General features: G+C 44.4%; 3 protein-coding genes, 1 non-coding gene and 4 pseudogenes across 6 annotated transcripts; 6 read left to right on the top strand and 2 right to left on the bottom strand.

Annotated features, from left to right (window-relative positions):
• Positions 1-610, top strand: part of LOC101100647 — a 1449-nt pseudogene extending 839 nt beyond the window's left edge.
• Positions 611-4381: 3771 nt separating this feature from the next.
• Positions 4382-14635, top strand: DPPA3 (developmental pluripotency associated 3). Of its 2 annotated transcripts, XM_045061335.1 has the most exons (4): positions 4382-4508; positions 9635-9795; positions 12433-12695; positions 13827-14635. In XM_045061335.1, the coding sequence occupies exons 2-4, from the start codon at positions 9711-9713 to the stop codon at positions 13932-13934; spliced, it is 456 nt and encodes a 151-aa protein (XP_044917270.1). In that variant the 5' UTR covers positions 4382-4508; positions 9635-9710; the 3' UTR covers positions 13935-14635. The 2 variants fall into 2 exon arrangements, with proteins under 2 accessions (XP_044917270.1, XP_023112518.1); XM_023256750.2 differs by lacking the exon at positions 4382-4508 and having other exon boundaries at positions 9392-9795.
• A 6517-nt stretch (positions 14636-21152) lies between these two features.
• LOC109501902 lies at positions 21153-22558 on the top strand (annotated as a pseudogene).
• A 22547-nt stretch (positions 22559-45105) lies between these two features.
• On the bottom strand, positions 45106-45208 carry LOC111561525. Its single transcript, XR_002744175.1, has one exon. It is a non-coding gene; the product is annotated as a U6 spliceosomal RNA (small nuclear RNA).
• Positions 45209-86757: 41549 nt separating this feature from the next.
• On the top strand, positions 86758-92971 carry NANOGNB (NANOG neighbor homeobox). The gene is made up of 4 exons (XM_019835817.1): positions 86758-86818; positions 91411-91727; positions 91838-91917; positions 92965-92971. Exons 1-4 carry the CDS (start codon positions 86758-86760, stop codon positions 92969-92971), a joined length of 465 nt encoding a protein of 154 aa, XP_019691376.1.
• A 502-nt stretch (positions 92972-93473) lies between these two features.
• LOC101096993 lies at positions 93474-94084 on the top strand (annotated as a pseudogene).
• Positions 94085-110723: 16639 nt separating this feature from the next.
• Positions 110724-122747, bottom strand: LOC101099640 (annotated as a pseudogene).
• A 3857-nt stretch (positions 122748-126604) lies between these two features.
• On the top strand, positions 126605-132407 carry NANOG (Nanog homeobox). Of its 2 annotated transcripts, none has more exons than XM_045060752.1 (4): positions 126605-126973; positions 129138-129403; positions 130843-130929; positions 131424-132407. In XM_045060752.1, exons 1-4 carry the CDS (start codon positions 126823-126825, stop codon positions 131796-131798), a joined length of 879 nt encoding a protein of 292 aa, XP_044916687.1. In that variant the 5' UTR covers positions 126605-126822; the 3' UTR covers positions 131799-132407. The 2 variants fall into 2 exon arrangements, with proteins under 2 accessions (XP_044916687.1, NP_001166913.1); NM_001173442.1 differs by having other exon boundaries at positions 126823-126973; positions 131419-131850.
• Positions 132408-142554: the final 10147 nt, after the last annotated feature.

The raw sequence follows: 142554 nt of genomic DNA, 5'->3' as shown, positions 1-142554 counted from the left end.
CAGTTAGACATCGATATGCTGGTTTCACTTTTGAGGCTAGAAAATGCAAGAGACGTTTGTGTGATTAAGGTTCCTCCAGAAGTGAAACATACAGATTCCTCTGTGACTGATAGTGGAACTTGCTTGCACGAGACGCTCACATGCCATCGCCGACTACGTGGTGAAAATGTAAAACACCCGAGACGTAAAAGTGGACCTCCTGTTAAGATAGAAAGGAAGGACGATGATGACTGGCTCTGTGTGGACTTTGGCAGCATGGTGATTCACTGGAGGCCTCCAGAAAGCAGAAACCTGTGAATTAGAGAAATCAGGGACCCTACCTTCTTATGATGACCGCTTAGCTCAGATAGCCCTTGAGACGTTACCTGAAGACTTCATTCTTGGGATGAAAGATGACACTTCATCCCTGACTCCAGTGGAGTTCAAATGTGAATAAAATTATATGGACTGCTTTAGGAAAAACAAAAACAAAAACACGTCGTGAACTTAGGCGTATTAAAACGTGTCAAGAGTTTATTTGAGCAAAATCAATTCGAATAGGCCAGCATCCAATCTAGCAGATAGAAGCTCCAAGGGGCTGTGCAACGTGAAAGATTTTTAAGGCAGAAAGGAGCGGGAACTAAGCCTTATACGTGGGCAAAAAGCAGGCTGGTTATGGCAAGGTTACGTCACTTTAGGGGATGGCAGGGGTCGATCAGATTATCTAACTAGTGCTGATCAGGTGATCCCTGAATGACTGGCTTAAGATTCCATTTCTATGGGGCGCCTGGGTGGCGCAGTCGGTTAAGCGTCCGACTTCAGCCAGGTCACGATCTCGCGGTCCGTGAGTTCGAGCCCCGCGTCGGGCTCTGGGCTGATGGCTCAGAGCCTGGAGCCTGTTTCCGATTCTGTGTCTCCCTCTCTCTCTGCCCCTCCCCCATTCATGCTCTGTCTCTCTCTGTCCCAAAAAATAAATAAACGTTGAAAAAAAAAAAAAAAGATTCCATTTCTAGGAGAGCCAAACTGTAATTAATTCTTGGTTTGGTGATGTGGGGCTTAGCAAAGGGATTCCACTTGGGGACTGTCACCTTGTTTTTAAGAATGCAATGTCGACAGAGTTTAACAATGCAGCTCCCCTTTATAGACTTTCCCTTCGCTTTCCTGTCTTGCCCCGGAGGGTCCCACCCTCCTGCCTCTTCTGGTTTGAGGAACTTTGCTTAATTACATTTCTCCTTCGAAGCTCAGTTGGGTGGCTCAGTTGGTTAAGCCTCCCACTTCTGCTGATAGCACCAAGCCTGCTTCGGATCCTCTGTCCCCCTCACTCTCTGCCTCTCCCCAGCTTGCACGTTCTCTCTCTCAAAAATAAATCAACAGGGGCGCCTGGGTGGCACAGTCGGTTAAGCGTCCGACTTCAGCCAGGTCATGATCTCGCAGTCCGTGAGTTCGAGCCCCGCGTCAGGCTCTGGGCTGATGGCTCGGAGCCTGGAGCCTGTTTCCGATTCTGTGTCTCCCTCTCTGCCCCTCCCCCGTTCATGCTCTGTCTCAAAAATAAATAAAAACGTTGAAAAAAAATTAAAAAAAATAAATAAACAATAAAAAAATCATATTGCCTCTTCAAAGGCTGGAAATTAATACAAAGAATCTGAAATTTCCTCTTATCAAGAAAAGGGAAAACAAAAGGGGGTTACTTGGCCTATCTTCCTGTTAATTTTCTCCCCCGGTCTTGGGTGAATACTCTAGTTCAGGGTAAACTTCTGTGGTCAGTCCGTGGAGCTCTAGCCACAGCTTGAAGTTTCCTCCTAGATCTCTGAGTCTGGCAAGAAAGGTGACATTTAAGGCTTCCAAATGGCTTTAAGAGGATCTGAAAAGAAATTCAGATCAATGAGAGCCAGACTTCCAATAAAATGGTAGGTGGAACTGACTTGGAAAGTCAATGCTTACCTCCTTTGAGCCTATCAAATAAGCCTATCTGGCAGCCATTTAAAAATAGATGAACCATTGACGGAGAGAATCAGGTGGGTGGTACCGAAATTGAATTAGAACAGATATGCTTCCAATTTCAATTCTCTCACAAAAACTACAGCTTCTACAATTTTACTGGAAAATCTAAAGAAAAGAGCCTGTCTTTTCTAGTGGTATCTCTTCCGGCTTGCCTAAAAACCTCCCTGCTGTGCAAGCTAGACCTGAGTGTTGGAGGACAGAAGGAAAAATAATGGCAGTCTTCCCCAACACATAGAAAAAGTTTGAGCTCCGGGGCGCCTGCGTGGCGCAGTCGGTTAAGCGTCCGACTTCAGCCAGGTGATGATCTCGCGGTCCGTGAGTTCGAGCCCCGCGTTGGACTCTGGGCTGATGGCTCAGAGCCTGGAGCCTGTTTCCGATTCTGTGTCTCCCTCTCTCTCTGCCCCTCCCCTGTTCATGCTCTGTCTCTCTCTGTCCCAAAAATAAATAAACGTTGAAAAAAAAATTTTTTTTTTTAAAAAAAGAAAAAGTTTGAGCTCCTTGGACTGTTTCCTTAAAGGTTTTCCTGTCAACCACTCTGTCCACCTCCTGGGTCCGTCCTCCTTTGTCTTCTACTGAAAGTAGCAGAGAACAACATGAAGAAACAAGTACAAAGCACTAAGGTACTAGAAGAAGAAATCATGTGCAGCTTGGATGTAAGTTCTCGAGTTCTGAGGCACAAAATAGTGATTATAGTATTATAATCTTCAAAATACAAAGTATATAATCTTTGTATTATAAACTTCAAAAGTTGCTAAGAGACTAGATCTTTTTTTAAATGTTTATTTATTTTTTGAGAGAGAGAGGGGGCGGGGAGGAGCCGAGAGAGAGAGAGAGAGAGAGAGAGAGAGAGAGAGAGAAAGAGAGAGAGAGAGAGAGAGAAGGAAACACACTCCAGGCTCCCAGCTGCCAGCACAGAGCCCAACACGGGGCTCGAACTCACGAACTGCGAGATCATGACCTGAGCCAGTTAGATGCTTAAGCGACTGAGTCACCCAGGCACCCCGTTTGTCTCCTCATTTCAAAATAGCAAGCTTACAATGATACGTCTTTATTTTTATTTTTGTTTTTTGGTGTTAGGCATTAGTATCGAATTCCGACACACAGATTTAGTCCTTTCTTCTCCCGTACCTCACACTCACGTATTTCCAATCTCCTCATTCTTCTGATTCGGTTATTTTCTGTTTTAGTTAGATCAACATTCCTGTTAAAAGGTACAACATGCATTTGAAGTGTTATTTGAGAATATTCGATTCTGCAATAGAGGGAGAGAAGAAATAGGATGGAGATACTCTTAAATGTTAAGCCCGGCTGTAAGTTAGTACTTAGGAGATAACTCATAGTTAAGTGTGGATACTCACTAAATAAGTAGCACATGAGGATTCGTAGAGTTCATTGGGTGTTTAAATATACAGTAAGTTATTATTTTTGTAATATATTTTTGACTTTTAATGTTTATTTATTTAAAAAAATTTTTTTTAACGTTTATTTATTTTGGGGACAGAGAGAGACAGAGCATGAACTGGGGAGGGGCAGAGAGAGAGGGAGACACAGAATCGGAAGCAGGCTCCAGGCTCCGAGCCATCAGCCCAGAGCCCGACGCGGGGCTCGAACTCACGGACCATGAGATCGTGACCTGAGCTGAAGTCGGACGCTCAACCGACTGAGCCACCCAGGCGCCCTGTTTATTTATTTTTGAGAGACAGGGGATTTATTTACTCTGCGAGCAGGGGAGGGGCAGAGAGAGGGTGACACAGAATCCAAAGCAGGCTCCAGGCTCTAAGCTGTCGGCACAGAGCCCAACGCGGGCTCGAAGTCACCAACAGCGAGATCATGACCCAAGCGGAAGTCGGTCGCCCAACCCACGGAGCCACCCAGGCGCCCCCAAATATACAGTAAGTTAAAATATAAATATATACAGTAAGTCAAATAGCAACCAATAAGATTTAAAAAAAAAATAACAGTTCTTACTTGCAGAAAGAAAAGTAGCGAAAGAACAAGCCATGATCCTATCACCTGCGGACTGGCAACTGCCTGATCCCTAAATCAGCCACCGGTTAGCGGCACCCACTTTTATCCCGTTGCGGTCTGCCTTTAAAATGCAAATAAAATTCATGATTGCTCACCAGGCTACTCGGCAAGCTCTAGCTATGGCCAGGCCTATTTCACTGGTGGAATCAGTGTACGTTATTGGTACCTAGCACCTGCTCCTTCGGCACTTTGCCCAAACCTCAACTCTGGCTCTCATGACCACCCACCCCGTCAAAGCGGAAGGAGGAGCGGTAGAGAGACAAACATATAAACACGGTGTGGGGAACGAAGCAGCTTTCCTTGACCCCGTGAAGGTCCCTGGCTGGGTCTCAAAATTCAACTGACCGAGGCAGATTAGCGGGAGAAAAGCACACCCATTTATTCATCGCAAGTTTTCCTTACAGGAGCCTCCAGGAGGAAATGAAGACCTGAACGAAGAGTTAAACCTGAGCGTTTTTATACTACGTTTGAGGAAGAGGAGACGGTCGTGGAAGGATATCGTAGGTTAAGGAGTGAGGGGGGCGGGAATTTAGCAGGCGATGAAGACGTTCCCTTCCAGGAATGGGAAGAGCACCTCTCAGCTTGAAAGAGTCAATACGCCAAGACGTCATATTTTATGTGTTCATTTTTTTAAGTTTATTTATTTTATTTTTTTAAGGTTTATTCATTTTTGGGGGGCGCCTGGGTGGCTCAGTCGGTTGAGCGTCCGACTTCGGCTCAGGTCACCATCTCACGGTCTCGCGGTCCGTGGGTTCGAGCCCCGCGTCAGGCTCTTGGCTAATGGCTCAGAGCCTGGAGCCTGCTTCCGATTCTGTGTCTCCCTCTCTCTCTGCCCCTCCCCCGTTCATGCTCTGTCTCTCTGTCTCAAAAAATAAATAAACGTTAAAAAAAAAAATTTTTAAGTTTATTCATTTTTGAGAGACAGAGCATGAGCGGGGAAGGGGCAGAGAGAGAGAGGGAGACACAGAATCGGAAGCAGGCTCCAGGATCCGAGCTGTAAGCAGGCGGGGGGGGGGGGTTGGGGGGGTTGGGGCTTCAAACTCAGGAACCACGAGATCATGACGTGAGCCGAAGTCAGATGGTTACACCGATTGAGCCACTCAGGCACCCCTAAAGTTTATTTATTTATTTTGAGAGAGAGAGAGAGAGAGAGAGAGAGAGACAGCGCATGAGCGGGGGGGGAGGGGGGGGGTGGGGGGGGTGGGAGGCAGAAAGAGTTGGGGAGAGACAATTCCAAGCAGGCTCTGCACTGCCAGCGCGGAGCCCAACCTAACTCCCAAACTCACATAGTTTGGGCTCTAACTCCCAAACTCACATAGGTGGCTTAACCAGCTGAGCCACCCAGGAGCCCCAAGATGTCATATTTTAGGGGAGCGTGTATGAACCCTATCAACTGCATATCCCATAACTGCAGAATTAAGATCCATTCATCTAGATTGTATCCTATTTCTAAAAAACAAAATTCAGGGGAGTAAATTTTAAAGATCTTATTGGCTTTGTTCAACGATTCATGCATTGGGCAGCATCCAGTATAGCAAATAGAAAGAAATTCTAAAGAGCTACACAAGACAAGAGAGTTTATAGGCAGAAAGGAGCAGGATTCAGGAAGTTGTTCTAGGCAAGAAAGCAGATTGGTTATTGCAAGGGTACTTTCCTTTAGAGCATGGCAGGGGTCTGTTAGTTGCACAGATTACCTAACTAGTATTGACGTGGAGATTCTGACTAACTGGTTTCAAATTGCAAATTGTTGGGAGAGCCAACATTGTAATTCAATTCAATTTCAATTTGGTGACATGGGGCTTAGCATGAGCGACTCCATTTTGGGCCTATCGTCTTGTTTTTAACGTTCTGTCTGCCCCCTTCCTTTTGCTTTGCTTTGTGCTGTGCTCGTTAAATTGACTTAAAAAAACTGGCAAGATAGGAGTGTTTTGATTTTTAATTAAAAAAAAAAATTAATGAGCTTTTTAGTATGGTCTGTGAGCCTGTTTTCATGACCTTAGGAATACTTACGTGGTGGTGTTCTCATATCAAGTTAATTTGCCACAAGACTAAGGAAACTATGCCAGTGGTGACATTTGTTGAGAACCTGAATGTTTGAGGATGCTCCACACTGGCTCAGTCGTTTGACTGATGCAGAATTCTAGGTTGGAAAGCGTTTTCCTTCAGAATTTGGAAGGGATTTCTCCACTATCCTCTAGCCTTCGGTGTTGTTGTTGAAGAATCTGAAGCCATTATACTTCCTGATCTTAAATTTTCATTTTCTTATATCTCCTCTCCTATTTTACGTCTGTTTGTGGTTCTGCTTTAATTATTGAGGGAATATCTTCGATTTCTTCTTCAAACCATGTTTTTCTTTAGTTTCTAACATCAAATTTCTCATTTCCAGGTATTCTATTTTTCGCTGTTTTCCTTCTTTAAAAAGGGCATCCTGTTTATATGTTATATAGCATCATGTTATATGATTTTTTTTTTAATTATTTTTAAGTAATCTCTACAGCCAGTGTGGGGCTTGACCTCACGACCCTGTGATCAAGAGCTACATACTCTTCTAAGCCAGCCAGGTGCTCCTGTTATATGATTTCTTATCTCTGGAGAAATTAGGGATAGTTTCCTTGATGTATGCTCTTACAGTCTTTTTTTCTTCTCCAAGTTGCTTTAGTCTGTTGGGCTTTTTACCTCATCTTTCATACTATAAAGAAAAAAAAACATGTTAAATAGAAATGTGTCATAATTTTGAGAGAGTTTTTTTTTAATGTTTATTTATTTTTGGAGAGAGGCAGAGAGTGAGCAAGGGAAGGGCAGAGAGAGGGAGACACAGAATCCAAAGCAGGCTCCAGGCTCTGAGCTGTCAGCACAGAGCCTGACATGGGACTCGAACTCATGAGCCATGAGATCATGACCTGAGCTGAAGTCAGTCGTTTAACCAACTGAGCCACCCAGGTGCCCCCTGAAAGATTTTTTAAATCTCGGGGCACCTGGGTGGCTCAGTTGGTTAAGCATCTGACTCTTGGTTTTGGCTCAGGTCATGATCTCAGGGTTTGTGAGTTCAAGCCCCATAATGGGCTCTGCACTAACAGTGAGAGTCTGCTTGGGATTCTCTCTCTTCCTCTCTCTCTGTCTCTCCCCTTCTCAGGCTCGTGCCTTCTCCCTCTCTCTCTCTCTCTCTCTCTCTCATAAATAAATAAGACTTTAAAAAAAAAATCTGATTGGGGCGCCTGGGTGGCACAGTCGGTTAAGTGTCCGACTTCAGCCAGGTCACGATCTCGCGGTCCGTGAGTTCGAGCCCCGCGTCGGGCTCTGGGGCTGATGGCTCAGAGCCTGGAGCCTGTTTCCGATTCTGTGTCTCCCTCTCTCTCTGCCCCTCCCCCGTTCATGCTCTGTCTCTCTCTGTCCCAAAAATAAATAAACGTTGAAAAAAAAAATTAAAAAAAAAAATCTGATTGTTTAAAGTATATTTTGGGAGGGTGTTTCCCCAACTATTTCGTCTCTCCGTATTTTTACTTTCCTTTGCTTTTATCTCAGCTTCTGTCATGTTGAAGCAAACTGAACCTCCACCATTCACATCCTGCACCTTCTTGCAGCCAAGGCTCTCTCCCCTTTGTCCTAAACCTGGATTTCTTGGGAGTCTATACCGGCCTTTTTCACTGTCTTCTGAATCTTGTACCTCCTGTCATCTGATTTTTGCCCTCACCTCTCCCAACGGAATTTTGAGAGACTGCCATGGGACCAGTATCCAGGGCAAGGGAGGAAACAGCCGAGAACAACAGGCGTGGAGAGTCAAGAATGCCATTAAGCAGGGCTTCTTAAACGTTAGCACACCTCAGAATCACTACATCGATGATGGCTGGGCCGTGGTCTTTGATTCAGTAGATGTGGGTTGGAGCTCGGTGCTTTCTAATCATATCTAACAAGTTACCAGGCGCTGTTGATGCTGGCTATCTGGAGGCTGCACTTTTCCAGAAATGCTTGAATAAAGTATTGTGACCTAACATGTACTTAGGGCTGTTCCTCATCTCCTATACAAATACTTCTTGATCAGAACCTCGACTTGCTTTTTTACTAAAAACAAGCAAGATTGCTTTTGGGTATTTTCTCATGATTTCCAGCTAAAAGGGGAGTGGGGGAAGCTGCACATTGAGGGGGGTGGGGAGAGGGTGGGACAGCTGGGGACTCGTTCTCCCACCTCCAGCAGAAAATCAGCAGTTAATATTGGTGCTCTTGGCCAGAGTTCAGCACAAATGGGGGGAGGCAGGAAGGGGATGTATAAATTTAGTTAATTTCAGCTGCTCACAAATGTTAAATGCGATTCAACTAATAGTCTATAAAACAAAGTAAAATTACAGGGACCCCTGGGTGGCTCAGTGGGTTGAGTGTCTGACTTTGGCTCAGGTCACGATCTGACTGTTCATGAGTTCGAGCCCCAATTCAGGGTTGCCTTTGTCAGTGCATTGTTCTCTTGGATCCGCTACCTGCCGCCCCCCCCCCCCCCCCCCCCGTCCCTCCCCTGCTGGCATGCTCAGGCTCTCTCTCTACCTCTCTCAAAAATAAACAAACAGGGGCGCCTGGGTGGCTCGGTCGGTTAGGCGTCCGACTTCAGCTCAGGTCACGATCTCACACTCCGTGAGTTCGAGCCCCGTGTCGGGCTCTGGGCTGATGGCTCAGAACCTAGAGCCTGCTTCCAGTTCTGTGTCTCCCTCTCTCTGCCCCCCGCCCCCCCCCCCCCCCCGGCCTTCATGCTCTGTCTCTCTCTGTCCCAAAAATAAATAAACATTAAAAAAAAATAAACAAAAAAAGCGATCCAAGATACACATCCATAAAATATCAAGCTAGTAAAGTGTTTATAACAGACACTTTATTTCTCCTCTACTTTCCCTTACCAGCAACCCCAGGTTTAAGATGCGAGGCAAGAAAAACTTTAAGGAAACTTCCTCAGTCAGTTTAATTGGGAATTAATCAGCGGTTGGGAGGAGAACCACCCTTCACCTCTCTGCACGAGAATACCTGAAAGCCCAGTTCACAAACCAGGAGCCATCTCCCGAAGTAGTTTGAAAAAAACAAAAAAAGATTTTTAAGGCAACCTTAGGGAGACACAACCCGAGGTTCTTGTAAAAACTTCCAGCCTACGAGACAGAGTATGATTGGTTTTTTTTAAACTTTTTTTTTTAATTTTTTTTTTCAACGTTTTTTATTTATTTTTGGGACAGAGAGACACAGAGCATGAACGGGGGAGGGCAGAGAGAGAGGGAGACACAGAATCGGAAACAGGCTCCAGGCTCCGAGCCATCAGCCCAGAGCCTGACGCGGGGCTCGAACTCACGGACCGCGAGATCGTGACTTGGCTGAAGTCGGACGCTTAACCGACTGCGCCACCCAGGCGTCCCAGAGTATGATCGTTTTAATGCAGAGCAGATGAAGAATTATCCTCTCATTCCACTAATAGGATGACGCCCACTCACCTTACCCTTTAACCATTAGCATTTACATTAAAATAGGCTCGCTGATTGGCTTATCTGTAGTTTTAAGAGGAAACCAGATCGAAACTTTGAGGTTTGCTCTTTTTCTCTCGCCACGGTTTGTGGGAGCCTCCGTTTTTCTCGCCCTTTCGGGGCCGTCTTGTTCTTTCCAGCCCACTTGGCAGCTAGTTGAGCCCATTGCTTTCCACTGGAATCCAAAGGTCTAGAAGGACTGAGACTTGCCTTTCGATGGATTCGCCGACGAAGCTTCACCCATCCGGTGGCCCAGAACCTTCTCAGATGGCCAGTGAAGAAAATTCCCAGGGAGGCTCGGGTAAGCCAGATAGTGCCTTTTCGGAACACACAGGAGTGCAGAGAAGTAAACCACCTCCCTGCGGGAGGGCCACGTTGTGTAGGTAGGTCCCTCTGGTGAAGAAAGGGGAAGAGCTAGAAGCTGGGGAAGGGGGAGAACTGCATTGCTTGCTTACTGGGCTCGGGACTACTTCAATCCTTTCTGCCCAGTTTCTGGGGAAAAGCAATCCAGAATCCTCCTAGGCTGTGCCTGAAAATATCTGCCTATCCGCAATACGTGTCAGGAATGGTAAAAAGGGAAGAAAGGCCCAAGGTAACCTATGGGCTTTTTGAATCTCCCCAACCTTTTCTGAATTGGTTTTCCAGCTAAATTTCCCCTTTAGGAATGTTAATAAACAGGGAAATGGCTTTGCGGAGGAAATTGAAGGAGGGGGCCCGTCGTTAAAAGCCAGTGAGTGTAATGTAAATTAGTAGGCTGCATTCTGGAGGGCTTTCTTGGGAACGCTGCTCCAGGGATAGTGCTAATTAGGCCCTCTCCTTCCTGGGTTCTTCTCCTACCTGAGAAGCTCTTGGAGCTCCACCCAATCCCAGGCTTGGCCTGGGAGAACCAGACCCTTGGGATTTGAAACCTTAATACCCTAATGGTGGGGCTGGGTGGCGTAGGCTGATGGTGGTAGGTGGGCCCCAGCTGGAAGGGAAGCCTGACATTTTATATTCTGCTACCATCAACATCCCCTGCCAGGCACCTCTCTCCTCCCCGCCCCCTCACCAGTCCACACCGCCACCCCACCCTGCGTCTTTGAGGGAAGAGCCTGAGTGGACATATACAAGGGGTGAAATGAATGAAGACATTTGTAAGGTCTATTCGATCGGATCTTTGGTTTTCCTCAAATCTGCCATAGACCCTGACGGTTCTGCAGCTAGGGATCTTTATTTACATGTGCACAAGTCCCTAGAAGTCAGATGGAAACTGACTTCTATATTTAATGCTTTCACACAGGAAAGATTAAGGTTAACTGCCTTCTATGAGATGGGAGTGGTGTGGGGTATGCATCATGGTTCGGAAAGAGGCAAGTGAGTGGCTGATTTCCCAAAACAAATGAGTTTGAGTGGAGAGAACACCACGAAAAGGCTGGGTAGGAGTGAAGGGGGGAACAGCCTGTTGACTTCTAGTTCTGCTTAAGGAGAGAGACTGTTACATTTCAGGTTACTTTGTCTATTTCACTGGGTGAGTGTTTTCTCCTACCCACCCTCCCCTAGGAAAATTTAAGAGGTTTTTTAGAGTTTGAGTGGAGAGAACACCACGAAAAGGCTGGGTAGGAGTGAAGGGGGGAACAGCCTGTTGACTTCTAGTTCTGCTTAAGGAGAGAGACTGTTACATTTCAGGTTACTTTGTCTATTTCACTGGGTGAGTGTTTTCTCCTACCCACCCTCCCCTAGGAAAATTTAAGAGGTTTTTTATAATTATCAAGGTGAACTGCTGAAACTTGTTTACTAATTTTGACTTGCATTAATGCTTTGCTTCCCCTCCCCACCCCGCTATTAAAAATTCACACACATGAAAATAGGAGAACTGCCAATACCTGATTTCTGTCCCATATTTTTTTCCCAGTTGGGATCCTATACATAAGGTATCTTTTGACACTGGGGGAAAAAAATCTAACCTCAGAACTGCCAATAAGAGGAAGAGGGGGAAATTCTGAGAATGAACCCTTTTCCATTATAGTGGGTTCTTATTTATTTATTTAATTTTTAGCTTTTTAAAAAAAAGAAATTTTTTTAACGTTTATTTATTTTTGAGACCGACAGAGCATGAACGGGGGAGGGGCAGAGAGAGAGGGAGACACAGATTCGGAAGCAGGCGTCAGGCTCTGAGCCATCAGCCCAGAGCCCGACGCGGGGCTCGAACTCACGGACTGCAAGATCGTGACCTGAGCCGAAGTCGGCCGCCCAACCGACTGAGCCACCCGGGCGCCCCAATTTTTAGCTTTTTTAAGTTGATTTATTTCAAGAGGCAGAGGGAGCAGGGGAGGGGCAGAGAAGGAGAGCAAGAATCCCAAGCAGGCTCCCCACTGTTAGCACAGAACCCAACGTAGGGCTCAAATTCCACGGAACTTGAGATCACGACCTGAGCCGAAACCAACTCTTGGAATCAGATGCTTAATTTACTGAGCTACCCAGGTGCCCGCTATCACAGTGGATTCTTTTTCATTTTTGTTTGTTTAACATTTATTCATTTTTGAAAGGCAGAGAGAGACAGAGCACGAATGGGGAGGGGCAGAGAGTGAGGGAGACACAGAAACAGAAGCAGGCTCCAGGCTCTGAGCTATCAGCACAGAGCCCGATGCGGGGCTCAAACTCACGGACTGAGAGATCATGACCTGAGCCGAAGTCGGCCACTTAACCGACTGAGCCGCCCAGGCACCCCTATCACAGTGGATTGGATTCTTAAGCACATTTTCAGATGTATGCTCTCACCATTTGAAGTGTGTTACACTAACACAGTAGGTAATGTCTATGTGTGATCTTAACCCTGAAGAACCTCCCAATGTTTATTGTTAACCTGTTTTAACAGGCACACCTACTTTGAGCAAGAGACAAGTGACTTCTGGAAATTGCAATTCACCCTAATGGATCTTAACTTTCTTTTGTCTTTCAGCTGCCTCTCAAACCATCTCCGAAGTATTAATAAAGAACCTTAGTCAATTGACTCTCGACCCTAGTATCAAACTTCCTTCCCCTCTACCAGAATATCCACCCCAACAGCAGGCCACAGAGACGAAACCACAGGGACTTGTGGACCGAATACTCAGCAACAGGAGGAGGGGTGGAGTAAGGACTTTGTTAACTGCTCGGAAAGAAAGGATGGAAAGGCTGATGTGGTTTATTAAAAATCATCGCTACTTCAACCAGCGTTCCACGGTAGGTTCATGTGATCTGGGCCGACAGCACTGCCTAACTCTGGGCACCCAATGTCAATTAGGATGTTAAGAATGATGAGCAGCGGTCACTCATGAGTGCAGGATGTGAATAACACCTGTGTTTTTAAGATTCTTTAACTTTTAGATCACCTGGGTGGCTCAGTGGGTTAAGCATCTTGACTCTTGATTTCGGCTCGGGTCCTGAGTTCGAGCCCCACATTGGGCTCTACGCTGACCAGCCTAGAGCCTGCTTGGGATTCTGCCTCTCTCCCTGCCCCTCAGCCACTCACTCTCAAAAATATTTTTATTTTATTTTTATTTTTTATTTATTTTTTTAATGTTTATTTATTTTTGAGACAGAGAGACAGAGCATGAACGGGGGAGGGTCAGAGAGAGGGAGACACAGAGTCGGAAACAGGCTCCAGGCTCCAGGCTCCGAGCTGTCAGCACAGAGCCCGACGCGGGGCTCGAACTCCCGGACCCGAGCCAAAGTCGGCCGCTCAACCGAGCCACCCAGGTGCCCCTCAAAAATATTTTTAAAAACTAAGATTCTCCAACTTTTATCTTATGGCAGATGTACAATGTACTCTGTAGTAAGAGGGCAATAATATGAGTACAGAATCTAGGAGGACTTAACATTTAAGGCATTCAGAGAATGACCTTAGACTATATTTTTGACGCTCAGATGTTACCATTACAAAATGATCTGCAATCTGGCATTCTTTAGTACCCATACATTTCCATCTTGCCTCCTCTTTGCCCCACAAGTGTATTTCAAAGGCTATTCTTTTTTTTTTTTTTTTTTTTTTCAACATTTATTTATTTTTGGGACAGAGAGAGACAGAGCATGAACGGGGGAGGGGCAGAGAGAGAGGGAGACACAGAATCGGAAACAGGCTCCAGGCTCTGAGCCATCAGCCCAGAGCCCGACGTGGGGCTCGAACTCATGGACCGCGAGATCGTGACCTGGCTGAAGTCGGACACTTAACCGACTGCGCCACCCAGGCGCCCCTCAAAGGCTATTCTAATAACCAGTCCTAGATTTGAGGGTTGTTACAGTTCAATTAGTGGTGCAATTAATCCATTTTATTTAAATTAATGCAATTCATCTCTCTCTCTCTTTTTTTTCCAGGATGAATCCAGAGTAGAAAGATTTAGATGTAGATGTCATTATTGCCTGTATCATAGACCTCCCGAGGATACCAGCATGGAGAATAATTATGACATGGAGTCTGTGTAAACATAAACGTTATTATATGGTATTTTCCTTGCTAGTAATTTTAGAATCATTATGCAGCACCTTGGGAAGGCTGCTCTATTATAGACAAAGTATAATATTTTGATAATCTATATTAGCTCTGTCTTTTCTACCTTGATAACAATAATTTGTGAGGAATCCGGTGTTTTGCATTTGAGTGACCTCAATATACTTTAGTTCCACTTTTTGATATGACCCAAGGAAGCACTAGTGGGTTTTGAGTGTAGCCTGGGTGTTTGAGAAACCTGAACTCATGAAGATCGGTTAACCTAACATGGGGCTCCTGGGTGGCTCAGTTGGGTTTTAAGCATCCGACTAGAGCTCTGTAGAGTAGGGTTCTGTGCTGGCAGCTGGGAGGCTGGAGCCTGCTTCAGATTCTGTGTGTGTGTGTGTGTGTGTGTGTGTGTCTCTCTGCCCTTCCCCCACTCATGCTCCCGAATAAAAACATTTAAAAAAAACCCTAACATCAAATTGGAAGCCACGTAACTTGTGCAGGGAGGAATACATAGAGAATATTGGGTGGTTTGGCTGGAGAGCATAATTATAATTATGGCAGGGTGCATAGGCTAGGTTTTCTGGTTTTCAAAAATTAGAGTTGTAATAAAAAAGTTTTTTGTGGTAGTTCAATTTTCAGTAGCAAATGTGTATGCAGAGGATCTTATTAAAATTGAGGCTTATTTGAATACGTTTCAAAGAGTCTTGTTTTTTTTAATGTGTCTTTGCCAGCTGTGTGTTCAGTGAACGATGACATTCCTAGAATGTCCACACTTGGCATTCTAATAATGTGTGATACTGTCTTGGGAAGGAACTTCACACATTTGGGTGAGGTTAGGAAGCAAGGACACATACTTGTACATCCAACTTCTGGAAGAGATCTCAAAGAAATGGGAGGGCGCTGGAAGGGAAGTGTGGAGCATGTGTTCCAAATGCTTTGTTCACTGAAATGAATTAGGTACCTAAGCGAAGCTACTAGAGACCTGGGGTGAAGAAATCTATGCCATGCTGATAAGTACACAGGTAAGGAACAATAATCTGGTCTTCAGTATGGAGTGGAGGCAGAAACAAAGCATAACTTGGGAGGATTGGTTGTAACATGGCAAGTTCAACAGTGGTAAGAGAGGGATATTAAATATTAACATCTCACTGCCAAATTAGGTCTTCAGAAATTACTCTAAGAACTAGTCAAACTATCATAGCCTACCAACATGGATAAGTGCGGGGCTGTCTTGAAGTTTTATCAAACTTGTAATAAAATCAAGCATGTTTTAGTGCCTTTTTTTTTTTTTAACGTTTTATTATTGAGAGAGCATGAGCATGGGAGGGGCAGAGAGAGGTGGAGACAGGGAATCTGAAGATGGTTCCGGGGTCTGAGCTGTCAGCACAGAACCTGACGCGGGGCTTGAACCCACAGACCGTTAGATCGTGACCTGAGCCAAAGTCGGATGCTCAACCGACTGAGCCACCCAGGTGCCCCCAGGTTTGAATAGCTTTACAATCTCAACTACATAGGGGTCGATTCTATCTCCTCTCATGGTATCCCTTCTTCCTCTCAACTTTTTCATTGTCATTTCTACGTGATTCGATTAACACTGCTTTTTTAAAGTATTTTTTCCCCTACAGTTCCATATATGTAATGCTCATCACTATCTCTCTTCTGTAGTGAATAAAGTTACTTCTCACCTGACTTGTTCTGTTCTCTAGTGCTTTCTTCAGAAAGAACTCTATGCCCCGAGTTCTTTCATGTCCAAAATTGTTCTCATTTCTCGAAAGACTGCTTGTCTTAACTCCTTTTGCTCAAGGATATTAAAAGTATTGTTCTGGCTCAGTCAGTTAAGCGGCTGACTTTGGTCATGATCTCATGGTTTTGGTCGTGATCTCACGGTTCGTGAGTTTGAGCCCCTCATCGGGCTCACTGCTGTGAGCACAGCCTGCCTCCCATTCTCTGTTCCCTCTCTCTTCTGTTCCTCCCCTGCTTGTGCTTTTCTCAAAAATAAACATTAGGGGCGCCTGGGTGGCGCAGTCGGTTAAGCGTCCGACTTCAGCCAGGTCACGATCTCGCGGTCCGAGAGTTGGAGCCCCGCGACAGGCTCTGGGCTGATGGCTCAGAGCCTGGAGCCTGTGTCCGATTCTGTGTCTCCCTCTCTCTCTGCCCTTCCCCCGTTCATGCTCTGTCTCTCTCTGTCCCAAAAATAAATAAAAACGTTGAAAAAAAATTAAAAAATAAAATAAAAATAAATAAATAAACATTAAAGTATCCTACTGTTGCAAATGCTGAATGTTAATGAGAAACTGAGGCCAGCTTGATTCCCCCCCCCTCCCCGCCCCACCCAGCACCCCCCTCCCTAACCCCTTAAGTGTCCTTCTGCCTGACTTTAAAAGGGCCTTTTAGGGGCACCTGGGTGGCGTAGTCGGTTAAGCGTCCGACTTCAGCCAGGTCACGATCTCGCGGTCCGGGAGTTCGAGCCCCGTGTCGGGCTCTGGGCTGATGGCTCAGAGCCTGGAGCCTGCTTCTGATTCTGTGTCTCCCTCTCTCTCTGCCCCTCCCCCGTTCATGCTCTGTCTCTCTCTGTCTCTCTCTGTCCCAAAAATAAATAAACGTTGAAAAAAAAAAAATTAAAAAAACATTAAAGTATCCTACTGTTGCAAATGCTGAATGTTAATGAGAACTGAGGCCAGCTTGATCCCCCCCCCCCCCGCCCCACCCAGCACCCCCCTCCCTAACCCCTTAAGTGTCCTTCTGCCTGACTTTAAAAGGGCCTTTTATCTTTGAAGATAGCTCTTCAAGTAGCTCTCTGTTTTGACCATTCTGGATCACCATTTCCTCTTGAACATGGTGTGTGCTCTCAGTTTCATTTAGTATTCTTGTGAAATGTTCTGTTCCGTTATTTTTGTTTTCTCTGGGGAGACCAGTTCTGTGTATTTTGAATGGCCTTCGCTTATCTTCTCTGTATCTTTTTCTAGACTCCTTTTTAAATAATTATTTCCGATTTGTATAATTATTTCCAGTCCTATAAATTCTAATTTATATAATTAACTTTCTTTGTTATTCCACTTTCTATCTTCCACTTACAGGCATACCTCAGAGATCTTGTGGGTTTGGTTCCAGACCACCGCAATGAAGTAAAGATCACAACAGAGGGAATCAACTGAATTTTTTGGTTTCCCAGTACCCACAAAAGTTAGGTTTATACTATACTGTAGTTTATTACACTTGATCTTAGCCAAAAGGCCAAGCAGCGATTCTATACTGTAGTTTATTAAGTGTGCAAAACCATTATGTCTAAAAAATGTAGATGCCTTAATACTTGATTGCTAGAAAATACTAAGCATCATCTTTTTATGGGTGGAGGGTCTGGCTTCCCTGTTGATGGCTGCCGACTTGATGAGGGTAGTGGCTGCTGAAGGCTGGTGTGGCTGGGGCAGTTTCTTTAAGACAACAATGACAGTTTGTGCTGCACTGACTGCTTCTTCCTTGCAAGGACAATTTCTGTGCAACATGCATCAGTGCTGTTTGGTATTTTACCTGCAGTAGAATTTCTTTCTAAACCGGAGTCCATCCTCTCAAACGCTGCTGCTGCTGCTTTATCAACTAAGATCATGGAATATTCTGAGTGTTTTTCATGTTTATTTTTGAGAGAGAGAGAGAGCATGAGCTGGGAAGGGGCAGAGAGACGGGGACAGAGGATCTGAAGCAGGTTCTGTACTGACAGCAGATAGCCCAATACGGGGCCCGAACCCATGAATCGTGAGATCATGACCTAAGCTGAAGTTGGACGCTTAACTGACTGAGCCACCCAGGTGCCCCAAGATTATGTAAAATTTCACCTCCTTTGTTGTCATTTCAACAGTCTTCATGGCATGGTCGCCAGCACTAGATTGCCGTTTCAATAAACCACTTTCTTTGCTCATCTGTAAGAAGAAACTCGTCATCCATTCAAATGTTATCATGAGATTGTAGCCATTCAGTCACATCTTCAGGCTCCGCATCTAATTCTCATTCTCTTGCTATTGCAGCCACATCTATACAGTGACTCTCTCTACTGAGGTCTTGAACCCCTAAACGTCCTCCATGAGGGTTGGAGTCCACTTCTTCCAAACTTCTGTTAATGTTGCTACGTTGACCTCTTACCTTGACGAATAGATAGTGGCATCTAGAATAGCAAATCCTTTCCAGAGGTTTTCAATGTACTTTGCCCAGATCTATCAGAAATCACAAACAATGGGAGCTATACAGCCTTACAAAAGGTCTTTCTTAAGACTTAAAAACCCTAAAGTAAGACTTAAAGTTGAAATTACTCCTTGCTCCATGAGCTACAGAATGGCTGTTGTGTTAGGCACGAAAACAGCATGAATCTTGTTGGACATCTCCATCAGAGCTCTTGGGTGACCAGGTGCATGGTCAATGAACAGTCATAGTTTGGAACAAACCTTTTCTTCTGAGCAGTAGGTCTCAACGGTGGGTTTAAAATATTCAGTTAACCATATAAACAGTTAATTCTGTCAGCCAGGCTTTGTTGTTCCATTTATAGAGCACAGGCGGAGTAGATTGAAAAGTTCTTGAGGGCCCTAGGGTTTTCAGAATGGTCAATGAGGATTGGCTTCAAATTGGTTACCAGCTGCGTTAGCCTGTCCTTTGAAGCATGACTTCCCTCCAGCTATGAAAGTCCTAGATGGCATCTTCCAGTAGAGGCCTATTTCACCTGCATTGAAAATATGTGGTGTGAAAGTATTTTTCCCCATTCTAGTTTTTTTTTTATTCTCCTAACAAGGTTTTTCATGGAGTAATAGTTCTTGACTTTAACGAGATCCAATTTATGGATTTTTTCCTTTTATGGATCATGCTTTTAGTGTCAACTCTTAAGAACTCTTTGCCTAGCTCTAGAGCCTGAAGATTTTTCTTCTGTTGCTTAGTTTTCTGTTTTTTTAAAAAATTTTTTTTCAACGTTTATTTTTATTTTTGGGACAGAGAGAGACAGAGCATGAACGGGGGAGGGGCAGAGAGAGAGGGAGACACAGAATCGGAAACAGGCTCCAGGCTCTGAGCATTCAGCCCAGAGCCTGACGCGGGGCTCGAACTGCCGGACCACAAGATCGTGACCTGGCTGAAGTCGGATGCTTAACCAGCTGCGCCACCCAGGCGCCCCTAGTTTTCTGTTTTAAATGTAAGTCCATGATTCATTTTCAGTTAATTTTTCTATTAGGTCTGAAACTTGTGTAGAGGTTCATTTTTTAGCCTGTAGAAAGCCAACTTCTCTAGCAGCATTTATTCAAAAGGCGATCCTTCCTCCACCGAATTCCATACCTTAGTCAAATCCACCCCACTCCTTGTTTTATTACTGTGGTCAAAATACCATAAAGTTTACCATTTTAATCATTTTTAGTTACACAGCTCACTGTCATAAAGTAGTTTCATAGTGCTGTGCAGAAATCTCCATATTCTACCTACTTCCTTTTTTTTTTTTTAATTTTTTTAACGTTTATTGATTTTTGAGACAGACAGAGCATGAACGGGGGAGGGGCAGAGAGAGAGGGAGACACAGAATCGGAAACAGGCTCCAGGCTCTGAGCTGTCAGCACAGAGCCCGACACGGGGCTCGAACTCACAGACTGTGAGATCATGACCTGAACCAAAGTCGGCCGCCCAACCGACTGAGCCACCCAGGCGCCCCTCTACCTACTTCCTATAAGTGTAATCATATATTTGTCTCTTTGCGTCTGGAGTATCTCATTCAGGATGTTTTCCAGCTCCTCCATGTCGTAGGAGTATGGACCACAATTTGTTTATCCATTAATCCATCCATCAATCCATTCCTTTTAAAGACCCTTTTGGGAAGCCTCCTACAACAACACACCTGCTTGTCCCTCTTTAGCTGGTGCTAAAGAGGGCCGTACCTGATCATACGAGTGGTTTGGAAATGTACGTAGTTAGCTGAGCAGTAATAGACCCAGCTAAAAATCAGTCAATTACTAAGGAAGACAAAACTGATTTGAGACGCAACTATTAGTCTCCATATTTGGGTGATATCAAAAGGAGTTACCTGGTCTTCAGAATAGAATTCAGTGCTCAGGATAGTGAATTCTGGAATTGTTTTCCTTTTCTTCGGTATTTACTCCACTTTTTTTTAAGTGTTATATTTTTAGGTAGTCTCTACACCCAACGTGGGGCTCAAATTCATGATCCCAAGATCAAGAATCCCATGTTCTGGGGTGTCTGGGTGGCTCAGTGGGCTAAGCATCTGACTCTTGATTGCAGCTCAGGCCCGGGTCCCAGTGTTGTGGGATTGAGCCTCCTATCTGGCTCTGTGCTGAGCGTGGAGCCTGATTGGGATCCTATCCTATCCCCTCCCCTCCCCTTCTCCTCCCCCTCCCCTCCCCTCCCCTTCTCCTCCCCCTCCCCTCCCCTCCCCTTCTCCTCCCCCTCCCCTTCTCCTCCCCCTCCCCTCCCCTTCTCCTCCCCCTCCCCTCCCCTTCTCCTCCCCCTCCCCTCCCCTCCCCTTCTCCTCCCCCTCCCCTTCTCCTCCCCCTCCCCTCCCCTTCTCCTCCCCCTCCCTCCCCCTTCTCCTCCCCCTCCCCTTCTCCTCCCCCTCCCCTCCCCTCCCCCTTCTCCTCGCCCTCCCCTCCCCTTCTCCTCCACCTCCCCTCCCCTTCTCCTCCCCCTGCCCTCCCCTTCTCCTCCACCTCCCCTCCCCTTCTCCCCCCCTCCCCTCCTCCCCCTCCCCTCCCCTCCCCTTTTCCTCCCCCTCCCCTCCCCCTCCCGTCCCCATCCCCTCCCATCCCCATCCCCTCCCTTTTTCTTTCCTTCCTTCCTCTCTCACTCTCTCCCTCTCTTTCCCTCCCTCCCTCTCCCACTACCCTTCTCCCCTGCTCGCACTCTTTCTCCAAAAAATAAGAAGATAATAGTGTAAGGCTCTTTCCACTTTTAGAAGCCATGGAGGCCTGCCGGTGACAGGACGTCTAAACCGAATGTCTGGAAGGCTCCGGGCTAAGGCCAATTTTGCTGGTTATAAGTAGTGTCTCTGAAACCAAAGGGCCCACACAGCTCTTCTTAGAATTGAAGGTAAAAAAAATAAAAAGAAGGTATATTTGTTCAAGATGAAACAATTCTGTCAAAGCGAGACACAGGCTTATGTGTGCAAAGCAGAGAACACCAGAGTAATTTGAGAAAGGTAACTGGTGCCCAAAGAAACAGCGGCAGGGTTCATGCCTAATTCCTGCGAAGGCCATCGGACACGGAATCCAGGTGATGCTGTAAGTCTCAAGGCTTAAACATTTAAAAAGTAAGTAATTTCACAGTATGGATTTGTCAAAGAAAACTGAGATAACAATATGATAAAAATTACATTTCTTAATAACCTCCTGCTTCAATTTGCTACCAGAAAAAATTTTAATTTTCTTGAGGAACTATTACGTTCTCTTATGAAACTACCTAATGAATTCGTCACTGTTTCCCTTTTTGCCCTGCAGACAGGGAAGACGGGTGCTAAATTTAATGTTTAAGCCTAGTTACTAGAGATAGAGCCACTAGTTAGTGTGTTCGCTCTTTTCTCTTTTTCAAGGTAAGATACTCTCTTTCTACCTAAACTGGTTTATTGTAAATACATATCTTATTTTAAGCCACCCGAAATCCAATTTGGAAACTGATTTCAATGATTAATATTTTTCTTACATTTTGAAGATTGGGCCGGGCGTCTTCCGCAGGGCAAGAAATCTCCCGCAGGGACCTAGAGACGGCCTTTCCCGAGGCTTGTCAGGGTCCAAAGAAGTGAGCCCACAGCCCAATCCAACAAGTGCGTGTTGGCTTTTCTTGCTGCGGCCAAGGGGACATCCCGATAAAGCCTTTGCCCTGATAGGCACTGCTGGTGTTTCTCAGCCCGGATCTGGAACCTCCCACCGGCTGCAGAGTAAGTGAGCCCTGGACGAGGCGGGAGGCCAGTCCAGAAGGTCCCCATGTCCTGACGGCTCAGACCGAGCTCTCTAAGCCTAGGGGCGCAGGGAGGCGTGGCCTCCCCCAGGGCAGGTTGCTCGGCGGCTTGCACCTTAAACCCCTGCCAATCGGAGGCTCCTGTGCCGGCGCAGAAGCTATCAGTGAGCGCCTCCAATTCGCCGGGCTGGCTGTTGCAAGAGTTTGTGGTGGCAGAAGCATGTGCTCCATGCTCTAATTTCCAGGCTAACCACGACCCCCGCCCCGAGTGTGGTTCCACAGGGTATGTGGAGAAAAGTACATGCAGCTCATCAAAGAGGAATGAATTGAAAAGCTGCCGCTCTGCTCTGGTGGAACATCACTTCTGGAAATCTGAAGGGTCTGTCGTGGGCGTGGCTTTGGTCTTCGCTTGACTTGCCATCTTTTGGGACAGCGGGGCAGAAAAACTCTGGAAGGGGCCCAGAGACAAATCGAGTCCATGTAGCTATCTTCTACCCTTGCATGAGAGCCTTAGGGGTTGTACCTCAGACAGACAGTAGGATGAATGGACTTATGCTCCCTCGCTCTTGGGGACTTGTGGCTGCCCCTCCATCTCCTGTATAGATCCCCAGCGAGCAAAATAAAGAGTAGAATAGTTCCCTCCCCTTTTGTAATTTGGTTTGGGACAGGAATTTGGTTTGGAATGTGGCGGCAGACATGGGAATGGGGTAGCGACTCTAGGCCTCAGTTTACCTATCATGCCTTTCTGCTGCTTAAAACTTTGAGGATATACTTTCAGCAAAAAAAGTTTATTTCTCAACCCAAACATCTGTTTCCCCCTCAATACTAACCCCCAAGAAGAAATAACATTGCAGATGTACAACTAGAATACATAAAGATCTCCCACTTTAGGTACTTAGAAAGAAATCCAAACTTGTCTGTATTCAGACGAGACGCATCCATATTTCAGATACTTGAAGCTGCCGGAAAAACCATTCTTTTCATTTTTTTTTCCCCCTGAAAATCATCCTTCGCCCGAACAAGTTTTATCCATGCGAAAAGCATGGGAAGCATAATCATTGTTTGCTATCAGTGTTCCATCACATCCTAGATCAGTGGTTCTCAACTGAGGTTGCCATTAGACTCACCCGTGGCACTTTTAAACAATACCTAATCTGGGCCCATCTCTAGACCTATTAAATCTCAGTTTTCCAGGGCAGGGTTGAGGCAGAGGCAGAGGCAGATAAATATGTACATATACATACACATATATATGTGTATGTATATGTATATTTCTCCCCCCCCCCCCCAGCTGATTCTAACATGCGGTCAAGTTTGGGAACTACTGCTCTTGAGTCTCTGCCAGTATCTGTAAAGACATCCCTACCTGAAGTTTCCCATCTGAATTTCCTTCTCAGGAAAGGAACCGCGATTGTAGGGGAAACCGCCTACGTAGGTCGCATGTCTCAATCCCTTGGACCTTATAGTCTTTTTTTTTTTTTTAATTTTTTTTTCAACGTTTATTTATTTTTGGGACAGAGAGAGACAGAGCATGAACGGGGGAGGGACAGAGAGAGAGGGAGACACAGAATCGGAAACAGGCTCCAGGCTCTGAGCCATCAGCCCAGAGCCCGACGCGGGGCTCGAACTCACAGACCGCGAGATCGTGACCTGGCTGAAGTCGGACGCTTAACCGACTGCGCCACCCAGGCGCCCCGGACCTTATAGTCTTTAAACTTTTTTCACTCCCCAAACCTCTCCAACTGAGAAGGTAGAATCAGTATGGCGTTGAGAACTGCACGCAGTAAAGCTCAAGACGGATGATAAACACCGCAAATAGTTCTCAACTGGGGGCATTCCCTTCTCCCCCCGCCACCCCCACCCCCACCCCCACCCCATCTGGCACGGGCTGGAGTGTTTGGAGGCATTTTATTGGCTGACTCCAACTAAGGGAGTGCTGCTGACACCTAGTGGGTAAAGGTCGGAGATGCTGCAAAACCGCTGCAATGCAGAGCTCCCTAAAACAAAGAATTATCTAACACGAAATGTCAACAATGATTGTATTCATCGGTGTCCTTAAGTCCAGAATGTTTTACAACTTCATGTTCCCTGGGGAAATAAAGCCTGGCACTTCCCATACTCTGTTTTTACACATTTAATAGTGTGATTAGAAAGTGAATCATCACTAAAAAAAATGGAAAAGGGAATAATCACTAAGGATTAAATTTAGGAACGATGGGGGGGGGGAAGCTTATTTATCCATCGCTGATGGATACTGATACACTGTTGTACTCTTATATATATAATCCAGAGTTGTTTTTACATATTTACTGAGTTTACAGTAGCAGAGAAATAGAAATCTCCTAAATAAAAAAGCAGAGGAATAGGACTCACCATGTTCATGTCCTGATTTATTCACTCATTTAGGGAAAACAGTATGATTTCAAAAACTTAAAGGGGGCGCCTGGGTGACTCAGCTGGTTAAACATCTGCCTTCGGCCCAGGTTCTGATCTCACGGTTGGTGAGTTCCGGGAGTTCGAGCCATAGGGGGGCTCTCTGCTCTCAGTGAAGAGCCCACTTTGGATCCTCTGTCTCCTCTCTCTCCCCCCCCCCCCCCCCCGCGCGCTTGCTCTCTCCGAGAAAATAAACGTTAACAAAGAAAAAGACTTCTGAGTCCGACTTCTCTAAAACCTGAGCCCGATGTGACAATTTGGGAAAATCGAGATTTTTTCAAGGAACGGGTTTTCCTGTTCAACCTTAACCCAGAGGGGGCGACCCTGGCGCCATAGCAGAGCTCCAATCTAACTGATTTATGAGTTCCTCTGGGCTCCAAGTTGAAAGCCTCCACAGCAAGCTTTGGGTAAGCCAAATGCCTGCCTTAAATGCCTGACAGTAGTGTTTCTCAGATTTTAATGTGCACACAAATCCCCTGAGGATCTTGCTAAGGTACAGGTTATGATTCAACAGGTCTGACTTTGGGTCTGCTCCCACGTTATATCGATGCTGCTGATTGATGGTAGAGCACATTTTGACTGGCCTAGAGAAAAAAAAAAAAAAAGGGTAGGGCCAGAAGGGGTCCTGCTGAGTCGCTGTCCTGGCAATAATCCAAAATGACAGAAGAGCTCGTTAAAAGGTGTCCTTCCAAGACTATTCTGCACTAGAGGATGGGGTCCTCCAGCGGGACTACACGATGGGGCAAAGGGATAGAAATCCAGGGGTGAGAACTGGGCCATATGTCCCCTACTGGAAAGAATACTCCATTACTCCTTGAACGTAATTGGGAAGAATGATCTTTCTCTCCTTAGGTTCGTGTTCAGGCCAATACACTGTCACAGTCTCATCAACCTTTCCTTATCAGCAATAAGGCTAGGATGATGGAAATGTTCATTATTCAAGGTCTACAGAAGTCTAACTAACCCAGAAGTCTCAGGGAGAATCCCAAGCAGGCTCTGCACTGTCAGCACAAAGCTCAATGTGGGGCTCAGTCTCACAAACTGTGAGATCATGACCTGAGCCGAAATCAAGAGTCAGATGCTTAACCCACTGAGCCACCCAGTCGCCCCTATCAAAAACATTCTTTTTTCAAGTTTATTTACTTGTTTTTAAGAGAGTGAGTGTAAATGGGGCAGGGGCAGAGAGGGGGGGGGGACAGACGATCTGAGACGGGCCCTGAGATGTCAGCAGAGAACCTGATGTGGGGCTGGAACTCACGAACGTGAGATCATGACCTGAGCTGAAGGCAGTTGCTTAACCGACTGAGACAACCAGGTACCCCACTAATCAGCTGTTTTAAAATCATCCTGGATTATCTGGGTGGCCCAATAGAATCAGAAGGGTTTGGTTTTTTTTTAATTTTTTTTTTAATGTTTATTTATTTTTGAGACAGAGAGAGACAGAGCATGAACGGGGGAGGGGCAGAGAGAGAGGGAGGCACAGAATCGGAAGCAGGCTCCAGGCTCTGAGCCATCAGCCCAGAGCCCGACGCGGGGCTCGAACTCATGGACCATGAGATCGTGACCTGAGCTGAAGTCGGACGCTCAACCGACTGAGCCACCCAGGCGCCCCCAGAAGGGTTTTTAAACATGGAAGAGGGAAGCGGAAAAGAGTTTGCTAGAAGGAGATGTGAGAAGGACCCAACCCACTGTGGTTGCTTGCTTTGAAGACAAAGGAAGGGGGCCAGGAGCCAAGGAATGCCAGTAGCTGCTACCGGTTGGAGAAGACAAGGAAAGGGATTCTTCCCTAGAGCTTTTAGAAGGGAAACCCAGCCCTGCCAGCCCTTTGATTGTAGCCAGCAAGAGCTGGCTATAGAATGGCTATTTTGACCTATAGAATGAACTGCAAGATAATAAATTCATGGTGTTTTCAAGCCACTAAGTTTGTGGTGATTTGTTGCATCGACAATAGAGCAATAACACAGGGGGAGGAGACAATAGGAATAACTCTTGGTTTTCAACCTGGGACAATTTTGTCCCCCAACATAGTAATGTCTGGAGACATTTTTGCTTGTCATGACTGAAAGCAGGGGGTACAACCAGCATCTATTGGGTAGAGGTCAAGAATGCTGGTAAATGTTCTGCAATGCACAGGGCAGCCCCTCAACAAAGAATTATCCGGCTCAAGATGTTACTAATGCTGCTATTAAGAAACCTGAGAGAGGGGCGCCTGGGTGGCTCGGTCAGTTAAGCGTCCGACTTCGGCTCAGGTCATGATCTCACGGTCCGTGAGTTCGAGCCCCGCATCAGGCTCTGTGCTGATAGCTCGGAGCCTGGAGCCTGCTTCAGATTCGGTGTCTCCCTCTCTCTCTGCCCCTCCCCTGCTCATGCTCTGTCTCTCTCTGTCTCAAAAATAAATAAATGTTAAAAAAAAAAAAAAAGAAAAAGAAACCTGAGAGAGGGGCGCCTGGGTGGCTCAGTTGGTTGGGCGTCTCACTTCGGCTCAGGTCATGATCTCGCGGTCCATGAGTTCGAGCCCTGCGTCGGGCTCTGTGCTGACAGCTCAGAGCCCAGAGCCTGCTTCGGATTCTGTGTCCCCCTCTCTCCCTGCCCCTCCCCTGCTCATGCTCTGTCTCTCTCTGTCAAAAATAAGCAAACATTAAAAAAATTTTTTTTAAGAAATCTGGGAGAAATGTAGGTTACTGTCAAGGTCCCGGCATTTGTTTTGAACGCTGGTTTCATGAGTGCCCCTTGAATTATTAAAACTAATGACAGAGCTGATTATAAATAAATAAAGGCAGGCCATTTGTAGACTAACAAGGGCATGGCTCGAATTGTCACAAACCAAGGTTTATGATTAATCCATAAGTGTGTACCCCAGATTCCGGAGAAAATAATGATGAAACAGATAAATAAAAGAAGCCATGGGAAAGTTTTCCGGTTAGCTCACCATGTTCTCACTACCAGGTTATAAGGAAAGTCTGCTTCAGACCAAATACCGAGGTATACTCAGACATTCGGCACTTATTCATTAATAAGGATACACAAAACATTTCGTACAAACTGTTCTATAGACCCAGTGGTGTTTCAGCTTTCGGTCTTTTTAGGTCCCTGAACTAATACCTCTCGTGAAAGGTTCATGCCAGGCAGATGTGACAACATTCCAGAGGCAACTACAAATTCTGTCAAACAGGGAAAGTTAGTATTCAAGCCACAAAGGCCTCAGGCCTTACAGAATTCTTCCTTTGTTTTTTTTTTTTTTTTAAGTTTATTTCTTCATTTTCCAGAGAGAGAAAGAGAGAGAGAGAGCATGAGTGCTTGTGGTGGAGGGGCAGAGAGAGAGAGAGGGAGACCCAGAATCCCAAGCAGGCTCCACCCTCTGAGCTGTCAGCACAGAGCCCCATGCGGGGCTCGAACCCATGGACCGCGAGATCATGACCTGAGCCGAAGTCAGACACTTAACCAACTGAGCCACCCAGACGCCCTTTTTGCAGAATTCTTATTCCCTCTTCATGCAAGAAAGGAGAAGTCTCTAAAATATTTTTACCAACGCATGTATCTTAAATACCTTTACTTTCAACTGGGTCCATTTATAACAAGTCTTTAATGTCACCAATAAAAACACAACTTGTCATAGTCACTCTGCAAATTCACCAAGTCTTGGGTTCTAATCAAGATAAGGATATCAGAAGCATTTTTTCATAGGTGTCTCTAGAATGTGGCTTTTCTTGCACAAACTGGATTGTCACTAAAGTATGGATACTGAATTAAGGCAGCTAACTACCCCTGAAGTTTAAACAAACTAGGACATACAACATACAACATCTGGCCAAAGCCAGATGCTCAACCAACTGAGCCACCCAGGTGCCCCGAACCACCAGAGCTTTTAAATGTCATTCTGGCCACTCTAGGCCAGAGACAAGCCTAGAGAGGTGTGTCCAGTCTTATATCTAGAGACTTCTAAGGCTCGGTTCAAATTACCAGCAATGGTAATGATTCCATGAAGGAATTCTCTATGGGCCTTGCCATATCCTGGGAAGTCTCTTTAAAAACAGGCATGGTTTCTGAGGTGCCTGGGTGGCACAGTCGGTTAAGCATCCGACTTTAGCTCAGGTCATGATCTCACAGTCCATGGGTTTGAGCCCCGCATCGGGCTCTGTGCTGACAGCTCAGAGCCTGGAGCCTGCTTCGGATTCTGGGTCTCCCTCTCTCTCTCTGCCCCCCCACCCCCTGCTCGTGCTCTGTCTCTCTCTGTCTCTCAAGAATAAATAAACATTAAAACAAATTTTTTAAAAAAGTTAAAAAACAGGCATGGTTCCTCTCTAGTCTCAGATCTCCAAAAAAGAACATTCCTTTATCCTGCCACAGTTGGAACCGACCTCAGACAGGGGACAGGCTATAAAGTACCTCAAACGCATGTAGAAATCTCTATCTTCCTACCCCAAGTCCTTCCTCCACATCTCAGTGTCACCTGTTTGTGGGAAAGGAACCAGGATTAAGCTTGTTCTGCTTCTGTATTTCTTTCAAATCTCTTCCCTCTTATACCAGGGCTGTGCAGTAACCCAAGAAGACAGGAATCCAAACATTTGAATTCTCTGATTTTGCCCTGACCACACTATCGGGGGTTCGAAAGGGAAATTATGCCTCCATTAATACCTCACCTATACCCCACCACAATGGGTTGAGGATGTGGACTCCTCGGCATTGAACTCCGATGATTCCTGGTCAGTAGCCTCCCATCACAGTCGACACACTGAGCCTTTAAGGGCTAAAAAAGTACCTGTGGGACTTCATGATGTGAAGATAACCATCGGTGATGTGAAGTTGAGCAGTTTCTATGGAGTTATAGGAAAACTGAGGCAACAAAATTAACACTCCTTTGAGTATTATGGATGATAGGAGGATGCAAGGTATTTGCCAAGTTTTGGACTTCGGTTGCCGGTGGTGTTCTAAGAGAAGGAACTGGAGCACGTTACTAGAAAAAAGGAACTCGCGCTGCCTGGGTGGACTCCGTCGGTGAAGCGTCCGACTTCAGCTCAGCTCACGATCTCACGGTTCGCGAGTTCGATTTCCGCATCAGGCGCGCTGTTATCAGCCTGTCAGTGCAGAGCCTAGAGCCTGCTTCAGATTCTGTGTCTCCCTCTCTTTTTAGCCCTCCCTGATTTGTGCTCTGTCTCTCTCTGTCTCTCAAAAATGAATCAACATTATGGGGCGCCTGGGTGGCTCAGTCGGTTGAGCGTCCGACGTCGGCTCAGGTCATGATCTCGCGGTTTGTGAGTTCGAGCCTGGCATTGGGCTCTGAGCTGACGGCCTGAGCCTGCTTCAGATTCGGTGTCTCCTCCTCTCTCTGCCTTTCACCTGCTCATGCTCTGTCTCTCTCTGTCTCTCAATAATAAATAAATGTTAAAAAAAATGAATCAACATTAAACAAAATTAAAGAAAAAGGAAAGGAAGAAGGAATTCACAAGTCTTTGTTATTTTTTTTTTAATTTTTTTTTCAACGTTTATTTATTTTTGGGACAGAGAGAGACAGAGCATGAACGGGAGAGGGGCAGAGAGAGAGGGAGACACAGAATCGGAAACAGGCTCCAGGCTCTGAGCCATCAGCCCAGAGCCCGACGCGGGGCTCGAACTCACGGACCGCGAGATCGTGACCTGGCTGAAGTCGGACGCTTAACCGACTGCGCCACCCAGGCGCCTCTTTAAATAATTGTTTTAAATGTTGATTAATTTGGGGGAGATAGAGAGACAGAGTGAGGGAGGGGCATAGAGAGAGATTCACAGAATCTGAAGCAGGCTCCAGGCTCTGAGCTGTCAGCGCAGAGCCCGATGCAGGACTCAAACCCACGAAGCGCAGGATCGTGACCTGGGCCAAAGTCAGACACTCAACCGACTGAGCCACCCAAAGGTGCCCCTAAGTGAGCATCTTTCAAGTACCCAGTAGTGATATGTGGCTAATGGCTATCCTAGTGGACAGTGTGGGACTAGAAGGTCTGAGAATCTAGATGAAGTTGAAAGCCATGAACTGATAGTAAAATACATCTTCAGTGTGATGTGACTTTCTCTGTGAGTTCTAAACTGAACGGTGTGAGGCAGGTGGGACGGAGAGACTGAGATGCGGAATAAGTAATGCTTCAAGTAAAAGGTTCAGATGTGCACCTCTGGGATCCAGACCAGTTGAGGAAGGAAGAGAGACTGGGAGGGTCCCATGGTCTGGAAGACATGAGGTGATAAGGAACTGAGGGTGGAAGGAGTTTCAGGAGGATCGTGGACCATCCTGAATTTGGGGGTGGCACCCTTCGAAGGTTCAGCTCCAGGATGCCGAGATTCACGAGGCATAGCATTTCTGGGTCCGCCTATGCCGATATTCAAGGATAACATCCATCTACATATGAAATAGAAAACTAGAAGGTTTAGCGAGAGTCTTAGAAGCAGTAAATAAACACGGGCGCCTGAGTAGTTCAGTCCGTTGAGCATCTGACTCTCGATTTCCGCTCAGGTCATGATCCCAGCGTCACAGGATCCCAGCTCTGTTCAGCGCAAAGCCTGCTTGAGATTCTCCCTCTCCCCCACTCTGCCCCTCTCCCCTGCTGGTGCACACACACACACTCTCTCTCTCTTAAAAAAAAAAAAATTAAAGAAAAAGAAGCAACAAACACATCACTTTTCGACACTGATTAGCAACATGGAGAAAAGGTGTCTCCGAACGTTTCCTAATCGAAGCAAAATCTTGCCAAATGCTGATACCCCGTTTGCTGAATTTCCCCAGAGACACATTGATCCGGAGAATTAATCTGCTCCCTACCAATCTCGTAAGTGTGTCAGATCGGTGGGGAGACATAGAGGTTTTTGAGTCTGTGCCAGAGTCCGGCCCCAGCAGGTCCAGGGGTTCCCGAAGGATGAACGGCGTCGGCGAAAGAGTGAAAATAAAAGAAAACAAAAATATAAATGGACGCGGACAACAGCAGTGTGTTGGACTGGCCGCTTTATTGTGGCAAACGTGGCATTATATTTGCTAGCAATTTCCTTATGCTAGCAAATTCCTCTATGTTTTCTGGCATTCCCTAATTCTAAAAATGTTCCTATGTGTGATCACCCTTTAAGGAATAACATGGTTATTTTCTCATAACGTTCCCTCCTGCCCCTTGCTGATTGATTAATTTCTTACATTATTTTCATTATGTATCTACGTTTATCTATAAAGCATTTGCTTTGCTGTTTTCAGGAAAGGTCATCTATCTCTCAACACCTCAGGTGGAACAGTTACAGGGACATGACCTCTTAGTTGTTTCCCTGAACCACTTGTGGTTTAAGGACCAAAAGTGTTCGCCTCGGTCCGAGGTGCCAGGAGGGGGCCCAGAGGGCCTTAGGAACCCGCGCCTTTTGCCTTCTCAGAGGCACCTAGGAACCAAGGAACCATTCTGTTGACCTTAACTGACTAGGTTCGATCATCATCTGGAATGCCTCCTGGGGGCCAAGCGGCCTAGGGGTCAGAGTAACTTGTGCCCATAGACACACTCCTTTGTTGCCGGAGTGGGGCTTTCAAATCCATCTGTTCCTTCCCTGGCTGGGAAATGTATGGGGCTATCCTTCCTTTCGGTAGAGGAGTCTTTATAGGGGGTGGCAAGGGCTAAATGCAGGGCCGCACAATTTCCTTGCGGAACCTTATTTCTTTCCCCAATAGTTCTTTTTCCCCAGGGGGCCTGTCGAGGGCGATTACCCAACAGACAATCCCCCTTTTATTAAGGCCAAATTACATAAAAGCGGGAGTACGAGAAGCTTCACAGTCCGTGGGCCGCCTTGCAGTCCCGATCCGTCCACCCCCTGGGCCCTGCCCTCAGGCTGGTTGGATAGCTCGGCTTCCGGCAAGTATGTTTCCCTTCCTTTGTCTTTCTTTTAGTAGCAAAGACAGTATAATAAGAGAATAGACTTAACCGCATGCGGTCTGGTAATACCTATCTTTCCCAGCCTGTTTCTCCACACTCCGTCCCACGTCCCAATAGGAGTTATGTAAATGGATAGGCTGTTTAGGGTAAGTGAGTCATGCTTGGTTGAGAAGGCTCTACTTATGGGGCATCTGGGTAGCTCAGCCGGTTGGGCATCCGACTTCGGCTCAGGTCATGATCTTGCGGTTCGTGATTTCGAGCCCTGCGTCGGGCTCTGTGCGGACAGCTCAGAGCCTGGAGCCTGCTTTGGATTCTGTGTCTGCCTCCCTCTCTGCCCTTCTCCTGCTCATGCTCTGACTCTCGCTCTCTCAAAAGTAAACAAACATTAAAAAAAAAAAAATTCCTTCAGAAGGCTCTACTTAGGAGAGCGACGTGATGCCCCTAGCAAGAAGCCACAGAGAGCATATCTGCACCTAGAACGCAATAGAACTGTAACTTCAGGAGCAACACCAATCGAATGGAATGCACGGATAGCGGGGACTATGCTAATGTGAATTGTCAGTGTTTGTAAAGTTTAGGTTTTAATTATTTATTTCATAGAGATTTACAGAGCACTTGTCATGTACCAGGCATTGTTCTAGGAACTTATGACACAAGCAAAATACAAGTGCCCCAAATCCCCACATTCCGGTGAACACGGGGCTTTTCCTGTGTTTGAATGTTCTGAAAAAAACCATAGCACGTTGCTAGAATTAGACAAATCTAGGGGCACCTGGCTGCCTCAGACGGTGGAGCATGTGACTCTTGATCTCAGGGTTGAGAGTTCAAGCCCCACACTGGGTGTGGAGATTACTTAAAAATAAAACCTCAGCCTTCCATGCCGACAGTGTTCTCGCAGCCATGGTGGACGTTCCTAAAACCCAGCCGACTTTCGGCAAGAAGTGTGGCAACCACCAACCCCACAAAGTGACAAAGTACAAGGAAGGCAAAGATTCTCTTTGTGCCCAGGGAAAGCGGCGTTATGCGAGGAAGCAGAGGGGCTATGGTGGGCAGACTAAGCCGATTTTCTGGAAAAAGGCTAAAACTGCAGAGAAGATTGTGCTGTTTGAATGGGTTGAGCCCAACTGCAGATCTAAGAGAATGCTGGCTATTAAGAGGTGCAAGCATTTTGAACTGGGAGGAGAGATAAGAAGAGAAAAAGCCAAGGATCCAGTTCAAAGCTTCATATTTTGTTACATTATGAAGACAATAAAATCTTTTTTTTAAACTTTTTTTTTTTTAACATTTATTTATTATTGAGAGACAGGGAGACACAGAGAGTGAGCAGGGGAGGGGTAGAGAGAGGGGGAGACACAGAATCCGAAGCAGGCTCCAGGGGCACCTGGGTGGCTCAGTTGGTTGGGCATCCGACTTCAGCTCAGGTCATGATCTCGTGGTCCGTGAGTTCGAGCCCCACATCAGGCTCTGGGCTGATGGCTCAGAGCCTGGAGCCCGTTTCAGATTCTGTGTCTCCCTCTCTCTCTGACCCTCCCCTGTTCATGCTCTGTCTCTCTCTGTCTCAAAAATAAATAAACGTTAAAAAAAATTTTTTTTTTTTTTTTTAAAGAAGCAGAAACACTGTTTCCCTTAAAAGCAGAAACACTGATGACATGTTTTCACATCGGCTGGTGAAAAGTGCCCGGTGTTATAGATGCTGGGAGCTTCTGTTTGAGGAATTACTACAACCTGAATCCCCTGAGATCATTTTTTTTTTTTTTAAGTAATCTCTATGCCCAACATGGGCTCGAACCTATAACCTCGCAGGCTCTACTGACTAAAGCAGCCAGGTGCGCTCGCTGAGACTATTCTAAAGAGAGACTAACTCCGGTGGTTTGATGACCCCGGGCTATTCCCAGTGGAGAAGGAAAATTTTGTAATAGCTTCAATGCAAGGTCTGCATGCGGAAAGGAGAAAAAGTCTTTCGGGAACTCATTCACTGTTGAAATTGCCTCACGTAGTTTCCTAAGAAAACTCCCCGCGTTAGTAACGGGAGAGGCACTGGGTTACTGGACCGAATGCAAAATGCATGGCTCTACCAATACCTGAGGACAAGGCATAATTCTCCTTGACTCTGGAACATATCCTTTAAAAAAAAAAAACAAAAACAAAAAACAAAGGTATTTATTTATTTATTTATTGGCGGGGGGGGGGGTGGATGGGGGGGTGGGGGCGGGGAGGAAGGAGGGCAGAGAGAGAAGAAGACAGAATTCCAAGCAGGTTCCAGGCTGTCAGGGCAAAGCCTGATGAGGGACTTGAGCTCATGAACCATGAGATCGTGACGCGAGTCGAAATCAGGAGTCGGGAGCTTAACTGACCCTGGAGCCACCCAGGCATCTCTGGAGCGCATCCTTTTTGGTTAGAACTGGATGGTGCCGGGGCGCCTGGGTGGCTCAGTCGGTTGAGTGTCCGACTTCGGCTCAGGTCATGATCTCACGGTTCGTGAGTTCGAGCCCCGCGTGGGGCTCTGTGCTGACAGCCTAGAGCCTGGAGCCTGCTTCGGATTCTGTGTGTGTCTCTCTCTCTGCCCTCTCCCCACTCGTACTCTGTATCTCTCTCAAAAATAAATAAACATTAAAAAATTAAAAAAAAAAAAAAAAGACTGGATGGTGCGGCTCAGTGGTTCTGAAGGTGAAGTTTCTGCTTGACCAGCAGCATCAGTTCCTTGGGAACCGGTCAGGCGTGCAAATTCTCAGGCCTCACCCCAGGCTTAACACTGGGGGTGGGGGTGGGGGGTGGGAGTGGAACCCAGCGATCTGTAGGTTAGCAAGCCCTCCAGGTGCTGCTACCTAGATGTGTCAAATGCACCTGACGGAGTATCAGCTATTTCTCTACGGCACCCATGATGATCCCAAAATGCATGAGGCCATGCAAGCATCATTCACATATATTAAGAGGAAATGTTTGTTCTTTTTAATTTTTTTAATGTTTATTTATCATTGAGAGACAGAGAGAGACAGAGCATGAGCGGGGGAGGGACAGAGAGAGGGAGACGCAGAATCCGAAGCAGGCTCCAGGCTCTGAGCTGTCAGCACAGAGCCCGACGCGGGGCTCGAACTCACAAACCGCGAGATCATGGCCTGAGCCGAAGTCGGATGCTTAACCGACGGAGCCGTCCAGGTGCTTCCTGTTCTTTTCTAATAAGAAACTTTTTTTTTTCCTTGTGCCAGTCCAAGAATTTCCCCCTTAGCAGCGCGTTACCAATGGCCTCCACCATCCTTCTTAATCATGGTCTCAGTTCTGAAAGCCAACACAAGAGAACTACAGTTCTACACCACTATTTCTAGCTGTGGTATCCAGGTGGCTCTGGTCTGCTTTGAATACTCTATTTTTTTGCAGTAAATGCTTTGAGCCCCAGGGACAGTCGACTAAGAGCACCGAGGGGGCACCAAGAGGCAGGGGCTGGGCGGGCAGTGGCTCCCCTCTGCCTCACCGCAACAGCCTATCTGCTGCCGAGATCCGGGTATGAGCTTTAACCACAGCAACTTTAATAGCCTCTGTTCGAGCTAGAATTACCGTGGCTGCTGGCACCAGACCTGTCCTCCAAGAGGGCCTCGTTAAAGGACGTACAGTGGATTCATTCCAGTTACAAGACCTTCAAAGACTCTCGGATGGTTGGTTTCAGTCCCTCCCACCCCCAGTCTGGACTGGGTCATCTGCACACCTGCTTGCGTCCTTTGGCCTTGGCAGTTCTTTGTCAGACTCCCTCTCTTGGAAGCAGCTCTGCTTCCCCATCACCTGTGGTCACATGGTAGGAGAGAGACTTTTATTTTTTTTAACTTTTTAACTGTTTGTTTATTTATTTATTTTTGAGAGACAGAGACAGAGACAGAGAACAAGTGGGGGAGGGGCAGAGATGAGCGACAGAATCCCAAGCAGGCCCCACCCCATCAGCACAGAGCCCAATGCCCGGGCTCGAACCCACAAACCGTGAGATCGTGACCTGAGCCGAGATCAAGAGTCAGGCGCTCAATTGACTGCACCACCCAGGAGCCCTAAGAGAGAGGATTTTTAAAGGGCTGGAGGAAAAAACATCCACAGTAACTCATTTCCTGCGGTGGGATTTTTATTTTATTTATTTATTGTTATTTTCTTCTTCATTCCTTTTATATGTTTTTAAATTTTTCTGCGGTTACATGAAATGCACTTACTTCAAGGGGAAGGCAAAGTTTATGTCGAAGGCATTTGTTACATGTTGATTTGCTACCGCTGGTAGGACAGGGGTTTTTGCTCCCCAGTGAGAGTGTATTTATTTTTTTTTTTTAATTTTTTTTTTCAACGTTTATTTATTTTTGGGACAGAGAGAGACAGAGCATGAACGGGGAAGGGGCAGAGAGAGAGGGAGGCACAGAATCGGAAACAGGCTCCAGGCTCTGAGCCATCAGCCCAGAGCCTGACGCGGGGCTCGAACTCACGGACCGCGAGATCGTGACCTGGCTGAAGTTGGACGCTTAACCGACTGTGCCACCCAGGCGCCCCGAGGGTGTATTTATTAAAAACAAGGCAGGGGCGCCTGGCTGGCTCAGTCCATGGAGCGTGCACCTCTTGATCTCGGGGTTCGAGACCCGTGCTGGGTGTAGAAATTACTTGGAAAAAAAAAAAAAAAAACAGAAAATCTTTATAAAAACAAAAACAAGGCGCAGGGCTGTTACCATAACACAAATAAATGCCCTGCAAGTTTCCTGTGATTGGGATGGGAGGAAGGTAACAGGAGGAAGGAAAAACACATAAATGTGATTTTTCAGCATCCGTGGACTCACTGATTCGCATCAGTGGACCTTGGGGGCATTATGCTAAGTGAGATCAGTCAGAGAAAGACACATACTATATGATCGCATGTGTGGCAACCAAGTAGAATGGTGTTTGCCAGGGGCTGGGGGTGGGGAGAGAAATGGGGAGATGTCGGTCAAAGGGTAGAAACTTTCAGTCGTAAGTTCCAGGGATCTAATGCACAACATTACGTATGGTTAACGATACTGTATTGTATCCTTGAAATACAGTATTGCTGTATTGAAATCCTTGCTCTAAGAGTAGAATTTTAATGTTCCCACCATAGCGACAACAACAATGAAATGATAATGTGAGGTGAGAGATGTCATCATCATAACCTCATTGTCATAAACATTTTGCAATATATACAATGTAGCCAATCATCCCCATGTACACCTTAAACTTACATGATGTTATATGACAGTTAAAGCTCAATAAAGCTGAAAAAAATAAGAGATTATGTAAATCCTTATCCTGATAAACTTGAAACGTATATAAAAATGAAAGTATTCCTACAAAATCACAACATACCAATAATACCTGAAGAAGGAAAAAAATATGGAGAGTTCTATATGTATTTTTAGACAGCTCGAAGTAAAACCTTGTCACAAAGGAAAAAAACAGGTTGGAGAACTATTTTTTTTTTAACGTTTATTTCTGAGAGAGAGACAGAGCACAAGCAGGGGAGGGGCAGAGAGAGAGAGACAGAATCCAAAGCAGGCTTCGGGTTCTGAACTGTTAGCACAGAGCCCCACGCAGGGCTTGAACCCACAAACCGTGAGATCATGACTGGAGCCGAAGTCGGCCACTTAACCGACTGAGCCACCCAGGGGCCCCTGGAGTACTATTAATATAACAGCAGTTGCAGACTTAAAATATAAACAAACACTGAGCCATAAACGTTACTCACTCAGTCCTCAATCCGGGAAGATTCTGGTAAAACAGACCCAGAAGGAGGCACAAGGCTCCCAATCGCCACTTTTAGGGATGAAGTAATGTTCCTCTTTCTGACAGCAGATGGAGCCAGTGAGACACGTACAACTTAGTGGCAAACCGCTAAACGCACTTTATTCTCTTAGGATTTAAGAGATGAAGGCAAGGGGCTTTTCATGATTGAAAGCGGCAGAGTTCCTGACTCTAATGTGTCAAACCTGGTAGGAATTTTCAATCCTGGTAAGTCCAGCTCCCAGGCACACAAAAGCTGGGGTACATTGCACATACTGTGGAGAAGCAAGGGGTTTATTTAGGTTTCTAAATAAGAGAGAACTTGGGGCGCCCGGGGGATTCAGTCGGTTGAGCGTCTCACTTCAGCTCAAGTCATGATCTCACGCTTCGTGAGTTCGAGCCCCACATCGGGCTCTGTGCTGACAGCTCAGAGCCTGGAGCTTGCTTCAGATTCTATGTTTCCCTCTCTCTCTGTTCCTCCCCCACTTGCTCTCTCTCTCTCTCTCTCTCTCTCAAAAATAAAGATTTTTTAAAAATTAAATAAGAGAGACTTGAAAGTGACGAAAACCACCTCTGATCAAAAGAGCTGGGTCTGAGTTGGTCAGATTTCAAGATATATGTTCGAGACGATACATTGAGATTTTATTTTGTTTTGTTCTCATTTTCCTTTTTAAAATCCATCCTGTCTCTTCATTCATTATTAACAGAATAGTGGTATGTGATCTGAATTTAGGAACACCCTTACTCAACACACACACACTATTGGTAAACGTTAAGCATTACTTTATGATGATGCCATTGTTCTCTGGTACTGACTGGAACCACAATATTCATAGCTTACTTTTTATTTTTTATTTTTGGAAGAGTCCTTTGATGTTGAACACATTCTAGTGGTGAGTTCAGAAAAGTTTTTAAAATTAGATCACTTCTGGGGCGCCTGGGTGGCTCAGTCGGTTAAGTGTCCAGCTTCGGCTCAGGTCAATGATCTCACGGCTCATTAGTTCGAGCCCCGCGTCGGGCTCTGTGCTGACGGCTCAGAGCCTGGAGCCTGCTTCAGATTCTGTGTCTCCCTCTCTCTCTTTGCCCCTCCCCTGCTCACACTCTCTGTCTCTCTCAAAAATAAACATTAGGGGCGCCTGGGTGGCTCAGTCGGTTAAGCGTCCGACTTCCGCTCAGGTCATGATCTTGCAGTCCGTGGGTTCGAGCCCCGCATCGGGTTCTGTGCTGATGGCTCAGAGCCTGGAGCCCGTTTCAGATTCGGTGTCTCCCTCTTTCTCTGACCCTCCCCTGTTCATGCTTTCTCTCTCTGTCTCAACAATAAATAAATGTTAAAAAAAAATTAAAAAAAAATAAAGAAACATTAATTTTTTTAAAAAAAGCTGAAAAGATCTGACCCTTCTCTAAAAAGCAAATTAAAAAAAAATTAGATCACTTCTCCTATGCAATACTTTGTGCAGTAAATATCACCATGCCCATTATACAGATGTGCACCTGAAGATTAAGTCTTAGAAAACCTGAAGGTTTGGGGGTGCTTGGGTGGCTCAGTCTGTTAAGCGTCTGTCTCTTGTTTTCCGCTCAGGTCACGATCTCACGGTTCAGTTTGTGAGGTCAAGCCAGGCGTCGGGCTCCACAATGACAGCACAGAGCCTGTTGGGGATTCTCTCTCTTCTCTCTCTGCCCCTCCCTAGCTTGTTCTCTCTCTCTCTCTTTCTCTCTCTCTCAAAATAAGTAAATAAATAAACTTAAAAAAAAAAAGTAAAAGAAAAAAGAAAACCGGAACGTTTGCCTTAAGTCACATAGCTAGGAAGTAGAGAAACTAAAACCAGATCTGATTGTTAAAAAAGATTATGCTACACAAATTCATTCTCTGAGACAACCTCTAAAATATGTGTTTGGAGGGGCGCCTGGGTGGCGCGGTCGGTTAAGCGTCCGACTTCAGCCAGGTCATGATCTCGCGGTCCGTGAGTTCGAGCCCCGCGTCAGGCTCTGGGCTGATGGCTCAGAGCCTGGAGCCTGTTTCCATATCTGTGTCTCCCTCTCTCTCTGCCCCTCCCCCGTTCATGCTGTGTCTCTCTCTGTCCCAAAAATAAATAAATGTTGAAAAAAAAAATTAAAAAATAAAAAAAAATAAAATAAAATAAAATATGTGTTTGGAAGTCAGGAGATGGGTTGTGCAGACACTATCTTGTCCAGATTGGGTACGTGATACCACACAATCTCATCGCAACTGTTCCTGTGATTAGGAGGCTCTGCTACGAATTCTTCTTCTTGGAAATTAAAAGGGTTTGTCCATTCTTCAGATGCCGTCTTCCAGCAGCTGAGAAACGTATCCACCTTTTCTAATCCTGGGACCAAATAGAGAGGCAGTGATAAGAACCTGGATGATCTGAACGAAAGGGAGGCTTAGAGGGGACTGTTGAGGGAAACAGAATTCCAGAGACAGACTCGGGTACAGTGTGAGCCAGGAAAGTGATATCTAATACCATTAGAGAGTGCTTCTCAACTACGGGCAGGTTCCCCCCCCCGCCCCCCCCCCCCGCCACCACCCGCCTCCTCCCCCCCCCCCCCCCCGCCCCCGGTCATTTGGCAATGTCTGGAGACATTTGAGGTACATATGGGAATGGGTGTTACTGGTACCTAGTAGGAGAGGAAGGACAGGGACTAGTAAAAGGCAAGACACGTGGAGAAGGCACTTAAAACCTCAGCATTCCAGACAAATGTTTTAAAGGGTTATTTTTAGGTGTGCCTGGCTGGCTCAGTCTGTAGAGTATGCGACTCTTTATATATATATATATATATATATATATATATACACACACACATCATATATATATGATAAATAATATATATATATTATTTATTTGAGAGAGCTAGAGAGAGGGCAAGCAGGGGAAGGGCAGAGAGAGGGGGATACAGAGGGACAGAGGGTCTGAAGCAGGCTCCCTGCTGACAGCAGAGAGCCCGCTGTGGGGTCCAAACCCCCAAACTGGGATCAGGACCCCAGCTGAAGTCAGATGCTTGACCGATGAGCCACCCAGGCACCCCTAGAGCATGCGACTCTTGATCTAAGGGTTGTGAGTTTGAGTCCCATGTTGGGTGTAGAGATTACTTTAAAAAAATAGAATCTTAAAAAAAAAATAAACATAAAGGGTTATTTTTAAAGATCGAAATTAATGCAAAAATACACGATGATAACAAAATATAAAAATTGTAGATAAAGACAGGATCGGTAACAACGCCGAGCAGAGCCATATTGGAGCCTGCGGCGGAAGGGAAAGTCAGAAATACTGATCCTTTTTTGGGGGGAGAATAAGTACAGTTATGCACCATACAATGGCTGAAGGGACTAACATAAGCTCTAGTTCCTAGCTTAGAGACTCCTCCTCCGAGTTCTTCTTCCTGCCTGGCTTGCTGTGTGGCCCAAATTACTACTAATGCAGAACGCAGAAGTAACAGACTATAAATTGTCCCCCTCGCTTGTGCTCGGGACTCAGACCTCTGGAGAATGACCTCCTCTGAGCCCACCGGTATAAAATAAACCTCCTGCCTTCCAAGATCTCCAAGTGCCCCTTGGTTCTTCTGCCAGCATTCCAGCCTGGTTCCGTAACACTTTCTTTATTTAAGGAATTTTCATTAATTAAGCTTGTAAATAGAGTTAAAGGTTGAGGTGGATCTTTAAAGCATATCATTTGAAAGCTAATTAAGCCAAATAAATAAGTGCTAATTAAACATTAGTCAAGGAACAAGGGAAAGTGAATGTTTTAAATTTTATCATAAAAAGTATTAAGTTTATAAATATACGATGACAAGGGACGCCTGAGTGGCTCAGTCAGTTAAGCGTCTGCTTTCAGCTCAGGTCATGATCTCATGGTTAGTGAGTTCATCCCCGCATCGGGCTCTGTGCTGACAGCTCAGAGCCTTGAGCCTGTTCGGATTCTGTGTCTCCCTCTCTCTCTCTGCCCCTCCCCCACTTGCTCATGCTTTCTCTCTCTCCCTCTCTCTCTCTCTCTCAAAAATAAATACATGTTGGGGTGGCTTGGTCGGTTAAGCGTCCAACTTCGGCTCAGGTCATGATCTTATGGTCCGTGAGTTCGAGCCCCGCGTCGGGCTCTGTGCTGACAGCTCAGAGCCTGGAGCCTGTTTCAGACTCTGTGTCTCCCTCTCTCTCTCTCTGCCCCTCCCCTGTTCATGCTCTGTCTCTCTCTGTCTCAAAAATAAATAAAAATGTTAAAAAAAAATTTAAAAAAGAAAAAAAAAATACAAGAAAAAATAAATAAACGTTAAAAAGATTAAAAATAAATACATAAATATAAGATGACTTGTACATTGAGATTCAAGCTGGGTTTTTTTAAGTTTATTTATTTATTTTGGCGGGGGAGGGGCAGAGAGAGAGAATCCCAAGCTAAAAATCAAGAATCAGATGCTTACCTGACTGAGCTACCCAGGCTTGAACCCTTGAGATTCAAGTTGTAAGAAAACTAAGTTTTAAATTTTTTTTAACGTTTTTTTATTTATTTTTGGGACAGAGAGAAACAGAGCATGAACGGGGGAGGGGCAGAGAGAGAGGGAGACATAGAACCGGAAACTGGCTCCAGGCTCTGAGCCATCAGCCCAGAGCCCTACGCGGGGCTCGAACCCACGGACCGCGAGATCGTGAGATCGTGACCTGGCCGAAGTCGGACGCCCAACCGACTGCGCCACCCAGGCGCCCCAAGAAAACTAAGTTTTAAAAACGTACAACCACAATAAATTGAATATTAATTTAAATAGAAAAAAAATGTAAAAGTTTATTTATTTATTTATTTATTTATTTATTTATTTATTTATTTTTAATTTTTGAGAAGCGGGCTCCATGCTGACAGCAGAGAGCCCGATGTGGGGCCCAAACCCACAACCTGGGATCGCGACCCCAGCTGAAGTCAGATGCTTAACCAATGAGCCACCCAGGTGCCCCAAGTGCAAAACTTTTTTCTTTTTTTTACTGTTTATTTATTTTTTGAGAGAGAGGGAGAGAGACGGAGTACGAACAGGAGAGGGAGCCACAGAATCCGAAGCAAGCCTCTGGTTCTGAGCTGTCAGCACAGAGCCCGACGCGGGGCTCGAACTCACGAACCGTGAGATCATGACCTGAGCCGAAGTCAGACGCTCAACCGACTGAGCCACCCAGGCACCCCCCCCCCCCAAATGTAAACCATTTTAAAGCAAAAAGCCCCACTCTGCCACTAAAAATCAAGTACAGGTTTGAGATGTTCTCTGGCTGGGGAGTCCCAGTACATGTAGGTATAAACTTCAAAGGCCACCTCACAGATGGTGGCCAACAACAGCATAAGCTGCAGACCGTTTTCTGGGCACGACCCGTGCGTCTTCCCTTGTGCGCTTCTGCGAGATGAATGACCGGCTCATAACCAGGTAATTGTAATTGCAGGCGAAGGTGATGGGTTACTGGCTGGTCCTCGTGATGCTGTGACAGTGTGGCACAACCTATATAGAACTCTCTTTCCTGGACGCTGCCAATTCAGGAATTATATTCCTGTTGAAGGTAGGTCTGGTCCAATAAGAGAGAGGAAAAAAAAAAAAGGCAAAATTAAAGCAAACTAGAAAAGAGCCCGCAGTTCAAAGAATGAGATACCAACACAATTAAACGTGTGAGTTTGGGGATAATTTCTTTGCCAAGGATAGTTTCCCTGGATGGAATCATTCGACTTAGCTAAAATCATTGATCTCTGAAAGGCACTGAAAGCATAAGCCTTCATAACTGGATAGATGATTAATAACCTAAAATAACTCAGGATAGCTTCAGTTGGTGTTTAAAAATACAAAATGTAAGAATCTTGAAACGAAAGGGGCGCATGGGGGTGGCTCAGTCAGTTAAACATCTGACTCTTGATTTCGGCTCAGGTCATGATCTCGAGGTTTGGGAGTTCAAACCCCACATGAGGCTCTGCGCTAACGGTGTGGAGCCTGCTTGGGATCCTTTCTCTCCTCTCTCTGCCCCTCCCCAGCTCTGCTCTCTCTCTCTCTCTCTCAGAATAAACAAGTAAACTTTAAAAAAAAAAAAAAAGAATCTTGGAGCCCCTGGGTGGCTCAGTCAGTTAAGCGTCTGACTTCGGCTCAGGCCATGATGTCGCAGTCCGTGGGTTCGAGCCTCTCATCGGGCTCTGTGCTGACAGCTTGGAGCCTGGAGCCTGCTTTGGAGTCTATGTCTCCCTCTCTCTCTGCCCCTCCCCTGCTCATGCTCTGTCTCTCCCCATCTCTCAAAAATGAATAAACGTTAAAAAGAATTTAAAAAAAAAAAAGAATCTTAATACGAAAATAGGAATGAAGGATTAATGATGTTCTGACTGCAGAAGAGAGTGGGAAATAGATCTGAGAAACGATCTAGACTTTATTGGCCCTAACTCTCACTCTGGGGGAAAAAAAAATAACACAATAAAAAAGTAATATTAAAATAACTAACTTGGTATAACATTACCGATCGACTTTATACTCATGTGATTGTGAATTGACTTCTAACAATACGCAAAGCCATTAAGTTAGTCCAATGTATCAGCTTCTAGAAAGCTGATTGATTTGGGAGGAAATTTAATTTATGAGACCATAGCTTCAGCATTTATTGGTGCTATAAAGAGTTTATAAATATTTAGAGGGTGGGAGGGAGGGGAGGGTGGGTGGTGGGTATTGAGGAGGGCACCTTTTGGGATGAGCACTGGGTGTTGTATGGAAACCAATTTGACAATAAATTTCATATATTAAAAAAAAAAAGGAAACAAAAATTAGAAGGAAAAGAACATGTGACTCTTGATCGCAGGGTCACGAGTCCGAGCCCCATGTTGTGGTTACATTTACTAAAAATAACTATATAAATAAATAAGTAAAAAAAAAAATATTTAGAGAAATACACTCCAACTGTCCCACATGTGGCCAGTGAGAGCCAGCTCAACCTTCATACCCTCTCCTTTCGACATGTGGTCATCGTTCTTTGAGTATTTCCTTTTTCCTTACTTTCTGGTACCACTAGATATCCCAGGCTCATCTTTTGACCTATAATTTACGGAATTACAGAAAGTAAATCCATCCATGGTAATTCTTGTTTCGGTAATTTGTTTTCCTGCTGCAGTTAGAAAGCTAGATCACAACGGGATATGCCAAAGGGAATGTATCAGCTACTGGCACTTTTTTTTTTTTTAATATGGAACACTCTACAAATTTGCATATCATCCTTGAGCAGGGGCCACGCTAACCTTCTCTGTATCTTTCCAATTTTAGTGTATGTGCTGCTGAAGCAGGCATAGCACTTGTTACCTTTCCGGAAGATCATTTTAGTCAACGTCACTCGGCTTTTTCCTATTTTGCTTCTTAACTTAATTCCCTAATTAGTTCTTTTTAATTTTTTTTTCACATTTATTTATTTTTGAGTGACAGAGAGAGCACGAGCAGGGGAGAGGCAGGGAAAGAGGGGGACACAGAATCTGAAGCAGGCTCCAGGCTCCGAGCTGTCAGCCCAGAGCCTGACGCGGGGCTCAAATCTGTGAACCTGTGAGATCATGACCTGAACTGAAGTCGGACCTGCGCTGGAGCCGGACGCTTCACTGACTGAGCCACCTAGGTGTCCCATTCCCTAATTAGTTCTTAATCATTTCTAGCATCTAGGTCATTTTTTAAATCTCCCTGATATTTGAAATGCTTTTTACTGGGGCGCCTGGGTGGCTCAGTCGATTAAGCATCTGACTTCTGTTCGGGTCACGATCTTGCGGTTTGTGGGTTGGAGCCCCACATCGGCCTCCCTGCTGTCAGCACGGAGCCTGCTTCGGATCCTCTGTCCCCCGCCCCTTTCCCACTCACACACTCTCTCTCTCTCTTGCAAAAATAAATAAAAAAATAAGAAGAAATAAAATGCTTTTTACTAAAGTCTTGGCTAGCACAAAGAAGAAGCACCCGGACTCATGGAAAACAGGAGCGTCTCAGTATTTTGGAATCAGTGAGGAAACGAAAGGCAATCTCAAAAATGAGAAGTAGAAACTTCCTGTTTGGATTGTGGCTGAAGAGCTCGTGTCAGGCCGACTGCCTGCCGAGAACCTGGAAAGCTAGATAAACATAAAAACAACTACCTGAAGTGTCAGAGAGCTTTCTGTTTTACTTTTTGTAAGATTTAAAAAAATATGTTTGGGCGCCTGGGTGGCTCAGTTGGTTAGGCGACTGACTTCAGCTCAGGTCACGATCTCACAGTTCGTGAGTTCGAGACCCACGTCGGGCTCCGGGCTGACAGCTCGGAGCCTGGAGCCTGCTTCGGATTCTGCGTCTCCCCTCTCTCTACCCCTCCCCTGCTCACGCTCTGTCTCTCAATAATAAATAAATGTTAAAAAATTTTTTTAAAAATATGTTTTGTTATTTTAGAGAGAGAGAGAGAAAGTGCGCGCACTCAAGAGAGGAGTAGAGAGAGAGGAAGAGAGAGAATCTTAAGGAGGCAGCGCAGAGCCCGACTCAGGGCTCAATCTCATGACCCTGAGGTCATGACCTGAGCTGAAATCAAGAGTCAGTCCCTTAACGGACTGAGTCACGCAGGCCCCCGCATCAGAGAGCTTTCAATGCAGTGGGGAATTTAAGAGGCCAACACCTCACAGAGAAGGGAAGCTTGGACACATTTGCTGACTCTTAGCAGCGCCTGTAAGACTGGGTCTCGTCTCAGAAAGTGGCAATCGGTGGCTGGTAAGCTCCATAGTTTTAGGAGACTCACAGGGCAAGAGGGGGAAACTGGAGTGTAGGACGGACCCACCCAGAACTGCCCTACAAACGTTGGAGGGCTGAAACGAGACTCTGACCTCACAGGTACAAAAGTAAAGTTTTCTCTGGAAACAGGGGAGATGAGCCAACACGTTTCTACAATTTTTTTTTAAATAAACTTAATTTTTATTTTTTTAATTTTTTTTTTTAACATTTATTCATTTTTGAGGGTGAGAGAGACAGAGCATGAGTGAGGGAGGGACAGAGAGAGAGGGAGACACAGAATCCGAAGCAGGCTCCAGGCTCTGAGCTGTCAGCACAGGGCCTGACACGGGGCTGGAACTCATGGGCCTTGAGATCACGACCTGAGCCGACATCAAGAGTCGGACGCTTAACCGACTGAGCCACCCAGGCTCCCCTAAATAAACTTAATTTTTAGAATAGTTTTAGATTTATATTGAGAAAATAGTACTGAGAGTTCCCTGTCTGTACCACAAACCAGTTTCCCCTCCTATTAACATCTTACGTTAGTATGGTACGTTCGTCACAACGAATGACCCAGTAGTGATGCATTATCGTTATTATTATTTTAAGTAGGCTTCATGCCCAGTGTGGAGCCCAATGAGGGCTCGAATCCACGAGGCTGATATCAAAACCCGAGCTGAGATCAGGAGTCAGACGCTTAACCCATCGAGCCGCCCTAGTGCCCCAGTGACACATTATTATTCACTAAAACCTATACCTCATTCAAGTTCTCTTATTTTATAACCTAACGTTCTTTTTTTTGTTCCAGATTTTTGTCCACCTGACACTGTTGTCAGGTCTCCTTAAACTTCTTCAGGCGATCACCACCCAGGAATATTGGTCATGTATTTTGGAGAATGTTCCTGTATTGAAATCTGGCGTATTTCTCCCGATAAATTGGGTTGCGGGTTTTTTTCTGGAGCAAAGCCAGGTGCAAAGTGCCATTTTCATCATATCATATCAAGGGTGCATACCATCAACAAGCCATTACTGTCACGGCAGACCTTGCTCACGGCGCTGAGGTTGTGTTTGTCCGTTCTCTCCACTATAAAGTTACTCTTCTTTCCGCCTTTGTATTGGAAAGAAGTTACCATTCACAGCCACAGTTAAGGAAGGGGGAGTTAAGTTTTTATACATAATACCTAGTAGTCAATGGACAATAATTGCACATACGAAAAAAAAAAAAGAGTTGACCGAAAACAGAAAATCAAATTAATTAATTAATTAACTCATTAACAAAAAATCAATAAACAATTTTATTAAATTATAAATAATTATTAAATAGTTATAAATATAAGTTAATAAATTTATATTTATAAATATAAATTATATTTATAATATATTTATAAATTATATTTATAAATAAAATTAAATAATTATAAATATAAATAATTATTAAATAAATAATTAATTAAATTAATAGAAAATTAATAAAAAAAGAAAATAAAGAAAATAAAATAAAGCCCAGGTTAATAAAGCTCAGTTAGAGTTTTTAGAATCAGACTTAAAATACCTCTGATTAATATGCTTAAGAATGTAAGTAATAAGGGGCTCATGGGTGGCTCAGTAATTAAGCGTCCGACTTCAGCTCAGGTCATGATCTCCTGTTTGTGAGTTCAAGCCCTGCTTTGGGCTCTGTGCTGATAGCTCAGAGCCTGGAACCTGCTTCAGATTCTGTGTCTCCTTCTCTGCCCCTCCCCTGCTCATGCTCTGTTTCTGTCTCTCTCTCTCTCTCTCAAAAATAAAGATTAAAAAAAAAATTTTTTTTTAAGTTTCAGCGGAGCACTAGAAACTAAAAAAGTTAAATATTTAGAATTGAAAAAAAAAAGAACTTTTTCTTTTCTTTTTAACTGTGTGCCCAGTGTTGGGGCTTGAACTCATAACCTCAGATCAGGAGTCGAATGCTCTACCGACTGAGCCAGCCAAGCACCCCAACAAATTAAGAACTTAGTAGATGAATTTCACAACAGATTAAACACAGCTGAAGAAGAAATTAATTGGGGGCCTGGCTGGCTCAGTCGGTAGAGCATGCGACTCCATCTCCCTGTTGTAAGTTCGAGCCCCACATTGGGCATAGAGCTTCCCTAAAAAAAAAAAAAAAAAGATAAAGGAAATTAGTTCACTGAAAGAGAGGTGAGAAGAAAATATCTATAAAAAAGAACAGCAAGACAGACAGAAGGATAGGAGACATTCTAGAGGATCTAGTCTCTTCAGCATGTCAGTGTCATGAAAAAAAGACTGTTCTAGATTAAAAGAGTCTTAAGGGATGTGACAAACAAATGCAATGCATGGTTTTAGATTGGATACTGGGCAGGGTAGTGGAGCTACTGGACCAAGGATTCTAAGCAAGGCCAGGCTCTAAGAAACAACCAATCTTCTTCAAGATCAAAGAGTAGTCCGATTTCTCATTCTTTCCTGACTCACTAAAACTAATATTTCAGATGAGTCAGAAGCAGTAACTAGAGGGGCGCCTGGGTGGCTCAGTCGGTTGGGAGTCCGCTTCATGATCTCACGGTTCATGGGTCCAAGCCCTGAACTGAGCTCTGTGCTGGCAGCTCAGAGCCTGGAGCCTGCTTCGGATTCTGTGTCTCCCTCTCTCTCTCTGCTCCTCCCCCGCGCTCTCTCTCTTTCTCTCTCTGTCTCTCAAAAGTGAAGAAACATTTTCTCAAATTAAAAAAAAATTAAAAAAAAAAAAAGAGCAGTAAGTAGAATAGTTATTAAAAAAATCATTATATCCTGCAGCTTCCATGAAACACTCCATTTCTTGGGCAAGTGAAATAGACATAGGAGAAACAGTCATCTATTAACCTTTGCAAACCACCCTAGGAGATGGGTAGTTATTCCCCTCTGCAACCCCAGTGGCCACCATCTACTCTGAGATCTTCCTCCTCACCCCACCTCACCCCCTCCCCACCTCATCTGGTCATCTGTTTCCCTGTATTGATCTTTCTCATTGCATACTTAGGCTTTATGACAGTATATTGCAGTTCATTTTGTTTAGTTTTTCAGCTTCTCAGTTTTGAGACTGAATCTTGTTGACCCTCCTCTGGGCCAATCTTAAGAAATATCATTTAACATATCAACGAAGGTCTCTATCTTTTCCTGGAATCATCACGACTTGGATCCTCTTTCTCTAAAAGACATTGCACAGAGAGTCAACCACACAGGAAACAGAAAATGTAGATTCTGCTTCAGTGGCTATTCGACGGGAGCCAATTTTTTTTTTTTTAACACTTGTTTATTTTTGAGACAAGGAGAGACAGAGCATGAACAGGGGAGGGTCAGAGAGAGGGAGACACAGAATCTGAAACAGGCTCCAGGCTCTGAGCTGTCAGCACAGAGCCCGACGCCGGGCTCGAACTCATGGACCGCGAGATCATGACCCGAGCAGAAGTCGGCTGCTTAACCGACTCAGCCACCCAGGTGCCCCAACGGGAGCCAATTTTGAGACCGAGTTTCTTATGAGCACAGTTCCATTAAAATTTCAATTCTCAGGGTGCCTGGGTGGCTCAGTCGGTTAAGCATCTGACTCTTGGTTTCAACTCAGGTCCTGATCTCACGGTTTGTGGGTTCGAGTCCCACATCGGGCTCTGCGCTGGCAATGCAAAGCCTGCTTGGGATTCTGTCTCCCTTTCTCCCTGCCCCTTGCTCGCGCATATACACGCTCTCTTTCTTTCTCTCTCTCTCTCTCTCTCAAAAATAAATAAACAGCAACAACAACAACAAAAAGAATTTCAATGTTCTTGCTTTCTAGAGCCAACGAGGAAGTTCTTTACAAATAGATTAAGGAGTTTTAATGATCTATCAGAGATCCCCAGACGGGTCTGGAATTCTGCATTTGTAGTATGTTTGCATGCTTGACGGGAAAGATCAAGTACTGAGAGAAAGAATAATGATGCAATAGAGGGTAAGAATTCCCGGAGTAACAGCTGTGAGCAGTCCAAGAGATGAAATCAAGCACAAACTCGGAGGTACTGGCCTTAGAAAGGAGCAGGGATATTTCAAGCGAGGACAGTTTTATGATGTCAAACGGTAGCAGCTTTTCTTGTAGTTTCAGGGGAGGAAGAATACGTTCTTCTATTTCGATTTTCTTTCTTTCTTCTATTTTCCTTCCTAACTTCTTGTTCGGAAGACCTGCGGTCTCCAAGCTGAACGCAGGAAAAGAAGCAGTTCTGAGACACTCAAAACGGACCAGAGGAAAAAAAAAAAAAAATTAAAATCGAGGAGAGTGTTTGAACAACCGGAACGGAGAAAGAAAATGTTCGTCCTTCGCTGAGAAATGAGAAAATGGTGGTTCTGCGTTTTACACTGAATGCCGAGACGATTTATCGATAATTGTTTGAGAAAAAAAGGAAGATTCTGCATCTCCGCGAGCAGAATTCTCCTTGGCACTGTGTTCGTGCTCTCTGGGCTGAAACAAGCATCTGGGCAGGGGATCAAACCTCGCTGCTTGGAACTGACGAAGCCCCGCAGATCAATTTGCTTGAGGCTTGCTTCTCAGATACATTACTTGTTATTTCTGCTAATGGTATTTCTGGGAAGATAGCTCCAACTTGTGTCCTAAATTCAATTCGTGTCAAGCAATAAAAAACATGACGTCTTTATGACTATAAAAGAATAAAACAGCAGCAGTCAATAATAATCCGTACATCGTGGGAAGCTTCCTTGAGGTGTGCAAACCTTCTTTCCCGTCACCGCGACAGTGGGTACTGTTATCTCCTTGAGAGATTCCTCACAAAGGAGTAAATTAACTTTGACAGGTGCGCAAATGCAATATCTAGGCTTCTGGTCCTGTCTTCTGTGAATTCAAAGCTGGGAAAGACAAGGGAGATAGCTCCCCAATCCCCCCCTCCTTTATTTTTAAGTAAAAGTGAAGAGAGTGTAATCAAAGGGAAGAAATCTATCAAGATCAAGTAGGCACAACACCTACTTTTTAAAAATTAAAAAAAAAAAGTGGGGACAGGGGCATCTGGGTGGCTCAGTCTGTAGAGCATCTGACTTTTGATTTCAGCTCAAGTCAGGATCCCAGGGTCGTGGGATGGAGCCCCATAGTGGGCTCTTCACTGATCATGGATCTTGCTGAAGATTCTCTCTCTCTCTGCCTGCCCCTCTCCCTTACTCATGCTCTCTCTCTCTCTCTGTCTCTAAAAAATTTTTTTTAAAAAACTTTTTTTAATTAAAAAAAATAAAAATAAAAAATAAAACTAGGGACAGGATACCTGGCTGGCTCAGTCAGTAGAGCATGTGACTGTTGATCCTAGGGTCGTGAGTTCAAACCTCACATTGGGTGTAAAGCTTACTTTAAAAAAAAAACAAACCAAAAAACTTTGAATTTAATTTACTTATTTTGAGAGAGAGCACATGTGCATGGGGAGGGGCAGAGAGAGAGGGACAGAGAAGAGAATCCCAAGCAGGCCCTACACTGTCAGCTCAGAGCCCAATGCAGGGCTCGATCTCACAAACCGTAAGATCATGACCTGAGCTGAAATCAAGAGTCAGACACTTAACTGACTCTTTTTTAAAAAAAAAAATTTTTTTTTAACGTTTATTTTTATTTTTGAGACAGAGAGAGACAGAGCATGAACAGGGGAGGGGCAGAGAGAGAGGGAGACACAGAACCTGAAGCAGGCTCCAGGCTCTGAGCAGTCAGCACAGAGCTCGACACGGGGCTCAAACTCACGGACTGCGAGATCATGACCTGAGCCGAAGTCGGACGCTTCACTGACTGAGCCACCCAGGCGCCCCTTAACTGACTTTTTTTTTTTTTCAACGTTTATTTATTTTTGCAACAGAGAGAGACAGAGCATGAACGGGGGAGGGGCAGAGAGAGAGGGAGACACAGAATCGGAAACAGGCTCCAGGCTCTGAGCCATCAGCCCAGAGCCTGACGCGGGGCTCGAACTCCCGGACTGCGAGATCGTGACCTGGCTGAAGTCGGAAGCTTAACCGACTGCGCCACCCAGGCGCCCCCCCTTAACTGACTCTTAAGTAGCAGACACATAACTGCCACCCAGGGACCCTTGCACTGTTGCTTTCATAGTCAGTGTAAAGACACATTTGAGAAGAACAAAAGGACTTTAAAGAACATACTACCTCAAATCTCTCTCTTTTTTTTTTAATGTTTTTATTTATTTTTGAGACAGAGAGAGACAGAGCATGAGCAGGGGAGGGGCAGAGAGAGAGGGAGACACAGAATCTGAAGCAGGCTCCAGGCTCTGAGCTGTCAGCACAGAGCCTGACGCGGGGCTCAAACTCATGGACTGTGAGATCATGACCTGGGCTGAAGGCAGACGCTCAACCGAATGAGCCACCCAGGCACCCCTCAAATCTCTTAATAAACACAAATGTTACTAAGGCCCTAAGGTTTAACTATTGTACTAATGATTTTGAGAGCCACACCAAATATGAAAACAAGATTAAGATTTTTTTTTAAATTATAGATATGAAATTGCTTGCTCCTGCCCCATGACTTTCATCAAGTTATAGAATGAGTAACCAGTGATATTATCTGATATTATCAAGCTCTTATCTGCCATTTTTTCAAAATTTTTTTAATGTTTATTCTATTTTGAGAGAGAGAGAGACAGAGCGTGAGCAGAGCAGGGGCAGAGAGAGAGGGAGACACAGAATCTGAAGCAGGTTTCAGGCTCTCAGCTGCCAGCACAGAGCCCAACATGGGGCTTGAACTCATGAACCATGCGATCATGACCTGAGCTGCAGTCAGACTTTTAACCAACTGAGCCCCCCCCAGGAGTCCCTCTGCCATTTTTAACTTATTTCACAGAACACGTCCTCCTTCCTGTGAAGCCCTGCACAACTGTGTCCCCAGTCCTAATCTATCAGGACTAGTCAAGGCCTTCTTCTAAATGAACTGCAGAACCTCACTGCGTGGGCAAACATTCGTTATGACTTATCCTGCCCGAACTACCAGGAATGAGAATCGAGACGACAAAGACACTGCAAAAAGGTTCTAGTACCAAGGATAACCCAGTGGACCGCACCTTCTTGAAGCATAAGGCAGCCATAATCATACAGCCAACACAGGCAGCACTCACAAGGGCCTGTGCACGCTGGTTACCGTGCAATTTCCTGGCATCTGGTTGACACCCGGGCTTTTCTGCGGTTTTCACTTCAGTCCGGGAAACAAGGGTATGCAATGACATGAGCTGTGTATGGAGTGTTCCCGCTACTGTGTCAGTTTGGACCATGTCTAAGAGAATGTGATGGTTAAGCCCAGGAACGCTGTCAAATCATAGAAAACACCTCTCATTTGAATTACAGATTCAGATAGTGGTGCCAGGCTGGCTTAATTAGTGGAGTGTGCAACTCTTGATCTTGGGATGGTAGGTTCGAGCACAGGTTGGGTGTAGAGATTACTTAAAAAATATATATATATTTATTTAAAAAATGAATTATAGGGGCATCTGGGTGGCTCAGTCGGTTGGGCGTCCGACTTCAGCTCAAGTCATGATCTCATGGTCCATGGGTTTGAGCCCTGCATCGGTCTCTGTGCTGACAGCTTAGAGCCTGGAGCCTGCTTCGGACTCTGTGTCTCCTTCTCTCCCTGCCCCTCCCCCACTCGTGCTCTGTCTCTATCAAAAAATGAATAAACGAGGGGCGCCTGGGTGGCGCAGTCGGTTAAGCGTCCGACTTCAGCCAGGTCACGATCTCGCGGTCCGTGAGTTCGAGCCCCGCATCGGGCTCTGGGCTGATGGCTAGGAGCCTGGAGCCTGTTTCCGATTCTGTGTCTCCCTCTCTCTCTGCCCCTCCCCCATTCATGCTCTGTCTCTCTCTGTCCCAAAAATAAATAAACGTTGAAAAAAATTTTTTTTTTTAAAAATGAATAAATGTTAAATTTTTTAAAAATTTTTAATGAATTATAAATTCGTATAATATAGACAGCAATGCATGTGATAGGTAATTATATTGTTTATTAAAAGTTGTAGATAACACACATGTCATTATAAGGAACTAATGGACGATGCTAGAGATCTACAGAATAAATTATTATGCTCCTATTAAAACTCATATATTTTGAAAAATGTTTAATAGGAAATATACTTAATGTAAGAGGTGAAAAAAAGAAAAAATTGCTAGAGGGTTTAAGAAAGTAAAGAAGTAAGCCCTCACTAGTATTCCCAAAAAAAGAATTGAAAATATTCTCAAAAAGCAGTATATAAAAAAGCATATACATGGTTTTCATAACTTTGCTTATATTGTGCATACCAACAAGTGGATATATATTAAAAATAATATAAAACCCACAAACATATGGCTAGCTAATTTTTGACAAAGCAGGAAAGAATATCCAATGGAGGGGCGACTGGGTGGCTCAGTCGGTTAAGTGGCTGACTTCGGCTCAGGTCATGATCTCACAGTCCATGAGTTCAAGCCCCGTGCCGGGCCCTGTGCTGACTGCTCAGAGCCTGGAGCCTATTTCAGATTCTGTGTCTCCCTCTCTCTCTGCCCCTCCCCCGTTCATGCTCTGTCTCTCTCTGTCTCAAAAATAAATAAACATTAAAAAAAAAAAAAAGAATATCCAATGGAATAAAAACAGTCTCTTCAGCAAGTGGTGCTGGGAAAACTGGACAGCGACATGCAGAAGAATGAACTTGGACCACTTTCTTACACCACACACAAAAATAAACTCAAAATGGATGAAAGACCTAAATGTAAAACAGGAAGCCATCAAAATCGTCGAGGAGAAAGCGGCAAAAACCTCTTTGGTCTTGGCCGCAGCAACTTCTTCCTCAACACGTCTCCGGAGGCAAGGGAAACAAAAACAAGAATGAACTACTGGGACCTCATCAAAATAAAAAGCTTCCGCACAGCGAAGGAAACAATCAGCAAAAACTAAAAGGCAACCGACAGAATGGGAGAAGATATTTGCAAATGACATATCAGATAAAGGGTTAGTATCCAAAATCTATAAAGAACTTATCAAACTCAACCAACACCCCAAAAACAAATAATCCAGTGAAGAAATGGGCAAAAGTCATGAATAGATACCTCTCCAAAGAAGACATCCACATGGCCAACCGACACATGAAAAAATGCTTCACATCACTCATTATCAGGGAAATACAAATGAAAACCTCAGTGAGATATCACCTCACACCTGTCAGAATGGCTCACAGTAACAACTCGGGCAACAACAGATGTTGGCGAGGATGTGGAGAAAGAGGATCTTTTTTGCATTGTTGGTGGCAATGCAAGCTGGTGCAGCCCCTCTGGAAAACAGGATGGAGGTTCCTGAAAAACTAAAAGTAGAACTGCCCTCCGACCCAGCAATTGCACTACTAGGCATTTATCCACAGGATACAGATGTGCTGTTTCGAAGGGGCACATGCACCCCAATGTTTAAAGGTATGGAAAGAGCCCAAATGTCCATGGGTGGATGAATGGATAAAGAAGATGTGGTCAGGGCGCTTGGGTGGCTCAGTCGGTTAGGCAGCTGACTTCGGCTCAGGTCATGATCTCGCAGTCTGTGAGTTCGAGCCCCGCGTTGGGCTCTGTGCTGACTGCTCAGAGCCTGGAGGCTGTTTCACATTCTGTGTCTCCCTCTCTCTCTGACCCTCCCCCGTTCATGCTCTGTCTCTCTCTCTCAAAAATCAATAAATGTTGGGGCGCCTGGGTGGCGCAGTCGGTTAAGCGTCCGACTTCAGCCAGGTCACGATCTCGCGGTCCGGGAGTTCGAGCCCTGCGTCGGGCTCTGGGCTGATGGCTCGGAGCCTGGAGCCTGTTTCCGATTCTGTGTCTCCCTCTCTCTCTGCCCCTCCCCCGTTCATGCTCTGTCTCTCTCTGTCCCAAAAATAAATAAACATTGAGAAAAAAAATTTAAAAAAAAATCAATAAATGTTTAAAAAAAAAAAGATGTGGTAAATATATACAATGGAGTATTACTTGGCAATCAAAAAGAATGAACTCTTGCCATTTGCAAATACGTGGATGGAACTAGAGAGTATTATGCTAAGTGAAATTAGTCAGAGAAAGACAAATATCATATGACTTCACTCATATGAGGACTTGAAGAGACAAAACAGATGAACATAAGGGAAGGGAAACAAAAATAATATAAAAAACAAGGAGGGGGACAAAACATAGGAGACTCATAAACATGGAGAACAATCAGAGGGTTGTGAGAAGGGGGATGGGCTCAACGGGTAAGGGGCACTAAGGAATCTACTCCTGAAATCATTGTTGTACTATACGCTAATTTGGGTGTAAATTTTTAAAAATAAAAAATAAAATGAAAAATAAATAAATAAATAGATAATAAAAACAATGTAAAGAAAGGAACTTCTGAATTAATATTTTTGTATCTGAGTGGGGTAAAGGTGATTACAGAATTTTCTTTTCCTTTTGTTCTCCCCATTTCCAAATCGCATTTCCTGTAATACCCACTTATTATTTTATTAGCCAGAAATATGTCACTACTTGTTTTTAGAGCTCTTGTCTGACCTAGACCTGGTCTTTACCTCCAATAATTCCATAACTGAACACACTTTGCAGCCACAACCTGGGCATATCAGTTCTCAGGCAGTTCTTTCTTTCAGTAATTTTTCTAACGAATCAACGTATGCGAAAACAAATAAAGAGCACAAATTATTTTCAGATGTGCAGTGCAGGGCACCTGGCTAGCTGACTGGGTGGAACATGCCACTCTTAAACTCGGGGTGGTGAGTTCAAGTCCCACTTCGGGCATGGAGCCTAAATCATTCATTCATTCATTCATTGAAAAGAAGATGTGCAGTGCTTTACCTCTGCCTGTCCTCCATTCTTGACGACCTTGTCAATCCCTGCTACCTCCTGGTCTCAGTAAAGCCTCAGTATTACCCTCTAACTGATCTTCTTCAGATCAGGGGTTTCTTCCCCTTGAAGCCAAATCCCTCACTCACCTTTCTAAACTGAATCGAATCTCCCGAGTCTAATAACTGAAAAAGGGGGGCTGAGCGGAAATCACTCCGAGGGGCTGGGCATTGCAAGGAGAAAGTGCTACAGTGCTTTGAGGGAGATGTGTCTTTAAGAGAGAATTGCACTTTCAACAGATGAGACTTTTGAGCATGTTTAAATACTTGTGGCAATAGCCCAATATTGTTGCAAGTTGCCTAAACTCAATGTACAGTGAAATAAATTGTGGTATGTTGCATTCTTATTAGTTCCGTAGACTATCACGATCCCAACCCAACCCTAATAGCTACGTTAGAACAAATGTGGGGCACCCGGCTGGCTCAGTCAGTAGAGAGTGTGACTCTTGATATCTGGCATGAGTTCGAGACGTTGGGCGTAGAGATTATTTTTTTAAAAAGTGGGGCGCTTGGGTGGCTCAGTCGGTGAAGCGCCTGACTTCAGCTGAGGTCATGATCTCATGGTTGGTAAGTTTGAGCCCCACATCCGGTTTTGTGCTGACAGCTCAGAGCCTGGAGCCCGCTTCGGATTCTGTGCCTCCCTCTCTCTCTGCCCCTCCCCCGTTCACACTCTGTCTCTCAAAACTAAATAAACATTAAAAAAAATTTTTTTTTTTTTTAAAGAACGAAAGAAAGAAAGGAGGGAAGGAGAGCAGAAGGAAAATTTTCACAAGGACTTGAGCACTAGAGCCGCTAAAGTCAAAACACCAGTTTCTTGAAAAATAGCATTTCCTAAACAAAATTGTTCTCAAGGCTTAAGCCTTAAAACAAATACATGTCTCTGTTATTCACACATGATCACAGTGAAAATGTGTGATAGCTAGAAGCAAGAAATAGGCAGGAAAAATGGAAAAGAGCGATAAATGTTTTCATGATTTCACATTTAAAATGGTGACAGTTTTTTTTTTCTTTTAAAGTTTAGTCACTTATTTTGAGAGAAAGAGAGAGAGAGAGAGAGAGAGTGAAAAAGCGCCAGTGGGGGAGGGGCAGAGAGGGAGGGAGAGGGAGAATCCCAAGCAGGTTAGCACCCTTAGCGCAGAGCCCCGTGTGGGGCTCAAATTCACGAACCTCGAGATCATGACCTGAGCTGAAGTCAGATGCTTCACTGACTAAGCTATCCAGGCACCCCCAGTGCCAGTTTTCTAGAAAAAAAAAAAAATCCCACCTATTAATTTAAAAATTACTTAGAAAATTCTCAGGGTGCCTGGGTGGCTCAGTGAGTTAAGCATCAGACTCTTTTTTTTTTTTTTTTTTTTTCAACGTTTATTTATTTTTGGGACAGAGAGAGACAGAGCATGAACGGGGGAGGGGCAGAGAGAGAGGGAGACACAGAATCGGAAACAGGCTCCAGGCTCCGAGCCATCAGCCCAGAGCCTGACGCGGGGCTCGAACTCCCAGACCGCGAGATCGTGACCTGGCTGAAGTCGGACGCTTAACCGACTGCGCCACCCAGGCGCCCCAAGCATCAGACTCTTAATATTTGGGTCGGGTCGTGACCTCTCAGTCGCGAGATGGAGCCCACATTGGGTTCTGTGCTGAGTATGGAGCCTGCTTGCGATTCTCTCCCTCTCTCTCTGCCCCTCCCCTGCTTGTGCTCTTTCTCATATATATATATATATATATATATATTTTTTTTTTTTTTTTTTTTTTTTAAGTACTTAGAAACTTCTCACCAATTTCTAAGGGTTAACTATGTTCCTATGCTTGTCATTTCCTGGAGAAAATCTCATAGTCTTGCAAACATCTCCCTTTTCTCAATACAGCGTAAGCTCCCCCAGTTCTGTTCCTGGTCTGCTTTGTTCATTAATGTGTCACAAAGCCCTAGACGACCACGAAGCACATAACAGGCCTTCGGGAAGGACTCGATGAATGAATCTCTCAACAATGACTTCCAATGCAACTCTCCCCTTCTTGCAACATTTAGAAATCTGCAAACGTGGCACGATCAACCACTAGGTTTTTCCTGGGACTTTCCTTCACTTTTTAGTGTCAACATCACGTACACAAAAGCTCTCTTCTTCCCTTTACTTCTCCTTTTCAGGCTTGGGGAGGAGTCTGGACTAGCTTGTCAGTTGGACTCGTCCAACTGAGCTTAGACTAGCAGGTATGCTATATTGAAAAATAGGTGTAGGTGAGGGGCGCCTGGGTGGCTCAGTCGGTTAAGCGTCCGACTTCGGCTCAGGTCATGATCTCGTAGTTCGTGGGTTCGAGCCCCGTGTCGGGCTCTGTGCTGACAGCTCAGAGCCTGGAGCCTGCTTCGGATTCTGTGTCTCCTTCTCTCTCTGACCCTCTGTCTCTCAAAAATAAATAAACGTTAAAAAATATTTAAAGAAGAAAAGAAAAATAGGCGAGCTTCCCAGCACAGCAAAGTCCTACACGTGTGTTGCCCAGAAGCCCAACGTCCCCTCCACATACATATTCATTCTTCTGCTCAGTTTTTGCTGTGCCCATCTTCTACTCGGTGATTTCTTAGGACGGTGAACCAACCCTACCATCCAGAAAGGGTCCCCACTCCCCCACCCCCACCCCCATTACCAAATATACTCTAATAGAAAGTCTTGCCCCCAGCATTTCAGAACGGTAGCTGGAATTGCTGGTGCTTTCCCAGCCTGCATCTGCAAGAGGGATGGTGAGGACAGATGTAGGGTCCTTCAACTGGGGGCCCTTTCTCAGCTTTTGAAATCCCCAGAATTTCACTACGCTAATGGCAGCCGATTACTTCCTGACACCCTACACTTATGTCCTCTCTGATAGTCTGTTTCCCTCAGGAGTTCCCCTACCCCTTTGGTGGGTTTCAGTTGAGTTTTCACACTGCAACTTGCTTCCTGCCCATCCCTTCTAGTTAGGTTAGAGGAAAAGAATTTTGTCACCTTGCATAGACTCCGTGACACTAAAATGGTGAGTTAGCAGCAGTGGTAACACACAGGAGCTTGTTAGAAATGCAGATTCTTGGGGTGCCTGGGTGGCGCAGTCGGTTAAGCGTCTGACTTCAGCCAGGTCACGATCTCGCGGTCCGGGAGTTCGAGCCCCGCATCAGGCTCTGGGCTGATGGCTCAGAGCCTGGAGCCTGTTTCCGATTCTGTGTCTCCCTCTCTCTGTGCCCCTTCCCCGTTCATGCTCTGTCTCTCTCTCTGTCCCAAAAATAAATAAACGATGAAAAAAAAAATTTTTTTTAAAAAGAAAGAAATGCAGATTCTTGGGTCCCACTCAACATTTGCATTTTTTTTTAATGTTTATTCATTTTTGAGAAAGAGAGAGAGAGAGAGAGAGCATGAGCAGGGGAGGGGCAGAGAGAAAGGGAGACACAGAATCCGAAGCAGGCTCCAGGCTCCAAACTGTCAGCACAGAGCCCAACGCGGGGCTTGAACTCACGAACCGCGAGATCATGACCTGAGCTGAAGTCCGACACTTAACAAACTGAGCCACCGTGCCCTGAATCAGAATCTACATCTTAACAAAACCCCTATGTGCCACATAAAAGTTTGAAAAGCACCAAACTGGGTCAGTGGCTCTCAACACTGGTATCACTTTGAGGAACCACTTCGAGAAACCCTGATTTGGGACATACCCCAAACCAATTACATCAGAATGTCTGGGGATGGAGTCCAGGGGTCAGTATTTTTAAAGCTTCTTCCAGCGACCCCAGTATGTAGCCACGTTTGAGCCACCGGAGTAAAACTTTTTCTTTTCTCATGTGGTTGACTATTCGTGTAATCTCTTTGGACAAAAGGATGATTAAAAGCAAGAAAACTCCAGGAAAACACAGAGACTTTTTCTGGAATACTGATATCTTATCAGGCACATGCTTTGGCCAGAAAAGACACAATCCTGACTTCCAAAGAATATTTCTGAAGATTGGTCCAGGACGTGGTAATATTGTGTAATGTTTAGATCGGGGTTCAATTTCTCCCCTAGCTATGTGACTTTATCAACACAATTTCCACCTCTGTAAAACAGCGATCATAATATGACCCATCACAAGCTTTTTATCTTGAATGATCACCTGATTAGTTTTTCTCCAGATTAGGACTCAACATCACAAGCTCATCTAATTTTCTTAAATAAAAAGATTATGAAAACGACAAAGACCAGAGCAGAAATAAATGAAACTGAGAGCAGAAAAATAAAAATGATTAACAAAACTAAGAAATGTTTTTTTTAAAAAAGATTAATAAAATGGATAGACCTTTATTTAGCTAGACTAAGAAAATATGAGAGGGGTGCCTGGTTGACTCAGTTGGTAGAGCATGTGACTTTTTTTTTAATGTTTATTTATTTATTTTGAGAGAGAGAGAGAGAAAACAAGCAGGGGAGAGGCAGAGAGAGAGAGGGAGAGAGAGAATCCCAAGCAGGCTCTACACTGTCAGCACAGAGCCCAGGGCAGGGCTCAATCTCATGAACCATGAGCTCACGACCTGAGCTGAAATCAAGAGTCGGGTGCTTAACGGACTAAGCCACCCAGGCTCCCCTAGAGCATGTGACTCTTGATTTCAGGGTTATGAGTTGGAGCCCCACGTTGGGCGTAGAGATTACTTAAAAATAAAATCTTAAAAAAAAAAGGAGACAAATATATAAAGTCATAAATAAAAGAGGAGATATTAAAATTGGAATAAATGATTTTTAATTGCTCCCCTCCCCCCCAAAAAAGGCTGTGGATATTATATTTTCTTTTTTTTTAATTTTTTAACATTCATTTTTGAGAGACAGAGACAGAGTGTGAGTGGGAGAGGGGCAGAGAGAGAGGGAGACACAGAATCCGAAACAGGCTCCAGGCTCTGAGCTATTAGCACAGAGCCCAACACGGGGCTCGAACTCACAGACCGTGGGATCATGACCTGAGCTGAAGTCGGACGCTTTACCGACTGAGCCACCCAGGCGCCCCTGGATAGTATATTTTCAGGATAGGCAGTGAGGGGTGGGGGGCACCTGGATGGGTCAGTTAAGCATATGATTCTTGATTTCGGTACAGGTCAAAATCTCATGAACTGTGAGATTCTCTCTCTCCCTCTCACTCTGCCTCTCTCCCATTCTTCCGCGCGCTCTTTCTCTCTCTCCAAGTACACAAATAAACTTAAAAAAAGGTAGGCGGTACTGGGGAGATGTGTGGCTAACGCCGCATCTCATTCACATGCATGTCATACACCTGCATGTCTGTCGGGTGAGGACATTTCTCTAGCCATAAAGAATTGAAAATATGCTTACTTAATAAAGAGTTTATTGACACTATAAACTGATGCATCCTTGTTTTTAACGAAATACCTTATATGTTTTTCTCTAAACTAAACAAGGATGCTCTGATCAGTTGAACTGGCTACAGTGAGTCTATACGGGAGTGATTTTCCTCTAGGGATAGCATTTATTTCATTTTCCTTCCATATCACCCACCTAAGAATGTGCATGTGTGAAAGCAGTTGTGAAAACATCTCTTCTTTACATTGTGTATGTGTGTGTGTTCAGACTCCTTTGCTGACTCCTTTCCCATTTGCAGGGAGCTAAAAACTCCTGGTGAAATTTTCTGGGGCGCCTAGCTGGCTCGGTTGGCAGAGCGAGCGTGTGACTCTTGATATCAGGGTCATAGGTTCAGGCCCCATACTGGGCGTAGAGACTACTTAAAAAATAAAGTCTTTAAAAAAAATTCTACTGTTTTTGGTGAATGGATAAAAAAGCGCCCATAAGTCACAGGGTTTAGGAAACAGATGACTTCCTTGCTTCCTTCCTCTCTGGGCCCCACGGACTTTTCTTTTTTTTTTTTCTTTTTAAGATTTTTATTTGTAAGTAATGTCCACAATCAATGTGGGGCTTCAACTTACAACCCCAAGGTCGAGTCGCCTGCTTTACTGGCTAAGCCAGCCAGGCTCCCTTGGACCCCATTTTCTAATAGACTTCTAGCTCTTGTGTGCTATTCACAAAATGTCCCAGTTCACGTGTGCCTGTGAGATAGACGTACACAGAAGGGAGAAGTCCCATCAGGTCAGATTTCTTTTTCAATGTCTATTTATTTTGAGAGAGAGAAAGAGCTAGAGCAGGGGCGCTGCAGAGAGAGAAAGAGAGAATCCCCAGCAGGCTCCACACATCAGCACAGAGCCCGACTCAGGGCTCAATCCCACGGACTGTGAGATCATGACCTGAGCCGAGATCAAGAGTCAGATGCTTCCGCGACTGAGCCATCCAGGTGCCCTGAGTCAGATTTCTTGGTAATTTTAAGTTACCAAGTTACCAAATTACCAAGTTACCAAATTTAAGTTACCAAATTTAAGTTTGCTGCAGAAAGAAACAGCATTTATTCAAAACTACCTGCCCCATTCGGCTGCCGTTTACCCAGAAGCCTCTTGAATTGTACAAACGTTATTCGTGGGCAATAGTTTGCTGTTTATGTGCTGGTTTGATGCTGTTTTAATATTTCCCAGGCCAGGGGCACCTGGGGGGCTCAGTCTGACTCCTGATCTCAGCTCAGGTCATGATCTCACAGTTCATGAGTTCAAGCAGTGCTTGGGAGTCTCTCTCTCCCTCTCTCTCTCTCCTCCCCCACCTCAAAATAAAGAAATAAGCTGAAAAAATATGTTTCTCAGGCAATTTTTCGTACTGAAATCTGGATGGTTATGGGTTCAGAACAATCATGGCAGTAAGGTTCTCTGAGACCTCAGATGCAGTGTGTGTAACGTTCCTGGGGTGGGGGGGAGTGGGAGGGGGTGATTGAATAAACAAGTGAAAGTGATATGGGCTTTTTTGGTTGCGCTGAGACGTGCCAATGTTTATATTTTGTCCAAAGGGTCCTTCCAAATTGCAAAATTTATCAGAAGCAGTGGCACTCCTATCAAACAATAAGTCATAGCCTCAAAAAACAACAAGAACAGTATTTTCTCTTAACTTTAAAAGTACTACATTTTCATCATGGAGAATTTATCTTAAACGTTTATTTATTTTTGAGACAGAGAGAGACAGAGCATCAATGGGGGAGGGTCAGAGAGAGAGGGAGACACAGAATCGGAAGCAGGCTCCAGGCTCTGAGCCATCAGCCCAGAGCCTGACTCGGGGCTCCAACTCACGGACCGTGAGATCGTGACCTGAGCCGAAGTCGGCCGCTTAACCGGCTGAACCACCCAGGCGCCCCCGTCATGGAGAATTTAAATATCACCAAGAGTGAAAAAAAAATAATCTGTAATTGAATTGCTCAGAAAGGACCAGTCTGAACTTTTTATTGCATTTCTTCCCAGTCTTATTATCTATAAATATACAATGTAATGTTTATCTCATCATATACTTCTTAGAGCTTTCAAGGGAGGGATGCACTTAGAAATGAGACTGTCCCAGGGGCGCGGAGGTGGCTCAGTCGTTTGAGTCGGGCTTTGGCTCAGGTCATGATCTTGCGGTTCACGGGTTCGAGCCCCGCGTCGGGCTCTGTGCTGACAGCTCAGAGCCTGGAACCTGCTTCGGATTCTGTGTCTCCCTTTCTCTCTCTCTCTCTCTCTCTCTCTCTCTCTCTGCCCCTCCCCCGCTCATGCTCTGCTTCTCTCTGTATCTCTCAAAAATAAATAAACATTTAAAAAAAAGAAAAGAAATGAGACTGTCCCAGGCACATCTGTAGAGCTACGGTCCTGATCCGAATAAGCTATTTGTGCTTGAGACAGAAACAGAAAGTTAGAAGCTTCTCCCGCAGGGCCAGTCCCAAGGTGGAAAAGAACATTATATCTGTCCCTGGGGTTTTAAAAAGAACACTGCATTTGGCATGCAGATGACAGTCCAGTGTCTTTCATCTAAAAGGATTTTTCTCAAGGAACAAGATGGTGACATTCCAGGCTCCCTGTCCTTTTTGTTTGTTGGGGGGCGGGGGGGTTGTTGTTAATCTCAGACGTTAGAGTATCCTCTATGGCATAGTTTACATCTCCATTAAAAAACAATATTGTAGGGGCACCTGGGTGGCTCAGTCGGTTGAGCTTCTGACTTCAGCTCAGGTCATGATCTCGCGGTCCGTGAGTTCGAGCCCCGTGTCGGGCTCTGTGCTGACAGCTCAGAGCCTGGAGCCTGTTTCAGATTCTGTGTGTCTCTCTCTCTCTGACCCTCCCTTGTTCATGCTCTGTCTCAAAAATAAATAAACGTTAAGATGTAAATAAATAAATAAATAAAGCTCTGAGGTGTCCAGAAATTTATTTTGTAGAAAATACCTAAACAGCAGCTCTTTATGATTCTTAAGGACATCAGTGTTTTAAAAAAAAAAAATTTTTTTTTTAACATTTATTCATTTTTAAGAGACAGAGAGAGACAGAGCACAAGTGGGGAGGGCAGAGAGAGAGAGGGAGACACAGAATCCGAAGCAGGCTCCAGGCTCTGAGCCATCAGCACGCAGCCCTACACAGGACCTGAGTCGAAGTCCTACGCTTAACCAACTGAGCCACCCAGGCGCCCCAGGACATTAGTGTTATGATGCAAGAGAATACTGTCGTAAAAACCTGACGCTTTCAGTTAGTTAAAATTTAAATGAGCTCAGTTCTCAGCTATGCATGTAATCCCATTACGTTTCAGCTGCTAGGATTCCAGAACTTATCATTTTTTGCCCTCTGTTCTCGGAGGCAAACTGTAGGCAGTCCCTTGTGGCCAGCAGAGTCAACTGTCACTCAGGCATTAGCTTGCGGACTGGGACTTCCAGTCTGACCCAAGAATCTACCCTTTGCAATATTTCAGCTAAGCATGTGATGTGAAACAAGGCAGAGTAGTGATTCTCCAAGTGTGCTCCCGGAGGAGCCGCTTGGCCTCACCAGTGAGTTTGTCAAACGGGCAAATTTTTGAGCCTCTCCCCTGAGCTACTGAATCAGAAGCTCTGGGGATGGCCCCCAGGGGCCTCGGTTTTAACAAGGACTCCTGGGGATTATTATGCATGCAAAAGTTTGAGAACCACCGGTGGGGTAGAGGTGGAGGGGTAGGCTGGGTGGGGAGGTGATGGAAGTAGGGGGTGGTAGGGAATTTTGCCAAAGGGGTTTTGCTAATCTCATTTCGTTTGTCTGTTCCTCTCCAATAGAGGAGCGTTTGCAAGAAGGAAAAAGTACTAGAACTTCTGCACAAAACCTCTGCCTCCCCCCTTTAACCAGGTTGTTGCTAAGCGGACTTGTCCTTTCGATAAATGGGTCCTACAGAGATTTTCGAAGGTTTGCTTATCTGCATTTTGTCTGGAACTGTCCCGGCACATCTCCTGGTGTCATTTACCGGTTCTGTTCTTTTTCACTCTGGAAATGCAAGCCTTCTGTTAATGTATTTTTTTTAATTTTTTTTTCAACGTTTATTTATTTTTGGGACAGAGAGATACAGAGCATGAACGGGGGAGGGGCAGAGAGAGAGGGAGACACAGAATCGGAAACAGGCTCCAGGCTCTGAGCCATCAGCCCAGAGCCTGACGCAGGGCTCGAACTCACGGACCGCGAGATCGTGACCTGGCTGAAGTCAGACGCTTAACCGACTGCACCACCCAGGCGCCCCCTGTTAATGTTAAGTACAGATGGTTATTATTCTCAAGCAGAGTAGAAACACCACACATCATGGTGCTCAGATCCCCCTCCCCCCTCCCCCCCCTCCCCCCCCCCCCCCCCCCCCCCCCCGGGGATGATCCCTTTAGCTTTCCTGGATGACATTATTACTTCTGCAATTTGGAGTCAGATAGCCCTTCTTCCTCTCCAGGCTTTGCCACTTCCTGAACCGTGACCTAAGACAAGCGACTGATGTGCTCTAAGCTGAAGCTTCCTCATTCACAAAATGAGGATTTTCATAGTTTCTATCTCACAGGGTTATTTGAAGTGTTAAATAAAACTATGTAATATTCTTATTTTAATAGAATATTATTGAAAATTTTGTTTTGATGTTTCCTTATTCTTTTTTTTAATATGAAATTGATCGTCAAGTTGGTTTCCATACAACACCCAGCGTTCATCCCAACAGGTGCCCTCCTCAACATCCATCACCCACCCTCCCCTCCCTCCCACCCCTCCATTGTCTCCTTATTCTTGAGAGAGAGAAAGAGAGAGAGAGAGAGCATGAGAGGGAGAGGGGCAGAGCCAGAGAGGGATACAGGATCCTAAGCAGGCTCCAGGCTCTGAGCTGTCAGCACAGAGCCCGACGTGGGGCTCCAACTCATGAGCCGTGAGATCATGACCTGAACTGAAGTCAGCCGCTTAACCGACGGAGCCACCCAGGCGCCCCTAATAGCATATTATTAAATAGCCAACATTCAAGGGTTTCTGGGTGGTTCAGTTGGTTAAGCCTCCAACTTTGGCTCAGGTCATGATCTCGCAGTTCGAGTTCGAGTCCCGCGTCAGGCTCTGTGCCGACAGCTCAGAGCCTGGAACCTGCTTCAGATTCTGTGTCTCCCTCTCTCTCTGCACCTCCCTGCTCACGCTCTCTCTCTCTCTGTCTCCAAAATAAACATTAAAAAATTAACAAATAGCAAACATTCAATAAACAGTTAATATTGTTATTCATTAATCCTCATGTCACCCATGGAACCCTGCCCCACTTTCTGTAAGCAGATATCCTCTCTCCTTGCTCATTGACAAAAAATAAGGCCACTAAGTATGACTTTCCTCAACCACCCCCCCCCCACCCCAACAAAGTTACCTGGTAATCTGTCACTTCTGGGGTCTAATATAAAGGCTGAAGGACTCCTCCTTTTCTTCCTTCTGTTCAAGGCCAACCGCTCACCTGAGCCCTTACCTTTTATTTTTCCTTGTCCAGAGATGATTGCTGCCTTTTTCTATTTCCTTTAAACTTGCTCTATCTTGCTCTAACAACAGCTTCATCTGTCTGTCTCCTTTTTCCGTCCAAACTTCTGACAAGGGTTACCCATATTTCCTCGTCCATTTTCCCCCAATGCCACAGAAGATGTTTACGTTAAGATTGTCAGGTGGAGGGGCGCCTGGGTGGCGCAGTCGGTTAAGCGTCCGACTTCAGCTCAGGTCACGGTCTCGCGGTCCGTGAGTTCGAGCCCCGCGTCGGGCTCTGGGCTGATGGCTCGGAGCCTGGAGCCTGTTGCCGATTCTGTGTCTCCCTCTCTCTCTGCCCCTCCCCCGTTCATGCTCTGTCTCTCTCTGTCCCAAAAATAAATAAACGTTGAAAAAAAAATTAAAAAAAAAAAAAAAAAAAAAAAAGATTGTCAAGTGGATACCGGCTGGCCCGGTTGGAAGAACGTGAGACTCTTTGTCTCAGGGCTGTGAGTTCAAGCCCCATGTTGGGTGCAGATATTACTTAAAATTTTTTTTTTCAACTTTTATTTATTTTTGGGACAGAGAGAGACAGAGCATGAACGGGGGAGGGTCAGAGAGAGAGGGAGACACAGAATCGGAAACAGGCTCCAGGCTCCGAGCCATCAGCCCAGAGCCCGACGCGGGGCTCGAACTCAGGGACCGCGAGATCGTGACCTGGCTGAAGTCGGACGCTTAACCGACTGCGCCACCCAGGCGCCCCTACTTAAATTTAAAAAAAGAAAAATGAAAGAAAAGACAGCGATTATCATCCTCATACAGCTGATTGATTTCTTCCCCTTCAATTCTATTGTTCCCCCAAATATCCATCTTCTCAAAAATCAGGTTTTCATGGGGGGTTGGGGGGACAAGTTTTGACCTTGAAAATATAACTGGAAAAAAAAAACCCAAATTCATAGATGGGGGGGGGGGGGGGAAGAAGGGAGACATTCGCTAGTTGAGATGTAGATGGTGAGGGATTGTTACTTTTTTCACCCTGAAGGAACTCCAGAAAATCCATTTGCTGTTTTAAGCAGTTCCTGGATGTGTCTCATCCAAACAAGTCATCTCAGTGCCGTGGGGATTCAGGCTCCCTTGATCTCTAGCTCCAACCTTTCCTAAGGCCTTTAATAAGGTCGAATCTTCAAGTGGCAGTGATAGGTCCTCATTTGTATCTGCAGACTAACTAATTCACACACCTACCTATTTCTCTCCAAAATTTTGTTTCCGCTGGCGGAACCATCCTTCATCAAACTAGAAACCAAAGAACTCCAGTGTTAGCTCCGCCGCGGTAGGATGATAGGCAAAGAATCAACAGACGTGTCCCTTCTGTGTGTCCCCTCAGTGCCAATTCATTTACTTAGACTGGCGTGGCAAAATCAGACTACAAAAATGGCCAAGCTCTTGGCTTCTAAGTCCACGATGTGCAGCCTGGTTTCAGCTACCAAGGATTATAGACAAAACGCAATTCAACGGAAGTAGCTTTCTTCCCCTCTCCGTTACTGCATGTGGATCAAAGTTGCTTTCAAGTACAGGAAGGAGTTTCCAGTCTGATTTAGAGAATGTCGGGGAGGAAAGAGTTTTCCTTAACTCCCTGGGGTCCCTGGCTGGGTCTGAAGATCCACCTAACAGAGACGGATTAATAGGGAACAAACGCATCCGCATTTAAGTTTTACATGGCACCGGCGAGTCCATAGGAAAATGAAGACCCTAAAGAAATAGTTAAACCTGAGTATTTTTATGCCTGGTGTGATGAAAAGTAGACGGTTGAGAAGAAATATGACCTGTCAAAGATTATGAGGTAATTGTAGTAAACTGGGAGAAACTCAGCCAGGCCTGTTTGTTAGGATTCTTTTTGGTGCCTCTTTGTCTCCAGAGATAAGGATTTTTTTTTTTCTTCCCCCTTTGGGTATAGGGAGGGCACCTTTCCCATGAGGGTCGGTTTTTTTTTTTTTTTTTTGGCCTATTTCAGGAGAGAAGGAAAGTGGGGGAGGTCAGAGTGACCTTACTGCTTCTGTAGTTTTCTCAAACCAGTTCAGCTTAGAATATTCAATATACCAACATGCCATATTTTGGAGTATAATGTGAGTGAAGGAAACCTTGCATCTATACTCTGCCTTCAGCAAAATCTAAGACTTGGGACTACGAGAGAATACCCCTTTTTAAGAGATATGGAGAAGAGAGACAACCCCATGTCCCACTGTCTAAGTAAGTTCTCCCAAATAACAAACCATTAAGTAGAACTTGGGTTTATTCAGTGTCTCTACCCGAGAGGGTTAAGATAGTCCCCCCAGTTTCCCTAGAAGACGACAATAGATATTTTAACTTAAACGCATAAAAAAGAACACCCATGATACTGCTCCAGACTGCCTGATGCTCCCCCTCGACACAGGTCAGGAAAAAATAAGCATTAGTTCATTGCAAACCTCAGTTCTGTAATTGAACTATGCCTCTAGGACGCCTAGGAGTTCCAAGGGTCTCTAGCCAACTTTCATACTTCAATCACAACAGTTTAGTTTTTACCAGGTTTTCGTGGGGGGTTGGAGGGACAAGTGTTTTGGTTTTTTGTTTCTGTTTTGTTTTGTTTTTAAGTTGGCTTCGTGCCCAGTGTGGGGCTTGAACTCACCACCCTGAGATTGAAAGTCACATGTTTCACCTACGGAGCCAGACACGTGCCCTGGAAGGACAAGTTTGGGCTTGAAAATACAATTTGAGGGGCACCTGGGTGGCTTAGTGGGTTGAGCATCTCTCTCTCTTTGTTTTTGTTTTTGTTTTTTATGTTTATTTATTTATTTTTTTAACGTTTATTTATTTTTGAGACAGAGAGAGACAGAGCGTGAATGGGGGAGGGTCAGAGAGAGAGGGAGACACAGAATCGGAAACAGGCTCCAAGCTCTGAGCAGTCAGCACAGAGCCCGATGCGGGGCTTGAACTCACGGACGGCGAGATCATGACCTGAGCCGAAGTCGGCCACTTAACCGACTGAGCCACCCAGGCGCCCCTATGTTTATTTATTTTTGAGAGAGAGAGAGAGAGACAGAGTGTGAGCAGGGGAGGGATGGAGAGAGAGGGAGGTACAGAATCTAAAGTAGGTTCCAGGCTCTGAGCTGGACCATGGCTCAGAGCCCGACATGGGGCTTGAACCATCAAACTGTGAGATCATGACATGAGCTTAACCGACTGAGCTACCCAGGCACCCCGAGTGTCTGACTCTTGATTTCAGCTCAGGCCATATCTCACTGTTCGTGGCTTCAATCCCTGTGTCAGACTTCGAACTGATAGCAAGGAGCCTGCTTGGGAGTCTCTCTCTCCCTTTCTCTCTGCCCCTCCCCTACTGTCTCTTTCTCTCTCTCAAAACAGATAAATAAACTTAAAAAAAAAAAAAGAAAGAAAATATAATTTGAAAAAAGCAACTGCCTAGATAGGAAAAAAAAAAAAAAAAAAGGAAGCCATTGGCTAGTTGAGGTAGAGATGATGATGATTCATTACTTTTTTCACCCAGAAGTAACTCCTGAAAGTCCAGAATTTCTATTGGCTTTTACAAGTTTGTCACTATACAAGTTTCAGCGTAACTAACAAAGCATCAAATTTGTGAAGTTAGTTGATTCCTTAATCTTACCATGCAGCATAGATGACTGTTGGAAGATCACAAGCATAGGCACAGGACCAGAAAAGGAAACTATGTCCAAATATGTTATCTAGTTGTATCCTCAAAGATTTTGGACCTCAAAGTTTGTACTTTCATGTAATTTTTTTTTTAGTTTATTTATTTATTTATTTTTAGAGAGACTGAGACAGTGTGAGCAGGGGAGAGGCAGAGAGAGAGAATCCCAAGCGAGCTCTGCACTGTCGGCACAGAGCCCAACGCGGAACTAGAACCCACGAAACTATGAGACCGTGACCTGAGCTGAAACTAAGAGTCGGACACTTAACTGACTGAGACACCTAGGTGGTCCCAGGAACTGCCATTTAAATTCGTGACTTAAGGGGCGCCTGGGTGGCTCGGTCGGTTTGAGCGTCCGACTTCGGCTCAGGTCACGATCTCGCGGTTCGTGAGTTCGAGCCCCACGTCGGGTTCTGTGCTGACGGCTCAGAGCCTGGAGCCTGTTTCGGATTCTGTGTCTCCCTCTCTCTCTGACCCTCCCGCATTCATGCTCTGTCTCTCTCTGTCTCAAAAATAAATAAATGTTAAAAAAATTTTTTTTTAATTAGTGACTTAAGATTGTCAGAAGAGTTATTTGTCTAGGATTTAACATGTTCTTCAAATAACAGATCGCTCAGCCATGGAGTGAAGCTCCTTCTCTAATCAAAAACAACTTCAAATATATCACTGAAATGGTTAAAAACCTCATGAGAGTGCTTGCACATCCCCAGCCTGACAGGGTCTGACTCAGCGAGATGACAGGCAGTTTAAAGAAAAAGGACAAAGTCCTCCATTACTGGTATGATTTCAACAATGCCAAATGTGCCTTCCAAGCAAGGCAGAGATCATACTTCTGGATTGTTTTCCCAAGACATTTTCTGTTGTTGTTGTTTTTTTTTAATGTTTATTTGTTTTTGAGAGCGAGAGAGTACAAGCAATGGAGCAGCAGAGAGAGAGGGGGAAGCAGGCTCTGCACTGGCAGCAGAAAGCCCGATGCAGGGCTCGAATTCATGAACCATGAGATCATGAGCTGAGCCACCCAAGCGCCCCTCTGTTGGTTTTTACAATCTCTCTCCCTGAGTGCCTTTTCCATGATTTTTCTTAAGGAGGGCTACACTTCTTACACCTGTCCCGTGGGACTCCTTCCTCCGCGCCAGTCTTCTGGTAGTCGGCGTCCCTTTCAAGACTGCTAGGGTAGGTGACCTGAGAAGCCATAAGAAGTGACCCTGCATGATAGACCTAATCCAGACTCTGTCAGATGTTATTTTTATGGCTTACATACTCCTGATCTGTTTGTTAGTGAAGGCTCTACCCGTAAAACCTTCTGACCACCATGGACAGCTCCCGATTGTGCTTCTCACATTTAGACATTCCCAAGCTGGAGTCAGGTGCCAGTCCCTGTGTATTGACAAAAGTCAAGCTCTGTGAATGACTCTGAGAAATTCTCTTCACTTGACTGAGACTGACAAAGTGGCAACCATTTCTTCCACCAGCATGTGAGGCTGGAGTGTGGGACAGAGAAGGCTAGCACGGCCAATCACCAACTCTCTTTAGAGAAATTTGATTATCTCTCTTGGATCATTTTCCTTGCCTCAGAAACACTTCAGGTGGGTGATAAGCCACTAATAGCAAAATCTGTTTCATAATCTCTTAGCATGTTTTATACAGAGCATCCTGTTCATAACTTTGGGGACCTCTAATAAAACTCAAAAAGAGAGAGAGAGGGAGAGAGGAAAATCAAATTTCTATCTGATTACAATGTATTTAGTGTTATACCTTTAAACTTGACATCTGAAGGGCACCGGCGTGGCTCAGTCAGTTGAACGTCTGAGTCTTGATTTTGGCTCAGGTCATGATCCCGGAGTCGTGGGATCGAGCTCCGTGTTGGGCCCCATGCTGAGCATGGAGCCTATTTAAGATTCTCCCTCTCTCGGGGCACGTGGGTGGCTCAGTTGGTTAAGCATCTGACTTCGGCTCAGGTCATGGTCTCACTGTTAGTGGGTTCCAGTCCCACATTGTCTCTCTGTTATTGACGCAGAGCCAGCTTCAGACTCTCTCTCTCTCTCTCTCTCTCTCTCTCTCTCTCTCTCTGCCCCTCTCCATGTGCACTCTCTCTCTCGAAAATAAACAGGATAAAAAAATGTGTATAACAAAATTATCTCTCTCTCTCTGCTTCTCTCCCCCACTCATGCTTTCTCTCCCTCTCTCTCTTTAAAATAAAAAAATAAATTAAAGGGGTGCCTGGGTGGCTTGGTCGGTTAAGCGTCCGACTTCATCTCAGGTCATGATCTCACGGTCCGTGAGTTCAAGCCCCGCGTCGGGCTCTGTGCTGACCACTCAGAGCCTGGAGCCTGTTTCAGATTCTGTGTCTCCCTCTCTCTCTGCCCCATCCCCACTCATGCTCTGCCTCTCTCTGTCTCAAAAATAAATAAACGTTAAAAAAATTTTTTTTAGGGGCGCCTGGGTGGCGCAGTCGGTTAAGCGTCCGACTTCAGCCAGGTCACGATCTCGTGGTCCGGGAGTTCGAGCCCCGCGTGGGCTCTGGGCTGATGGCTCAGAGCCTGGAGCCTGTTTCTGATTCTGTGTCTCCCTCTCTCTCTGCCCCTCCCCCGTTCATGCTCTGTCTCTCTCTGTCCCAAAAATAAATAAACGTTGAAAAAAAAATTAAAAAAAAATTTTTTTTTAAATAAATTAATTAAAAATTAAAAAAAAAAAAAACTTTAAACTTGCCACCTGAGAATGTTCTCACAAAATCTATCATGCAGTCCACAAGTTTAAATTCCCTCTGGTTTCATGTGTGCAAATGAGTACACAGAATTAACATTAAACACTAAAAATGCATACATAGTACAATTCTGACACCAGTTCTGATGGGTGAGGTTTCTTCCCCCACACCAAGCAAGTCTCTGAACATCAGCTAGTTATCTTACAATTCAACTCAGTTCTTTTTTTTTTAATTTTTTTAATGTTTATTTATTTTTGAGAGAGAGAGAAACACAGTGGGAGTGGAAGAAGGGCAGAGAGAGAGCAAGACACAGAACTCGAAGCAATCTCCAAGCTCTGTACCGTCAACTCAGAGCCCAACGTGGGGCTCGAACTCGCAAACTGTGAGATCGTGACCTGAGCGAAAGTTGGATGCTTCACCGACTGAGCCACCCAGGCGCCCCTCAACTCAGTTCTGATACCAGCTACCCAGACATAGCATCTGATTCTACAAGTTCAGGACTCAGTCCCATAAGACTGCTCCTCTTTCGAGTACCAATCACAAATCCTGGTTACTTGTGCTTCTGACCAGCTGGCTACAAATAGGAGGCTCCCATGACCCCTTTTTGGCTTCGATTAATTTGCTAGAGTTGCTTACAAAACTTAGGAAACCGGTTTATTTATTAGATTACCGACTTATTACAAAGGATATTAAAGGATACAAATCAGCAGCCAGATGAAGAGATACAGATGGCGAGACCCCAGACAAAGGGGGCCATTACTTGCATCATACTGCAAATAATATTCTCCATATTTATATATGTATATATATATATGTGTGTGTCTCATTATTTAAGATTTTGTTTCTTTGCATCTTGATCAAATCGAACATTTTTCATATACCTATTGGCAATGCATCCTTTCTTTAACTTGTTTATATATTTTGCCTACTCTGTCCCAGTGGGTTTGGAGCCCAACAGGGTGGCACATGTTGGGCCCCTGGTTCTGGTTCACCAACCCCGAAGCTCTCCAAACCTCGTCCTCTAAGGTTTTGATGGAGGCTTCATCCCATAGGCATGATTTATCAAATCATTGGCTATTGATAACCGAACTGATTCGCCAGTCCCTCTCCCTTCCCTGGAGGTCAGTCAGGGGTTGGGACTGGAAGTTTCAACCCTCTAAATCACGTGGTTGGCTCCCCTGGCGACCAGCCCCATCCTCCGGTTACTTAGAGACATTCCAAGTCACCTCTTTACCACAACAGAAGACACCTTTGAATCTCTCACCAGGAAATTACAAGGTTTTTTGGGGAGCTCTGGGCCTGGAACAGGATGAAGACCAAATACACATTTTTTATTATAAATCACAACATCACAAGTAGTTTTCTGTGAGTCCAGAGCATCAGGTCGCAAAAGTGTCTGGCTCTTTCCAGCAAACACCAGTGAAAGCCCGCATTCACCACATTGTCCAGTAGAGCGCGAGGCAGTCATGCCAGAAGGGCGTTCTGGAAAGACTGCCTACAGACAGACTCAGATGTTTTGCTTTAGTTCACAGTCCGCGCCTCTTCAATGCCTTTAGGAGTAACAGAAAGAAATGCATTTGGGAAATCTCCCAGCCTGTTCCACCAGCCTCCTCTTTCAGCAATTGCCCATGGAAGTGGGTAGCATTTTCTAAATTATTTTTCTACAGAAATGTGCCGCTTCCCTTCTGTCTTCCAAACGGTGGCACAGGTGAAACAGGACGCAAAGAAATGTTTCGTAGCTTCCGTGGTGCACGTGACCTTGTTATGAGCAAGCAGTTTTTGCTTACTGAAACATCCCTTCAAAGACCCACCCGAATTGGCTGTACTCTTGTCTGACTTGAAAACTCATGGTTATTACCAATTCAGAGTTTAAGCCAGAAATTTTCAGACTCGCTTTGGAAAGATTGGCACCGGGTGACATATTGCCACCGTTGTAGGTAAAATTGATCAATGTGCAGTATTTTGGGGTTTTTTTATTTATTTTTAATTTTTTTAATGTTTTATTTATTTTTGAGACAGAGACAGAGCATGAACAGGGGGAGGGTCAGAGAGACAGGGAGACACAGAACCCGAAGCAGGCTCCAGGCTCTGAGCTGTCGGCACAGAGCCCGACGCGGGGCTCGAACTCACGGACCGCGAGATGGTGACCTGAGCTGAAGTCGGACACTTAACCGACGAGCCACCCGGGTGCCCCAATGCGCAGTATTTTGGTTGACATTGCCTTATTATAGTTTCCAAATTTTCTGGTTTTTTTTCTTTTTAATGTTTATTTTGAGAGAGGGAGTGTGTGAGTGCTTGCACGGGAGCTGGGGAGGGGCAGAGAGAGAGAGAGAGAGAGTCCCAAGCAGTCTCTGCCCTGTGAGCGCAGAGCCCAACATGGGGGTCCATGAGATCATGACCTGAGCTGAAATCAAGAGTCGGTCGCTTTACCGACTAAGCCAGAGATCGAATCAGAGACCATTTCCATACCACTCAAAACAACTTAATTATACCCTTTGTTTGCTGGGAAACTAACTACGTAGCTAAAAAGAAAAAAAATCTAATTCGTTCCTTCCCTTGAAATTCTCCAAGATTGGACAAGCGGGTACACTGAATGCATAGTCAACTTTTTTCTATTTATTTTTATTATACCAGTGGTCTTGCACATTGCAGAAATTTTATTTATTTTTAAGTTTATCTATTTATTTTGAGAGAGAGAGAGAGAGCAGGGGAGGGGCAGAGGGAAAGAGACAGAGAGAATCCCAAGTAGGCACCACACTGTCAGTGCAGAGCCTGATGTAGGACTCCAACTCACGAACTGTGAGATCATGACCTAAAACAAAATCAAGAGTCACAACCCTAACTGAGTGACCCACCCAGGCGCCCCACAGAAATTTTAATAAATAGAAACAAGCAAAACAATAAAAATATTAAAAGAATCATTTCCATTCTCATCTTCCAGAAAAAAACAAAACAAAACTGCTTTAATACTTTGGCACATATTCTAGATTGCTCATACACATATTTGCCATCTACAGGGCTAGTGCTGAATAAATATTTATATTCACAAAATTTCAACAAAACTTGCATCATACTGCAAATAATATTTTTCACATCTATATGCATAAATCTCATGGTTTAAGATTTAGTTTCTTTGCATCTTGATTAAATCGAACATTTTTCATGTACCTATTGGAAATGCATACTTTCTTCTTTTTTTTTTAAATGTTTATTTATTTCTGAGAGAGAAAGACAGAGACAGTGTGAGCAGAGGAGGGAGAAAGGGAGACACAGAATCTGAAGCAGGCTCCAGGATCGAGCTGTCAGCACAGAGACCAGCGCGGGGCTTGAACCCAAGAACTGTGAGATCGTGACTTGAGCCGAAGTTGGACGCTTAACTGACTGAGCCACCCAGGTGCCCCTTCATTCTTTCTTTAACTTGTTTATATACTTTGCCTACTTTATCACTGGCTGTTCCTTCTAATGGCCTATTGACGTCCGAGATACAGATGACACCTACCTTAGTTCTGGTCACCATTATCACTGTAATCTCTACTACTAGGGAATAGTTAGTCTCTAATAGTCCTTATTCCAAACTTATTCTTTACTCTGTAGTTTCTTTCATCATTTACAACCCTTCAATGGCGTTCGGTAATCTTAACTATTTAGCACAAAATCCTTAGCCTGAGTTGGAAAAGCCTTCTGACAGGTCTCCAGTTTGGAACATCTGTAATCAATTTCCCAATTTAAATTTTACTTGATCACAACTCAGATTGAAACTCCCCAGTAGTTTCCATTTATCAAATACTGACTCAATTCTCATTTCTGGTCACCGCCTCCCCAGTAAATGCACTTGGAGGGTAAACTGGAGGGAGGAGAACAAGTTGTGCTTTTTTCTGGAGAAGTACCTTTCTAGGCAGAGGAAATAGCACATTCGGAGGCTAAACTGGGACTGTGCTCGGCTTGTTTACTAAAAAGCATGGCAACCAAAGGGAATGGAGCAAAGAGAGTGAAGGGAAGGGTAACTAGAAATCTAAAAGGTAGCAAGAGATCAAATCTTATAGGATTTTATAAGCCCTTATAAAGTCTTCTTTTACTCTGAAAGAAATAGAAAGGCATTGTCAAGTCTTGAGTAATGAAATGGTATTGTCTAATTTATATTTTACTTTTTAAAAAATGTATGTTTTACTTTTATTTTGAGACAGAGAGAGAACACGAGCACAAGCATGCTCGAGGGAGGGGCTCCGGGAGGGAGAGAGAATCCCAGGCAGGATCTACACTGCCAGTACAGAGCCTGACCTGGGCCTCGAACTCACGAATTGTGAGATCATGATCTGAGCAGAAACCAAGAGTTTCTGCTTAACCGACTGACGCTTAACCGACTGAGCCACCCAGGCACCCCGAGTCTGGGAATTTTAAGTTTGACTTAAGTTACCTAGAAGACATCCAGGCAGAAATACTGAATTGAGAGTTGGGTATATGAGCCTAGAGATAATCTGGCAGTGATTGGCATTTGGGTGGATAATCCTTGAGATTGGATTACCGAGGCTAGGACCCTCGGAATATATATAGGAGAGAAGAGATTGAGGGATTTAATCTTGAGTGATTCGACAGGACCAAGGCTGGGGAGAGGTGGGAGGAAAGAGAAGGAACAAAGAAAACTTTGAAGGAGCAGTCGTGGATATAGAAGGAAACTCAGGAAACGATGGTGTCCTGGAAACTATGAGAAGAAAGCTTTTTCAAAGTAGGGAAGACTCCTGATACTTCAAAAGCTCCTGATACTTCAAGTAAGATGGGGATTGGGAATGGATCATTAGATTTTGGCAATGTTAGCATTATTAACTCATGACTTTGACAAGAGGAATATCTGTGGAGGTTGGATGGGAAAGCCTGATTGGAGTAAATTCAAGAGAGAAAGAGGAGGAAAAAAAAACACCAGCATGTAAACAGCAAACATAGAGAACTTTTTAAAAGAGTTTTGCTATAGGGGCGCCTGGGTGGCTCAGTCAGTTAAGCTCAGGTCATGATCTCACGGTTCATGGGTTTGAGCCCCGTGTCAGGCTCTATGCTGACAGCTCAGAGCCTGGAAGCTGCTTCGGATTCTTTGTCTCCCTCTCTCTTTCCCCTCCCCCGCTCACACTCTGCCTCTCTCCCTCTCTCTCTCTCTCTCTCAAAAATAAACATTTGGGGCGCCTGGGTGGTTCAGTCGGTTAAGCGGCCGACTTCGGCTCAGGTCATGATCTCACGGTCCGTGAGTTCGAGCCCCGCGTCGGGCTCTATGCTGATAGCTCAGAGCCTGGAGCCTGTTTCGGATTCTGTGTCTCCCTCTCTCTGACCCTCCCCCGTTCGTGCTCTGTCTCTCTCTGTCTCAAAAATAAATAAACGTTAAAAAAATTTTTTTTAATATTTAAAAAAATTAAAGAGAAAATACAGAAATGGGGCAGAAGCAATAGAGGGATGTGTGATTCAAGAGAGATGTGTTTTTGTTTTTCTAACCTGATAATAATTACAGCATGTTTATACTGTGGGTGGAAGTGATGGGGAAAATGATGTAACTACTGATGTGAATCCCACAAATTTGAAGTTGCAAGTTTTAAAAGAGTTAGTACATTGAATTTCAATTTCAGTTATTTTTTTAATGCATCTAAGCCATTTAACTATAGTATGGTCTAAAATCCTATGTGAGTGCTTTTAAAAATTGAGATATGACTTACAAACCATAGAATTCATTCTTTTAAAGTGTTAAAATTCAGTGGTTTCTTACTACATTCACGATGTTGTACAATCATCACCACTATTTAATCCCAGAACATTTTTATCACCTTAAAAAGAAGCCTGTTAGAGGCACCCGGGTGGCTCAGTCGGTTAAGCATCCGACTCTTGGTTTTGGCTCAGGTCATGATCTCACGGATCGGGAGTTTGAGCCCCATGTCGGGCTTTGCACTGACAGTGTGGAGCCTGCTTGGGATTTTCTGCCTCCCTCTCTCTCTGCCCTTCCCCCACTCACGCTGTCTCTCTCTCAAAGTAAATAAACTAAATTTTTAGAAAAAGAGGGAGGGGAGGGTAGGTGATAGGCATTGAAGAGGGCATCTTTTGGGATGAGCACTGGGTGTTGTATGGAAACCAATTCGACAATAAATTTCGTATATTAAAAAATAAAAAATTTAAATTTAAGTTAAAAAAAATTTTTTTTAAAAGCCTATTATCGGGGCGCCTGGGTGGCTCAGTGGGTTAAGCGTCCAACTTCGGCTCAGGTCATGATCTCGCGGTCCGTGAGTTCGAGCCCCGCGTCGGGCTCTGTGCTGACAGCTCAGAGCCTGGAGTCTGTTTCAGATTCTGTGTCTCCCTCTCTGTCTGCCCATCCCCCGTTCATGTTCTGTCTCTATCTCAAAAATAAATAAAACGTTAAAAAAATTATAAAAAAAATAAAAAATAAAAAAGCCTATTATCAGACATTCCCCCATTCTGCCCTACTTTAGTTCCTGACAACCACTAATCTATTTTCTGCCTCTGTAGATTTGCCTGTACTTGATATTTCATATACATAGAATCGTATAGTATATGACCTTTTTTGTCTGGCTTCTTTCAGCATATTTTCAAGATTCATTCACACTGAGCATGAATTAATAGTTTATCCTTCAATTGTGGCTAGATAATATTCCATTGTATGGATACACTATATTTCACTTATTCACCAGTTGGTGGACATTTCAATTGTTTCTCCTTGTTGGCTATTATAAGCATTGTTGCTATGAACATTCACATAACAAATTTTTGTGTGGGCATGTGTTTTCATATCTCTTGCATATAGTACTTAAGAGAAAAATTGCTGGGTCATCTGGTGACTGTACGTTTAACTTTTAGAGAAAGTTTTTCCTGCCTCTATTGAGATGTTCATATGGTTTTTTCCCCTCTATTCTACTGAGGCATTACATTGATGGATTTTCGCGATATGGGACCAACCTCACATTTCTGCCATAAATCCCACTTGGTGACAGTGTATAATCCTTATACATTGCTGGCTTTGAATCGCCAGCATTTTGTTGAAGATTTTGGCTTCTGCTATTCATAAAGTTTGTTAATCAATCGTTTTCTTTTCTTGATCTCCCTGTCTGGTTTTGGCATAAGGGTGTCATGGTCAGTTTTATGTGCAACATGCCTAGGCTACAGACCCCGGCTACCCAATCAAACACTAGTGTAGGGATTGCTGGTATTTTTAAGGTATCTGTTAGATACAGTTAAAATCTCTCATCAGTTGACTTAAAGTAGGGAAGATTATCCTACCATAACCTTAGGCCTGAGTACACCTAATTCAGCCTAATCCAATCAATTAAGGTGTGTGGTTTTTGGGTTTTGGGGTTTTTTGTTTTTGTTTTTGCTTTTTTTAGTGTTTACCTAGAGAGGAAGGGGAGCAGAAAGAGAAGGAGAGAGAGAATCCTGACACAGGGCTCAATCTCACGAACTGAGAGATCACTACCCGAGCCCAAATCAAGAGTCGGTTGCTCAACCGACTGAACCACCCAGGGGCCCCCATCAGTTAAGGCTTTAAGAGTACAGCTGAAGCTTCCTGAAGAGAACAAATTCTGCCTGTGGACAGGAGCTTCTGACGGCTGTTCTGACAGCTGCCCGAAGGATTTCAGACTTACCTGGACAGTTCCCACCATCGTGTGAGTCAACTCCTTCTAATAAGTTTCTTGATATAGATCCCCTCCTGGTTCTGTTTCTCTGGTTAAACCCCGACTGATAACACAGGGTAATTAATACTGGCCTCATAGAATGAGTTGGGAAGTGTTCCTTTCTCTTCGGTTTTTTGGGGACGAGTTTGCAAGTATTCAATTATCATTTAAATGTTGGTATTTCCCTGGTGAAGCCCTTTGGTTATGTGCACATGTATAAGATTTGGTTTTCTCTCCAAGAAATCTGTTCTACTTTATGTGTTCATTTGAAGTGGTTCTTTTATTCCAAATATACCTGGAACATCTTTCCATGTTAGTCTTTATTGATCTACTTAATACTTTTTCATTGGTGCATGATATTCCATAGTATAATACATGAAGTGTTTTGGTTGTGTGGGTTTTTTTTGTTTTTGTTTTTTGGCAGATCAGTTTAAATCCTAACTACAACGTGTTTTGTTTTGGGGACAGAGAGAGACAGAGCATGAACGGGGGAGGGGCAGAGAGAGAGGGAGACACAGAATCGGAAACAGGCTCCAGGCTCCGAGCCATCAGCCCAGAGCCTGACGCGGGGCTCGAACCCACGGACCGCGAGATCGTGACCTGGCTGAAGTCGGACGCTTAACCGACTGCACCACCCAGGCGCCCCTAAATCCTAACTACAAATCTTACCAGTAGTGCAAGTTTGGACTGTTCCTATCTATCATCGCTCTATCGCTCTATCGCCCTATCATCTATCGATCTATCAATTTATCGATCTATCTATAGATCTATTGATCTATCATCTATCTATCGATCTATCTATCATCCGTCTATCATCTGTCGGGGACTAGGATAGAACTGTGGATAAAAGCTAGGATCTATGTGCTTGCATTCTTTCAATGGCGCTCTCTGTTCTCCAACATCTGATCCGCGCCCCCTTGCATGTTCTCAAGTCCTCTGTTTTTGTTTCCTTTGTTCCATCCCCCCTTAGATAAACCTTGATTTTGGAATTTTGTGGAGGAAAAGCAAGTGAAAACAAAACCAAACATAAATCTCCAGGATTCTACTAGCCTGACAGTGGTATTCCCTATTGCAGCCATTTGTAGCCAGAGATCCTCAGTGAAAAGCAAAATTTTTCGAATCGTTGTGGATTTTAGGTGCTCTTGGCTGGCTCAGTCAGTAAAGCATGTGACTCTCCATCTCAGGATCATGAGTTCAAGCACCACCTGAAGCATAAAGCCTACTTTAAAAAATCAAAATAGTTATGGGTTTTAGTAATAACAGACTGTAAGTTTGACCACAGCAGAGCTGAACAGTTAAATGGGAAGAGAGGTTTTATTATATAAAAATATATGATCTTCTGAGTCAGAAATGGAGAATGAGTGTGTGTGTGTGTGTGTGTGTGTTATTTTTTTCTTTTTTTTTTTCTGCCTGCCAGTGGTTGGCAGGTGAAATTAAGCGGGTGGTGTGGACTCCAGTTAATTAGAGAAAGCAGAATCCATCTAAAGAGGACAAGATACAGCCAATTGTTGATGACATGAGAATTTAGGACCACTGATTTCAGATTTTTTTTTTAATCTAGAAATTTAAATTTTGATGTTGAATCTCTGTTGTTGTTGTCATTGTTGCTTAAAGATTTTATTTTTAAGTAATCAGTATACCCAGCATGGGGCTTGAACTCACAACCTCAAGATCAAGAGTCACATACTCTACCAACTGAGCCAGCCGGGCACTCCAAACCTCTTGATTTTTTTAAATGGTGGCCATACAATCAAAATTTTGTTTAAAAAGGACTTCACAGGGTATCTGGCTGGCTGAGTCAGTACAGCATATGACACTTGATCTTGGGGTCGTGAGTGCGGGCCCCACATTGGGGACAGTTTACTTAAAAAAAAAGAGGGCATTAAAAAATAAGAGTGTTCATCTAGATAAGAGTTTATAAGATCACGTGATCCAGTAGATCTGGGGTAGAGCCTAGGGAATCTGGATTCATTGCTTCCTTATATGTAAGAGTTATCTACAAATACTCAGTTGAAAAATGTATGTGGACCAGTAAGACCATTGCATAAACGAGGGGCGCCTGGGTGGCTCAGTCGGCTAAGCATCCGACTGTGGCTCCGGTCATGATCTCACAGTCCATGAGTTTGAGCCCCACATTGGGCTCTGTGCTGAGGGCTCAGAGCCTGGAGCCTGCTTCAGATTCTGTGTCTCCCTCTCTCTCTGCCCTCCCCCCCCCCCGGCTCATGCTCTGTCTCTCTCAAACATAAATAAACATCAAAAAATTGTTTTAAAAGGACCTGCATAAATGAAAAAATCTCACAAGAGAAATTTTTTTAAGTTTATTTTTTTTTAGTAATCTCTATACCCAATGTGAGGCTTAAACTCACAACCCAGAGATCAAGAGTCACATGCTCTTTGGGCTGAGCCAACCAGGCACCCTAAGAGAAATTTCAGCATGTAAAATTTAATAAGAAAGAAAATTATTAAATGAGTCCCCAGAAAATCTATTTTTTTTGCAGCTTGGTAAATGACATACGTCTTATCCCTAAACTTGAACCTTCTCTCTAGATGTAGTTTTTCTCATTAATGATTCTATTTTGCTAGCGTTATAACCCTATTCCTAAATTTTCTTTGCACATTTTTTTTTAGAGATAGTGCCCTTTATTTTAAGTTTATTTACTTATTTTGAGAGACAGAGAGACAGAGAGACCAAGGGGCAAAGATGGAGAGAGAGAAAGAATCCCAGGCAGGCTCTGCACTGTGAGCACGGAGCCCAATGCGGGGCTCAAACCCACGATCCGTGAAATCATGACCTGAGCCGAAACCAAGAGTCACACAGTCAACTGACTGAGCCACCCAGGCGCCCCTGCACATTTCTTTTTCTAACTAAAGTGGTTAAGTTTCTATATATGAAAGCCGGTGTTTGGGAAGCAAAAGGGCAAAAGGTAGCCTACGATACCAGAAACGGAAGATGCCGAGAGCAGGAATGATCCAGGGCACTTGGCAATGGCAGGTACCACCAAGTTACACACACCGCATCAGTATCACCCAAGCACCAGAGACCTGTAAAGATCTATCGCTTTCAACCATAAAAGCAAGAGTTTATTGAATTCTGAGCATTGGTCCTGTTTTTAGCACTCTTGGACCTCACAACAATCGTATGGGGCCGATTTTCAGCCAAGGAGACTAAACACAGAGAGGGATAGTAAATTGCCCACAGTCACAAGATCATTAATTGCAAAAACTAAAGCAAAATAAGGTCTGGGTTTGAACAGTGCCCTCCAGGATGGATACAGGGTTGTTTGGAAACTGGGAGGCCTGGGGGAATGGGAAACGCAAATGTTGAAATAGGTGTCAGAGGCTGTTGGGAGAAAAATAATAAAAGTTTAGTTTGCTAAATTATAATGGCGCCCAAAATCTTCAAGGAGATATTTACTGTCTCTTGTGAATTATCAGAAGATAACATTTTACGTTTGCTTGAGAGATCACAACGTGGGAAAACAATGCTTTCAGATATATTGAAATTAGGAGTCATTGCAACCAATCCCGTACTAGTGGTCACTCAAATTTTAGTCATTAAAAAAAATTCTCTGTATTTTATTTATTGGTTTCTTTTCTTTTCTTTTCTTTTCTTTTCTTTTCTTTTCTTTTTTTTTTTTTTTTTTGGTTTATTTTTAGCAAGCATGCTACTTGGACATATTTTTATTCTCTAATAATTCTTTTTTATTTTCTGTATTTTGAACAAAAACAGAGCAATGAGGTTCAAGTTGTGAACTCCGTAAGTTTAATGATTTTTTTTTTTTCAAATTAAAAACATGCTGGGGCGCCTGGGTGGCGCAGTCGGTTAAGCGTCCGACTTCAGCCAGGTCACAATCTCATGGTCCGTGAGTTCGAGCCCCGCGTCAGGCTCTGGGCTGATGGCTAGGAGCCTGGAGCCTGTTTCCGATTCTGTGTCTCCCTCTCTCTCTGCCCCTCCCCCATTCATGCTCTGTCTCTCTCTGTCCCAAAAATAAATAAAAAACGTTGAAAAAAAAATTTTTTTTAAATAAATAAATAAAAACATGCTGGGGGCACCTGGGTGGCTCAGCTGGCTAAGCGTCCAACTTTGGCTCAGGTCAAGATCTCATCGCTCGTGAGTTGGAGCCCCGCATTGGGCTCTGTGCTGATGGCTCAGAGCCTGGAGCCTGCTTCCGATTCTGTGTCTCCCTCCCTCTCTGCCCCTCCCCACCTCATGCTCTATGTCTCTCTCTCAAGAATAAATAAACGTTAAAAAAAAATTTTTTTTAGAAACATTCTGAAAAATAGCAAATGCAGTCATTTATTTATAAGAGCTTTTGAGTGTGTTCCTACAACAATACACTTTTTATCTCTTTCAGGACTTCTCTTAGATAAAATTGTCTGGGGCTGAGAATTGTTTTATCTCTAAACATCAAGCAGAGCATCTAGGAGACAAAACAATCATGAGCCTACATCAGCGAGGGCTGGAAGCTGGTGACAACTTCACAAAATCGACAAGTTGGAGTAAGTACAAATTAAGTAGAAATCAAATAATAAGCAAATCATTCCCTATCATTTATTCCATTCTTAATCATTCTTGTGCCTATAAGCAAATCATAGAAAGTCATTACTGGGGCGCCAGGATGGCTCAGTCGGTTAAGCGTCAGACTCTTGATTTCAGTTCAGGTGGTGATCTCGCAGTTCGTGGGTTTGAGCCCTGTACCGGGCTGTGCACTGACAGTGCGGAGCCTGCTTGGGATTCTCTCTTCCTCCCTCTCTCTGTCCCTCCTCTGTTTGTGCTCCCTCTCTCTCTTTCTCTCAAAATAAATAAACAAACAAACAAACAAACAAAAAACCTTCAGCATTCTCCCATTGATGAGCATTAGTTTAAAAAAAATTACATGGGGCGCCTGGGTGGCTCAGTCAGTTGAGCGTCCGACTTCAGCTCAGGTCACGATCTCGCGGTCCGTGAGTTCGAGCCCCATGTCGGGCTCTGGGCTGATGGCTCAGAGCCCGGAGCCTGCTTCCGATTCTGTGTCTCCCTCTCTCTCTCTGCCCCTCCCCCATTCATGCTCTGTCTCTCTCTGTCTCAAAAATAAATAAATGTTAAAAAAGAACAAATTTAAAAAAAATGAAAATAAAATAAAATAAAATAAATTACATTACTGGGGCACCCAGCTGGCTCAGTCAGTGGAGAATGCGACTCTTGATCTTGGGATTGTGAGTGTGAGCCCTACTTTGGATGGAAAGATTACTCAAAAATTTTTAAATCATTAAAAAAAATAACATTACCTATAATAAACAATCCTTTTACCATAAGGATGCTACAATAAACATCTTTTTACATACAATTTTATGCTAAGGAGCAAGTATTTCTTGAATTTGCTGGATCAAAGTCTGTACATTTTACACCTTGTCAGGTACTTCCAAATTCCTTTCAAAAAGATTTTTACTGGTTTGGACTCTCACCAACAGGGTATAAGAGATGTCATTTGAATATATGTTTTTCTTACATAGTTTTAGGAAGAACTTAAATCCAACCAAAGTAAAAGGGATGAGCCTATGACTAATGATTGATTTAGGTTTTTAACTATTACCGTATAAAAAAGGAGGCTAGGGGCACCTGGGTGGCTCAGTTAGTTGAGCGTCCAACTTTGGTTTAGGTCATGATCTTGTGGTTTGTGAGTTCGAGCTCCACATCAGGCTCACTGCCGGGAGCCTGCTTTGGATTGTCTGTCTCCCTCTTTCCCTGTCCCTCCCCTACTTGTGCTCTCTCTTTCTCTCTCTCTCTCTCTCAAAAATAAATAAAACATTAAAAAACATGTAATGCTTGAAATATACAAAAACATATTTGATATATACTTAATTTATAAGGAAATTAATGACATGAACACGAAAGGACCAACCAACAAAAAACAATATATTTTATAAAACTGTATATTAATATATACTATGTATTAAATAATAGAGTAATATAACATTTACCAATATAAGTATAGCATTACCCCTACATTTCATCTACTCATATGTATGTCTCCTCTATCCTGTGCTGTTTTTCCAACCATCTCCCTGAATTATATTATTGCCCTAGTTTTATAGTTTTTATCACATATTTATGCACCCTTCAATAATATTATGTGTTTTTTGAGCTTTAAAAAAATATTGGGGCGCCTGGGTGGCACAGTCGGTTAAGCGTCCGACTTCAGCCAGGTCACGATCTCGCGGTCCGTGAGTTCGAGCCCCGCGTCGGGCTCTGGGCTGATGGCTCGGAGCCTGGAGCCTGTTTCCGATTCTGTGTCTCCCTCTCTCTCTGCCCCTCCCCCGTTCATGCTCTGTCTCTCTCTGTCCCAAAAATAAATAAACGTTGAAAAAAATAATAATAAAAAATAAAAAAATTAAAAAACATTAATTACTATGTACTTTTGAGACTTGTTGTTTTACTCAAAATTATGTTTCTAAAATTAACTGGTTGAATGTAGCTTTAATTCATTAACTTCATTCTGACAACGGACACTGGATTATTTCCACTTCTGTTTTTTAAGTCAATGCTATTACATTATTTTTTTTAATTTTTTTTTTTTTTACATTTATTCATTTTTGAGACACAGAGACAGAGCACAAGCGGGGGAGGGGCAGAGAGAGAGGGAGACACAGAATCCGAAGCAGACTCCAGGCTCTGAGCTGTCAGCACAGAGCCTGACACGGGGCTTGAACGCCCCAACTGTGAGATCATGACCTGAGCCGAAGTTAGACAGTCAACTGACTGAGCCACTCAGGTGCCCTGAGAATGTATACTTTTCTAAAAATGTGTTAAATTGTTTCCTAAGCAACTCGGATTTATACGCTTTCACCCAAAATATACAAATGTTCCTTTAAAAAAAAGCTTTCGGGAGCACCTGGTGGCTCAGTTGGTTAAGCACCGACTTTGGTTCAGGTCATGATCTTGTGGGTTTGTGAGTTCAAGCCCTCCCTCGGGCTCTGTGCTGACAGCTCAGAGCCTGGAACCTGCTTCCGATTCTGTGTCTCCCTTTCTCTCTGCCCCTCCCCTGCTCGTACTCTCTCTCTCTCTCAAAAATGAATAAACATTAAAAAAAAATTTTTTTTAAGTTTTGTCAATCCACCACTAACACTTGGTGTTATTAGATTTCTTCATTTCTGCCTCCCATGTGGGTACAAAATGACATTTCATTCTTATCTTCATCCTGATTATTATTGAGGTTAAAATTCTTTCTAAAATAGTGGCCATTTAGAGCTATTCTGGCTATTCTGACTCTTGCCCCCACTCTACTTTTTTTTTTTCTGTTGGATTGCTTTTCTTTTACTTATTAATTAATGGGAATTCTTAGTATATTGTAGATACCAATAATTTGTCAGTTATCTGTTACAAAAAATTTCCCTAGATTTATGGCTTTTCATGTTATTTCTGAGATCTTTGGTGAATAGCAGTTTCTTATAAATTTTTTTTAATGTTTATTTATTTTGAGGGAGGGAAAGATAGAGGGCGAGCAGGGGAGGGGCAGAGAGAGGGCGATACAGAATCCGAAGAAGGCTGGAGGCTCTGAGCCGTCAGCACAGAGCCCGATATGGGACTCGAACTCACGAACCGCGAGATCATGACCTGAGCCAAAGTTGGATGCTAAACTGACTGAGCCACCCAGGGGCCCCAGCAGTTACAATTTTTAATATAAATTTTATCAATCTTTTCTAGCAGTATTTATTAAATAGCTTATTGCTGACCTATAGTTCTCCTCTATCATATATCAACTTTTGATTATATCCATGGGTCTGTTTCTAGACTCCCTTTCAGTTCCAGGAGTTAATTGGTCCATCTGTACAATAATACTTTACTGTCTTAATTACTATTGCTTTCTATTATGTTTCTAATTATGTTCTTTTTCTTATGTGTCTTTGTTATTTTTTTTAAGTTTACCTATTTATCTGAGAGAGAGAGTGAGAAAGAGAATGCGTAAGGGAGGGAGGGGCAGAGAGAGAGTAGAGAGAGAGAACCCCAAGCAAGCTCCATCCTACCAGTGCAGAGCCCAATGCAGGGCTCAAACTCACGAACCATGAGATCATGACCTGAGTCAAAATCAATAGTCGAACACTTAACCTACTATGCCACCCAGGCACCCCCAGAAAATGCAATTCTTGATCACAGGGTCGGGAGTTCAAGCCCCACATTGAGTGTAGAGCTTACTTAAAACAATCATAATCATTATCATTATCAATAATAACAATCTTAGGGGGGCACCTGCGTGGCTCAGTCGGTTAAGCGTCCAGCTTCGGCTCAGGTCATGACCTCATGGTTCGTGAGTTTGAGCCCCGCACCTGGCTCTCTGCTGACAGCTCAGAGCCTGGAGCCTGCTTCAAATTCTGTGTCTCCTCCCCCTCTCTCTGCCCCTCCCCTGCTTGTGCTCTGTCTCACTCTCTCTCTGTCAAGAATAAATAAACATTAAAAATGTTTTTAAAAATAATAACAATAACAATCCTAGGAAAACCAAAACATAATGAACGAATTTCTAAAGACTGTATATTTTACCAAAACTCTCATAAGAGGAAATAAAAAACCTGAATAGTCCTTTAAATAAGGTCATTCATAACTTATTTATATCAAGATAACTTATTTTTTAACATAACAAAGGGATTGTTAATTTCAATACCTAGCCGCTTTCCGTACTCTGTCTATATTTAAATCCAAAAGGAAATTATTTAAAAAATTTTTAATGTTTATTCATTTTTGAAAGAGAGAGCATGAGTGGGGGAGGGACAGAGAGAGACACACACACAGAATCCGAAGCAGGCTCCAGGCTCTGAGCTGCCAGCACAGAGCCCGATGCAGGGCTCGAACTCATGGACCCTGAGATCATGATATGAGCCAAAGTCCGACACTTAACCAACTGAGCCACCCAGGCACTGCCGAAAGTAAATCATTTTTAAAATGATATTTTTATGAAAATCTTCACTGATTTTCATAACTTGACTTTTTCTTTTCTCTCTTTTTTCCAACAATGTACAACACTCATATTTTATGAAAATCAAATATATAGTCTCACACTGAAGAATGTTGACTATGATCTAAAAGTCAAATTTAGCTGCTGTTTGATTTTATTTCACAGATTTTGCTATACAGAAAGAACCAGATGTGCTTTGTGATCAAAACCCAGAACAATCAAATAGGAACCATAGTGATGATGAACGAAAGGGAAAGAAAAAATGGAATGAAAGAGAAGGGGAAGAAAAAAAGGAGGAACTAGAAGAGAAACTGGAAGAAGAACAAGAAATGGAAGAAGAAAATGAAGAACAACATCCCCAGGAAAGATTAGTCAGTAAGCCCCTCATGGACACTCTCTGGGCAACATTTAAGTTAAACAAATGCCCCACAATGGGAGATAGCCGATCACTTGCATTTGAATTTAATATGACAGTAAAACAGGTATGACAACATATTTCTTCGTTGACAGAGTCACCTGTGGAGTATTTTTACCCAGACAGGCCAATACCTTATTCCTTGATTCATCACCTCCCCACCTTATTTTTTTGCAGATAAAGCAGTGGTTTCATAAAAGGAGGAAGAAATACAATAAAGTGATGTACAAGAGGAAACATAAGAAGAGACCTAAGAGGTAAGAATGTGTTATATGTAGACTACTTGGTTGTAAGGAAGTAAAAAAAAGGAATTTATTGACTTTTAGAGACAGATTGTGTTTCCATAGTTATTGGATTTCCCATAAACTTTTCATGTTCCACCATTTCCCACTTGGTTCCGACTACAGGGTTGAATATTGGATGTCGTGAGAGGTCAGATTGCCGCCAGATATGGCCCAAGGACATGATCATAGTAAACTAGAACTTCCAGATTATAAATAATGGAAGATAAAAGGGACACCATTAGAAACGGTCCAGAACAAGGGCTAAGGGATCCATTGGGCCGCAATGAAACTTGGAGATACATGGGTGGCTTTGCAAACAATGTTTCCTTTGCTGGTGCATTATTACGAGGATTCAAATAGGGATTTGCTGCATTTGTGGTAGCTGTAGGGGCTGAATATGACCTGGAGTCCCAGAATAAAGATAACAAGCATTACTGAAGATAATACCTGGAAGCATCTTAAAGGCTTCTTATAAAAATAAGATTTCTTCAATGTAGCCTACTCATTTGTGTGTTTTCCATTAAAGAATACTAATAAGATTTAATAAAGTAAGAATACATGTAAAAAAAAAAAAAAAAAAGGCGGAGGAGGGGAGAGTGCCTGGGTGGCTTAGTTGGTTAAGCATCTAATTCTTGGTTTCAGCTCAGGTCAGGATCTCAGGTTTCCTGAGATCCTGCCCTGAGTTGGGCTCCATGCTAACAACACGGAGCCTGCTTGGGATTTCTCTCCCCTCCTCTTCCCTCCTCTTCCCATCTCTGCCCCTCCCCTGCTCGTGCTCTCTAGTTCTCTCTCTCAACATAAAGAAACTTAAAAAAAAAAATTTTTTTTTTCACGTTCCAGCCAGTGACACAGAGAATCATTGATTGTCCTTGTCCTCTTTGTTATTCTGCTCAACACACAAAAACGCATATGCATACACTGCATTTGCAATGGAGTCATATTATCAAATATACAACTATGGCCATTAAACGTTTATTGATCGCACTATAGAATTAATAATTTTGTCTTTTTGTTCCTTAGATGCTGAATATTTAGGACACTTGCCTTTTCTGTGTTACCTATTGGCAGAACGTCATGAGAGGAAAAACTTAAGAACAACATCAACATTTTTCAAAGTATTAGACTAGCTTGTATATAGAATTTTTATGTATTATTTATGTAGATGTATGTAGACAATTTTTAATGTATTACCTCACTTGATCATCACCCTACACCATAAATGAGCAATCTGAATGGCTGGGAAATAATGTGATTTTATCGAGGCGCCTGGGTGGCTCAGTCAGTTGAATGTCTGACTTCCGGCTCAGATCATCATGTCGCGGTCCATGAGTTCAAGCCCCGCGTCGGGCTCTGTGCTGACAGCTCAGAGCCTGGATCCTGCTTCAGATTCTGTGCCTCCCTCTCTCTGCCCCTCTCCCACTCCCGGTCTGTCTCTCTCTCTCTCAAAAATAAACATTAAAAAAAAATTAATGTGATTTTATCAACAAGTACCAGTTTCTCTTTTTCTTCAGCCCACCTCTGAAGTTGCTATGGGCCACTGCTCCGCCCAGTGTTACTGATATTGTAAGAACAAGTCGTGTTTAAAGTCCCCTTTCTGCAGAGGCGCCCGATGCTAAAATCCAAATCTTTGACCGGAAGTGGAAGAAGACAAAAGTGGATGAGTTCCCACTGTAAGGCCGCATGGGGTCAGATGAATACGAGAAGCTCTCCTCTGCAGCCCTGGAGGCTGCCCTTATTTGTGCCAACAGGTACATGGTGAAAAGCCAACACATCCACGTTTGGCTCCGCTCTTCTCCATCATCCCCGTCAACACGATGTTTCCTGCGTTGGGGCTGACAAACTCCAGACGGGTATGTTGGGCGCTTTTGGGCAGCCCCAGGGCATGGTGGCCAGGGTCCACACTGGCCAAGTCATCGTGTCCATCTGTACCAAGTTGCAGAACAAGAAGCATGTGATTGAGGTCCTAGGAAGGGCCAAGTTCAAGTCTCCAGGCCGCCAGAAGATCCACATTTCCAAGAAGTGGGGCTTTCCTAAGTTTAATGTGGATGAATTTGAAGACATGGGGGCTGAAAAGTAGCTCATCCCAGATGGCTGTGGGGTCACACGCATCCCTAATCGTGGCTCCCTGAACAAATGGTGAGCTCGGCACTCGTGAGAACCCCAACAACACTACCCCCTCCTTATTCATGCCCATCAATAAATCCTACTTCCCATAAGAAAAAAAAAAAGAGTGGGGGGGGGCCTGGGTGGCTCAGTCAGTTAAGTGTCGGACTCTTGATTTTGCCTCAGGTCCTGATCTCACAGGTTCATGAGTTCAAGCCCTGCATCGGGCTCTGTGCTTGACAGTACAGAGCCTACCTGGGATTCTCTCTCCCTCTCTCTCTGCCCTTCCCCCGCACTCTCTCTCTCTCTCCCTCTCAAAATAAATAAACTTAAAAAAAACACATTTTTTTAAAGAAAAAAGTACCAGTCCCTAAACATCTAACCCTCAATTTGTGCCTGCCTCTCTCAGCTACACATGCTGCATTTTTGGTTATAACCTGGGAAATATTCGAGGCTGTATCAACTTGTGTTTTATATGTGGTGTTTATATACTCCTAATGCTCTCTATTGAAATACTGATGTGGGAGTATTTCAAATTTCTTATACCTTCTTCTCCACCTCCATAACTTTACCTGTTCACCTCTTTGAAAAACAATTTTTTAAAGAATTTTATTACTTTTTTTTATGTTTATTTATTTTTGAGAGAGAGAGTGCGAGCAGGGTTGGCACAGAGAGAGACACAGAATCCAAAGGAGGCTCCAGGCTCTGAGCTGTCAGCACAGAGCCTGATGGGGGGCTTGAACTCACAAACCCATGAGATTGTGACCTGAGCCGAAGTTGAACGCTTAACCAACTGAGCCACCTAGGCGACCCTTTAAGGATTTGATTTTTATTTTTAAGTAATGTCTACACCCACTGTGGGACTCGGACCTACAACCCTAAGATCAAGAGTCGCATGCTCCACTGACGGACCGAGCCAGGTGCCCCCACCTCTTTGAAATTTTTAAATGTGAAATTAGTCAGAGAAAGACAAAAATCCTATGACTTCACTCATATGAGGACTTTAAGAGACAAAACAGATGAACATAAGGGAAGGGAAACAAAAATAATATAAAAACAGGGAGGGGGACAAAACAGAAGAGACTCTTAAATATGGAGAACAAACTGAGGGTTACTGGAGGGGTTGTGGGAGGGGGGGATGGGCTCAATGGGTAAGGGGCACTAAGGAATCTACTCCTGAAATCATGGTTGCACTATATGCTAACTAACTTAGATGTAAATTAAAAAAAATATTTTTTTTTCAATATATGAAGTTTATTGTCAAATTGGTTTCCATACAACACCCAGTGCTCATCCCAAAAGGTGCCCTCCTCGATACCCATCACCCACCCTCCCCTCCCTCCCACCCCCCTCCCCCCAAAAATAAATTAAAAAAGTTTTTTTCCCATTAGAGTAAGACAAAACATGACTTTCTGGTTATCACCATTGATGGCTCAGGGGTGTGATAGAGTTATAGGTGAGGTCAGGGTTTCTTTTGACATAATTATAACTCAGAATAGTAGCTTAGTAGTTTATGTTAAAAGCTGTACCAAGGTTACGTCTACTAGATGGAGATCATCCCGGGAGCCCCGCTCTGGGCACCGGCCCTAACTGGGAACAGTGCTCAGAAAACAGCTTCCGTTTCTACTACTGCGGCCTTGATCAGCAACCTCTTTATTTCCACAGAGACACCGAAGGCCATGGGCCCTGCCGTTCAGCGGTGGCTCTGGGTGCTCCCCTTCAAGCTGGGGAGGGCTATGCCCTGGCCCCCACCCCTCTTGCAGGGTGGGCTACAGCCCCGCCCCTCGTCCTGCCCCCCCACCCTGACCTCCCCAGGCCCTGATCTCGTGGCGCCAGAGTTGCTGTTGGCTGGACCCCGGAATCCTGAGTGCCTGAGTGAGAACTCCTCCCAGGCTAGGAAAACTGTCATCACGGAGCCACGCTCCCATGTCCCAGGCCAGGGTGTCTGCCCCGTCCTTGTCCTCTTTGCCCATTGTGCCTGAGGCTGTGCTGCCACGCCTCCCGCTTTGCGGTCAGTGCTGGGACCCTGGGCTAGCGATGCCCTCAGAAGCCTAGCTTCACCCGTCCGCTGAATATAACACCCCTCCCAGCCCTTCCCCTGCCTCTGGCTCCTTTAAGAGGGCTGAGCGCTCCTTCCGTTCCCTGGCCTGTCTTCTACCCAGGGACAGGGCCTGGGCCTGCTGCCTACCCCTCCGTGCTAAGGAACTCTGCCTAAGGGCTCTGCTTGGCAGCTGTCTGCACCCTCCGACCTGGTCCAGGCCTGCCCTGGGTTGCCAACCCAGGCTGGCCTCAGACCTAGGCAGGTGAGTGTGTGTGTGTGTGTGTGTGTGTGTGTGAGAGAGAGAGAGACAGACAGACAGACAGACAGAGAGACAGAAGCACAGAGTGTGGGAGGTGTGCTCAGCACAAAGAAGGTGGTGGGGTGGCAGTGGGGTGGGGAGGGGACAGGGAGTGGGCTAGCTCAGGGACTGAAGACTGGGAAACATACAACCAGGTCCCCTGCAGGTAGGCCCTCAGTGTAAGGGGTTGGGTGGGAGCGGGAACCTTTGCTGCTCCCTGCCCTGGGGCCTTTTCTGGGGGAGATAATTGGGGCCTGCTCGTTAGTCCCCCCATAGAAATAATTTATTGAAGTGAGATTCACCTAAAATAAGCCATTTAAAAGTAAATAGGGGTGTCTGGCCAGCTCAGTCGGTAGAGAACGTGGCTCTTGATATCGAGCCCCTTATTGTGTGTAGAGATTACTTACAAATAAAGTTAAAAAGGGGCGCCTGGGTGGCTCAGTCGGTTGAGTGTCTGACTTCAGCCCAGGTCATGATCTCGCAGTTCGTGAGTTCGAGCCCCGCATTGGGCTCTGTGCTGACAGCTCGGAGCCTGGAGCCTGCTTCGGATTCTGTCTCTGTCTCTCTGCCCCTCCCCTACTCGCTCTGTGTCTCTGTCTCTCTCGGAAATAAACATTTAAAAAAATTAAGAATAAGTAAATAAGTAAGATTTTAAGCATAAATAAAAGTTTGGCGCCTGGGTGTCTCAGTCGGTTGAGCGTCTCACTCTTGATTTCACCTCAGGTCATGATCCCGGGGTCACAGGATTGAGCCCCTCAACAGGCTCCACGTTGAATGTGGAGCCTGCCTGGGACTCTCAATCTCTCTCTAAGATAAAAATGAATGATTGAATGAATGAATGAAAATAAAAGTGAATAGTTCACCTCTACTTAGTTCCGGAATATTTCCGCTACCCCTAAATGATACCAGGTTCCCATCAGGCAACATTCTCCCATCCTAGCCCCTGCAACCCAGTCTTTCTGTCTGCTTGGATTTACCGATTCTGGACATTTTACATAAATGTGTGACTCTTCGTGTCTGGCTTCTTTTACTCAGCATAAAAGAAAAAGCTAGATCAAGGTTATAAATATATGATGGCTCTATCCGTTGTTGTTGTTGTTTTTTAATCTGATCTTCCCTCCTTTTATTGACTCACCCCCTTCAACTCAGATTTCACCAGTCAAAACACTCATTCTTTCCTCTCAGGCTAAGAACATGTTCAAGTCTCTCTGATCCTGAAAGCAATGGTTACCACATCCTAGGTTAAAGTTGAGTGCGGGGCGCCTGGGTAGCTCAGTCGGTTAAGCCTCAGACTCTTGAATTGAGCTCGGATCATTCATGATCTTGAGGTTTGTGAGATTGAGCCCCGCATCGGGCTTCTCCCTGACGGTGCGGAGCCTGCCTGGGATTCTCTCCCGCTCTCTTTCTCTTAAAATAAATAAATAAAGTTAAAAAAATTAAAAATAAAGTTGATTGCAAAAATCAAATGGGATACTGTTCACGAAAGTACCTTGCACCCTGCCGTGCACTCTATTGAAGAAGTCATTATAATTTAGCCGCACTAAATGAGAGCTCCAAATATATTCCAGGTATGAATTAGGGCCTTCGAAAGAAATACTTGAAGGTCATGGGGACAAAAAAAAAAGCAAAAACCTCCCTTGCCTTCCACCCTGTTGGTTGTGATCTCATGAATTTCCCCAGTGAAATCTGAAATTGGCCCCCACTCACACATTGAGGGCAATGAAAGACGGAAGAAAGGGGTCCACCACTCCAGATTACTAGGTGTCAGACTTAATAAGCAAGGGAACTTATTTATGAGCCTTGCTTCGGGCAGCCACAAGATGAACAGATCTCTGAAACTGCCTGTCAGAGTCTTAAAAGTTTCTATAGAGCCCTTAAGTGGGTTCAGTCACGTATACCTCCAGATGGTCTCAACAAAACTTCGTTCCCTTAAGGCTCTGTCCCTGCAAATGGCTCCCACTGTGGGAACGGTAAACAGAACACACATTCCAAGGACGTGGGTGGGGATCAGGAGCCTCCAATTGCCCAGGGCCGGGTCACAGGTCAACCAGAGATCACATCCTCCTGCACGATTTCCTGCCACACTCCACCCCTTCTGGGACAGTCTCTTATAATCTTACAAGCCTCCCTCTAGTGAAGTGTGCCCGGAGCAGTCGGCCAAGGCTTTCATTAGCATACGGATGGCTCATTTGGTGACTATCTGGCTGCATTGGAGGCAGACACCGTAGCAGCAATACAGGCACCGGTAAGAAAAAAACACAGATTAAGATAATAATTCCCAAAATGAGTAACAATGTCTTTTTTCTACCAAAAGCCCGTGATTTATTAATCCCCTAGGCTGGGGGTTAAATCGTCCAGGGTGTTCACTTGTATTCTCACGTGATTTAATACAGATGATACAGTAGCAGATTCATCAGGTAGGAGCACAAAACGTCGTCTTTGGATGATGGCACAGGTGCTCCCTTGCAAGCCAGTAATGATGTCCGAGGCCATCCTAGTGGGGGGGACGGCTTTTCTCTCCAGAGACATTTCAGTATTCAGTAAATACAAGCTTCGCCAGCTATCACTTAAGGCTTGTTGGGTAAATAGAGCAAAGGCTTCTATGGGTGCTATGTTTTTCTCCAGGCCAACCCAGAGGGACAAAGATGGCAGGCAGATACTTGTGCCAGAAAACAGAACATGCCCACCTGGCCTTGGGGAGAATTGATAGCCTTAGGAACTTGACCTCCTTGTTCACACTGTGCATGTTGCCCGGGGGGAGTGGGGGGCGGAGGAGGGGGACAGCACCATTAAGTGTGAGAGATGGATTAAAGGTGAACTGTGCCAGACAAGGACCACTACCTTCTCCCCTCTCAACGGTGCATGTTGCATTCCAGGTAGAGTGCATTTCAACTGGTGCAACTTGAAGCAACACAACAGGATGCCAGTGAGACTGAGTAGTTCCCCCTTACTTGGGGGTGGAAAGTAACTCACCCACCCTGATGGGACATCCCATTGCAAATTCTAGGAGAGAACTCCTTTTTCAGGCACGGTGGGGGCTTGGTGTTCTCAGAAACATAGCATACAGATCCAGAGTAAGAACTGGGGTCATGGCTGTTTTCCACAATTTTAAGTTTATTTATTTATTTTGAGAGAGCCAGAGAGTGCAAGTTGCAGGGGGTGGGGGAGGGTGCAAGAGAGAGGGAGAGACAGAATCCCAAGCAGACCCTGCGCTGTCATTGCAGAGCCCGACACGGGGCTCGATCCCACAAACCAGGAGATCGTGACCTGAGCCGAAATCAAGAGTCAGATGCTTAAACGGCTGGGTCATCCAGCGCCCCTCCCATGATTTTTATACATTTACAACACTGAGTGTCTCAGCAGGCGTCCCCAGTCTGGCATATGGAACAATAGTCCCTACTGGTTGATCATTCAAAAGTATTAGAGCCCGGGGCAGTACCTGCGTTCACCCAGCCAAAGTGGTTTTACTTGTTAATAATTTCATCTGTTGCTTTAATATTCCATTTTCCCTCTCTACCAGTCCTGCTGTTTGCAGATTATAGGGGGGATGAAAGCTCCATTCAATGCCACGTTCTTTTGCCCAGTCTTGGATATCACGACCTTTGAAATGCCACCTCCCAAACACTGTCGATTCGGTGGGAGTACTGGGTACTCGGCTTCTCTAATTTCCTCATGGTGGCACCCTGGTTTGCACAGGGACAGGGAAAAGCTTGGGTTCAACCAGCTGCCATGTCCACACAAAGGCATATTTAGAACCCTCATTCGGAAGGAGGTGGCCAATATAATCTACTCGCCACTCACTCACTGGTTGGGAACCATGCGTGGTAGGTGGACCCAAACTCCTTTGGCAATTGCCTTGGGCGTTGTTTGGAATACACAGAGCATGCTGTTACTGGATTAACCAAATCACTGTAGTTCCAGAGCAATCCAGCATCTCTGGCTCCGTGCCACCCGACTCCAGCACTGCAGTACCCACTCTTTCTCTGCACCCAATTTCGTATCTACTGAAGGGTCAGTTCCTGGGGCTTAGACCAGAGCTAGGACATGAGCTTCCTGATTGTCAGTCCCTTACAGCTGGGAAGACAGTGAAGACTGCTTCAGGCTCTTGTAGGGGAACCCAAATGTCTTTCCACTTACTATTTTTTTTAATGTTTATTTTTGAGAGAGGGAGAGAGAGAGAGACAGAGAGACAGAGAGAGACAGTGCAAGTGGGGGAGAGGCAGAAAAAGAGGGAGACACAGAATCCGAAGCAGGCTCTAGGCCCCAAACTGTCAGCCCAGAGCCCAATGCGGGGCTCGATCTCACGAACCGCGAGATCATGACCTGAGCTGAAGTTGGATGCTCAAGCAACTGAGCCCCCCAGGAACCCCCACACTTACTTTTTTTTCATTAAAAAAAATTTTTTTTTTTAAGTAATCTTTACACCCAACGTGGGGCTCCAACTCACAACCCCAAGGTTAAGAGTCTGGTGCTCCACCAGCTGAATCAGCCGGGTGCTTCTCTATCCATATATTCTGACTTTACAAGGGCTTCTTCCTGAATATCCACCTCTCGGCTTCTCATTGTCCAAGCCATAAGGTAAATCCCTTTAGAACAGTCCAACTGTCCGCACAAAGCGTTAACGGCCAGGGTTTTTGAGTGATCATCAGCCCAACTGTTCTAAGTTCAACTCACTGGACGCTTCAGTTCATTCCTGTTCCATCCAGATGGTGTCGCTGTTGGGCTGAATAGCAACTTCAGTCCCCAAAGGCAGATTGCCCCACTAGATCCCTCTGTAAACAAACGCAGGGCAGGAATTCTTCCCCTCCGGGCCTCTCTGTCTACAGGCCACAGGGCCACCCCAAGAATAGGGGTGGGGGCATCTGGAGGATTTACATATTTTATGAGGCCTACCTACTTGCACTGTAATTTCTAGACAGAGTTGGCTGGGGACAAGGTGTTCTGCTGCAAACAAGCATGCTTCTTAATCAAAGTGTGCGTTGAAGCCACGGCAAATATCAGGGGCACCTGGGTGGCCCAGTTGGTTAAGCCAACTTCAGGTCAGGTCATGATCCCGCAGTCCATGAGTTTGAGCCCCGCATCGGGCTCTGTGCTGACGGCTCAGAGCCTGGAGCCTGTTTCCGATTCTGTGTCTCCCTCTCTCTCTGCCCCTCCCCCGTTCATGCTCTATCTCTCTCCCCAAAATAAATAAACGTTGAAAAAAAAAATTTAAAAAGAAAATAAAATAAATAAACATTTATTTATTTTTTTTTTTTAAAAAGCCATGGGAAATATCATACTTAATGGTAAAACATTAAAAGCTTTCGCTTTGACATTGAGAATAATTCATAGCTGCTCAGTATTCCCACTTCTTTTAATATTGTATCGGAAATCCTAGCAAGTAGAAGAATGACTACACGCAAAATTACAAGATATAAGAATTTGAAAAAGTAAGAAATATATGATTACTTGCATGATAATTAGGTACATAAAATTTTTTAATCTACAGATGAATTATTAGAATTTAAAAATGAGAAAGGTTGCTAGATCAAAAATCGATACATAAAATCTATCATGGTTTTTATTTTATTTTGGGGGCGGGGGAAGATCGGGCATGCAAGTGGGGGAAGGGCAGAGAGAGGGAAAGACAGAATCAGAAGCAGGCTCCACGCTGTCAGCTCACAGCCCGATGCGGGCCTGGAACTCATGAACCATGAGATCACGACCTGAGCCAAAATCAAGAGTTGGACCATCACCAACTGAGCCACCCAGGTACCCCCAAATTCTATCATATTTCAACTTACAAGAGAAGAAAATAAAATTTAATAAAAGCATGTGATGTACGATAGCATCAAAAAATATCAAGGACCTAGTAATGGATGTAACAAAAGTTACGTAATGTGTCTACAGAGAAAACTATATTTTAATTAAAAAATTTAAGGGCGTGGCACCTGGGTGGCTCAGTTGGTTAATGTACAACTTCAGCTCAGGTCATGATCTCACAGGTTGTGAGTTCAAGCCCCGCATCAGGCTCTGTGCTGACAGCTCAGAACCTGGAGTTTGCTTTGGATTCTGTCTCCCCCTTCTCTGCCCCTCCCCCGCTCATGCTCTGTCTCTGTCTCTGTCTCTGTCTCTCTCTCTCTCAATAATAAATAAAAAATGTTAAAAAATTAAAAAAATAATAAAAAATAAAAAAATAAAATAAAATAAAATAAAATAAAAAATTTAAGGGCTCCTGGGTGGCTCAGTCGGTTAAGCATCCGACTCTCAGTTTCGGCTCGGGTCATGATCTCATGGCTTTGTGGGTTCGAGCCCTGCATAGGGCTCTGTGTTGGCAATGTGGAGCCTGCTTGGAATTCTCTCTCTCTCCCTCTCTCTCTGCCCCTTCCCTACTCATGCTGTCTGAGTCTCTCTCTCAAAATAAATAAATAAATTAATTAATTAATTAATTAATACTTAAAAAAAATGTTTAAGATGAGAGATAAATCCTTGTCGTATTACAAATTCAATATTTTAAATGTGTAAATATCCTCCAAATTTATTTTCTTTTTTTAAGCTTATTTATTTTGAGAGAGACAGAGTGAGAGCAGGGGCAGGGCAGAGAGAGAATCCCAAGCAGGCTCCCCCCTGTCAGTGCAGAGCCTGATGCGGGGCTCAAACTCACGAACCACGAGATCATAACCTGAGCCAAGATCAAGAGTCAGATGCTTAGCCCACTGAGCCACCCAGGCGCTGCTATATCCTCCAAATTTCTATGCCTTCACTGTGATTCCAAACAAATTCTTAAAATATGTTTTTAAAAATTTGACTGACTCCCTCTTTATGTGATGGGCTTTGACTCAATAATATGAGCCAAAAATAGTATGAGCCTAGACACTTGTTTAAAACGCAAATAAAATATGTGAACTTATTCTATTAGATATCAGTATTTATTATAGTTATACCAGTTAAGACGGTATAGCCCTGCCCACATGTAGGCAAGTAGACAAGTGAAATTGAGTAAACTACATATATACGGAGACTCGATAAAGGCAGCACTGAAGAAAAATGGGAAACTAATCTCATTAGCTGGTACTAGGACTTTTGTCTCTCCCTCTAATCATCCATATGAAAAATAATAATATTAGACTTCTACCTCACACCATACACAAACATCAATTGCAAGCAATTGATGGGAAAAGCACAACTATACAACTTTTCAAAGGCAATAGAGTTGAATGAAGTTGGATCCTTACCTAACACCATATATAGACCTAAAACCATAATCTCCTAGAAGAAAACATACGGCAAAGGTTTCACGACACTGGAATTGGCCATGATTTCTTGGCTATGACACCAAGTCACAGACAACAACAATAAAATTTAAATAAATTGTGGGCTTTAATTTAAAACCCTAAAATTGTAGGGGCGCCTGGGTGGCTCAGTCGGTTAAGCGTCCGACTTCAGCTCAGGTCACGATCTCACGGTCCGTGAGTTCGAGCCCCGCGTCGGGCTCTGGGCTGATGGCTCAGAGCCTGGAGCCTGCTTCCAATTCTGTGTCTCCCTCTCTCTCTGACCCTCCCTCATTCATGCTCTGTCTCTCTCTGTCTCAAAAATAAATAAAAACGTTAAAAAAATTTTTTTAATAAAAAAATAAAATAAAATTCTAAAATTGTAAAAAATGTATGTGCACCAGAAGACAATATGAACAGAGTAAAAAGGCTGCCCACAGATTGGGAGAAAATATCCGTAAATCACAACTGATGATACAGGATTAATATCCAGAATATATAGGGAACTCTTAAAACTCAATAACAAAAAAACAAACAACTCAGGGCACATGGGTCACTCCGTGGGTTGAGCACCTGACTTCAAGTTTAAGCCCTGCATCTGGCTGGCGGCTGTCAGTGCAGAGCCTGATTCAGATCCTCTGTCCCCCTCTCTGCCCCTCCGCCACTCGGGCGCGCGCGCGGGCGCGCGCGCGGGCGCGCGCACACACACACACTCTCTCACAAATAATAAATAAATACAAAAAAACAAAAACAAAAACAAAATCCGAACAATTCAAAAACAGACAAAGTAGGGGTGCCTGGCTGGCTCAATCAGAAAAGCGTGAGACTCTTGATCTCAGGGTTGTGAGTTGGAGCCCCCTGTTAGGTATAGGGATTACTTAAAAATAAAATCTTTAAGGGGCGCCTGGGTGGCGCAGTCGGTTAAGCATCCGAGTTCAGCCAGGTCACGATCTCGCGGTCCATGAGTTTGATCCCGCGTCGGGCTCTGGGCTGATGGCTCAGAGCCTGGAGCCTGTTTCGGATTCTGTGTCTCCCTCTCTCTCTGCCCCTCCCCCGTTCATGCTCTGTCTCTCTCTGTCCCAAAAATAAATAAACGTTGAAAAAAAAAATTAAAAAAAAAAATAATAAAATCTTTAAAAAAAAAAATTGACATGGGAATGCAAGCTGGTGCAGCCACTCTGGAAAACAGTATGGACGTTCCTTAAAAAACTAAAAATAGAACTACCCTATGACCCAGCAATTACACTACTAGGCATTTATCCAAGGGATACAGGGGTGCTGTTTTGAAGGGACACATGCACCCCAATGTTTATAGCAGCACTATCAACAATAGCCAAAGTATGGAAAGAGCCCAAATGTCCATTGAAGGATGAATGGATAAAGAAGATGTGGTAAGTATATACAATGGAGTATTACTTGGCAATCAAAAAGAATGAAATCTTGCCATTTGCAACTATGTGGATGAAACTGGAGGGTATTATGCTAAGCAAAATTAGAGAAAGACAAAAATCCTATGACTTCACTCATATGAGGACTTGAAGAGACAAAACAGATGAACATAAGGGAAGGGAAACAAAAATAATATAAAAACAGGGAGGGGGACAAAACAGAAGAGACTCTTAAATATGGAGAACAAACTGAGGGTTACTGGAGGGGTTGTGGGAGGGGGGATGGGCTAAATGGGTCAGGGGCATTAAGGAATCTACTCCTGAAATCATTGATATGCTAACTTGAATATAAATTTTAAACAATAATAAAATTAATTTAAAAAATAAATAAATTCGCACACACACACACGACAAAGGATTAACACCGTGTTTCACTTATACTTCAACTGAAAACATTTATTTAAATAAAAAAACGGGGTTGTTGGGGCACCTGGGTGGCACAGACAGCTAGGTGTCCAACTCCGGCTCAGGTCATGACCTCACAGTTCATGGGTTCGAGGCCCATGTCAGGCTCTGTGTTGACAGCTTGGAGTCTGGAGCCTGTTTCTGATTCTGTGTCTCCCTCTCTCTCTGCCCCTCCCCCGCTCATGCTCGCTCGCTCTCTCTCTCTCTCTCTCTCAAAAATAAATAAACATGAAAAAAAATGGGATTGTAAGGGGGGGATGCTGGGGAGAAAAGGGGCAAAAGACTTGAATAGACATTTCTCCAAAAAAATGATATACAAATGGCCAATAAGCAAAGATGCTCAATATCACTAATCATTGGGGAAATGTATCAAAATGACAGTGAGATATCACCTCATACCCATTAGAATAGCTATCTATCAAAAACGAAAAACAAAAAACAAGCGTTGGCAAGCATGTAGAGAAATTGGAACCCTTGTGCATTGTTGGTAGGAATATAAAATGGCACTGCCTCTACGAAAAACAGTTCAACAGCTCCTCGAAATATTAAAAATAGAATTCCTGGGGCGCCTGGGTGGCTCAGTCGGTTAAGCGTCCGACTTCAGCTCAGGTCACAATCTCACGGTCCATGAGTTCGAGCCCCGCGTTGGGCTCTGGGCTGATGGCTCAGAGCCTGGAGCCTGCTTCCGATTCTGCGTCTCCCTCTCTCTCTGACCCTCCCCCATTCATGCTCTGTCTCTCTCTGTCTCAAAAATAAATAAAACGTTAAAAAAAATTTTTTTTAAATATAGAATTCCTGGGGCGCCTGGGTGGTTCAGTCGGTTAAGTGTCCGACTTCGGCTCAAGTCATGATCTCACAGTTCGTGGGTTCGAGCCCCGTGTCAGGCTCTGTGCTGACAGCTCAGAGCCTGGAGCCTGCTTCGGATTCTGTGTCTCCCTCTCTCTCTCTGCCCTTCCTCTGCTCATGCTCTGTCTCTGTCTCAAAAAATAAACATAATCATTAAAAAAAAAATGTTTTTTAAATAGAATTCTTATCTGATCTAGCAATTCGACTTCTGCACATATACTCCAAAAAACCGAAAGCAGGATCTCAAAGAGATATTTGTACTCATGGTCATAGCAATATTATTTAAAAGAGCTAAAACATGCAATCAACCCGAATGTCCATAGACACACGAATGGATACGCAAAATGTGATATGTACATACAATGGAACATTAGTCATCCTTAAAAAGGAAGGAAATTCTGATGACTTATGCTGTAACATATGGATGAACCCTGAGGACATGACATTAAGTGGAATACCTAATCACAAGGGGTCCCTGGGGGGCTCAGTAGGTTAAGTCTCAGACTCTTTTTCTTTTTTAATTTTTTTTTTTAATGTTTATTTATTTTTGAGACAGAGCATGAACAGGGGAGGGTCAGAGAGAGAGGGAGACACAGAATCCGAAGCAGGCTCCAGGCTCTGAGCCGTCAGCACAGAGCCCGACGCAGGACTTGAACTCACGGACCGTGAGATCATGACCTGAGCCGAAGTCAGACGCTTAACCAACCGACTGAGCCACCCAGGCGCCCCAAGCCTCAGACTCTTGATCTCAGCCCAGGTCACGATCTCAAGATTCATGGGCTCTACACTGACAGTGCAGAGCCTGCTTGGGATTATTCATTCTCTCTCTCTGCCCCTTCCTGGCTCATTCTCTCTTCTTCTCTCCTCTCTCTCTCTCAAAATAAATACATAAACTAGAAAGAAAGAAAGAAAGAAAGAAAGAAAGAAAGAAAGAAAGAAAGAAAGACCCAATCACAAAAAGACAAATATTGTATGAGTACACTTATATGAGATACTTAGAGTAGTCAAATCATAGCCAGAAAGAAGAACGGTGGTTTCCTGGGGTTGGACAGAGAGGGAGGGAAGCAGAGTTACTATCTAATGGGTATAATGTTTCAATTTTACAAATTAAGAGTTATGGAGTAGGACTGCACATTATAAGTATATTACCACTGAACTGTATGCTGAAAAATCATTAAATGGTAAGGTTTATGTTATGTGCATTTTACCACAATAAAAAAAAAAACTAGGGGGGAGAAAAGCAATATAGAAAAATAAAACGACCTCAGGACAGAGAAAGATTTCTCAAGAACGACACAAAAAGCATTATGAAAAAGATGGACAAATTAGACTGCATTAAGATCTTCTGTTCATTAAAAGATATAAAGAACTAATACTAAAATCAATAAGAATCAAATGGGCAAAAGAGCTAAGCAGACATCTCACAAGAGAAATGCAAATGCCCGGCTTTATTGACACCGACAGGAAATGCCAGTTACAAACACTACGAAATATAATTATATATTCACTCTTAAGAACAGCTAAAATTTGAGGGGCACCTGGGTGGCTCAGTCAGTGGAGCATCTGATCTCGCCTCAGGTCGTGAACTCACAGTTCATGAGTTCAAGCCCCGTGAGGGGCTCTGTGCTGTCTGGACAGAGCCTGCTTCAGATCCTCTGTCCCCCGCTCCGTCTCTGCCCTTCCCCTGATCGTGCTCTCTAACACTCTCTCTCTCTCTCTCAAAAATAAGGAAATATTTAAAAATAAAATAGATAATAAAAATACCCATACTCTCTAAATCAGCAATTCCAGTACCCAGTGTATGTCCTTAGAAATACTCACATACACCAGGAAAAATATACAAGAATAATACAACATTGTGAGCGATAGCCCTAAACTGGAAACAATCCTTATCACGTTAGCACCCGTATACATCTCTTTAAGCCGTATTTAATCTCCAACTAAGGCAAAGAGCAAAGTCTTACTCCTGCCTACATAAGACAACTATCCGGGGTATAACCAAAAACATGTTCTCTCCCAATAAGATAATGCAAAGTTTGGGTGATGTTCACTCTTCTCCCTGACATCCTGTAACTTAAATACTGTAATGTAAAGTTAACTCTGAATACGTCTTGTGTTAGATGTCATGGGGGTAAGAGAACAAAGTAAATAAAAAGATTTGCTGCACACACACACATTTGTAACTGTTAAGGACTCAACTATGTCTTCTAATGTTTATTTTTGACAGAGAGAGAGAGAGACAGAGCATGAGTGGAGGCCGGGCAGAGAGAGGGAGACACAGAATCCGAAGCAAGTTCCAGGCTCTGAGCCGTCAGCACAGAGCCCGACGCAGGGCTCGAACTCACAGACCGTGAGATCATGACCTGAGCCGAAGTCGGTCGCTCAACCGACTGAGCCACCCAGGTGCCCCTCAACTATGTCTTCTTCACATTAATATGTTGAAGCCCTAACTCCAAATGTGACTCTGTTTGCAGAAAAGGAAAGTAATTAAGGAAGTAATTAAGATTTCAGGAAGTAATTAAGATTAAATGAGGTCATAAGGGTAGGGCCTTAATCCAACAGGACTGATGTCCTTGTAAGAAGAGGAAGAAACACCAGGAGTACAAACACACAGGGAAGGCTGGGTGAGGCCTCACCAGGAAGGCTGCCACGGGCAATCCCAGAAGAGAGTTCTCATCAGGCCCAGCCGCAGGGGCCAAAAGCAGCCTGCCCCAAAATGTACCACTTTGGCATATTGATTATTTTGAACAAAATTTACTTGTAAGAGACAGTCTAATCAATAAAAACACTCAGATCCTCCTCTGTCCTCCTGAAAGCAGAAAAATTTCCCACGTGAAAGATAGCGTCCCTGTACCAGGAAGGAAGGAGACATCCTCCCCCAGAGATAGGAAATTCAGAGCCCAGAAGACTGTAAACGACCCTTATTGCTTTGAGCTAATTTACTACCCTAGCCCCAATTCTTCTTTATTTCTTTATTTTTCATATTTATTTATTTTTGAGAGAGAGAGAGAGAGCAGGGGAGGAGCAGAGAGAGAGAGGGACACAGAATTCAAAGCAGGCTCCTTGAGGTCACGGAGTGGGGCTCGAACCCACGAACCGTGAGATCATGACCTGAGCTGAAGTCCGAAGCTCAAACAACTGAGCCCCCCAGGCGCCCATACCCCAGCCCAAATTCTGTTTAGAATGTCTTCCTTAACGGATGCTCCCCAAGTTTTCTTTCTCCTCTCAATTCCTCACGGATTGTCTCTGTCTGAACAGTATGAAAACTGCCTGTCCTGGTTATTTCTTTATGTCTCAATGCTATATGCGCATGTAATAAAACTCTGGGTGTTTCCCCTATTAATCTGTCCTTTGTAAATTTAATTCTTAGTCCAGCTAGATGAAATGTGGACTAAAAATAACGTCTTTCTCCCCTTCACAACCACACAAGCACCTTAACCTGGGACTTCCAGCCTCCAGAAGTGCAAGAAAATGAATTTCTGTTGTTTAAGCCACCAAGTCTGTGATATTCTGTTATAGGAGCCGGGAGTAGATCTATACAATAACAAAAAAGGGAAGAAACACTTACAACAATCACAGGCTTTGTTTCTGAAATTGATCACATGGTCACAGGTGACGTTTATATCTACTTTCTTTCATTTTCCATTCCATATTCCCTTTGAACCCAAAGAGTAGTAAATGAGCAATAGAGATCTAATGTAAGTATAGTGAATATAGACAACAATATTGCATTATACTCGTCAAACTTATCAAAAGACTACAACGTATTCTTTGTGTCCTCAACCAGCACTTCAGCTGGTAATTTTTTTCCTGGTAGTGACTTAAACCTTCATTCCTCAGGGGTCTAAGCCACTAGTGTCCTGCCTAAATTGGGTTATTATAATTTTCTTTTTTTTTTTATTTTTTTTTCAACGTTTATTTATTTTTGGGACAGAGAGAGATAGAGCATGAACGGGGGAGGGGCAGAGAGAGAGGGAGACACAGAATCGGAAAGAGGCTCCAGGCTCTGAGCCATCAGCCCAGAGCCCGACGCGGGGCTCGAACTCCCGGACCGCGAGATCGTGACCTGGCTGAAGTCGGACGCTTAACCGACTGCGCCACCCAGGCGCCCCAGTTTTCTATTGACCTTAACGGTAGGGCATGATCTCTAGACCAGCAGGGCATAGCTCCAGGGGGACTAGAAGCAAAAATTTTGCTAGTGGGTCACTAGAGACAGCAGTAGGGGATATCACTCCTATTTCTACGCCTTGGATTCCTGGACATGTAAATTCTGGCTATGGGAAAACAACACCATGTACTGGATGATTTGGAGCACACACAGCCCTGAAAGCTATCACTACCTGGTTGGCACTGTAACTGAGTCTTCCAAAGTCTGTTCCACTATTTTATCAACCCAGCTCCTTTAGGATGATGGGAAACATGGCGAGACCAGCAAATTCCATAAACAGGAGCTCACTTTGCAACCAAGTGAGCTCCTCAATCAGAAGCAATGCTGTGTGGATAATGCGTTCTGGAGGTCCACAGATGATAGTTTTGGCAGAAGCACTGCACTCAGGGAAGGCAAATTCATACACAGAGTAAGTGTCCATTTCAAGAAGAACAAAGTGTTCCCTCTTCCAAGGTGGAAGCCATCCAGTGTAATCAACCGGCCGCTAGGTAGATGGCTGATCGCCCACCCCAGGGAATGGCGCCATGTTGGGGATGCAGTATTGGTCTTTGCTACAAGCAGACGGGGCACTCAGCAGTGGAGGTAGCCAGGTCAGTCTCAGGGAGTGAAAGCCCACACGGCTGTGTCTGTACACAACCTCCGTCCCTGTCATCATTTTAGTCCCCACCACACCCTACCTACGGTCTCCTGGACTCCCTGCTGTACTCCAATGGGAGTGAGATCTGCCAAAGATCTTTCCTATTGAAATGTTTATTTTACCTTTATATGAATATTAAGTGGGTGGGGGGGTGGGGGGGAGCTCTTGGGTGGCTCAGTAGGTTAAGCTTCAGACTCTAGATTTCAGCTCAGGTCATGATCTCACAGTTCCTGAGATTCCTGAGATCAAGCCACGTCAGGCTCTGAGCTGACAGTGTGGAGCTTGCTTGGGATTTTCCTTCCTTCCTTTCCTCTCTCCCTCTCTCTCTTTTGAAATAAATAAATAAACTTTAAAAGCAAAAAAAAAAAAAAACAAACAAACAAACAAACAAAAGAAATTCCAATGAAGTGTTACTAAAACACTAACCAGGAGCTCCTGGGTAGCTCAGTCGGTTCAGCGTCCGACTTTGGCTCAGGTCACGATCCCATGATCCCATGATTGGTGAGTTCGAGTCCCATCCGGCTCTGTGCTGACCCCTCAGGGCCTGGAGCCAGCTTCTGATTCTGTCTTCCTCTCTTTCTGCCCCTCCCCCACTCATGCTCTGTCTCCCTCTCTCTCAAAAATAAGCGTAAGTAAAAATCAAAATAACAAAACACTAACCAAATCATTTTACCATAAGCCTCGTACATGCATTTCAAGGTTCCACTGCTAGGAATTTTGTTAAAAATCAGTTTAATCATGAATAACGCTTATATAAAAGGGCACAGGAACACATGTCATTAGATGTGATCCTTGCCCCTAACCCTCCGATTCATGTCACACTAAAGCTGATAATTCTGCCAGGCTCCGAACCCCCAGTGACCCCATCCCGATCCCTGGAAGCAAAAAAGATGCCTTGTCACGCAACTTTCTGTAAATTGCAATAAAACAAAGCCTAAGGTTTCTTACCTTTCTATAGGAAATGCTCAGTTATTTGATAAATACTAAAACACTTCTAGGAATTCATTTTATGAGTTTGTTTATCAAACACATTTTGCGAGAACTGACCACACAAAAATTCCTGTGGACTTTGGTCCATAAAATTCACTTAAAATGTTGGAAATTTAAAACCTGCAAGAAAACAAGGAAGTAGAAAATCCTTAATCTTAACGTGTTGTAATTACTAAAGGGATATACACACAGACTAAAGTTCTGCTCACAGAAGGCACAAACTATAAAAGGGATACGCTTTTTTGAGGAAAAACAAAGAATGAGCTGATATCCTTCTTTGTTTTGTGGGTACCATAGCTAAGATGAAGTTAGACCCAAATTCATGATCTACTCCTGTGACCAAAAAAATCAAAAATAAAAAATGCAATTGGTCGGGGCGCCTGGGTGGCTCAGTTGGTTAAACGTCTGACCTTGGCTCAGGTCAAGATCTCGTGGCTCCTGAGTTGGAGCCCTGAACCAGGCTCTGTGCTGACAGCTCAGAGCCTGGAGCCTGCTTCGGATTCTGGGTCTCCCTGTCTCTATCCTTCCCTAGATAGCACTCTGTCTCTGTCTCTCTCTCTCTCAAAAATAAACATTTAAAAAATGTTTTAATTTAATTTGTCTTACTACATACTTTGTAGCCATTAAGAGGTAATTATGAAAGATTAAAACTGCCTTCAAAGGGGGTTGTAATAGCAGCTATCAAAGCAATATTCCAGCATGATTTCAAGGATGGTTTCAGGTTCAGAGTCAGCCTTCTTTGTCAAAAATCTTCACAATTTCCGGGGCGCCTGGGTGGCTCAGTCAGTTGAGCATCTACTTCCGCTCAGGTCATGATCTCACGGTTCATGGGTTTGAGCCCACATTGGGTTCTGTCCTGACAGCTCAGAGCCTGGAGCCTGCTTCAGATTCTGTGTCTCCCTCTCTCTCTGCCCATCCCCCCCTCACGCTCTGTCTCTCTCTCTTTCTCTTTCTCTAGAAAATAAACATGAAAAAAAATCATAAAAAAAAATCTTCACAACTCCATCGAAAACTTCATCAACAGACTTAGGGCATCTATTTTCTTTTGTTGTTGTTGTTTTTAAGTTTTTATTGATTTATCTTGGGAGACAGAGGGCACGTGTGGGTGGGGGAGGGACAGAGAGAGAGGTAAGAGGAAGGATCCCAAGCAGGCTTTGCACTGTCAGCGCAGAGCCCCAACGTGGGGCTTGAACTCATGAATGGAGGAATCATGACCTAAGTCAAAATCAAGAGTCAGATGCTCAACCGACTGAGTCATCCAGGCCAGAGGCATCTATTTTTTTCAACTTTCCCCATCTCTTCGTATCAGTCAATGATTGGCTTTATTGACTGAAGATAGGTCTGAATTCTCTGTCCCAAGCTCTCTTTGTTGTCATCGCTTCTACCACTACCCTTTCCCCTCTCAAGACATTGTTCAATACAGATCTCACTATTACAGTCAAAAGACAGAACGAAAGTCCCATCTGCCTGCCTATCCACGGTCTTGTTCCAACCTTAAAGCTTGTCTTGATTCCTTGGAAACCCATCAATCAAGAATCCATTCTTCTGAGCATTGGCAGCCATTGTCTGATCCATTTTCTTCTTTGACAAACTGATGGTTATCTCAACTGGCACAATCTTTCCATCTTTTTTTTTTTTAAGGTTTATTTACCTTTGAGAGACGGAGCACAAGCGGGGGAGAGACGGAGAGGGAGGCACAGAATCTGAAGCTGGCTCCAGGCTCTGAGACATCAGCACAGAGCCCGAAGAGAAACATGAACCCACGAACCGCGAGATCATGACCTGAGCTGACGTCGGACCTTAACCGACTTCACCCAGGTGCCCCACGGTATTTTCATCTTCAATGCACTTTTCAGTGAGTCCACCGTCCCGTGAATCTGGGCTCTTACTTTCATCACGAAGAAGTTCTCCTGCAAACAGGTATGTGTAGCTCATTTTCTCTACGATGCACACTGGGTCCCCTTGCCAGTGCTGGGACTGCCCAAGACAAACATGACGAGTGGTTTCCCCACGAAGTGAGGACAGAGGAAAGGCGGCTGGAGGGTCAGCAGTGGGAAGCTAAGGCCCAGGACTTGCCTCAGAGGCTCTCCACACACCACATCTTGGCCCGCACGCATTCGTTCGCATGGCTATTTTTCCATACCACGCTATAAAGTACTTTGGTACAGGAAGCACGCTAACTCATTTCTTTTTCCCAGCACTTAACATTTCAGAGATGCTAATAGGTATTTGTTGGGTGAATGAATTCATGGTTTCCCTAAAATATAGCTTGCATAGAGAAAATAGTAAGAGCTAACGCTTACAGAGCACTTCCAAAATACCGCGTCCAAATCTGATCAGTTTGTATTATCTCACTCTTTGTTATTCATAGGAAGGAAACTGAGGCACAGAACTGTGAACCTTGTCACATAGCTAGTGGGTAGAAGGCGATTCAAATTCAGGCTGGTGGGGGCGCCAGGCTGGCTCAGTCAGTTGAGTTGGGTGTGGAGCCTACTTCAGAAAAAAAATTCGGGGGCGCCTGAACCGAATTTCAATCAGTTAAACCTCCGACTTAGGCTCAGGTCATGTTCTCATGGGTTGTGGGTTTGAGCCCGTTGTCAGGCTCTGGGCTCTGTGCTGACAGCTCAGAGCCTGGAGTTTGCTTAGGATTCTGTGTCTCCCTCTCTCTCTCTGCCCCTCCCCTGCTCTCTCTCTCTCTCTCTCTCTCAAAAATAAACATTTTTAAAATTTTTTTAAAAATTCAGGCTTTCTTACCTTATATCTAAAACACAAAAGAAGTTGACAAAGGTCTGAGAGACATGGGATTTTGAGATTCTGAGCCTTTAACAAAAATGCAAGCCGGCCTCCTGGGGTGCTAGAAGGCTTCTGTCTTCATTTGGGTGGTTGTAACTTGATCTGCATACATAAGTAAAAAAAATTCACCAAGCTGTACAACTTGCGATGTGTTCATTCTATGCAAGTCATTTCTCAGTATTAATTTAAAAGAAAGAAAGAAAAGAAAAAGTTTTGTTTCATCTTGCCCTAACCCTTTCTAGTGCATTCAACAAATGCTTCCTTAAATGCTTCCTTAAAATTTGAATTCCTTTTTCAACATCAAACTAGTTGCCTTAACCTTGAACTCGTTTTTCACAATGAAACTTACTCCTGGAAGGCAGGATGCTCTTGTTACCTCTTCCTCTAGTCCTTTTATAATATTAGAATACTCTGGTATCCAGAGATATTCTATGTAAAATATTTAGATGCGGTATTTTGAGAGTCAACAGCTTTATCTAATCCCACTACCAGCAAATTGGAGCAACTAGTCAGGTGTTAGATTTTTCCCTTTATTCTCCCCCCCCCAGCCCCTCCCACCACCTACTTTTTCCAAGTTCTTCTTCTTCCTCATTCTCTCACACCTACTGAGAAATCGAGAAGCCCACTTCTCTTCCGGGCTTGTTCCAGAGCAATTTTATACTTGGAAAATTTTTGCTGGACCTCCTTAGGTTTGTCTCCTCTCCCTGGGGGCTAGCCCCGCTAGGGACGAGAAAGGATTCCCTTTTTACATTGGGTCAAGATCCCCTGAGGGTAGGGTGGGAAACAGGGAGTAGCCTCGATATCCGTAGTGTGGCTCAGGGTCAAGGCTCTTTGCCAATTCAGTTTACCCTTGAGAGGTCTCCACAGGGACACCTTAGAATTCGCTACACCTAGGAATTCAGTTCTTAAATATTAAAAGCCTTTAGTTAGAGTAAACTCTGACAAATGCAAAACAGAGCCACAGGGAAGAAGATGGTTGGGTTGGGGGGGGGATTTTTTTTTTTTTTTTTGAGAGTTCTTGTAATTCTCCAGTTTTCTGAATATCAGTGTTTTAACCACATGAGCTGATTCATTAATTCAATACAGATGTATTGACGGGATCCTGGGTGGCTCAGTTGGCTGAGCCTCCGACTTTGGCTCAGGTCATGATCTCAGTTCGTGAGTTCGAGCCCTGCATTGCCCTGCGTTGGGCTTGCCGCTGTGAAGTAGACGCGGCGTCAGATCTGTCCCCCTCTTTCTCTGTCCCTCCCCAGCTTTCTCTCCCTCTCTCTCTCTCTCAAAACTAAACATTAAAAAAAAAAATTTTAAACCATATGTATTGAGATTTTTTTTGCTATTGCTACGCACTGTATTCTAGAGCACTGGTTCTCAAACTACTGGATGCACAAGAATTACAGATTCCTGAAAAACAGATTCTTGGGGGACCTGGGAGGCTCAGTAAGTTAAGCGTCTGACTCTTGATTTCGGCTCAAGTCTTGACCCCACAGTTCCGTGAGATGGAGCCCATGTCCGGCTCAGTGCCGACAGCGCCCAGAGCCTGCTTGGGATTCTCTCTCTCTCTCTCTCTCTCTTTCTGTCCCTCCCCCGACTAGTGTGCACACACACTCTCTCAAAATAAACACACACTAAAAATAAAATAAAATAAAATAAAATAAAATAAAATAAAAGCCAGATTCTTGGGTCCCATTCCCTGAGATGCTGACTCAGTAGGTCTGGGATAACACCGAGCCCATGATTTTGACTTTTTCTTTTAATTTTTTTTTAATGTTTATTTATTTTTGACAGAAGGAGAGACAGAGCATGAGCGGGGGAGGGGCAGAGGGAGAGGGAGACACAGAATCCGAGTCCGAAGCAGGTTCCAGGATCTGAGCAGTCAGCACAGAGCCTGATGTGCGGCTTGAACTCACGAACCGTGAGATCATGACCTGAGCCGAAGTCTGACGCTCAACCCACTGAGCCACCCGGGCGCCCCAATGATTTTGACTTCTTTTTTTTTTTTTAAGTTTATTTATTTTTGAGACCGAGAGAGACAGAGCATGAACAGGGAAGGGGCAGAGAGAGAGGGAGACACAGAATGGGAAGCAGGCTCCAGGCTCTGAGCCATCAGCCCAGAGCCCGACGCGGGGCTGGAACCCACGGACCACGAGATCGTGACCTGAGCCAAAGTCGGACGCTCAACCGACTGAGCCACCCAGGCGCCCCTGATTTTGACTTCTAACAAGTGCTTACGTGATGCTGATGTTGCCAGAAAGGACTATACTTGGAGTAGCATTGCATTAGGTTCTAGAAATAAACCAGGCCCTTAAGGAGTTATTATTCCCGCCAGTTATTATTATTCCAAACATAAAAACTAACAACTAAAATGCAGTGACCACTGCTGTGGGAAGATTGAGGTACAGAAGAGGGACGTCTAATTCACCCAGAGAAGGGGACGGTGGAAGGTGATGCCCGATCTGTGTCTTAAAAGATAACCAAGGAAGAGGTGCCTGGGTGGCTCCGTCAGTTAAGCCTCTGACTTTGGTTCAGGCCGTCATCTCATGGTTCATGAGTTCGAGCCCCATGTCCGTCTCTGTGCTGACAGCCCCGAGCCTGGAGCCTGCTTTGGCTTCTGTGTCTGCCCCTCTCCTGCTCACTCTCTTTCTCTCAAAAATAAAAACTTTTTTTGATTAAAAAAAAAAAAAAAGATAAGGCAGGAAAAAAAAAAAGCTTAAGAAAAAAAACCTAAAAACACGAACCAAACAAAGAGCCGGAGGGAAGCATTCAGGGTGGAGGGGATTGCTTGGGTAGAACAATTTGCCAAGGCTTGGAACTGGCTTGAGAGGCAGGCAGAGTGATGACTGCGTGCTTCCTTAGCCAACACTTAAGCAGAGGGACAGTAAGGCTGAATGTAAATCACCCTGGCACAGAGTTGGTTCGGCGTGTGGAAGGTTCACTGGAGGCGGACAGAGATGGGGGCAAGAGTCGGTGCTTGGACAAGGGTCAAGTGAGGCCATTAAGATGGCAGCCTGAATAAGTGACCTGACATAGTTATTGACTGACTGAATAGAAGTTTGGGTGGTGGAAAAAGGAGTCAGTGATATGTCACCTATTTTGTAGGGTGAATTTTCTTTTAAGATTGGGGGTGGGGGGCAGCCCTGCGTGCCTGTGTCGGTTGAAGGGCCGATTCTTGATCCTGCGGTTTGGTTTGTGAGATCTTGCATCGGGCTCTGTGCTGACAGTGCAGAGCCTGCTTGGGGTTCTCTCTCTGCCCCTCCCCTGGTCAAGCTCATGCTCTCTCTCAAAAATAAATAAACTTTTTTTTTTTAAAGGATGTTAATTTTTAAGTAATCTGTCCACCCTACATGGGGCTCAAACTTACAACCCTGAGATCAAGAGTCACGTGCTCTAGCGGCTGAGCCAGCCAGGTGCCCCTACTGGGTGAATTTTTGCGGAACTTTGAAACTTGTGCTCACGGTAAAGTCACTGGATGAAATAAAGTGGCCATGAATTACTTGAAGTGGATGACAGATATATTATCAAGGTTTATCATATGATCCACCATGTAAGTGTGAAGTTTTTCGGGGCGCCTGGGTGGCTCAGTCACTTAAGTGTCTGACTTCGGCTCAGGTCATGATTTCGCGGTCTGTGAGTTCGAGCCCCACAGCGGGCTCTGTACTGACAGCTCAGAGACTGGAGCCTGCATCAGATTCTATGTCTCCCTCTCTCTCTGCCCCTCCCCTGCTCGCTCTCTCTCTCTCTCTCTCTCTCTCTCTCTCTCTCTCTTAAAAATAAATAAACATTTTTTTAAAAAGTGTGAAGTTTTTCATAGTTTCTTTTAGGGGGAAAAAAGTGTGGTTTTGCTCTCCTAGCTATCTCTAAACCAGCAGCTTTGGTGGTGTGGTTCATCCTGATAACACAGGCAAATTGAGGGTCATCTATCTCCCAGAGGAGCCAGAAAGACGGATTGTTTGTTGCAAATCAAGGTTGACTCTTTTAGAAGAGCTTCAGGCTCACTGAATACAGTTTAGGAGACTTGAGGCAAAGAGCATTGTTGCTTTTTCAAGATTATTAATTGAAATGCAGCTTAATATTTAAATATAAGGAAATGCCTCCTGCCCTCTATTTGCTTACAAAGCCCTAGGTCTCCTTTAAACCCATTCCTTCATCAACAAATAATGACTGAATATCTATTATTTTCCTGGTACTTTTCTAGATAGTACTTCTCAAAACAATGGCATACTAAAGGATCACCTGGAGAACTTTTTAAACAGATACCCAGTCCCCTCCACCACAGATTCCTACTCTGGAGTTCTAAGCCCACCCATTTGTGTCCCTAACAAGCTCACAAGTGATGCTGATGAGGACAGCCTCACTCTTCTAGGGCTGGAATACTACACGGAACAAAACTGGCAAAAATTCAAATAACTGCCCTCACATAGCTTATATTTTATTCTTTAAGATTAAAAAAAAAAACTTTTTGTTTTTTACATTTTTTTAAAGTTTATTTATTTTGAGACAGAGAGAGAGAGAGGGGCGCCTGGGTGGCGCAGTCGGTTAAGCGTCCGACTTCGGCCAGGTCATGATCTTGCGGTCCGTGAGTTCGAGCCCCGCGTCGGGCTCTGGGCTGATGGCTCGGAGCCTGGAGCCTGTTTCCGATTCTGTGTCTCCCTCTCTCTCTGCCCCTCCCCCGTTCATGCTCTGTCTCTCTCTGTCCCAAAAATAAATAAAAACGTTAAAAAATAATAAAAAAAAAAAAAAAAAAGAAAGAGAGAGAACCGGCAGGGGAGGGGCAGAGGCAGAGAGAGGAGGAGAGGATCTGAAGCAGCTCCAATGCTGACCGCACAGAGCCGGGTGTGGGGCTCGAACCCACAAACCGTGAGATCATAACCTGAGCCAAAGTCAGACGCTTAGCTGACTGAGCCACCCAGGCACCGTATTTTTAAGATTTTTAAAAAGTTTTTATTTATATTCAAGTGATCTCTACACCCAACATGGGGCTCAAACTCACAACCCCAAGATCAAGAGTCACATGCTCCTCCCGACTGAGCCAGCCAAGGGCCCCATCACGTAGTTATATTTTAACAATGTTTTAGAAGTTTATTTTTTTATTTTACTCATCTCTACACACAACGTGGGGCTTGAACCCATGACCCTGAGATCAAGAGTCACACGCTCTTCTGACTGAGCCAGCCAAGTACCCCTTAGCTTATATTTTAGTTGTAGGGAAATAGAAGATGATAGACAGATGAGAGATGATATAGACAGATGAGGATAGAGCAAATATATATTGTGTCAGATGGTAACAGGAGGTCTGAAGAAAAAGCAAGTGGAGGGGTGCCTGGTTGGCTCAGTCGGTTGAGCGGTTGAGCGTCTGACTTCAGCTCAGGTCATGATCTCCGAGGTCTGTGAGTTTGAGCCCGGCGTCAGGCTCTGTGCTGACAGCTCAGAGCCTGGAGCCTACTTCGAATTCTGTCTCCTTCTCTCTCTGCCCCTCCCCTACTCATGCTCTGTCTCCATCTCTGTCTCTCTCTCTCTCTCTCTCTCTCTGTCAAAAATAAATAAACATTAGGGGCGCCTGGGTGGCTCAGTCGGTTGGGCGGCCGACTTCAGCTCAGGTCACGATCTCGCGGTCCGTGAGTTCGAGCCCCGCGTCCGGCTCTGGGATGATGGCTCAGAGCCTGGAGCCTGCTTCCGATTCTGTGTCTCCCTCTCTCTCTGCCCCTCCCCCGTTCATGCTTTGTCTCTCTCTGTCTCAAAAATAAATAAACGTTAAAAAAAATTAAAAAAAAATAAACATTAAAAAATAATAATAGTGAAAAAAAAAAGAAACACCAGTGGAAAATGATAGGGAGAGTGGGACATTTTTGAGAAGGTAATGTTAAGGATGTAAAGGAGTGGAGAGATCAAGCTGCTTAGATTTCTAGGGGAAGAACCGATCGGGAGAGATAAGAATGATAGCAAAAGCCCTGATTCTGGAGATTTCCTGGCTTGTTCCAGGATCAGTTAGGAGGCCAGCTAGGAGGGTGGAGAACACAAGGTGACAGGACAGAGTCTTACAAGGCCAGAAGAGGTTCACGTTAATCCAAGACTTCAATCTGTGACTGTAAATGTGATAACACCGAACGGGGATTTTAAGCAAAGGAATAGCTTGATATGACTTGTCTTAACAAAAATTCATTCTGGACAATATGTTGAGACTAGACAATAGGAAGGCTAGGGTGCAAACATAGAGACCAGTTGGGAAGCTATTGGAATCATCCAAGGGACAGATGGTGGTTTGGATAGACTGGTAACCTGGGAGATACTTTAGAAAAGGTCAAATGCAGCTTGGACACACGTAATTTCAAGCCCCTGGCTCTCTTGTGACACAGGCAATAACCAATAAATACATGTTCTTTAAAAGAACATAACCATGGGGCACCTTGGGTAGCCGAGACTGTTAAGCATCAGACTCTTGATTCCGACTCGGGTCATGATCTCAGGGTTTGTGAGTTCAAGCCCCATCACGGGCTATAAAGTAAATAAAAATAACAAATACATAAAAATAAAATAAATAACCATTTCTTGCTGCTCTGCTGGCTCTCTAAGCCCTGGCCCATGTGATGGTCAAAATTCACTCCCACAGGGGCGCCTGAGCGGCTCAGTTGGTTAAGCGTCTGACTCGGGCTCAGGTCACGATCTCATGGTTGTGGTTTGTGAGTTTGAGCCCCGACATGGGGCTCGCTGCTGTCGGCACAGAACCCCCTTTGCCTGCTTCTGATCCTCTGCCTCCCTCTCTCTCTGCCCCTCCCCCACGCCCTCCTGCTCTCTCTCTCTCTCTCCCTCTGTCCCTCAAAAATAAACATTAAAAAAAAAAATACTCCAACCATTGAAGAAAGAAACATTGGAAGACACAAAAACATCAACAAAGATGGCCTTAAGGTTTTGGCCTGAACAACTGAAAAGATGGAATTGTTATAGACTGAGACGGAGACCGTAGGAGGAGCCTGTCTAAAGAGGAATATTGGGAGTTTGGTTTTTGAAATATTAATTTTGTGACGCCTTATAGAAGCCCCAGTGGGGATGTTAGGTAGACAGTTGAATAGATGAGATTGAGTTTGGGGACTAGGTCTAGGATCAAGATGTACATTTGAAGGTCAGAGGCATATAGATGGTGTTGAAAGTAATAAGACAGGATATGATCACCACTATAGTGAGTCAAGATAGAAAAGAGGTTTGAGAACTAAGCTTTGGTACCCTCTAACCTTTAGATGAAAGGAGATGAGAAGAATCAGAAAGGAGACAGAGAGAGAACCATCAGGCCATTAGGTAGAACACCAACAGAGCACAAACTAAAGAAAGATTTAAGTCAAAACTTACAGTTTCTTGGGGCGGCTGGGTGGCTCAGTCACTTAGGAGTCCAACGTCGGCTCAGGTCATGATCTCTCAGCGCGTGAGTTTGAGCCCCCACCAGGTTCATTTCTGTCAGCACGAAGATCCTCGGTCCCCCTCTCTCTGCCCCTCCCCTGCTTGCATTCTCCCCAAAATAAATAAATATATTTAAAAAAAATTTTTTTTACTACTTGTGGTCACTTCATTACCTGTCAGGTCTCTTGTCCCTATTTTCCAATGACCCATTATTTTCTCTAAAATAATAATAATTCTTCCTAATCATCCATTATTTTTCTAAAATAATAATGAAATGACTCTTTGCCAAAAGTGTTCATTTTCTAGAATTCCCTCCCCTATTCTCTCAACAATTTTCCATCTCGGTTCAACAGAAAATCCTCCAAGAAGGCTTTGCGGATTTCCCTCCCCAACCACACCTTCTCTTGTTTGGGCCCCCTTAGCATCCAGTACATACATCGTTTTGGGATTTATTTTTCTTTTCAATACTCATCCCAGGACATTCTTTTTCTTTTTCTTTCTTTCTTTTCTTTTTTTTTTTTCTTTTTTTTTTTTTTTTTTTTTTTTGGTCTGTTTTGATCTACTCTACTAAACTATTACCTCCTCAAAATTAAGATGATGTTTAATTATTTCTTTTCTCTCTAGCACATGATAGGCACTCATGCATTATTAGTTGAATAAGAAGTAAATAAATACATACACACATAGGTCTGTACGTATGTAGGCAAGAAACAGTTACTTACCGAATGGGTTTATTAGCCAGAGTGAAAGAACGTAAAGAGAAAATAGGAGCAGAAACATATGTGAGAATTAAGTGAAAAGAAAGGTGAATGCCTATCAGTTTGGATACATCCAAGTCCACTCAAATGGACAATGGGTGCAGGGTAAAAACAATGATGCATCAATAATAAATCCGACGATCCCGTCCGTGAGAAATTAATCCCATGTTTGATGTATACATTAAACTGAGGAGCAGTGAAGTCAATATTCATCCTCCTGATGATTGTCACTTCCTCTTTTTCGTGACAGGTCAGCAAAAATCTGGTGCAAAGTTGGGACACCTGTGCTCTGAAAGGATTACATCACCCAACGTGCGTTTCCTACCTTTAAAGTGAGGAATAAATCTTGTCTGAAAAATACTTTTCATTTTTAGCTCTTTTTTTTTCAGCTCTTTCCCAGAGGGCGGTCCTAGGAAAACAAAACCTAAAATCACGTTTGCATTTGCAGCCCTGGACTCTAGCGCATTGTAACACACCCCTCCTCCACCCACGCAGCCCACCCCTACAATTCCTAGGTCTCCAACACCTACCTGAGCACGCTCAACCTTATTCAAATTGCTTTCCTGGGCAAAGAATGTAGTTAAGTTTGCCTTCTAGCTACCAGCCCCCTTCCCTTTGGTCTTTCTCTCCGGAGGCTCCGACCCTAGATACAATACGACGCAGATGGGGGAGGGGTGACTTCAGCCAGGCTTTCATGCAAAGATCCCAGTCAGCAAAGAACAAAGCTTCTGGTACCTGCCGTTTAGAGAGCTGTGGGCAAAGTAAGGCGTCTGGCGCCCTTGACTGTACTCGTTTACCAACTGTGCGAATTGGGAGGCCGGAAGTCAAGTTTTCCGCGTCTTAATTTACTTTTCTCCCGGTTTAAAAAAAAAAAATTTTTTTTAACGTTTATTCATTTTTGAGACAGAGAGAGACAGAGCATGCACGGGGGAAGGTCAGAGAACGAGGGAGACACAGAATCTGAAACAGGCTCCAGGCTCTGAGCTGTCAGCACAGAGCCTGACGCGGGGCTCGAACTCACGGACCGCGAGATCATGACCTGAGCCCGACTGAGCCACCCAGGCGCCCCATCTCCCGGTTTTATTGAGATGTAATTGACATATGACATTGTATTAGCTTAAGGCGCACAGCATAATGAACTGATGTACGATATGTTGCAAAATGATTACCACAACAAGTTTAGTACACATCCAACATTACATTCCCTTGATTAAAAGAAATCATATTCTATGGGGCCACCTGGGTGGCTTAATCGGTTAAGCATCGGACTTCGGCTCAGGTCATGATCTCACAGTTGGTGAGTCTGAGCCACATTGGGCTCTGTGCTGACAGCTCAGAGCCTGGAGCCTGCTTCAGATTCTGTGTCTCCTTCTCTCTCTGCCCTTCCCCACTCATGCTGTGTCTCTCGAAGATAAATAAAAAAACATTTAAAAAAGTATAAAAAAATCATATTCTATTTGTAATGAGACAGAGACTGTCTGCCTGAGCACACTGTATTTCCACCCATCTTTTCCTTGATGTTCCTGTTTGTATTCTTTTCCCCTCCAGCAGGACGGTCTGAGAAGACAAAGAAAAGATTGCATAGAATTTATCTCCATGCTTTGGTCCCAGCAGTACTCCTATGCTCACGAATTGGCATCCTCAAGTTATGAGCAAAACTCTCTTTGCGTGGGAGCAAAGCCAGCAGCTCTAGGTGGAGACCCAAGTAGCAGAGAATGTGACAGGTGTAATCAGCTTGCAGCTCAGAAAAATATGTAATTGGAATTTGCTAAGGGTTTACTTTTAGGGGTGGGAGATTGGAAAAGAGGAAGAAATGTTAGGCTTCGCCAATATTCATGTTTTTAATGTCTACTTTTATTTTTGAGAGAGAGAGACCGTGCAAGTGGGGGAAGGGCGCAGAGAGAGGGAGACAGAATCCGAAGCAGGCTCCAGGCTCCAAATGTCAGCACAGAGCCTGACGCGGGGCTTGAATTCATGAACCTTGAGATCTTGACCTGAGCCAGTTGGAAGCTTAGCCAACTGAGCCACCCAGGTGCCTCAGGTTTCTTTAATATTGAATTCGGGAGTGGGGAGGAGAATTGAAAGCTGCAGACTGTTATCTTTGTCTATAAATATGTACTGCTAAAACCGAACCCTAAAAACTGCTCCTTTGGAAAACTGACTGAAAACAAAGAAAAAAAAAAATTGAAACCGGGGATGGAGTAGGATTGCAGGACATGACAGAATTGCCGGGCCAGGGAAGGAAAAGCTAATGTAAAAAAGAGCCAGAGAAGGAAAAAGAGGCCGACTTCGGCTCAGGTCATGATCTCCCAGTTCAGGAGTTCGAGCCCCGCGTCAGGCTCTGTGCTGACAGCTCAGAGCCTGGAGCCTGCTTTGGATTCTGTGTCTCCCTCTGTCTCTGCCCCTTCCCTGCTCACGCTCTGTCTCTCTCTATCGCAAAGATAAATAAACATTAAAAAAAAAAAAAAAAAAAAAAGAAGAGACAGGAGGTCCAACACAGATTCTAAAAGAAACCTGTTGCAAATGTGTTGGCAAATCCATTCACAGGAATATCATTTGCTTGGAGGATGTTCTTCTCTACCTTCCTCTTTTCAGTTGGGTTGGTTTACAGGTCAATAAATTTCATTATTTTAGATCTAGGAACGTCCCAGATGAAATAAGAAAGGACTGCTCTCAATCTATCATGTTGTTCGCTGCATGAAAATAATAAACACAACAAAAAGGTAATTTCAAACTTGGAGCTCATGAGCATAGGATAAAGACAGAATTCCTATTAATAGCCCCCATTTGTAGATCACTGAGTGTCAAATATTATGAGGATTTAGCACTTTATTTCCTCTAATTTTTATAGCAACACAGACAAGGTACAGATGAGGAAACCGAGTCAAGGTTCTATCCAGCCACGCATGTCTAAAAACTACTGAAAAATTTTCCATACTGGTGGCGAATGCATAATCACCTACGAGGCACCAAAGTCAGCTACAGATCAGCAGGCCACAGGTCCCCTCCTCTGGCTTTTGTTAAAGGAGACAACAGTCCTGGGGCAAAGACAAGCCTGTCTCTCGACAGCTAAAAAACAAGAAGAGGGAGTTGAAAACAAGTACTATTTTTAACATCCACTGACGCCTTAGCAACATACAATGTGCGTCTTATTGTGACCTTAGGGGGACTCAGGAGGAAAATAGAGCTACGTGGTTGGAGCTTCTGCCATAACCAGCTCGATGTTGAGACCCTACGGGGCCTTAGATCAAGATATTAACTGCCCGAGTGGAAGATTCAATCGTCTGAGGCGCCTCAAGTGCATCTTTGATTTTAAAAGACGGAAACGTGGTGAACCCAGAAATATTTAATTGCCGGGTTTACTTTTGCTCCTAGGTCCTGTGGCCCCAGTTTTCCCGTTCCCCACCCAGTCTGGACTACCCGGCAGCTACCTTTTGCATGACAATGGCCTTGGTGAGACTGGCAGACAGGATTAACTGAGAATTCTCGAGGGTGTGTGTGGGCGTGGGGCTGCCGGGAGGGGCGGGTCTAAGGATGGGCGAGCTTTCCTTATAAATCTAGAGCCTCCAGAATCTTCACCTTTTGCTAAGTTGGGTTGGTTGGTGCTTGGCCCTTTCGGTGGTGACGCCACTGCATCCTGTCTTTCTGATACTCTTACATCTGGACATCTTCAGATTTCTCTTTTAAGTTCTTCCACCTAGACACCTAAGCCTGCATCTCCCTCTTTTTTTTCTCTCCTCCCTCAACTCGGCAACATGAATACGGATCCAGCTCAGCCCCAATGCCCGCCTTGCCCCGAAGCGCCCGATTCTAGGGACTCTTCTCCAGTGCCTGAGATTGATGGGCCTGAAGAAAATTATGCACCCTTGCGAATGTCATCCGCTGAGACCCCCCACACGGAGACCGGTAAGAGAAAATTAATCCTTGAAAGGCTGATTTCTCTGAGGGAGAGTGAAATCTGGGGAGGGGAAGGGTCATTCGTTTCCCTCGTGAGCAATTACAGCCCATTAATGAAAGCAGGTGTCCTCTATCAAGCCTCTCGACACCTGTCCCAGTTGTAACTCGGTGGGTGCGTGCCCTTTCACCCAGGTCCCAGGTGTCAGGTAAGCGACAAGGGCCGCAGGACGCTGGCATTTCAATGGCTCACTGGATAATTGAGGCATTAGGTGCATAGGCCCCGTGGAAACACAAATGTGTTGTGAAAAATGAGTTGATATAGACATCTTAACAGACTGGGTGCTGAGCACATAGTAACAGCAAATGTTACTATTAAGTCAGAAGTGCTAACATCACAGCTAGGGGTAGGGGATGCCGCGAGCATCACCTTTTTGATTTGTCGGGTTTTCAAGGCGTTCCAGAAATGGCGTGGCTAATTATGAATCGCACCTTGTTGAAAAGTTCTACCTTCGTACAACAGCGGCAGTGGCTCCCCTGCCTCTTTGGCTCCGTGGGCGTTAACTGGGGCAGCTCCGAATTTCTGAGAGCCTGCTATGCTCAAGTCCCCTATATCCTGAGGAAATGTCCACCCCATTTTATGGTAGAAGATCCCAGAAGGTTTAACCTGCTGACATTCAGGGGCGAGAGCCCAAATTTGAAACCCAGGTTGGCTTCTCCATGGTAATCGCAGGGGTGGGGGATGATCAGTTTGCTGTGAAGTCCGCACCGCTTTTTTGTGAATCAATTCGGCAGTAATTGTTAAAAATGAAAACGTAAACGAATGTTTACCCGAGAAAAACCACTTTTAAGGTTCATGGTAAAAATAATCGTTTAAACATTGTTTACATGATTACCCCTAAAACCAAGCTGTTGGAGAAGGACTAAGAAACTGCTTTATTGGATTGTTGGATTTTAATGTTCCCCGGTTTTCCTAAACTTCATGTCGATGCCCTTTTATAATTCCGAACATTGAAAATACAGCGCTGGATTGTGAGAAATGGCTCGGGAATGAGCAAGTGGGCGTGTCCGCAGCAAGCCAAGTGCAAGTTTATAGAGACCGGTTTTTTTAGGAGATGCCCCCACTGAAGTCCTTGGTCTCGCCCGCTTACAAGAAGCACAAGATTGTGAATTTTTGCCTCGTAAAGGCTGTCTCTTTATTCCATGACTAGGGTAGAAATTAAAGAGTTTAAACGGCTACTAAATCTAGGCAATATAATTTTTAGTTTTTTTTTGGAGGGGAGGAAGCACGCACGTGAGCGGGGGTGGCGGGGGGTGGGCAGACTGGGATGGAGACAAATGGTCCAAAGCGGACTCTGCTGACCACAGAGAGCCCAATGCGAGCCTCTCGAACCCACCAACCCGGAGATCAAGACCGGAGCTGAAGTCAGACACTTAACCGACTTGAGCCACCCAGGCGCCCCTAAACTGTGGATTTTAAAGGGTCCCCAGAAACTGATCCTACAGTATTAAATATGATGTAGGGGATGATTAACTTTACAAAACGAAGTTAGGAAGGGACGTGATAGGGGCGGTGGGGGGAGGGGACTCCAGTGATCATTCCCTGTGACTTTTCTGGACAGTCCCAGCATGGACTCTTGAGCATCGATTTGCAGTAGAAAGCTTTTGTCTACGAGGTTTGAGGAGCACCTGGCTGGCTCGGTCAGTGGAGCATGTGACTCTTGATCTCAAGGTTGTGAGTTCGAGCCCCATGTTGGCCATAGGGATTACTTAAAAATAAAATCTTGGGGCACCTGGGTGGCTGAGTTGGTTAAGTGTCCCATTTCGGCTCAGTTCCTGAATTGCCCCCCCCCCCCCCCCCCGTGTTGGTCTCCCGCAGAGCCCACTTGGGTTCCTTGTCCTCTTTTTCTGCTCCTCCCCCGCTCTCTCTCCCAAATGCGCATGCTCTGCTCTGTCAAAAATAAACATTAAAAAGTAAAGTCTTTAAAAAAAAAAAAAGTTGAGTCCCACTCTGCTTCCCAACTAGTGTTCGGGGGTCACACAAGAGGTAAATTTTTACCTACTACCTGATTCTGAGGTTGAGGGCTCTCAAAAAATGCTTCGACAACCATAGGTTGGCGAATGTAATTTGCTATTTGAAAGGTTTTAGAGAAAAGTGTTGTTTTATTCCCAACAGTCTCTCCTCTTCCTTCCTGCATGGATCTACTTGCTCAGGGCAGCCCCGATTCTTCCACCAGCCCCAGAGTAAAAGTGCTGCCCACTTCTGCAGAGGAGATCACCGCGAAGAAGGACGATCCAGCTCAGGGCAAGAAACAGAAGATCAGAACCGTCTTCTCTCAGACCCAGCTATATGTACTCAATGATAGATTTCAGAGGCAGAAATACCTCAGTCTCCAGCAGATGCAAGAACTTTCCAACATTCTGAACCTTAGCTATAAGCAGGTAGAGTTTGCCTACTTGTTCTTGCAGTGCGAAATAAAAAACCCCATTTGCAGATGAGCATTTCCTAACATCTGTGTGTGCATCTGTAGGCTTAGGTACCGCCTACAGATAATTTTCATATGACAGTAGGATCTTTGCAATGTTTCGTGACCATATTTTTTTTAATTTTTTTTTTTAACGTTTATTTGTTTTTGAGACAGAGACAGCATGAACGGGGGAGGGTCAGAGAGAGGGAGACACAGAATCTGAAACAGGCTCCAGGCTCTGAGCTGTCAGCACAGAGCCCGATGCGGGGCTCGAACTCACGAATCGTGAGATCATGACCTGAGCCAAAGTCGGCCGCTCAACCGACTGAGCCACCCAGGCGCCCCCCGTGACCATTTTTTTAACGTTGTAATGTGTTAATATGCCATGGTTTATTTAACCACTTTTCCCTGTTGCACAAGCCAAAATCGTGAAAATGTTGCCGATTTTTCCTTAATCAAAGGAGATGCATGTATTCCCATCTTCCAGGTTAGGAGAGTCCCTAACCAACACTGCTCCTCATTAAAATAAAACTGGAATCTCTTGTTTGTGTGCATTTCATTACTAGCGAGGTTAATCATTTTCCATATTCTTGCATATTTTGCAGTCAGATATTGTATGGTTTTCTGTCACTGGTGCCATACTTAGTCTAAGTATATAAATACTTCTGGTCCTCCTTAATGTCATTTTCTACCTTATACTTTACAAATCACCTGGAAATTTACGCTTCTTGGATGCTTAAATAGATTTGATATTTTCCAAATAGTTGTCCTTGTGGTATATTTCATATTTCTTGAGTTGAAATGACCACCATTATCACGTTAAATGGAAGCGCGCTTATGGGGGAGCCTTCTTTATTGCAAACAAAGTACCTTTAGCTGACTACTGGTGTGGGTAAACTATGAAAAGGGAGATAGGTAGACATTTAATGTGAACGTTCTAGAATAGATAGGCAGTGGTTTTTCTCAAACTGGTTAGGTTTATTTATTTATTTTTTTTCAACGTTTTTTATTTATTTTTGGGACAGAGAGAGACAGAGCATGAACGGGAGAGGGGCAGAGAGAGGGGGAGACACAGAATCGGAAACAGGCTCCAGGCTCCGAGCCAGCCATCAGCCCAGAGCCTGATGCAGGGCTCGAACTCACGGACCGTGAGATCGTGACCTGGCTGAAGTCGGACGCCCCTGGTTAGGTTTATTAAAAAGCAGCCAACTGACCTGAGGGGCTGTGACATTCATTCATAGAAAATGGTTTCAAGATTTCAGAAAGGACTCTAGAAGTTTCAGTTTTCTGAGCTTTAAATAGTTGTAATTGTGGACGGGGCGGGGGTGGGGGGGGAATTGTTAACAATATTCTTTGATCCACATTACTGGTGTTTTATGTTTTCCTGTTTTCCTGTCACCTTTTTCTTTGTAGGTTAAGACCTGGTTCCAGAACCAGAGAATGAAATGCAAGAGGTGGCAAAAAAACAACTGGCCAAAGAATAACAACACTGTGTCTCAGGTAACAGGAAACGTATTTTCCTCCTCTTTTTTTTTTTCTTTTTTTTTTTTTTTAATTTTTTTTTTCAACGTTTAATTATTTGTGGGACAGAGAGAGACAGAGCATGAACGGGGGAGGGGCAGAGAGAGAGGGAGACACAGAATTGGAAACAGGCTCCAGGCTCTGAGCCATCAGCCCAGAGCCCGACGCGGGGCTCGAACTCACGGACCGCGAGATCGTGACCTGGCTGAAGTCGGACGCTTAACCGACTGCGCCACCCAGGCGCCCCCTCTTTTTTTTTCCAACTAGGCTTCATGCCCAGCGTGGGGCTTGAACTCACGACCCTGAGATCAAGAGTAGCATGCTCTACTGACTGAGCCAGCCAGGCATGCCTCTGCTTTCTTTTCCACGGCTTTTTCGTTTTGGTCCTTGCTAACGCGTTAGAACCCCGGCTGCAGACCATCCTGATTTTCTTTCTAGCCTTTCAGTTGATCTACCGTTCTCTTTCAGAACAGCTCTGCAAATCCAGAATACCCAGGCTTCTATTCCTATCACCAGGGATACCTGATGAACACTTCCGGAAACCTTCCAATATGGGGCAACCAGACCTGGAACAGCCAGTCGTGGAGCAACCAGACCTGGAACAGCCAGTCGTGGAGCAACCAGACCTGGAACAGTCAGTCGTGGAGCAACCAGACCTGGAACAGTCAGACCTGGTGCCCCCAAGCCTGGAATGGCCAGGGCTGGAACAGCCAGCTGCACGACTGTGGAGAGGAATCCCCGCAGCCCCAGATACAGTTACAGCAAAATTCTGTCAGCGATTTGCAGTCCATCTTAGAAACGACTGGGGAAAGCCACAGTGTGATACAGCAAACGGCCAAGTATTTTAGTGCCCAGCAAATAATGGATTTATTCCCAAACTACCCTGAACATACAGCCTGAAGTCGCGTGACCATGAGCGTATTCATCCGTCTCCATTTGGGCGATGGCTGTATTACTTCTAGGATTTGTCTGTTAGGATCCTCTATCTCTGCCTTGATATTCTGCTTTTCATTATGTTTATTCTGTCCATCAAGGGGGAACGGCAGGAGTCTCATCAAAGAGGATTCCGTAGCTTTGGCTGCTTTGAACAACATGCGGAAATATGTTTCTGGCTCTAGATAACTAGATACAACACTAATTTGTATATCTTTAGGCTCCAGAATTTAACCACAAGAATAGGAAGTAAAAATACAAAGATGTGATGAAGGATTATTTGTATTTTCTGAGATAGTGAGGCTTAACAACCTCAATTGTTAACGGTGGAGGGTTAAGTTATATTGTGCGTCGTTCATTTCCTCTGCCCCCTGTGCTGGTTTAACTACAACTCCTGACCTGTTCGTTATTCCAGTATTTGTAGAAAGCTGTTTTTATATTTTAATGTGTCGTGATGATAGGACCAGTCTGGCTGGTGGTTTATGATAGATTTAAGTACAAATAAATACCCACTTTATCTTTTAGTTGTCTCTACCCTGATTTCTTCAGTAGCTCAGTGACTAAAAAACTTGGCTAAACACGGGTCTTTATTAGAGTCTTTTGATGTGGGAAGGACCAATTAACTGAAATCTCTTTAAGATTCTGCTAAGAGGCTGCTCTTAGAAAGGGACAAAAGTAAAGTAAAGGGACAAAAAAAAAGTAAGGAAAAGGTAGCTAAGTATACAAAGCTAGGTGACTGGTTAATTAAACCTCAACGAACTTTTTTCCTCCTTGTGTGTGTAATAGTATTGAAACAATAAAATTTGTGGTTATTGGGAGTTAAAGAAGAGTGCCCCATCTGGAAGATTAGAAGCAGAAAAGTGATAAACAGCTTTTAGGTTTGTAAAGAGGCTTAAATAAAGGGCAGCCAGGGAATAGGTAATAATGGAAGGTAGAGAAGACTGGAGAAGGAGGGGAAAAGGTCAACCAATTGGAATCTCACCCTGTAACTCACACCAGGGATGTGTCCACTCTTCTCTACAATTGTACTGTGCCAGAAGGCACTGTGTGGAAATAAGCTTCTTTTAAGGTCTTTTAAGACCTTTTAATGCCAGCTTTTATTTATTTTTTTTCAACATTTATTTTTTTTTTTTTGGGGACAGAGAGACAGAGCATGAACGGGGGAGGGGCAGAGAGAGAGGGAGACACAGAATCGGAAACAGGCTCCAGGCTCCGAGCCATCAGCCCAGAGCCTGACGCGGGGCTCGAACTCACGGACCGCGAGATCGTGACCTGGCTGAAGTCGGACGCTTAACCGACTGCGCCACCCAGGCGCCCCATAATGCCAGCTTTTATTTAAAAAGGGACTTGTTAAGTTTATAGACAAACTACAAAGCACAATATCAATGTTTCAGAACGTCCAACTCTTGGTTTTGGCTCAGGTCCAGACCTCTCCGGTTTCTGAGTTCGGGCCCCGCGTTGGGCTTCCTGCTGGCAGTGTGGAGCCGGCTTGGGATGCTCCTCTCTTTCTGCCCCTCCCCTTTCTCTCGCTCTTAAAATAATCTTTTAAAAAATAAAGTATAGGAGCGCCCGGGTGGCTCAGTCGTTGAGCGTCCGACTTCAGCTCAGGTCATGATCTCGCAGCTCGTGAGTTCGAGCCCCACGTCGGGCTCTGTGCTGACAGCTCAGAGCCTGGAGCCTGCCTCGGATTCTGTGTCTCCCTCTCTCTGTCCCAACCCACTCGCATTCTGTCTCTGTCTCAAAAATAAACATTAAAAATTTTTTTAAATAAAATAAAAAAGTATAGGGGCACCTGGGTGGTACAGTTGATTAGGTCTCCGACTCTTGATTTCAGCTCAGGTCATGATTTCATGGTTCATGAGTTCGAGCCTCAAACTGTGCTTTGCTTGGGATTCTGTCTCTCCTTTCTGCCCCTCCCCTGCTGGTGTGCGCGCTCTCTCTCTCTCTCAAAATAAAAACTTAAAGTAAATCTACAAATATATTAGTGTTAACATAAACTGGATCAGAGACATGTTTAAATTCTGAGGCTAGTTGGGAATACTTTTTTTCCCCAGGTAAATTATGTTTTCCCCTTAGACGAATCAAAGCAGGCATCTATGAACTATACTAATATTTCTTTTTACTATCCTTTTCCATCCCAGTTCACCCTGAATTGATCTGAATCAGAGCACTTTTATTTTTTTTTTAATGTTTTTTTTTTTCAATGTTTATTTTTGAGACAGAGAGACAGAGCTTGAACGGGGGAGGGGCAGAGAGAGAGGGAGACACAGAATCGGAAACAGGCTCCAGGCTCCGAGCCATCAGCCCAGAGCCTGATGCGGGGCTCGAACTCCCAGACCGTGAGATCATGACCTGAGCCGAAGTTGGACGCCCAACCGACTGCGCCACCCAGGCGCCCCGAATCAGAGCACGTTTAATCACCACTGCCTTCTTGCTCCCTGGCAACATCTACTTTCTGAAGCAGACACAGACTGATCCACTAAGGCAGTTTTCCTGGTCATTGCCCTCATGGTTTCCCCAATTTTCCATTGTTGCTGTGGGACCATCCAAATTCTCTAGACATTTGACAAATGACATCAGGGGTAATTTCTGCCTATACCTAGGTACAACACAATATTCTTTTAAAAGTTGTCAGATAGTTGAATTTTGTGCCAAGCGCTATGTTATGAACTGAGTGAATCATGAAAACAAAGCATTGATTGAACGATTAAAATAGTACATGAAGTCTCTAAATCCCTATTATTTTCATTTTGTTATTGAAGCAGATCTGAGTAGGACTTTTTTTTTTTTCTTAATGTTTACTTTTGAGAAGAGCACAAGTTGGGGAAGTGGCAGAAAGAGAGGCAGATAGGATCTGAAGCAGGTTTTGTGCCCACAGCGGAGAGCCCAATGGGGTGCTTGAACTCACAAACTGAGATCCTGACCTGAGCCAAACTAAGCCACCCAGATGCCCCCCGACTCCCCTCCCCCCCCCAGTATGACGTTTTTAAAAACGTGATTTCACTGTTCTGCCACCTGGCTTTTTCATTTAAGTGTATTGAGTGAAGGAAAAATTCTTTTAAGAGATTAGAGCGTTTTAAGATCTGTCACTAGGGAGCCTGGCTGGCTCAGTCAGTGGAGCGGATAACCCTTGACTCAGGTTCAAACCACGTTGGGTGTAGGGCTTACTTTAAAAAAAAAAAAAAGGGAGGGGCGCCTGGGTGGCGCAGTCGGTTAAGCGTCCGACTTCAGCCAGGTCAGGTTAAGCGTCTGACTTCAGCCAGGTCACGATCTCGCGGTCCGTGAGTTCGTGCCCCGCGTCGGGCTCTGGGCTGATGGCTCAGAGCCTGGAGCCTGTTTCCGATTCTGTGTCTCCCTCTCTCTCTGCCCCTCCCCTGTTCATGCTCTGTCTCTCTCTGTCTCAAAAATAAATAAACGTTAAAAAAAAAATTAATTAAAAAAATAAAAATAAAAATAAATAAAAAAAAAAAGGGAGGCACCTAGGTGGCTCCGTTAAGGATTGGACTTTGGCTCAGGTCATGATCTCCCAGTTGGTGAGTTTGAGCCGGGCATTGGGCTCTCTGCTGTCAGCGTGGAGCCTGCTTCGGATACTCCGTCCCCCTCTCTCTCTGCCCCTTCCCCCATTCTCTTTCTCAAAAATAGATAAATAAATAAACTCATAAAAAAAGGTAATATATCACTAACATTTTTATGAAATCCTTTGCTCTAAAACTAAATGCAGGGGCGCCTGGGTGGCTCGGTCAGTTAAACGTCCGACTTCGGCTCAGGTCATGATTTCACAGTCCGTGAGTTCGAGCCCGGCGTCGGGCTCTGTGCTGACAGCTCAGAGCCTGGGGCCTGCTTCGGATTCTGTGTCTCCCTCTCTCTGACCCTCCCCTGTTCATGCTCTGTCTCTCTCTGTCTCAAAAATAAATAAACATTAAAAAAAAAAAAAACTAAATGCACATAACGAATTGTCAACACATATGAGGAAGAACCTAGGACCTTGGGAAAATAGCTAGTATAAAGTGATAGTCTTTTTTTCTTTTTTTTTAAATTTTTTAAAATTTTATTTTTGGGGAGAGACAGCACAAGTGGGGGAGGGGCGGAGACAGAAGGAGACAGAATCCAGAGCAGGCTCCAAACCCTGGAGCTGTCAGCACAGAGCTCAGGGCTCAAACTCCCAGACTGCAAGATCATGACCTGAGCCAAAGTCGGACACTCAACCAACTGAGCCACCCAGGCCCCGCAAAGTCTTCAGAAACTGCAGTTAGCTCTCTAGTATTGAACCTTGTCATGTAACAGATGTTTTTACACCCTTGATCTCTGCTTGTTTCTGCTTTGGACTAAGTTCAGCTATAAGACATTGGGAATAGGCAAGGGAATGGCTAAGAATTAAAGACTTAGAGTGGCAGAACACCTGTTACATTTAAAACATGGTTCTGGAAATGAAAAGAAGGGGAAAAGAAGGATTGAAAGAAAAGAAGGAAAAAAGAATTGCTGGTGTTTAGCGTTTTCTTTTGGGGATTAGCCAGTTTGGAAATGCCAGTCACCTCCTGTGTCTTCAAACAGGCACCTGTCAGGGTAAAGACAAAACACCTCTGGGAACCCCACTATCATCAGGGAACCAGAGTCTGGGTTTATTTTTTTTTTTTAAGAGATTGAGCCTCTCCCCACCCTCCCCACTCCAGTACAGAAAGGTGTTTTCATCAAAGCACAGGACGCCTACAGGCAGAAAGAAGCTGTCTGGACCTTTTTGACTGCAAAACTAAAACGTGCTATGGAGAACAAATTTAAACAATAGAGAAATGAACAGTAAATCAAATCTAGTAAGCACAGTTTAATTTCTACAGGTATTTTAGTATACGTCATATGGATGGTCTTTTTTTTTTTTAATTTTTTTAACATTTATTTATTTTTGAGACAGAGAGCATGAACAGGGGAGGGTCAGAGAAAGAGGGAGACACAGAATCTGAAACAGGTTCCAGGCTCTGAGCTGTCAGCCCAGAGCCCGACGCAGGGCTCGAACCCACAGACTGCGAGATCATGACCTGAGCTGAAGTCGGACGCTTAACCGACTGAGCCACCCAGGCGCCCCTGGATGGTCTTTTTTATAAATGTTTTCATTTTTGAGAGAGTGTGCACATGCGCGCACGAAAGGGGGGAGGGGCAGAGAGAGGCTCCAAAGCCAGCACTGCACGGACAGCAGAGAGCCCGATGAAGGACTAGAACTCACAATCTGTGAGATCGGGACCTGAGCCCAAGTCAGATGCTTAGCCAACTGAGCCACCCAGGCACCCCCTGGGTGATTTTAAGCGAATTTTTATATATATTGTAACAGGATCATACCATACATTCTCTTCTGAGAGGTTTGGTTTGTTTTTGTTTTTGTTTTTGTTTTTTTTGCTCCACTTAGCATTCTATCTTCAACCTCTTTGCATGTCAGAATTTAGAGGTATATATTTGGAAGAATCCTAAAAATTGATAATTACATTATTTAAAATTTATTTATTTAAGTGATCTCTACACGCAAGATGGGGCTCCAAACTCAACGACCCAAAATCGAGTCGCATGTTCTTCCAACTGAGCCAGCCAACCACTCCTATAGTTGCATTCTTAAAAAAGATTTCCTATTTTCCTGAAATGTATCAGCCAAGGTTGAGATGGTCTCCTTCTTGAATATTCTCTTTAACAACATTTCTGACGGGAAGAACATCAGGGTGAAGGTCATTGAACTACAGGGAAATATTAAGTTTGGGGGCTCTTTCTTACATCTCAGTGTGACTCTGTCATTCCCTTAAAAAAACAAAAGCTATTTGTACAATATTAAGAGAAGATTATTACATAAAGTTAACTTTCAACATCACTGTTAACTTTGATATTATCTTTCCAGACATTTCCATGTGTACACGTGACACACAATAGAATTATAACCTATTTTTCCTATCCTAATATGGAATACCAGCAAGCATTTTGTTCTGCAACTTGCTTTTTCTACTTAAAAGTATATCCTGGGGTGGCCGGGGGTGGAGGGGAGCGGTAGCAGCTGGCTGGTTCAGTCAGGAGAGCCTATGACACTTGATTTCTAGGATTGTGAGTCCGAGTCAACGTTGGGCATAGAGCTTATTTTAAAATAAATGAAATTTGGTGCGCCTGGGTGGCTCAGTCGGTTAAGGGACCGACTTCGGCTCGGGTCATGATTTCGCAGTCCATGAGTTCGAGCCCCGCGTCGGGCTCTGTGCTGACAGCTTAGAGCCTGGAGCTTGTTTCGGATTCTGTGTCTCCCTCTCTCTGACCCTCCCCCGTTCATGCTCTGTCTCTCTCTGTCTCAAAAATAAATAAACGTTAAAAAATTTTAAAAATAAAATAAAATAAAATAAAATAAAATAAATGAAATTAAAATTAAATAAAAAGGATTGTGCTCATGAACATAGAAAAATGAATGTTTTTATTTATTATCTCTCTCTTTCTTTTTTTTTTTTTTTGTAATGTCTACACAATGTGGGGCTTGAACCTACCAACCCAGAGATCAAGACTGACTGATCTTCTGACTGAGTCAGCCATGCTTGGTTTAATTAAAAAAAAAAGAGAGAGAGAGAGGACTACCTGGGTGGCTCAGGCTGTTGAGTGTCTGACTCTTGATTGGGGCTCAGGTCATGATCCCGGGGTCTGGGATCCAGCATTGGGGCTCCATGCTGAGCCAGGAGATTCTATCCCTCTCTCTCTCTGCCCCTCTCCCCTGCTTGCCCTCTCTTTCTAAAATAATAATGTTAAAAAAAAAAAAAGAATATATCATACAGATCTTTCCACACCAGTAAATTTATTGTTTCTTCATACCAGTAAATTTAGAACTGACTCAATTGTTATATTACACATTACAGATGCACTGTAAGTTATTTAAAATTGCTTCTGTTTTGGTGATTTACCACTACAAATTATGTTGCTATTAACATATATATGCTATTATATATTATATATATTATAATATATGTTATTATATATATTATGTTGCTATTAACATACACACACACACACACACACACACACAATACCTAAGAAGGTAAAAGATTGCTCTTTGAGAATAAAGTTAATAAAAGCAAAATTCACTATCTTCTTAAGTAAGCCATATAAAAGCTTGACAAAGTTGCCAAGAAGAATGAGGAGAGGTGCAAACTCAACTTTAAGACCTTTCACTTACCCTTTTGGTCACAGAATCGCCAGGAATATAAACTAGTATGATAGAGATAAGGCAGAAAGGAAATTAATTATAAGCGCACCTGCCAAGCCCCTCCATCTTTTTACATCCCTTTCTTGTGAAAATCTTGCTCTCTCCCTCCTCCGAGAGGAGGTGGTTGTTACCTCCGGGGTCATATTTAAGTTACTTTCTCATATTTCAGTTTTTAAAATTCACTTTTTCTTCGTTTTCAGCTTCCATTCCCCTTTCGGTTTGGACCTGAAAGGAAGAAGCGCACCGGGTCGGTTTGCCTGGGTCGTCTGAATTTCACAGCCTAGATTCAAAGCTTTTAGTGCGGTAGGATTAGGAGCCTTTGCTTACTGAATTTCAAGCACCCGGTTCTCGGGGTAAAGGACAAGTTTAATTCTGTTCTGAATAATCCTACTATTCAGAAAACTGGGTGTCTACGGGGAAAAAAACAGGCCACGACTGCAAACCTAAAGGAAAGAGCAGGTAACTGCCAGACAGGGGCAGGCAAGTGGGGGAGGAACTTTAGTAAATATTGCATGCCTCCTGGGGGCCGCGTGAGCTTTGCCTCAAGCGGGAGATAAAGAGAATTTGTTAAATAAAGAAGCCAATTGGGGCAGACAAAAGCTTCCGGCACAGGAAGTTAGTTCGAGTGAGGATGCTGAAATGTAGGCATTTGAATAGGTTCCTCTGCGTGAGGTTGAAGCGAAACCTGATTTAAAAGAAGCAGCGGCTGCTGGCAAGTTTTTCCTTGAAGGATTCCCGGGTTGTGGGTGGTCGATGTAAAACTGTGGTCCTAGAAGAAAGCGTTTCTTGGGAACTTGAAAAGGTTAAGCCAAGAAATTACTTCGCCAATGGTAGCATTACCTCCAGGTCTACTACCAAGCAAGCTATCAGAAAAGATCAGGTTAATGGGGCGCCTGGGTGGCGCGGTCGGTTAAGCGTCCGACTTCAGCCAGGTCACGATCTCGCGGTCCGTGAGTTCGAGCCCCGCGTCGGGCTCTGGGCTGATGGCTCGGAGCCTGGAGCCTATTTCCGATTCTGTGTCTTCCCTCTCTCTGCCCCTCCCCCGTTCATGCTCTGTCTCTCTCTGTCCCAAAAATAAATAAATGTTGAAAAAAAAAAAATTAAAAAAAAAAAAAAAAAGAAAAGAAAAGATCAGGTTAAGACGCTAGAATCAGAGGCCCGTGGGCGGCTCAGTCGGCTGAACGTTGGAGTCTTGATTTCAGCGCAGGTCATGATCTCATGGTTCGCGAGTTCGAGCCCCGCCTGGGGCTCCGGGCTGACAGTGTGGGTTGTCTTTCTCTCTCTCTCTCTATGCCCCTCCCATACTTTGGCTCTCCCTGTCTCTCAAAATAAATGAACATTAAATATACATATACATTTAAATACATCTATTAAATATACATATATATTTAAATATATATATTCAAGATATAAAGGTGCTAGAATCCTATGAAATCAATCTGATCACACTCTCACGCCAACAAAGTATGGGGAATGAGATGGGTCACGCTCACATACGTAGGGACAGGGCGCAAGGAGGATAGAAAGGGTGGCGATGTTCAAATATGTCTCTGGTGCCTGATGTGACTGCAAAGACTGAGGAGCAGAACCTGAGGTCGAAGGGCCGGGGTCCTGCAGAAGGAATGTCCCTGGACACAGTCACACAGGCATGCTCTATTGCAGACACCCTGGCAAGTGTTCCTGGCCGCAAGAGCAGCTCTCCTTAGCTTGATGAACCGCTGTGGAATTTATTTTCACTACCTGAGCATTATACATGTGGGGCTGGAACGGGGTCAAGGATGGATGGCCAATTTAAGTGAAGACTTAACAGATGCTGTCGGGCTGCCTGAGTGGCTCAGTTGGTTGAGCGTCTGACTCTATTTTGACTCGCGTCAGGATATCTCGGTTTCAGGAGTTCAAGCCCCATTTGGGGTTCTATGCTGACAGTGCAGAGCCTGCTTGAGATTCTCCCTCTCTCTCTGCCCCTGCCCCGCTTGCTAAATAAGAGGTGCTAAATAATAAGGCTTCTCTGGCTCCTTCCATTCCTTTCGGGGCTCTGTGCACATATACTCTGCCCACCTAAATCTAATATGTCCTACTGGCTGCTAATTTCTCTGTAATTAATGTGCCGTACGTGTTACAAAAATTTCGGTTGTGTTCCATGGTGGAAGTGAACATTCTCAGACGATATAGTAAGTGCACATTAAACTGTATAAGCCACGCAGTTCCTGTCGTTTTTGCAACCATAGATCGCCCCTGATTCTTAGCCTCCCCTCGATCCCAGATCTCATTTCTTTTTTTTTTCCCCCCCAGGTCTCATTTCTTATGTCTAAATCCTTCCCCAGCCACTTAAATCCTAGGATCATACTTAACATTCCCCAAACTGTGTAGGCTTTAAAGGTTCCTCTGGTGCTGCCCTTTGACCCATTCAGCACAATTATGTTAATTTCCACTGGTTCTCTGATCAATTCTTATTCATATAAAAAAGGGTTCTTTTTATCTGTTGAGACTCTGCACTACAATCCCCATCAGGATGAGAGAAACATGATTATTATTCTTAACTCCACCAACGGCTTTTTACTTTGTCTTTCCTCATGCCCCTTGCATTTTCCAAAAGAATAGTGGAAAATAAAGCCAGTTTCAACTTGGAGGAAAATAACTATGTATGAATACATGTAGACAGCATTTCTTTTACATGGGAATAGATTTATAAATTTGATTTCACGTGATCCTTAAGGCACACTCTGAATTTAACTACCATTTATATGTAAAAGAAACAGAAGTTCTGGAAGTTTACAGAACCCAGCCAATGGTGTAGGGCCTTCTCTTCCGTCTGAGTTGACTACAACCCCTGTCTCCACTGAGAAACTGCCCCCCCAATACCTCTTCAATCCACTGCAATTCATTTTCTGTTCTCAATAAGCCATTGTCATAAATCAAACTAAAATGTAAAAAACATCATAAAATTCACGCTTCATTAGCTCAGTCAAAGAATATTGGTTAATACTTCCTAGGTATCAGGTATTTTGCTAGGTGTTGGAGGTTATGCCTGTCTTCTTGGAGATAAGACAGACGGTTAAATGCTTTGACCTTGGATATTACCTTACCTGACTCTAACATTTATAGCAACTATGTGCCCAGTATTGTGATAACTACTTTAAATGCATCTCTTATTTAATTTTCATAAAACAAGATGAGGTATGACTGTCCCATTACAGATAATGAGGGTTGGAACATGAATAATAACTTCCCTATGGACACACATCTAAGTAGAGCTGAGTCCAAAACCCATAACCTCAGCTATACTCCTATACACCTTTGTTTCCATTTCAGAATGCTGGTGTCCGGGAGCAAGAATTCTGTCCCCTTCCAGAGTCCTTTTGATAAGAGTCAAATTGACATGAGACAGATTAACAAGAGAACAGATGTCTGTTAATTAGATGTTTGCCTTGCCATACAGATAAGGCAATAAAAATAAAATTTAT

The sequence above is a fragment of the Felis catus genome, chromosome B4 (assembly GCF_018350175.1).
Source record: "Felis catus isolate Fca126 chromosome B4, F.catus_Fca126_mat1.0, whole genome shotgun sequence".
Classification (NCBI taxonomy): Eukaryota; Metazoa; Chordata; class Mammalia; order Carnivora; family Felidae; genus Felis; species Felis catus.
The sequence above is the reverse complement of the archived record's forward strand: the minus strand, read 5'-3'. Positions and strand labels throughout refer to the sequence as shown.

What these genes read in the sequence shown, in the direction of transcription:
- DPPA3 (XM_045061335.1), top strand. Translation starts at nt 9,711, where the DNA reads ATGGATTCGCCGACGAAGCTTCACCCATCCGGTGGCCCAGAACCTTCT. An exon ending in AAATTCCCAGGGAGGCTCGG is followed by an intron (nt 9,796 to 12,432) that starts GTAAGCCAGATA and finishes TTTGTCTTTCAG; the next exon opens with CTGCCTCTCAAACCATCTCC. An exon ending in ACTTCAACCAGCGTTCCACG is followed by an intron (nt 12,696 to 13,826) that starts GTAGGTTCATGT and finishes TTTTTTTTCCAG; the next exon opens with GATGAATCCAGAGTAGAAAG.
- NANOGNB (XM_019835817.1), top strand. Translation starts at nt 86,758, where the DNA reads ATGAGCCTACATCAGCGAGGGCTGGAAGCTGGTGACAACTTCACAAAA. An exon ending in CACAAAATCGACAAGTTGGA is followed by an intron (nt 86,819 to 91,410) that starts GTAAGTACAAAT and finishes TTTATTTCACAG; the next exon opens with ATTTTGCTATACAGAAAGAA. An exon ending in TTAATATGACAGTAAAACAG is followed by an intron (nt 91,728 to 91,837) that starts GTATGACAACAT and finishes ATTTTTTTGCAG; the next exon opens with ATAAAGCAGTGGTTTCATAA.
- NANOG (NM_001173442.1), top strand. Translation starts at nt 126,823, where the DNA reads ATGAATACGGATCCAGCTCAGCCCCAATGCCCGCCTTGCCCCGAAGCG. An exon ending in TGAACCTTAGCTATAAGCAG is followed by an intron (nt 129,404 to 130,842) that starts GTAGAGTTTGCC and finishes TTTTCTTTGTAG; the next exon opens with GTTAAGACCTGGTTCCAGAA. An exon ending in ATAACAACACTGTGTCTCAG is followed by an intron (nt 130,930 to 131,418) that starts GTAACAGGAAAC and finishes GTTCTCTTTCAG; the next exon opens with AACAGCTCTGCAAATCCAGA.